General features: G+C 34.4%; 1 protein-coding gene and 1 long non-coding RNA gene across 2 annotated transcripts; both read left to right on the plus strand.

Annotated features, from left to right (window-relative positions):
* The first annotated feature begins 40888 nt into the window (after positions 1–40888).
* On the plus strand, positions 40889–118793 carry LOC127562218 (uncharacterized). The gene is made up of 2 exons (XR_007953636.1): positions 40889–41008; positions 117429–118793. It is a non-coding gene; the product is annotated as an uncharacterized LOC127562218 (long non-coding RNA).
* On the plus strand, positions 101897–103504 carry LOC127562214 (general transcription factor IIF subunit 1-like). The gene is given in 2 exon segments (XM_051997753.1): positions 101897–103012; positions 103015–103504. Coding segments are annotated over 2 exon segments (1578 nt in total). The 3' UTR covers positions 103477–103504.
* Positions 118794–144179: the final 25386 nt, after the last annotated feature.

Here is a 144179-nt window from a genome sequence, read left to right on the forward strand (position 1 = left end):
AAAAAAATCCCCAGGACCAGATGGATTTACATGTGAATTCTATCAAACATTTAAAGAACAATTAGCCCCAATGCTATATAAACTATTTGAAAAAAATAGGGAATGAAAACCAAATTCCTTTTATGACACAGACATGGTACTGATATCTAAACCAGGTAGGTTGAAAACAGAGAAAGAAAATTATAGACCAATTTCCCTAATGAATACTGATGCGAAAATCTTAAATAAGATATTAGCAAAAAGAAAATCATCCCCAGGATAATACACCATGATCAAGTAGGATTTATACCAGGAATGCAGGGCTGGTTCAATATTAGGAAAACTATCAGTATAATTGGCCATATTAATAACCAAATTAACCAAAAACTTATGATCATCTCAATAGATGCAGAAAAAGCATTTGATAAATTCCAACATCCATTCCTATTAAAAACATTTGAGAGTATAGGAATAAGTGTACTTTTCCTTAAAATAATCAGTAGCATCTATTTAAAACCATCAATAAGCATTATATGTAATGGGGACAAACTGCAACCATTCCCAATAAGATCAGGAGTAAAGCAAGGATGACCACTATCACTGTTACTATTCAATATTGTATTATAAATGCTAGCTTTGGCAATAAGAGTTGAGAAAGAGATTAAAGGAATTAGAGTAGTCAATGAGGAAACCCAATTATCACTCTTTGCAGATGATATGATGGTATACTTAGAGAACCCCAGAGATTCTACTAAAAAGCTATTAGAAATAATCCACACCTTTAGCAAGGTTGCAGGATACAAAATAAACCCACATAAGTCATTAGCATTCTTACATATCACTAACAAAATCCAACAGTTAGAGTTACAAAGAGTAACATTTAAAATAACTACTGATAGTATGAAATATTTAGGAATCTATCTGCCAAAGGAAAATAGAAACTTTATGAGCAAAACTACAAAACACTTTCCATGCAAATTAAGTCTGATCTAACCAATTGGAAAAATATTAAATGCTCTTTGCTAGGGCAAGCAAATATAATAATGATGACAATACTACCTAAAATAATCTATTTATTTAGTACTATACTAATCAGACTCCCAAAACACTATTTTAATGACCTAGAAAAAAATATCAACAAAGTTCATATGGAAAAACAAAAGGTCAAGAATTTCAAGGGAATTAATGAAAAAAAAAAAATCAAATGCAGGTGGCCTAGCTGTACCAGATCTAAAACTATATTATAAAGCAGCAGTTACCAAAACCATTTGGTATTGGCTAAGTAATAGAACAGTTGATCAATGGAATAGGTTAGGTTCAAAGGACAAAACAGCCAATAACTTTAATAATCTAGTGTTTGACTAATCCAAAGACCCCAGTTTTTGGGATAAGAACTCACTATTTGACAAAAATTTCTGGGAAAATTGGAAATGAGTATGGCAGAAACTAAGAATTAACCCACACTTAATACCGTTCACCAAGATAAGATTAAAATGGGTTCATGATCTAGGTATAAAGAATGAGATCATAAATAAATTAGAAGAATATAGGATAATTTATGAAGAGGAAGGAATTTATGACCAAAGAAGACCTAGAGATCATTATTGATCACAAAATAGAAAATTTTAATTATATCAAATTGAAAAGTTTTTGTACAAACAAAACTAATGCAGACCAGATTAGAAGGGAAGCAATAAACTGGGGAAATATTTTTACAGTCAAAGGTTCTGATAAAGGCCTCATTTCCAAAATATATAAAGAATTGACTCTAATTTATAAGAAATCAATGGTCAAAGAATATGAACAGACAATTCTCAGATGAAGAAATTGAAACTATTTATAGCCATATGAAAAGATGCTTCAAGTCATTATTAATCAGAGAAATGCAAATTAAGACAACTCTGAGATACCATTACACACCTGTCAGATTGGCTAGAATGACAGGGAAAGATAATGGGGAATGTTGGAGGGGATGTGGGAAAACAGGGACATTGATACTTTGGTGGTGGAATTGTGAATACATCCCGCCATTCTGGAGAGCAATTTGGAACTATGCTCAAAAAGTTATCAAACTATGCATACCTTTTGATCCAGCAGTGTTTCTACTGGGCTTATATCCCAAAGAAATCTTAAAGAAGGGAAAGGGACCTGTATGTGCATGAATGTTTGTGGCAGGTCTCTTTGTAGTGGCCAGAAACTGGAAACTGAGTGGATGCCCATCAATTGGAGAATGGCTGAATGAATTGTTGTATATGAATGTTATGGAATATTATTATTCTGTAAGAAATGACCAGCAGGATGATTTCAGAAAGGTCTGGAGAGACTTATATGAACTGATGCTGAGTGAAATGGCTGGACCGGAGATTATTATATACTTCAAAAACAATACTATATGATGATCAATTCTGATGGACATGGCCCTCTTCAACAATGAGATGAGTCAAACCAGTTCCAATTGTTCAGTAATGAAGAGAATCAGCTACACCCAGCAAAAGAACTCTGGGAGATGACTATGAATCATTATATAGAATTCCCACATCCCATATTTTTGTTTGCCTGCATTTTTGATTTCTTTCATAAGCTAATAGTACACTATTTTAAAGTCTGATTCTTTTTGTACAGCAAAATAACTATTAGGAAATGTTTATTTATATTGTATTTAATTTGTACTTTAACATATTTAACATGTATTAGTCAACCTGCCATTGGGGGGAAAGAATGGGAGGAAGCAGGGGAAAAATTGGAACAAAAGGTTCGGCAATTGTCAATTCTGTAAAATTACCCATGCATATAACTTATAAATAAAAAGCTATAAAAAAAAAGATGGTGGAGTGGCTTACCATTTTTTTCCCTCCAGCTCATTTTACAAATGAGGAAATTAAGGTAAACAATGTTATGTGATTTTCTTAAGTTTATTTAAGCTAGTAAGTGTCTGAAGCTGGATTAAATTAGGTCTTCCTGACTCTAGTTCCAAAGTTCTATCCATTGTGCCAACCTAGTTGCCTTTATCTAGATTTCCACAAGTTATTTAAGAGTTTCATGATTTTCTCATAAACAAAATGAAAAAATATAAATTGGAGGAAACCAAACTATCACTCTTTGCAGATGATATGATGATATACCTAGAGAACCCCAGAGATTCTACTAAAAAGCTATTAGAAATAATTCATAATTTTAGCAAAGTAGCTGGATATAAAACAAATCCCCATAAATCCTCAGCATTTATTTACATCAACAAAACCCAACAGAAAGAGATACAAAGAGAAATTCCATTCAGAATAACTGTTGATAGCATAAAATATTTGGGAATCTATCTACCAAAGAAAAGTCAGGAATTATATGAGCAAAATTACAAAAAAGTCTCCACCCAAATAAAGTCAGACTTAAATAATTGGAAAAATATTAAGTGCTATTGGATAGGCCGAGCAAATATAATAAAGATGACAATACTCCCTAAACTAATCTATTTATTTAGTGCTATACCAATCAGACATCCAAGAAAATATTTTAATGATCTAAAAAAAATAACAACAAAATTCAAATGGAATAATAAAAAGTCGAGAATCTCAAGGGAATTAATGAAAAAAAAAATCAAATGAAGGTGGCCTAGCTGTACCTGATCTAAAATTATATTATAAAGCAGCAGTCACCAAAACCATTTGGTATTGGCTAAGAAATAGATTAGTTGATCAGTGGAAAAGGTTAGGTTCACAAGACAGAATAGTCAACTATAGCAATCTAGTGTTTGACAAACCCAAAGATCCTAACTTTTGGGATAAGAATTCATTATTTGATAAAAACTGCTGGGATAACTGGAAATTAGTACGGCAGAAATTAGGCAAGGACCCACACTTAACACCATATACCAAGATAAGATCAAAATGGGTCCATGACCTAGGCATAAAGAACGAGATTATAAATAGATTAGAGGAACATAGGATAGTTTATCTCTCAGACTTGTGGAGGAGAAAAAAATTTGTGACCAAAGATGAACTAGAGACCATTACTGATCACAAAATAAAAAATTTTGATTACATCAAATTAAAAGGCCTTTGTACAAACAAAAGTAATGCAAACAAGATTAGAAGGGAAGCAACAAACTGGGAAAACATCTTCACAGTTAAAGGTTCTGATAAAGGTCTCATTTCCAAAATATATAGAGAACTGACTCAATTTTATAAGAAATCAAGCCATTCTCCAATTGATAAATGGTCAAAGGATATGAACAGACAATTTTCAGATGATGAAATTGAAACTATTACCACTCATATGAAGGAGTGTTCCAAATCATTATTGATCAGAGATATGCAAATTAAGACAACTCTGAGATACCACTACACACCTGTCAGATTGGCTAAGATGACAGGAAAAAATAATGATGAATGTTGGAGGGGATGTGGGAAAACTGGGACACTGATGCATTGTTGATGGAGTTGTGAATGAATCCAACCATTCTGGAGAGCAATCTGGAATTATGCCCAAAAAGTTATCAAATTGTGCATACCCTTTGATCCAGCAGTGTTTCTATTGGGCTTATATCCCAAAGAGATACTAAAAAAGGGAAAGGGACCTGTATGTGCCAAAATGTTTGTGGCAGCCCTGTTTGTAGTGGCTAGAAACTGGAAATTGAATGGATGCCCATCAACTGGAGAATGGCTGGGAAATTGTGGCATATGAAAGTTATGGAATATTATTGTTCTGTAAGAAATGACCAGCAGGATGAATACAGAGAGGCTTGGCGAGACTTACATGAACTGATGCTAAGTGAAATGAGCAGAACCAGAAGATCATTAAACACTTCGACAACGATATTTATGAGGATGTATTCTGATGGAAATGGATTTCTTTGACAAAGAGACCTAACTGAGCTTCAATTGATAAATGATGGACAGAAGCAGCTATACCCAAAGAAAGAACACTGGGAAACGAATGCGAACTATCTGCATTTTTGTTTTTCTTTCCGGGTTATTTTTGCCTTCTGAATCCAATTCTCCCTGTGCAACAAGAGAACTGTTCAGTTCTGCAAACATATATTGTATCTAGGATATACTGCAACATATCCAACATATATAGGACTGCTTGCCATCTAGGGGAGGGGGTGGAGGGAGGGAGGGGAAAAATCAGAATAGAAATGAGTGCAAGGGATAATGTTGTAAAAAAATTACCCTGGCATGGATTCTGTCAATATAAAGTTATTATTAAATAAAATAAAATAAAATATTTTTTAAAAAAAGAAATATAAATTGGATTTTTTCTAATTACATGTAATTATATTTCATTTTTCTGATTACATCACATTCTAATAATTAACACTATCTTTTCTTAATTTTCTGTTCTAAATTATCTCATTTTCTGCCTTTCTCACCTCCATCTCCATTTCCAGAGAAAGCAAGAAATTTAATTAGGTTATAAATGTGTAATCATATGAAGAATATTTCCATGTTGTTCATATTAAGTAAATATAGAATTTTTTTTTAAAAAGTAAAAATTGTATATTTCAATCTGCATTCAAATTTCATTGGTTCTTTTCATAGAAGTAATAGCATTTTTTTGTCATGATTCCTTCAAAATTGATTTGGATCATTATGTTACTTAGAATAGCTAACTTATTCAAATATGGTCATTATACTATATTGATTTTACTGGGTACAATGTTCTCCTGATTCTTCTCTCTTCAATCTATGTTAATTCATGTAAATTTTTCCATGTTTTATAAAGCTCCTGCTCATCATTTCCTATAGTACAATAGCATTCAATCACAATCAAATACCACAACTTGTTTAATCTTTTCCCAGATGATTAACATCCTCTCAATTTTGAATTCTCTGCCACCACAAAAAGGCTGCTATAAAATTTTTGTGTATTATAAGTCCTTTGTCCGGACTTCCGGCCAAGATGGCGGAGAGGAGGCACACAGCTGTGTAACCGCCGCGTTTTTCTTTCATTATCCATTTCATTTCATGCCTCTGAATTAATGCTCGACTGAAAAAAAAAACCTACAATTAGTTACCAAGAGAAACCATCCTTGAGACTCGTCAGGAAAGGTCTGTTTTTGCGCGAGGATGGGGACAGTTATTAGATTGGAAGCAGACTGCGGGCAGACAGCAGCAGCGAGAGCACAGAAGGCGGCTCAGAGCCGAGCAGAGTGGAGAGGGGGTGGGGCGTGATCGCAGCAGTCTATTCAGGGAGAGCTTTGCTACAGGATTAGATGCTTTGCTCCAGCAGCAAGTCAGCAACCCAGCAGAGAAGCTAAAAACACCGGGGGTGAAGAATACAACCCCAAACAGCTGGAGTCTCTTGGGACCTGGCCACCCCTCCCCCACAGTGACTCAGCACACTCTCGGATCTCAGAGCGCAGGCACAGCACAGTAGGGCTAGTGTCTTGCTGCTGCCCTCGTAGTCTGTAGAAGAAGCTCGGTAACATCACCCACCCCCTCCCCCAAAGAAAGCAGCCTCCATTCAAGGGTTTTTTCTTCTGTTTCTTTGCTAGTTTGTCTTTGATTATTAGACAGAATGAGCAAGAAACTGAAAAAGACTTTAACCCTTGACAGCTTCTATACAGATAGAGAGCAGACTCCAAATCCTGAGGAGACTAAAAACAAACAGTCTCCAAGTGAATCCCCAAAGGAGGAGATCATCTGTTTCTCAGCACAGATGAATCTCATAGAAGAAATTAAAAAGACTCTCACAAGAGAGCTAGAAGAAAAATGGGAAAAGGAGAGGGAGGCTTGGCAAAACAGTCTGGAGAAGTCATCCCACTCAGTTAAAGAGAGACTGGATAAAGAAATCAAATCCTTGAAAAATAGGAGTAGTGAACTGGAAACAGAAAATAGCTCTCTAAAAAACAAAATTGGCAAAATGGGAAAAAAAATTCCATAGAATAAAAGAACTCAATTGGACAATTAGAAAAAGATTTTTAAAAAGTGAGTGAAGAAAATACTTCACTGAAAATCAGGGTCGAACAAATGGAATTGAATGACTCGAGGAGACAAGAAGAATTAGTCAAGCAAATCCAAAAAAAAAAATCAAACAATGGAAAAGAATGTGAAATACCTTCTGGGAAAGACAACAGACCTGGAAAACAGATCCAGGAGAGACAACCTGAGAATCATCGGACTCCCAGAAAAGTATGATGAAAAAAAGAGCCTGGACACTATTTTCCAGGAAATTATCAAAGAGAACTGCCCAGAAGTCATAGAAACAGAGGGCAAAATAGACATTGAAAGAATTCATTGATCCCCTACTGAAAGGGATCCTAAAATCAAAACACCAAGAAATATAGTGGCCAAATGCCAGAACCCTCAGACGAAGGAAAAAATACTGCAAGCAGCTAGAAAAACCCAATTCAAGTATCGAGGAGCCACAATAAGAATCACCCAGGATCTAGCAGCATCCACATTAAAGGATCGAAGGGCCTGGAATATGATATTCCAAAAGGCTAAGGAACTTGGTATGCAATCAAAAATAACTTAGCTAGAATGAGCATCTTTTTTTCCAGGGAAGAAGATGGACATTCAACAAAGTAAGCGAATTTCACCTATTTTTGATGAAAAAGCCAGAACTTAACAAAAAGTTTGATCTACAAGTACAGAACTCAAGAGAAATCTAAAAAGGTAAAGATTAATCTTGGGAACTATATTTCAGTTATAAAGATGTATAAAGAATACATATATACCATGTTCTAGAAACTAGATGTGGAAAGGACATTGTACCAGAAAAAGGGGAAAGTGGGGACACTACATCTCATGAAGAGGCAAAGAAAACCAATTATATCTGAGAGAAAGAATGGAGAGGGATGAATATAATGAGTATTTTACTGCTTTCAGAATTGGCTTTAAGAGAAAAATTTTAGACATATTCAATCTATGGGGAAACTTCTCCCACCTCATTGAAAAGTGAGAAGGGAAAAGTGAGAAGGGAAAAGTGAAAAGGGAAGGAATGAGCTAAGTGGAAGGGAATACGGTAACTGGGAGGGAAAGGGGTAAGATAGGGGGAGGAACTTTAAGGGGGGGAGGGATACTAAAAAAAGGGAGGGCTGTGAGAAGCAAGTGGTGCTCACAAGCTTAATACTGGGAAGGGGGGTAAGGAGGTAAGAAGGGAGAAAAGCATAAACCGGGGTTAACAAGATGGCAAGTAATACAGAATTGGTCATTTTAACCATAAATGTGAATGGGGTAAACTCTTCCATAAAAAGGAAGCGGTTAGCAGAATGGATTAAAAGCCAGAATCTTACAATATGTTGTTTACAGAAAACACACCTGCAGCGGGGAGATACATGCAGGTTAAAGGTAAAAGGTTGGAGCAAAATCTACGATGCTTCAGGTGAAGTCAAAAAAGCAGGGGTAGCCATCCTGATCTCAGATCAAGCTAAAGCAAAAATTGATCTAATCAAAAGAAATAAGGAAGGGCACTATATCTTGCTAAAGGATAGAATGAATAATGAAACAGTATCTATATTAAACATATATGCACCAATGGTGTAGCATCTAAATTCTTAAAAGAGAAATTAAGAGAGCTGCAAGAAGAAATAGACAGGAAAACTATAATAGTGGGAGATCTCAACCTTGCACTCTCAGAATTAGATAAATCAAATCACAAAACAAATAAGAAAGAAGTCAAAGAGGTAAATAGAATATTAGAAAAGTTAGATATGATAGATCTTTGGAGAAACTAAAAGGAGAGAGAGAAATAATTACACTTTCTTTTTGGCAGTTCATGGAACCTATACAAAAATTGACCATATATTAGGACATAAAAACCTCAAACTCAAATGCAGTAAGGTAGAAATAGTAAATGCATCCTTTTCAGACCACGATACATTGAAAATTACATTCAATAAAAAGCCACGGGAAAGTAGACCAAAAAATAATTGGAAACTAAATAATGTCATACTAAAGAATGATTGTGTGAAACAGCAAATTATAGACATTATTAATAACTTCACCCAAGAAAACGATAATAATGAGACATCATACCAAAATGTATGGGATGCAGCCAAAGCGGTAATAAGGGGAAATCTCATATCTCTAGAGGCCTAATTGTATAAAATAGAGAAAGAGAAGGTCAATGAATTGGGCTTGCAACTAAAAATGCTAGAAAAGGAACAAATTAAAAACCCCCAGTCAAACACTAAACTTGAAATTCTAAAAATAAAAGGAGAGATCAATAAAATTGAAAGTAAAAAAACTATTGAATTAATTAATAAAACTAAGAGTTGGTTCTATGAAAAAACCAACAAAATAGACAAACCCTTAGTAAATCTGATTAAAAAAAGGAAAGAGGAAAATCAAATTGTTAGTCTTAAAAATGAAAAGGGAGAACTCACCACTAATGAAGAGGAAATTAGAGCAATAATTACGAGTTACTTTGCCCAACTTTACGCCAATAAATTCAACAACTTAAATGAAATAGAAGAATACCTCCAAAAATATACCTTGCCTAAACTAACAGAAAAAGAAGTAAATATCCTAAACACTCCCATCTCAGAAAAAGAAATAGAACAAACTATCAATCAACTCCCTAAGAAAAAATCCCCAGGACCAGATGGATTTACATCTGAATTCTATCAAACATTTAAAGATCAATTAACTCCAATGCTAAATAAACTATTTGAAAAAGTAGGGATTGAAGGAGTCCTACCAAACTCCTTTTATGACACAGACATGGTACTGATACCTAAACCAGGTAGGCTGAAAACAGAGAAAGAAAATTATAGACCAATCTCCCTAATTAATATTGATGCTAAAATCTTAAATAAAATATTTGCAAAAAGATTACAGAAAATCATCCCCAGGATAATACACTATGACCAAGTAGGATTTATACCAGGAATACAGGGCTGGTTCAATATTAGGAAAACTATTAACATAATTGACTGTATCAATAACCAACCAAACAAAAACCATATGATCATCTCAATAGATGCAGAAAAAGCATTTGATAAAATCCAACAGCCATTACTAATAAAAACACTTGAGAGCATAGGAATAAAAGGACTTTTCCTTAAAATAGTCAGGAGCATATATTTAAAACCTTCAGTAAGCATCATATGCAATGGGGAAAAACTGGAACCTTTCCCAGTAAGATCTGGAGTGAAGCAAGGTTGCCCACTATCACCATTATTATTCAATATTGTATTAGAAACACTAGCTTCTGCAATAAGAGTCGAGAAAGAGATTAAAGGAATTAGAGTAGGCAATGAGGAAACCAAACTATCACTCTTTGCAGATGATATGATGGTATACCTAGAGAACCCCAGAGATTCTACTAAAAAGCTATTAGAAATAATTCATAATTTTAGCAAAGTAGCAGGATACAAAATAAATCCCCATAAATCCTCAGCATTTTTATACACCACCAACAAAATCCAAGAGCAAGAGATACAAAGAGAAATTCCATTCAAAATAACTGTTGATAGCATAAAATATATGGGAATCTACTTACCAAAGGAAAGTCAGGAATTATTTGAGCAAAATTACAAAAAAGTTTCCACACAAATAAAGTCAGACTTAAATAATTGGAAAAATATTAAGTGCTCTTGGACAGGCCAAGCAAATATAATAAAGATGACAATATTCCCTAAACTAATCTATTTATTTAGTGCTATACCAATCAGACTTCCAAGAAAATATTTTAATGATCTAGAAAAAATAACAACAAAATTCATATGGAACAATAAAAAGTCGAGAATCTCAAGGGAATTAATGAAAAAAAAAATCAAATGAAGGTGGCCTAGCTGTACCTGATCTAAAATTATATTATAAAGCAGCAGTCACCAAAACCATTTGGTATTGGCTAAGAAATAGATTAGTTGATCAGTGGAAAAGGTTAAGTTCACAAGACAGAATAGTCAACTATAGCAATCTAGTGTTTAACAAACCCAAAGATTCTAACTTTTGGGATAAGAATTCATTATTTGATAAAAACTGCTGGGATAACTGGAAATTAGTATGGCAGAAATTAGGCAAGGACCCACACTTAACACCATATACCAAGATAAGATCAAAATGGGTCCATGACCTAGGCATAAAGAACGAGATTATAAATAGATTAGAGGAACATAGGATAGTTTATCTCTCAGAATTGTGGAGGAGAAAGAAATTTGTGACCAAAGATGAACTAGAGACCATTACTGATCACAAAATAGAAAATTTTGATTATATCAAATTAAAAAGCCTTTGTACAAACAGAACGAATGCAAACAAGATTAGTAGGGAAGCAACAAACTGGGAAAACATCTTTACAGTTAAAGGTTCTGATAAAGGCCTCATTTTCCAAAATATATAGAGAACTGACCCTAATTTATAAGAAACCAAGCCATTCTCCAATTGATAAATGGTCAAAGGATATGAACAGACAATTTTCAGATGATGAAATTGAAACTATTACCACTCATATGAAAGAGTGTTCCAAATCACTATTGATCAGAGAAATGCAAATTAAGACAACTCTGAGATATCACTACACACCTGTCAGATTGGCTAAGATGACAGGAAAAAATAATGATGAATGTTGGAGGGGATGTGGGAAAACTGGGACACTGATGCATTGTTGATGGAGTTGTGAACGAACCCAACCATTCTGGAGAGCAATCTGAAATTATGCCCAAAAAGTTATCAAAATGTGCATACCCTTTGATCCAGCAGTGTTTCTATTGGGCTTATATCCCAAAGAGATACTAAAAAAGGGAAAGGGACCTGTATGTGCCAAAATGTTTGTGGCAGCCCTGTTTGTAGTGGCTAGAAACTGGAAAATGAATGAATGCCCATCAATTGGAGAATGGCTGGGTAAATTGTGGTATATGAATGTTATGGAATATTATTGCTCTGTAAGGAATGACCAGCAGGATGAATACAGAGAGGCTTGGAGAGACCTACATGGACTGATGCTAAGTGAGATGAGCAGAGATCATTATATACTTCGACAACGATATTGTATGAGGATGTATTCTGATGGAAGTTAATTTCTATGACAAAGAGACCTGAGTTTCAAGGGATAAATGATGGACAGAAACAGCTATACCCAAAGAAGGAACACTGGGAAACGAATGTGAACTATTTGCATTTTTGATTTTCTTCCCGAGTTATTTTTACCTTCTGAATCCAATTCTCCCTGTGCAACAGGAGAACTGTTCGGTTCTGAAAATATGTATTGTATCTAGGATATACTGCAACATATTTAACATATATAGGACTGCTTGCCATCTCGGGGGGGGGGGGGAGTGGAGGGAGGGAGGGGAAAAATCGAAACATAAGCGAGTGCAAGGGATAATGTTGTAAAAAATTACCTGGCATGGATTCTGTCAATACAAAGTTATTATTAAATAAAATAAAATTTAAATTTAAAAAAAAACAAACAAAAAAATAAGTCCTTTGTCCATGTATCTCTTTCGGATTCAAAGCTAGTAGTGCAAAGGATATGTACAGATTAACAGATCTTTAAGCATAGTTTCAAATTTTTCTTCATTACGTATGAATCAGTTGACAACTCCACCAAAAATGTATTAGTATCCAATTTTCTGACATTCCTACTAACATTTATTATTTTCTTTTTCTATCACATAAGCCAATGTGATAATTGTGGTACCTTAGGTTTGTTATAATTTTCATTTCTCTAGTTAGTAGTGATTTAGAGCATTTTTTCATGTGACTAATGATAGCTTGAATTTCCTTTCCTGAAAATTGCTTGTTCATATCCTCTGACTATTTATCAGTTGGTCCTTTGTATTCTGTATCCTGTATATACATACTGTAAGATTATCAAATTAATTAATTCTCTACATAGTTAAGAAATGAGGCCTTTATCAGAGACATTTGTTATAAAAACTGTCTCCCATTTTTTCCTTGTAGTCTTGACTGCATTGGTTTTGTTTGTATGAAAACGTTTTAAATTAATTTAATCAAAATCATCCATTTTGATTCTTATAATGCTACCCTTTATTTTTTCATAAATGCTTCCCTTATCAATATATCTGACAGGTAAATTATTCCATGCTCTCCTAATTTGCTTACAGAATTACCCTTTATGTCTAAATCAGGTACCCAATTTTCCTCATCTTTGTATATGGTGTGAGATGTTAGTCTACACCTAGTCCTTGCCAAATTGCTTTCCAGTTTTCTTATCAGTTTTTGTAAAATATTGAGTTCTTGTCCTTAAAGCTTCTTTCCTTATTTCCTTCCCTTCCCCACCCTAGAGATGACTGCCATTTGACAAAAACAGATTTTATACCTAGAAATGTACACATGTATTTGTATGTATATGGTATGAAAGGCATATATATAGAGAGAATTATATAGAAATAGATATATAAATATATATGTAATTCCTTCCTCCTCCACAAGTCTGAGAGGTAAACTATACTATGTTCTTCTAATTTATTTATAATCTCATTCTTTATGCCTAAAACATGAATCCATTTTGATCTTGTCTTGGTGTATGGTGTTAAGTGTGGATCCATGCTTAGTTTCTGCCATACTAATTTTCAGTTTTCCCAGAAGTTTTTGTCAAATAGTGAATTCTTATCCCAAAAGTTGGGATCTTTGGGTTTGTCAAATACTAGATTGCTATAGTTATTGACTATTTTGAACTGTTAACCTAATCTATTTCACTGATCAACTAGTCTATTTCTTAGCTAATACCAAATAATTTTGGTGACTGCTGTTTTATAATATAGTTTTAGATCAGGTACAATTAGGCTGCCTTCATTTGATTTTTTTTTTCATTAGTTCCTTTTGTTCTTCCATATGAATTTTGTTGTTACTTGTTATTGTTTTTAGGTCATTAAAATAATTTCTTGGGAATCAGATTGGTATAGCACTAAATAAGTAGATCAGTTTAGGTAGCATTGTCATTTTTATTATATTTGCTCAACCTATCCAAGAACACTTAATATTTTTCAAGTGTTTAGATCTGATGTTATTTGTGTGGAAAGTGTTTTGTAGTTTTGTTCATATAGTTACTGACTTTCCTTTGGCAGATAGATTCACAAATATTTTATACTATTGACAGTTATTTTAAATGGAATTTCTCTTTGTTTCTGTTGCTGTTGGATTTTGTTGACAATGTATAAAAATGTTGATGATTTATGTGGATTTATTTTGTATCTTGCAACTTTGATAAAGGTATGGATTATTTCTAATAGCTTTTTAGTAGACCTATGGGCTTCTCTAAGTATACCATCATATCATCTGCAAAGAGTGATAATTTGGTTTCCTCATTACCTACTCTAATTCCTTTAATGTCTTTCTCAACTCTTATTGCCAAAGCTAGCATTTCTAATACAATATTGACTAGTAATGGTGATAGTGGGCAACCTTGTTTCACTCCTGATCTTAATGGGAATGGATGCAGTTTATCCCCATTACATATGAGGCTTATTGATGGTTTTAAACACATGCTACTGATTATTTTGAGGAAAAGACCATTTATACCTATACTCTCAAGTGTTTTTAATAGGAATGGATGTTGGAATTTATCAAATGCTTTTTCTGCATCTATTGAGATGATCATATGGTTTTTGTTAATTTGGTTATTGATATAGTCAATTATGCTAATAGTTTTCCTAATGTTGAACCAGCCCGGCATTCCTGGTATAAATTCTATTTGGTCATGGTGTACTATCCTGGGGATAATTTTCTGTAATCTTTTTGCTAATATTTTATTTAAGATTTTAGCATCAATATTAATTAGGGAGATTGGTCTATAACTTTCTTTCTCTGTTTTCAACCTACCTGGTTTAGGTGTCAGTACTTTGTCAGTATCATAAAAGGAATTTGGTAGGAGTCCTTCATTCCCTATTTTTTCAAATAGTTTATATAGCATTGGACTTAATTATTCTTTAAATGTTTGGTAGAATTCACATGTAAATCCATCTGGCCCTGGGGATTTTTTCTTAGGGAATTGATTAACATCTTGTTGTATTTCCTTTTCTAAAATGGGACTGCTTAACCAATTTATTTCTTCCTCTGTTAATCTGGGCAAGCCATTTTTTTTTGAAGGTATTCATTTATTTCATTTAAGTTATCGAATTTATTGGCATAAAGTTGAACAAAGTAGCTCCTAATTATTGCTCTAATTTCCTCTTCATTAGTGGCAAGTTTTCCCTTTTTCATTTTTAAGACTAACAATTTGATTTTCTTCTTTCCTTTTTCTAATCAGATTTACCAGTGGTTTATCTACTTTCTTGTTTTTTTTTTTTTTCATAGAACCAATTCTTAGTTTTAGTTATTAATCCAATAGTTTTTTTTTTTACTTTCAATTTTATTAATCTCTTCTTTTATTTTTAGAATTTCAAGTTTAGTGTTTGACTGGGTTTTTTTTAATTTGCTCTTTTTTTAGTTTTTTTAATTGCAAGTCTAATTCAGTGATATTTTCTTTCTCTATTTTATGCAACTAGGCCTCTAGAGATGTAAAATTTGCCTTTATTACTGCTTTGGCTGCATCCCACACATTTTGGTATGATGTCTCATTATTGTCATTCTCTTGGGTGAAATTATCAATAGTGTCTATGATTTGCTGTTTCACCCAATCATTCTTTAGACTGAGATTATTTAGTTTCCAATTACTTTTTGGTCTATTTTCCCCTGGCTTTTTATTGAGTGTAACTTTTATTGCATTGTCTTCTGAAAAGGATGCATTTACAATTTCTGCCTTTCTACATTTGAATTTGAGGGTTTTATGTCCTAATATTTGGTCAATTTTTGTATAGGTTCCATGAACTGCCAAAAAGAAAGTGTAATTATTTCTCTCTCTCCTTTTAGTTTCTCCAAAGATCTATCATATCTAACTTTTCTAATATTCTATTTACCTCTTTGACTTCTTTCTTATTTGTTTTGTGATTTGATTTATCTAATTCTGAGAGTTCAAGATTGAGATCTCCCACTATTATAGTTTTGCTATCTATTTCTTCTTGCAGCTCTCTTAACTTCTCCTTTAAGAATTTAGATGCTACACCACTTGATGCATATATGTTTAATATTGATATTGCTTCATTATCTATGCTTTCCTTTAGCAAGATATAGTGCCCTTCCTTAACTCTTTTTATTAGATCAACTTTTGCTTTTGCTTGAACTGAGATCAGGATGACTGCCCCTGCTTTTTTTATTTCACCTGAAGCATAGTAGATTCTGCTCCAGCCTTTTACTTTTACTCTGAATGTATTGCCCTTCTTCAAGTGAGTTTCCTGTAAACAACATATTGTAGGATTCTGGGTTTTATTCCAGTCTGCTATCTGCCTCCACTTTATGGGGTAGTTTATCCCATTCACATTTATGGTTAAAATTACAAATTCTGTATTTCCTGCCATCTTCTTAATCCCAGAGTATGCTTTTCTCTTTTCTTTCCCCCATCCCCGCTTCTCCAGTATTAAACTTGTGAGCACTACTTGCCTCACACAGCTCTCCTTCTTTAGGATCCCTTCCCCCACTTTAGAGTTCCTCCCCTTTTCTTAAACCTTTTCCTTACAATTTCTGTATTTGCTTCTATTTAGCTTACTCCTTCCCTTTTCACTTTTCCCCTCCACTTTTCCCCTCTACTTTTCCCTCCACTTTTCCCCTCCACTTTTCAATGAGGTGGAGAAGTTTCTCTGTATATTGAACAAGTCTAATATTTTTCTCTTTGAGCCAATTCTGATAAGAGTAAGATACACACTATGTTCATCCCCCTCCTTTCTTTCCCTCAGATATAATAGGTTTCCTTTGCCTCTTCATGAGATGTAGTACCTCCACTTTTCCCTTTTTTCTGGTACAATTTCCTTTCCACCTCTAACTTCTAACAGTAAAACCAAATTATACAGGTATTCTTTATGTATACTCATAACAGAAATATAGTTCTCAAGCTTTCTTTTTACCTTTTTATGTTTATCTTGAGTCCTGTATTTGGAGGTCAAACTTTTTATTTAGTTTCATTTTTTCATCAGAAATAGATGGAATTCACTTATTTCCTTGAATGTCCATCTTCTTCCTTGGAAAAAATGCTCATTTTGTCTGGGTAAATTATTCTTGGCTGCATACCAAGTTCCTTAGCCTTTTGGAATATCAGATTCCAGGCTCTTCAATCCTTTAATGGGGATGCCACTAGAGCCTCAGTAATCCTTATTGTGGCCCCTCTGTATTTGAATAGTTTTTTTTTTTCCTAGCTGCTTGTAGTATTTTTGTCTTGGTCTGATGGTTCCAGAATTTAACCACAATATTTCTTGGAGTTTTGATTTGGGGATCTCCTTCAGTAAGTGATTGATGAATTCTTTCGATGTCTATTTTACCCTTTGTTTCAAGAACATCTGGGCAGTTCTCTTTGAAGGTTTCCTGAAAAATAATAGTGTCTAGGTTCTTTTTTTTGGTCATAATTTTCAGAAAGTCCAATAATCCTCAGATTATCTCTCCTAGATCTATTTTCCAGGTCTGTAAGTATGTAACATTTTTTCCTATTTTTTTCATTTTTTTTTGGTTTTGCTTGACTGATTCTTGGTGTCTCCTCAAGTCATTCATTTGCATTTGTTCAATTCTGATTTTTAATGAATTATTTCCTTCATTTACTTTTTTATTTCTTTTTGTAATTGTTGAATTGAGTTTTTAAATGAGTTGTTTTGTTCTGTGCAATTTTTTTTTCCATTTTGCCAATTTTATTTTTAGAGAGCTATTTTCTTTTTCTAATTCACTAATTCTGTTTTCAGGGAGTTGATTTTTTTTATCCAGAATGGATATCTTTTAATGAGTAGGATGACTTATCTGGACCATCTTGCAAAGCTTCCCTTTCTTTTCCCCATTTTTCTTTTAGCTCTCTTGTAAGAGCCTTTTTAATTTCTTTTATGAGAGCTTTGTGTGGTGGGGACCAGATCATATCCCCCTTTGAGGTTTCATCTAGAGACAATCTGTTTTTAGTCTCCACAGTTTTTGAAGTCTGTTCTCCATCAGTATAGAAGCTGTCTATAGTTAGAGTCCGCTTTAACTTTTTACTCATTTTAATAAAAAAGAAACCAAAAAAAAAAAAAAACAAAAAACAAAAAACAAATTCAGTGTCCTTTTGGGACAGTACATAGCTTCCTCTACAGACAACAGGAAGTAGTAGTGAAGCAGCAGTGGGACAGCAATGGCTGTGCTGGGATCATCAACTGCACTGGGATTAGCATCTTCACTGTCGTTAGCCTCTGCAGGGGAGCTGGGTGGGTGTCACCAGGTTCCAAGAAACTCTAGGATTTGGGGATCACAGTCTTTACCCCCTGTGTTTATAGCTGCTCTGCTGATCTATTGGCTTGCTGCCAGAGCAAAGCAGCTCACACTGTGGTAAAGTTCTCCCTGAAAATTTTCCACTGGCTGAGACCACAGCCCACCCCTCTCTGATCTGCTCAGCATGAACTGCCTTCTGTCCTCTCACTGCCAACTTGCCTGGAGCTGCACCTAGCCTAACCATCCCTGCCCTTGAGCAAAAACAGACCTTTTCTGGCAAATTTTGAGAATGTTTTCTGGTGGTAATATGTTGTACTCCCAATATTCGTGGGTTTTGACAGTCAAGCACTAATTCCAAGGCCTTTCATAAAAGAAGTAGTCTAAGAGTAAGGAAGAACTTAGATAGATATGTGTGTCCTCGCTGCCATTTTGGCTCTGCCCCATACCTTTTTTTTTTTTTAACATTATGTTTACCTCCTTAACTTCTTTATTTATTTTGTGATTAGATTTATCTAGTTCTGAGAGAGCAAGGTTGAGATTCCCCACTAGTATAGTTTTGCTATCTGTTTCTTCTTGTAGTTCTTTTAACTTCTCCTCTTGGTATTTGGATGCTGTACTACTTGATAAATATATGCTTAGTATTGTTATTGCTTCATTATCTGTGGTACCCTTTAGCAAGATATAGTTTCCTTCCTTATCACTTTTAATTAGATCTATTTTTGCTTTTGCTTGATCTGAGATCAGGATCACTAATTCTGCTTTTTTTTTTTTACTTTACCTAAAGCATAATAAATTCTGCTCCAGCCTTTTATCTTTACTCTGTATGTATCACTGCTTTAAATGTGTTTCTTGTAAACAACATATTGTTGGATTCTAGCTTTTAATTCAGTCTCCTATCTGCATCTGTTTTATGTGAGATTTCATCCCATTCAAATTCACAGTTTAAATGACTTAATTCTGTATTTCCTGCCATCTTATTTACCTCAAATAAATTTTCTCTTTGCCATTCCCCTTCCTTCCTCCTCAGTATTTTGCTTCTGACCAGTACCTCTGTGACAGTTCTCTCCGTTAGAGGGACTTGCTTACACCTTTCTCTTACTTCTTCTGTTTTTCTTTCTATTGGCCTCCCCTTTCCTTTCCCCCTTTCTCTCCTAAGCCAAATATATCTCATATTCTCTCTTTGAGCCAAATCTGATTAGAGTAACATTCACACAATGCTCACCCCACTCTCTTCTTTCCCTCAATTATAATAGGTCTTCTTTGCCTGTTCATGAGATGTAAGTTCCCTCATTTTACCTCCATTTTCCTCGTTTTGCATTACAATCTCCTTTCTACCTCTTGCCTTTTATGCTTTTTATGTTTCTCTTGAGTTCTGTATTTGGAGATGAAATTTTTTGTTCGGATCAGGTCTTTTCATCAGAAATAGATGAAATTCACCTGTATCATTGAATGTCCATCTTCCCTGAAAGATAATGCTCATTTTAGCTAGATAACTTATTCCTGGCAGTAATTCAAGTTCCTTTGCCTTTTGGAATATCTGATTCAAGACCCATAAATCCTTTAAAGTGGAAGCTGAAAGGTAATCCTGATTGTGATTCCTTGGTATTTGAAATGTTTCTTTTTGGATGCTTGCATTATTTTTTCTTGGTCTGATAGTTCTGGAATTTAGACACGATATTCCTTGGGGTTTTAAATTTAGGGTTTCTTTCAGGATGTGATCAGCGAATTCTTTCAGTGACTATTTTGCCTTCTGATTCTAGGATATCAGGGCAGTTTTCTTTTATGATTTCCAGAAGCATATTGTCTAGGCTCTTTTTTTTCATCATGACTTTCAGAAAATCCAATAATCTTTAGATTGTCTCTCCTAGATCTATTTTTTAGATAAGTTGCTTTTCCTAACAGGTATTTCATATTTTCTTCTATTTTTTTTTTCATTTTGGGGGTTCTGTTTGGCTCATTCTTGGTCTCTTATTGAGTTTTTCACTTCCATTTGTTCAATTCTAATTTTTAACGTATTATTTTACCTCTTTAGCTCCTTTGGCATTTGGCCAATTGTTCATTGCTTTGTTCATTACAATGAACTTTTCTCATTTGGTCATATATTTTTTCAAGAACTTGTTTTCATTAATAAAGTTTTGTGCCTATTTTTCCATTTGACCCATTTTGTTTTTCAATGTGTTTTTTTTTCCAAGATATTTTGTGTTCCTTTTGTCAAGTTGTTCATTATCTTTTCATAAATGCAATGTTTTGTTTGTTGCCTCTTTTTTTTCCATTTCACAAATTATATTTTTCAATGAATTGGTATCTTTTTTGTATCTATTTTGTAAGGAATTATATGCTTTTTCTATTTCATCAAATTTATTTTTTAAGGAGTTTTCTTCAGATAATTTCTGTTTTTTTTTTCCTTTTCCATACGCTCTTGTAAAGATCTTATTTTCTTTCCTCATTTTTTCTAACTCTCTTTTAAGATCTTTTTTTGAGATCTTCCAAGAAGGCCCTGTAAAATGGGGACCAGCTTATATCTCCCTTTGGGGCTTTACCTGGAGTTGATTTGCCTTGGGAACCTCAGAGTTTGAGGTCTATTCTCTTTCTCCATAAAAGTTTTCTATGGTCAGAATTCTTTTTACTTTTTTGCTCATAAGGCAAAAGAGCAACAACTGCTTTAGTTTGCTCTAGGGCTGGTGTTTCTGACTGACTTCTTGTGCAGGCTAATCACAGACAGGTGGCAAGTTCTTCTGGGGCTCAGTCACTTACAATTTGCTCTTTGTATTGGCTTTTGGGTGTCTTGCAGCCACCTACCTGCAACCAGGGCAGAGTAGCCTAAGAGACTCACAGAAGGTTTCCTGGTCTGTAGATGCAGCAATGCTTTGACTCCTGGCCCCAGCTCCTTGCCTTGGGCTCTGCAGCCTATCCTCCTGTCTGATTAAAACAGCCCAAGAATAATTTAGTTCTATTCTGAAGTTCTTCCAAGATATCTTCTTCTCTGTTATATTCAATTAAAATATTAAATAGCCTCTTAAGCAGAGGCAGTAGTGATTTGGTTGAGTCAGGTCATTAATCCCAACTAGTTTGGGTAGACAGGCGATTATCTTTTATGGTTTTCTCAAAACCGCAAGATTTTTTGTAATGGGCTGAATCTGCCTGTGTCTTCCTAACCCCCCAATTTCTTGTTTGCTCAAAACTTCTGTTGATCACTTAATTGTTCTGTGAATCCTAATCTTCCTTAACCTCTCACATTCTGAAAACCTCTTGGCCAGTGGTACCCACTATCCCACAAAACCTCAAACCTAGCAACACTTGGAAACGCCACTTTTCAGCAATTCTCATATTCTAAAAATGTATTATACTACAAATATTTGTGGATTCTGTTGCTTCAAAACAATTTTAGAGTCTTAATTTGATGTTGCTTTGAGAGAAAAGTCAGAGGAGGCCACAGAACGTGATATATTCTCTCTACCATCTTGGCTTAATCTCCTCAGAATTATTTTCTTCAATGAACTTTTCTCATTTGGTCAAATTTTTTTTCAAGGAGTTGATTTCATTAATAAAGTTTTGTGCCTGTTTTTCCATTTGACCCATTTTGTTTTTTAGTGTGTTATTTTCTTCATTATATCTTGTGATTCTTTTGTCAAGTTATGCATTGTCTTTTCATAAATGTCTTTTTTTGATCTCACTTCTTTATTTACATTGTCCTTTATCAATCTTTTTTGATTTTGGAAATTATTTTTCTAGCTCTTCCAGGAATTTTTATTACATTTATATTTAGTTAACTTTTTTTCTTTGAGGCTTTTCTTCTGATTAGTTTGATTTTAATTGTCTTCTGAATGTGTACTTTGATCCTCCCTGTCACCACAGTAGCTTTTAATGGTCATATTCTTTTGTTGTTGTTGTTTTTTTTCATTTTCCCACTTTACCTCCTGATTTTGAACTATTGTTAAAGTTGGTCTCCTTTTCTGGTACAACAGGGAAAAAGGGCCCTATCTTAAGTATCATGATTTTTTTAATTGCTGTTTTTGGAACTAGTTCTGGAGATTAGGAAATTTTGGCATATCCAAGTTGATATGATCTAAGAAGAGATGTGGTCACTGCTCTCCTGATCTGTACTCTGGTCTTACCCAGGAAGAGATTCTGAATGCAATTAATAATGCTTTTCAGGTTCCTGATTCCTGGGGACCAGAAATTATATTGTTCATTATTTAGGTCCCTTCTCCTTTGTTACCAAAAGTGAAACTATCCCTGACTTCTTCTCAACTAAAAGTGCTTCTCTCTGCCTTGAACTACAACTTAAAAGTTGATATAAAAATTGGATATAAAAGTGGATATCAAGTTGCCCAACAATATTTGATTGTCTGTACTAGTAAAGGGATCCTCTGAAATTTCCTGACCAGGTTCTCTGACCATCTCTAGCTTGGGAGCTTATAAAACTGCTACAATTTCTGTTACCATTCCTGGTTCCATATTGGTGTTTCATCCATGAAAGCTTTGGGTCAGCCTCCCTCTCCATGTTACATATTTCTCTTTCTAACATCCTAAATTATCTTGGGCTGGAGATATGTCTCACTCTGACTTTGTTAGCTCTGCCATTCCACTCCAGAATTTGACTTGAACTACAAAAATGTTTGGAGGGAAGTACTGGGAGAGCTGAGTGCTTTCTCTACTCCACCATATTAGCTATACTCTTCGAAGTAGAAGTATCTTGGCCCTATTTACAAGGATTTTGTTTTCAATAAATTTGATGTAGACATGGTCATATGGACAAGATAAAAAAAAAAGTCAGTATAGAGATAATCCAATGATTGGGGAAAAATCAGGATTTGAATATGTTTGAAAAAGTTAGAAGGAAAGACCAGAATATATTAGAATATCTTTATAGGCATAGTTTAGAGACAATACCTAGAGTTGAAAATCAACTGCATAAACACAAAATTTGGGAAACCTGGTTTAATAGTTGACCATTGAAAAAAGACTTTAAGTTCTTAGTTGATTAAAAGCTCAATGTGAGTGAATGAAATGAAGTGGCTGCCAAAAATGTTAATAAGAAACTAGACTATGTTAATAGAAGCATAATGTCCAAAACAAGTGGCTCTCCATTGTTCAGACAGTACCTAGATGACACATTTTCAGAGGTATATCAACAATATCCAGAGGAAAGTAATGACAATATTGAAAATTTTATAAACCATATTATGTAAAGACTGAGTAAAGAAAACTTTTAATAGATACTTGATCATTCTCCTCAAAGATTAAAAAGCTGACATAGGGAACAGAAAACAAACTTATTCTGCATTCTATTGCCGTATATAAACCAAGGACCAAATGGTAGTTTTGAAAGGAACTCAGAACTTGGCTTGATATTTAAAAATAAATCACTAATTATTGGATATGACCAAGAACTAAATAGGTTGCCTTGTGATGTAATGTTTAAGCAAAAGCTACATAACTATTCACCATGTAAATTGGAATAGGGATACTGCTTTGGTCTGGAATTTAGATTAAATATTTAATTAGATTAGGCATTTAGTAGTTTCACAATTGCAAAGCATTTTACACAGATATGTCCCATGTAACTCTCATAGCAACATTGTTAAATAGTATTACCAGAATCATTATTCCCTTTTTTACAGTTGAGAAAAGTTAAGACTCAGAAAGGTAAATGACTAATCAAGCCTTATGCAGTAATAAATGATAGCAGCATAACTCAAATCCAAGAACCTTCTGATCTCAAATGCAATATTCTTTTCATTATACTATGAAAACTCCATAAATTATCTCTAATATGTCATAGTAGACTGCATTGTAAATATAATAAATATTTATTGAGTTCTTGTTTTTCTGATTAGGGTGGGGAAATAGAGAGGAAGAGGGAGAAATAAAAGGGATGGCAATAAGAGAAAGAGAGAAGGAAGAGAGAAGAGGAGAAGAAAGAAAAATGAGAGAAGGAGGGAAGAGAGAAGAGAGGAGTGATGTCCATAAATAATTGTTTCAGTGTAGTTATTCTGAAGAAACATTTTGATATTCTTTCACTCAATTTCTCTTCTTCCTCTAACCCCCAACTTCTTTTTCTATTAAGAAATAATCTCATGATACCAATGCATTGTTTGTGGAGAGCTTTAAAAATAAAATCCAATCTAATTGATGTTTCTTTTAAAAAACTCTAATCAGTTTCTCATGCCAAAGATTAGCAGTCACTCTGTCATGTGCATCACAATCAAATCCTACCAAGGACATAATCTCAAATGTACTTAATGCTTCTTCTGTCAATTAGCCTAAATTAGCTCTCTCCATTAATTACAAACATTCTGGCTAAAATTTTATTGGTTTTCTGAACCCAAATTTTAAAAAAAGGTAGTCAGTAGTAAGTTTGGCAACATAACTTGGATACATCAATTGGAAAGCCAAACAGAGGAAATGGATTTTATGTTCCAGGCATTCAGGTGGAATACTTTATTTCCCCCGCTACCCATTTGTCAGAGTACAAATTAAGGAATCATTAATGACAACTAAAGAAACTGAATTATAAAGGAAAATATTAGTTTGAGAAAAAGAATAATTTCATTAAGGAACATGTTTTCTTTATGAAAAATAACACAACAAAACTGGGGAAAGAATAGAGGCATAGATAACCTCAAAGCATTATGCCTCCATTAAAACATGCCAGAATAGGACAGGCAAGCATTTGTCAAAATATGATGCTGCTTCATGATGAATCAGGGCAGTAACATAGAAATAGCAACTGTAAGGTAACTATTCCTGAACCAGTTTTGGCTAGATTTTAATACTCATTTGTGTAAAATGTAATGACTAGAGGATGAGCATAACACAACTGAGTGTGCTATAAACAATTTGAATATGTAAATATAGCACAATTTTTATATTGCCTCACTTCAGGGATTAATTGGTGCAGGCTTGGCACAGGATTTGAAAGTCAAACATTAATTCATTATTGCTTTGATAATATTATAATATTGTTCACTCTAGCAATAGAACAACTAATATAACTTTTAGATCTTATTTCTAGAACTCCCTTAACCTTCAAAAATGCCCAGAAATCTTTGGGAATAGTCATGTTTTTTTCAGGTTTCTAATATTTTGCTGAGACTACTTGTAATATTTTAATAATTTGTCATATATACATATACACATTTACATACAAACACAAATATACAGAGTTTTTTGAGGGCTAAGAATTTGCTAATATCACGAATACTTAGATATATAGAGTACCTTCTCATCCTAAAAGCCAAATGATCTGTTAAATGCAGGTAAATATGTATTAATAATTAGATGAAATTGTGTGGATATATTTACGTGTATGTGCATGTATACATATGAATAGTTGTATGTATATTTATATGTATATTTGTATCTGCAAATGGTTTCTTTTTTAAAAAATTGGCTAAGGCCCCAGTTATTTAGAAGCAATAACAACAACACAATTATTTAGGTACTAGTTGAATTTTCATAACAAGCCAATCAGTTAATTGATTATGTAATTAATAATAATATTAAAATCCCAGATACAATGGCAATAGTCATAAGGGAAATTGCAATCTTAAGATTTGGCTATCCAGCTCTTCTTTCTAACACAAGTATCGTTCTGCCAAAAGGAGCAAAAAATGCTTAATCAGGTACCATCTTTAAGATTTCTTTTTAAAACATCAAGAAATTCCAAACAAACAAAAATAAAACAAAACCCCTAGAGAATATCTAGGCAGAAAAGAGATATGCTAAATTGTAGGTTGTGGTAACAGGATTAAAAAAAAAGTTTGTTTAACACTTTCCCAACCCCATGTCAAACTTCCTATTGAGTGACTCATCCATATATCTAGGTGCTTTGGATTTATCATTGACACAATTTATTTCTATTTTCCTTATTTCTTTTTAATGTCATTCCCCTATGTTCAATCAATTGTGGTGATGTGTGGAAAATATAAAATTTGGAATGTTTAAATTTAAGTCATGGGAACTGAGTTTGAATGCCTATCCTTTCATTATTATTTGTATTAAAGTGAGCAAGTTATTTATTTCCCCTAGTCTTCAGTTGCCTCATCTATAAAATGGGGAAAAAATCAATTATATGATTTATAACTAGTAGTTAAACTTATTAAATGCTACATATGTTTTTCCCTATGTCAGGTTTAGATGGATATTTATTTACTCATTTATTTTAGATGGATATTTAAAAGAAGTAAAGGCATGGCATCTTAGTTCCAAAATATACTCACTTACCCGGTAGTGGCAAGATGTACATATACTACAAGCTGGAAGAGATTAAATGTCAAAAAGGGTATTATACAGAATAAACAGTAGAAGCTATCAAAGGAACTAATAATGATATTACTAGTATCAACTAATCCAAGATTAGTTGTACTATTTACCTAAAGCAATCATTTCTGTTCTTTCACTGAAAATGCTTGATCCAATTATTTGGACTGTATTTTTTGTAGTACATTTAGGCTCTAAAAACAACTCACCCAAACCATACTGGTAATAGCCAGTTGTCTTCCCAGAACACAACTGCTACCTGACTCCCTTACCAAAAAAAATTCTGCAAAGTTAAATTAATGTGTTTGGAGTGTTTTCTCTAAAATTATTGTTCATGAACTTCTTTCTGATATATTCCTTCATTATCATTTGATGAGAATTACTTAACATCTCTCCAATATCATCTAACCAGTGACTAATATTCTACTATTTATTACCTCAATATCATTGATGGCATTTAAAATAATCTTATTTTTAATTAACAACAACATGTTTTTTCTTCCTGCCACCTCTTTTTTAACTGGAAAAATAAAAGGAAAAGGAAGGGAAATCACTTAGAAGAAATATTTATACTAATCAAAATAAATTCCTTAATTACTTTCTTACTTAAAATTCATTTTGCTCTAGTTCCATTATCTTTCCAACAAGAAATAGATAACATTCATTTTTCATCAGGACTTTGGAATCATATAGTTGGTCATTGTGTTGATCAGAGTTCTTAAATCATGCAAAGATATCTGTCCTTGTAATGCTGCTGTTTATGTATAAAATGATCTCCTGGTCCTGAGCCCATATTTGTTTTCACAGATTTCTATGAATTGCCCCTTACATCAATTTTTACAACACAGTAATATAGCATGATATACATAGTATAATTTTTTCACTTAATTCTTGAATGTTGGGTACCTCCTTCCTCATTACAAAAAGAGCAGATTTAAATATTTTTGTATATATGCACCATTTTGCTTTTTCTTTGATGTCTTTGTAAGCTCTATAGTTGACTCATTATTTCAAAGGGAAGATACAATGTAGTAACTTCTAAGGAAAATTTCCAAATTGTTTTTCAGAATGGCTGGACTAATTTACAACTCTACCAAAAGTATGTTCATTGAACTGCTTTCCTGTAGTTCTTTCAATATTTATTATTTTCCTTTTTTATCAACTTTACCAACCTCATTTTTGGAATGCAGAAAACCAGAGTTGTTTAAATTCACATTTCTCTAAATATTAGTTCTTTGGAACATTTTTATTTGGCTATTGATATCTTTCATTTCTTCCTTAGAAAACTTTTTGTTTTGCTCAAATTTATGCCAATAAAACTGGTAACTTAAATGATTTAATTTTAGTTGTTAGTTTTATTGGCATAAATATTTTATTTAAAGAAAAATTTAAAAATAAAACACCCAAATAATAGGACAAGAAATAAATGATTAAAACAACTTAAGATCAGAGGGAGAAATTGAGCAAATAATAAAAACATTTAAAGGAGAAAAAAACAATTTAGTGTACCAAATTGATTTACAAATTAATTACAACCCTGAAAAAAACAGTTCCTAAATTTCCTAAATACTAAAAAACAGTTCAGTTATCATAAACTGATTGTAGAAATAGCAAAAGAAGGGATCCTGCCAAATTCTTTCTTTCCTTTTTTTTTTTTTTTGCACTGAATGAATATCATTTAATTCTTGATAATTGACAATGTCTCTCAGAAACATTAACTTCTGGGTTCAAAATTATGAGCATCAACTATCAGCATGCCATTGACTATGTGAAGGGTTGATTTATATCAAATTGATCTTGCTTTTATATGTACAGGACACTTTATTCTGCCTCTTTTTCTTTGCTCAAGCTATTCCCCCATGCCTAAAATGCTCTCCCTTCAAAATTAATTTTTTAGAATTTCAAACTCCTTTTACAACTCAACTCAAGTGCCAACAAAAAGTATACTTTTCATATGAAATCTTTGATGGTACCCAGCTTCTATTTCCAATCTCTGAAATTACTTTGTCAACTTACCAATCAACAAGCATTTCAAAACATTTGCTATATATTAAACTTTGTGATAAGTGATAAACAGGAAAAAAGAAAAATTCTTGTCCTCAAGAAGCATATATTATAGAATGGGAAGACTACAAGTAAAAGTAAGCTGAAAACAGTAGGGGTGAAGATATGGCTGAGAAAGTCTTCAGTGGGACTTCCTTATGCTTCTCCTCAGTCATGTATTTGAAAATTAAATTTTCTATTTATCATAAATGCTTAAAAGTCCTTTATTTCATTGATTATTCACCTTTTCCCCCGAAGGATTAAACTCATTTTTGCTGGATAGGTGATTCTTAGTTGTAACCCTAGCTCCATTGCTCTCCAAAATTTCATAATTCATTTTCTTCTTCAATGTTGCACCAATGAAGCTAATAAAAATTTATTCACAGAATGATTTCTTAACTAATACCAAATAATTTTGATTATTAATGTTTATAATGTAATTTGATATAATAATCCTAAGTCCTTAACTTTTTCTCCTCCCCCCACCATTATTTTCTTTTGACTTTATTGACATTTTTTCTCTTGACTTTTTTTCCTGTAGATGAATTTCACCATCATTTTTATATCCCTATAAAAATCCTTTTGTAGTTTGATTAGCAGTTTGATTAGTATGACACTAAGTAAATTAACTCAGGAATATTGGCTAGACCTCCTCCTAGAGGAATTCATACTTTTTGATTTATTTAGGTCTATGTCTTTAAAATTCATAGACTTTTATAATTGTATTCATTCATTCCTATGTGACTTATAGATCAAATCTTAAATATTTTATCCATATGGTAGTTATTTTAAATAGATTTTTCTCTAGCTTCCTGTGGTAGTATGCAGAATGCTGATTGTCAATCAACTAGCACAGATTTACTTTTACAAATACTGAAAGAATACAGCAAGAACCACAGTAAAAACAAATAAATAAAAATTATCTTGGAAGTTTTCTTCTCTATATTTTGATCCCTGAAGAAAGTGATTTCCTCCAAGTTTCAGCTAAAATTCCATCTTCTACAATAAGCCTTTCCAACCCCCTCTTAGTATTAGTGCCTTTGTTCTATTAATTATTTCCTCTTTAATGGGCTTATCTGTACATACGTATTTCATTGTTGCTTCCCTCATGTTGTGAGCTTCTTGAAAATGGGGACTCTCTTATACTTCTTTTTGTATCCATGGTGCTTAGCATAGTGCCTGACATAAAGTAGGTGCTTAATAAATGCTTATATAGAGAAAAGTTGATTCAAATCAAATAGTTGCCTTTTAAAAATCCTGCCAAATTGGGGCATATTCTCCTTGACAGCCTTAATCCTTGGGAAAACAGGCTCACACTTAACAGTGCTAATAACAAAACATAATCCCACAAAGTTCATCAATTCTCTTCTAAACTAATAAGACACAGTGGCTCATGACTGCCAAGTTTATCCACTGATGGACTAGTTCAAGCATATCATTTGGTAACGCAATTGAACTGGCTTCTTTCCAGGATCAGTTTTATGTCAATTCACATCTGGGTTGGGTTATATGAGTAACTTTTCTGGACTGTGCTCTTATGTCTATAGCAAATTCTATTATGACTCCTACTGCTGTACCTTTTGTATCTCTTCAAACCCTTTTAAAGCTCAGAAGGTCATTCTGTCAGTAAAATCCACTCACCTAGCAAAAAAGAAGAATAAACAAAATGGAAACAGAAGAACAAAAATACCACAAGTTCAAGGACACTAGACAATCTGGTTGGGAGAAAAAGTAACTAGTATTAGCATCTACTATTTCTCTCTCTATTTAGAGAGGGGGTAATTTTTGTCTTGATTGCCAGAGGAGAGAGTTTTCATTTACATCTTTTGTATGAACAGTCAATTCTCATTCATTAGTCAATTAAAAGTATTTTTGTCATCATTCAGTAAGCCAAGAGGAAGCAGCCTCAGAATTCCTGCTAATATTCTAAAGTATGAATGGGAAAACAGGGCCACTCCCATTTTATTATTGCAGATTTTCAAAAACAATCCACATATGGGAATACAGTAGACATAGGAAACTGTGTGTGCTTTAAAGACTGATGCTCTCATTGGCCAATTCATCCGTTACATTTTAAAAAGTAGAATTTTTTTTTTTTTTTAGTTTTAAGCTTCTATACACATACTACTTTTAAATTGTTGCCTATTTTTTTTATTCCTCCAAACTGACAAGCTCCATAAAGTCAAAACAAATGAAAGCAAAGTGAAAATATTCAGTCAGTTTAATTATTATTTTGTCTCTTTGGCAGAAAGCCTCTAATATGAATACTTTAAAAAAGTGAAATGATGAAGTGTTTTACTGAATTTACCAGTCATAACTGGTCTAGTGGGGAGGCCCAAGCCTCAGACTCACAGCCATCACTTTTCATTTTGTCAGCCGCCAAACCCCAAACTTTCTCTCTTTCTTCCACAACTCTGACCTCCAAATATTTAGCTCTGTTAGACTTTTAACCAACAAGAGCTCTATCAGCATTCAACAAATAATAAATAAGAATCACGAGAATTGTATGCTATGTGGCAAAAACAAAAAAATCCTCACAGGTTCCTCCCTGAATGAAAATAAATGGAATAACTCCCATAAAATTTATATAGGCCACATCAGTTATACCTGGACCACAAGAAGACCTCAAGAATGTCCAGTAAGAAACACAGGAACCACATTAGAATAAACTTCCTCCTGAAGAGATTTCTCAGACCATGGAATCTTCACCAAGGGAAGTGGTGAGAAGCCCATCACCAAGATTATTGAAAATCAAAGTGGACAAATCATTAAAAAAAAATAGCAGCCATACATTGTAAAGGGAGAAGGAGGTCTTTTACATCTATAAATAAGAGTATGTATGACTTCTGGTACATTCCAACTTTATGTTTGACTCTCTATGGTGGTTTACCTCAATGCCAAGGTATCTAGAAAATCCTTATTTCTATATTTGGGCCTAGTTATGTGACTGGATGCAAGTCATATTACCTATCTGAGCTTTTTTCACTTCATCACTTCAAGCAATGAGAAGAAAAGAAAAGTTTTTGCCTTCAAAGAGTTTGCATCCTGTCTAAACAGAACAAAGCCTATTCTAGAATTGAGCCCATGACTTTGACTTCTTAAAAAAAACATGTTCTATCTACAAATATATCAAGTACTTTGTCAATGAAATAATTCTTTAATATGCATTTAGGGTATCAATAAAAACTTTAGTGATGATAAACTAGCCTTCTTGGTGTTATTATCAAATAATACTCCTCTAAACCCATGACTTTTAACAGAATAACCTTCATGTATAGTGATATCTTTCCTTACCTTTTAGCATCCTATACATCCTTCAAGAAAAAGGTCAGAAACCACCTTCTGAAAGAAGCTTTTTGTCACACCCTACATTGGTAGTGCCTTCCCTCTGTATATTTTTTATTACATCAAATTAAAAAAATGATTTTGTATAAGGAAAGCAAAAAACCTGGGGAAAATTTATAGACAATTTCTCAGATAAATGCTTACATCTTAAATATATAGAAAACTTTGTCAAATCTATAAGATTATGAATCATTCCTAATTGATAAATGATCAAAGAATATGAACAGGCAGAGTAGAGGGTCAGAACTCTGGAAAAGTATACTTGAAACAAGGAACTTTCAGCAGGGTGTTTACTCAGTGTGATTGATGAGATAATGGTTCTCTAGTTCACATATACTTAGCACTTGGTATGGTGATGTAATGGTTCTACAATCGGCACATTCTCTGTGTGTTGTAGTGATAGAATTGTACTAAGGTATTTAAGGGCTATGAGGACTGGAGACTTCAGAGAGACTAGACTGAGAGTGTGCTTGAGCTCAGTCTCAGACACCAGACTTCATAAAGATCCTCGAGAAAACTACAGGGCCAGAAGGCTACATCTTTCTGTACTATTTGCCCAATATATACATACCATTGTATGTATAAGCTTTATAGCTTTCCAATGCCTGTTGAATTCTAGGTAACAGACTTTCATTTTTTAGGTCTTTCTTCTATATTTGGACAGGTCAATCCTTTTTGAAAGATACATATTTCTTCTAGTAGTCTTCAAAATATTATGGAGATTTGGTACAACCAACTTTTTACCTAATGGTTATTTTTTAAAATTTTTCTAAATTATTTTTTTCATTAGTACTTATGCTTTCCCTCCTACTTCCCCACACATACATTCAGAAAAACAACAACAACAACAACAACAACAACAAAAACTATGACTAACAAATACTCTTAGTCAAGAAAAAAAATTCCTGCAATTGAAATGTCCAAATTGTATCCCTATATACTTAGTCTATTGTGTCTCTCAAAGGATATAAATATCTTTACTATCAGTCCTCTGAAATCCTAGCTGATTATTTTATTGATTAAAGTTCTTAAGTCTTTCAAAGTTGCTTGTCTTTATAATTTTTGATTCTGTTCATTTTACTGTATCTTCATTTTTTAAATTTTAATTTAACTTATTTTTATTAAATTTTGACTTCTGAGCTCTCTCTCTTCCTCTTCCCCAATCTTATACTAGAAAAGGTCAAAATTTGACACAGATGTGTGTGTGTGTGTGTGTGTGTGTGTGTGTGTGTGTATGTGAAACCATATAATGCATACTTTCATATATCAGTTGTTTCACTTAAGGAGAACAGTATTTTCCTTCACAGGTCATTTGTAGTTGATTTAAATATTTTTATTACTTAGAATAGCTTAATCATTCACAGTTATTCTTTGAACAATATTGCTGTTAATGTATACAGTGTTCTCTTGGCTTTGCTCATTTCATTATTTTAAGCAAGTTTTTCCTTTTTTTGCTAAAGTCAACTTTCTTGGCATTTATAGTACAGTAGTATTCCATCAAAATCCTATGCTGTAACTTTTTCAGCCATTTCCTGATTGATGGGTACCCCCTTATTTGTCACCACACAGAGAGTTGCTATAAATATTTTAGAACATATAGTTCTTTTCCTTTTTCCCCTCAAAATTTTGGGAAACATAGCTAATACTGGTATGGGAGAGTCAAAGGGCATATATAGTTTTTTTTAATTCTTTGGGCATAATTCCAGATTGTTCTCCAAAATGGTGGATCAAGTCATAGTTCCATCAACAATGAATTAGTGTCCCAATTTCTCTTTATCCTTTCCAACAGTTATCATTTTCCCCTACCATCATTTAAGCCAATCTATTAAATGTGAGATGATATCTCAGAGAGCTTTGATTTCTTCATTTGAAAACTGCCTTGTAGAAGACTGGAACTCTACATTGAGAACCATTATCTCATCAAGCACACGAGTAAACACCCTGCTGAAAGTATCCTTCTTTCAAGTATATTTTTCCAGAGTTCTGGCCGTCTATAGAAAGACAATGACCTTGGCCCAGGTCTAGGAAGAGGGGAAAAGTTTGAATTTGGGGGGGGGGGAATTGAAAATATCTTTTACTTATCCATTTTGTCAATACTAACATTTCACAAGTGTTATAATGTAAGAAGATGTAGAACACTACTGACTTCAAAGAACTAAAGATGCTAATCATATTAAGTGTAATATTTATATACATGGTTGAACATAAGTAGGCTGCAAAATGTAACCAGTGAGGAACTTCAAGACAAAATAGGATTGTCATCAAAAAATTGTATGATAAAAAAGAAAGATTGGCTAGTCATCTCATGAAAGACAATGGGTGTTCAACTAGAATGTTTCACTGATACCCTTGCAATATATGTTCTAATACAGTAGAAAAGTTTTGTCTAAATTTTGGCATATCACATGAAAAAATAAGATTATTGGAGTGATCTTCTCAATCTACAAGAACCTCAAATCCTTTCAGTGTTTGACAAGTGTGAGGCATTATATTTATCCATATTAAATTTCATCTTATTAATTTTGGCACAATATTTTAAACTGTTAAGATTTTTTTGGATACACATTTTATCATCTAGTTTTGTTCAACAGGACCAGACATAAGGTTATTTTTTGTTTTGTTTTTAAGTAATTTCAGTTGTATCACCTCTTCATGATCCCATTTGGGATTTTCTTGGTAAAGACACATAAGTGGCTTATTTCTTGCTCCAGCTCATTTTATATATGAAAAAGTGAGGCAAAGAGGGTAATTGGACTTTCCCAGATTCACACAGCTAGTGGGTATCTGAGGTCAGTTCTGAACTCAGAAAGTTGATTCTATCTAACTGTAGGTCTGACAATGTCTTCCAGACATTAACTAGTTCTCAATTTAACCACATTTATTGTCTTCTAGTCAATAGTTACTTATAATAATAGACATTCTTATCTCCTAGAATAGTACTATTTTGCTGATATCTAGGTAGGTTATAGCTACAGCATTACCTGGTCTTATGATCTCGTAAATGCCGATAAAAGGAAATTCAGTTTCTTTAATCATCTCAATGAATGGTTCTTATTCCTGCTTCCAAATGTCTCTCACCTGCCAAAATTCATTTGTACAGAGCTGTCTGCTTCCTTCCTATAGATTTTCCTTCCTAAAGAATCACATGCCTTGTGTGACCCTCAGTTTCTACAAAATCCACAAAATGATTGAGTTAGCAGACTTCTAAAGTGCCTTCTAACTCTATGATACTATTCCAAATGAGAAATATATCGTTTCTTGAATTTGCTGATAAACTATGCTTCTTTTAACTTTTAGTTTAACCTGAAGTTTTTGAACTTAAAAATATTTTTGATAATTGTATTTCAAAATATTTGGCTTCCTTTTTATTGTATGTATTTTTACTGTGATTTAAAAAAAATATTGTGAGAATGATTGAAACTATCAGAGGGATCCATAAAAAAGATTAAGAACCCCTACTCTAGTACCCTTAGACCATGATTTGACTAAGCTAATCCTTGATACATCAATCTCATAGAATATGTCTTCAAAAAAAAGATGTTGCTTTTTCCTATTCTGTTGACATTCATTGCTCATAATTCACTCATTTTTGTCTTCCTTTTGAAGTGGTGATTAGCATGGTAGGTGTGGGAATAGTTGAATCCCTTATCATTTATTTGCACAATTCAATTTAGCATATATGGTTCCCAGGTGTCTTATGTGTTCTTCATGTGGTCAGCAAGCTGAACAAGACTTGTATGTGGTTCTCTTGCAGCCTCACCCAGCATGGTGAATAGTTTACTGAGGTGCTTCTCATGTTGTTCACAAGATGTTTATGGAGTTTTGATGTGGCCTGAATATCACTGATGTGGTATACACAGGCCTTTAAGGAATTTCACATTTGTTTTTCTTCAAGGAGGGACTCACTTGGAGTTCCTTATACCACAGAGCTGGAGGATTTCTGCAGTTGTGCAACATTTAAGAGCATGACCCAGGCACATTTGGAAAACAAATAACAACCTAGCATCCTGTAGGATATATTGACAATGAGACTTTGTCCCTAGATGCTTCATTATGTGGCCACTGAATACTGCCTGTGAGACTTAGACCACCCAGTTACACATTGAAATACACATCAACTAGTTGTCAAATTCAGGTAAGGATATGTTATACTCAATAACCCAACTATGTGCCCTGTAATCTCCTCTCTCCCTGCTAACAGAAGGTATCCTTGCCTAGTCCAGATGAATTCAGGCACTCTATATTTTTGTGGGAAAGATGAGCTGAAACAAACATTAATATATTTGAAACATCTGGTCAAAACAGACCAGATTTAAAAGGGCCATTCTTTTCTTCATTGGTGAACTACTCGAAGGAACCTTATAAAGAAAACTACTATTGGAATGGAAAACATTAAGCAAAACCTATGTTATGTAATACTCTAATACCCTGAAGCAGAGGAAGGTGAGAGAATCAAGTTCCTATATGCCTAGAGTATTTTCCTTAGTTATTTTAGAATGTTTATTCAATTGGTTTTAACCACTTCATTAGGAATCCCCTTCATCTACTTAATATAGTGAACACAGGATAGTCTTAGTGGTTTTGAGAGAAATGGTATTATTGGATGATGTGCTACTCACCAAACTTCCAGAAAAAGAGTCACAGAGACAGAGACAGAGGCACAGAAAAGAGATGAAGATAAGAGAGAAAGATACATTGGGATCATCCATAATTTCAAAGATAGAAGATGAGAGATGCCCATCAAAGAGGAATGGTTGAAGAAGTTGTATATGGTTGTGATAGAATACTATTGTACTTTAAGAAATGATTAAGTGGATTTTAGAAAAACTTGGAAAGACTTACATGAACTAATACTGAGTGAAGTGAGCAGAAGCCTGAGGACATTATATGTAGTAGTAGCAACATTGTGCCTTGATCAACTATAATACTTAGCTTTTCTCATCAATACAATGGTTCAGGACAATTTCAAAAGACTCATGATAGAAAAATGCCAATTACATCCAGAAAGAGAACTATATAGTCTAAATACAGATTGAAGCATGCTATTTTCACTTTTTTGGGAGGAGGTTTGTTTTTTTTTTTTAATAGTTTTTCACTTTTGTTCTATTTCTTATCTCACAATATAATTATTATGGAAATATGTTTGACATGACTGCACATGGATAACCTATATTGGATTTCTAGCTGTCTTGGGGAGGGGAAGAGGAGAGGAAAGAGAGTGGAAAGATGGAAATCTTATTTTAAAAAGAATATTAAAAACTATCTTTACATGTAATTAGAAAAAATAAAGTATTATTTACAAAAATAAATATCCAGTATGTGCTAATAGTAGAGATACAATAACTTCTCAGTGATGCATCTTGTCCATGGCATCATTGCTTCAGAGATATAGTATGATCATAGTATGTTATAGTTTCCTTCCTGGAAAGGATATGCTTGGCAAAAATTGCAATTTCTCATATAATGAGCAAATAGACAGTATGCCAAACTTGTGAAAAAGTTGGCACAGGTAGTTCCAAGTCAAATGTATACTCTCTGCCACTGTTCTTCAACAAATGACCTAGTAAGATTAAATCTTTATATTATCAAAATAAAACTTTCCAAACTATTTGACATACCCTACAGTTGAACTCCTCTTTCTCCCAGAGCATCGATCATTTCCCTCTGAATCCAACAGGACTCAGTTAATAAACTAATCTTATCTAAACCCACTCCAGAAATTGGCTTAATAGTATCATCATCCCCATCATCATCATCAATCATTATCATCAACTTCATATTACACCTTGAATCCAGCACTTTAACAAAGACCTTTCCTCATAGCAGGGTGTTGCCATAATGGAGAGGAAAATAATGAAGATATTAGTTTATTTTCTCTCTCTGACACTTGACAAATGATTCAAGTCATTTATCAATGTTACCTAGGTCAGGGTTTCTTAAAGTTTTTCCACTTGAAACCCTTTTTAGTGGGATACATTTTTATGGAACACTAGGTATATAAAATAGATCAACAATTCAAAAAAACATTTATAGATAATAAACCAAAATTTTACAACTCCCACATTCAGTTGTGACCCATGACTCATATAGGGTCACGAACCACAGTTTAAGAACCTGGACACTACACAACTCCCTTAAACTTCAAGTTGCAGAGAAGGCGACAAATTGCATTGGTAGAATTTACTCAACTGGGAGTTCCATGTCTTTTTAAAATCACAGGTTTAACATCTATGCCTTTCTTAACAACCACTCTGTGAGTGCAAGGAGTATTATATACATTTACAAGTAAGGAAAGGTAGGTATAGAAGATTAAGTGAAAGTCTAAAATTTCAAAATTATTAAAAAAAGTAGATCTGGGGCTTGCATTTAGGTCTTCTGACTTCTAATGAAAATCATTTTTCATAAATATACTACACTAAAAATGTGTAAACTTACAAACATATCAGAGTGCTTTGCCTTTGAGCATAGGAATTCTCAATTTAACTTAGATGTTCCCTATTTTGGAAGAAACTTGAAGAGCTTTGGATGGGTCTAGAAAATTATTCCATTTCCAAGACAATCTTGTAATCTACAGGCAAGCCCCAGATTATTATCCATAATCAGAATATATAGTCAGAAGAAGTACATACAAGTCTTTAGGCTTAGATCAGCCTTGTCCTTTGTAAGTAGGCCAGAAAACAGACTATATTCTATAAGAGAAGGCTAAGGCATTACTCTCTTGTGGTTTTCCTGGCCATCTGTAACCAACAAAATATATAAACAAAGTATAACCAGTAGTAGTATAGTAGTAGGAATAGACAGTATATGATAACCAACACCAGGAAGAACTAGGTTTGAATTATATCTCTAAAATAATTTAGTTGTATGATTTTGATAGGACTGGTCCTAAATTTTTTCATCTGCAAAATGAGGGGACTGAAGTAAATTATGTCTGAAGTTCTAGACAATTCAGCATCTTTATTACCCATATATTATCAAAATTTGTTTATCTTATATTGCTTTGTATCTTGTATCTTTAAAAACAACAACTAAGCAAAAATAGACTTTGAGTTCATCAGTGACTGAAAGAACTTCTTAAAACAAAAACAAAAATAAACCCGACAATTGAGAGAGTGCCTATTTGAAATACTGAAAATGATTTTCCATACATAGTTCTAATTTAATAACAATTGTTCTCAATGAAATTATTATTATCAAACATATTTATTTCCAAAATCTTACTTTACAAGGCATGAATCTATGCTTTATAAGAGTTTATTTGACTAATAATATCTGCAATTAAGTGGTTGGAATATATTTCCCTAGCTTCCCCTCTTGTATATTTTTGGGCACCGATAGTCTTGGAGAATTGACTTATCCATAGGTACTCGGTAAATGTAAATGCTCATTAAATAAGAGATTATTTTATCTCTATAGGCTAGTTGCTGAGAAATTAATGATTGAGTTTATAATGTTACTATCTCTCTTAAAGAAAAATCCTTTTCCATAAGAAGTAGCTAATGATGAAAATAGCTTAAAAAGGGATTTGTATAAAGACATTTATACTAATTCTTAAAGAACATAGGATATTGCCATTGTTATAGATGAAAATTTTAATAAGTGATACAGAGAGAAAAGGAACTTTGTTTTAATATTCATTCCTCACATGTACACACAAAGAAACATAGCTTTCAAATGGAACTTCGGGCAGTTTTGAAAAAAATAGAGATATGTGGTAGAGATTTGAGGACTTGTATCTCTTTCTCAAATAAGTGGAAGTGATGCTTCACTTCCTGTATGAGGATAATTTAATGTAATAAAAGACAGAGAAAGATTTTTTATTTATTAAAAACTAGAAAAATAGTTCTGTAAAAAAAAATGTAGTTCAGGTCAACAAGATGATTTTAGAGAGGCTTGGAGAGATTTATATGAACTGATACTAAGTTAAATGAGCAGAACCAGGAGATCATTATACATGGCAACAAGATTATACAATGATCAATTCTGATGGGTGACTCTTTCCAAAAGTGAAATGATTGGGGCTAGTTCCAATAATCTTGTGATGAAAAGAGCCATCTATACTCAGTGATAGGACTGTGAGTACTGAATGTGGATCACAACACAGAATTTTTATTTTATTTGTTGTTTGCTTGCATTTTGTTTTCTTTCTCATTTTTTTTCTTTTTGATCTGATTTTTTTCTTGTGCAGCAAGATAATTGTATAAATATGTATACATATATTGGATTTAACATATATTTTAACATATTTAGCATGTATTAGATTACCTCCCCAGAGAGTGGGGAGAAAGGGGAAAATTTGGAATACAAGGCTTTACCAGGGTCAATATTGAAATATTAAATGCTTTAATTAAAAAAAAAAGAAAAAAATGTAGTTCAAAGGACATTTAAGTAACAGAAAAGCCCTCAGGAAGTTTTCCTGAGAAAAAAGCTGGAAATCATGATGTTATATCACCTAATTTGCATGCATTTTTTAAAAAGAGGATAAAACTAAGAAAATGAAAAAAACATATAAATTTTTAAAGACTGAAGAACTGATTCATAAAGGACTATTGATTTGATAAAAGAAATTTGGGGAACTCATTTTGTAAGGAAAAGGTGAATCACTGAGAGATGACTCATTTAAGCTATTTAAAAGTCTGTTGTTATTTGTCCTACCTGATGAAGAGGACCAAAATGGCAGCATAATGTTTAGGTCAATGTATATTATGTGGTAGAGTGGCTAATCAAACCAGTATAAGTTTAGAAGGCTCTATTATAGATCAGTCCAAATGACCATTTAAGAGGAAGATATCTCTAAATTTGCAAATCTCATGTCTTTTGAGCTATTACAATTCTGCTTTGCTTTCTTTGATGTCGACACTAGATGATCCTGTGTCAGTATCTCCTATGCCTCATCCAAAATATCAAAATTCTTTAGAGAGATCTTGAACGTGTCTATATATTGTTTCTTTGACCACAAGGTGAGTGTACCTGCCTTGTATGAGTTCTCCTTAAATTAGTCTTTTAGGTGAACATAAGTTTAGCATTAAAATATCAAGTCTCTCCCAATGGAATTGTGTTTCCAGCAATAAAATTTGAATATTTGACAGGTCAGATGCAGAAAAGACTTCAGTGTCCTGCACCTTATCTTGCTAGGTGATCTTCAGGATCTTCCCAAGACAGTAGGAGAAAAGGAGAGGAACCTGTGAGCAGATGAACACACTTCAATGGAGTAGGTAGGTCTTAAAAACCTTTCCATGGAACTGAGCTACTGTATATATAAGTAGTTAGCTGAAAGAAGGCTTCAAGGGTGATTCCTAATTTGTAGGCAAACGAATTAATTTAATTGTCAAGTATAAGAAAATGGTGAAAGTTTTTATAAGAATTTGTTTCTGTCTGCTGCCCTTTTTGGCATGAGAAGGAAAAGCAGTGGGGTCTTGGCAACTGCTTTGAATTCCTGGTTGCTGGAAATATTTTGGTTGCTTTGATGTCCTGTTATCTTGGAGTTGGGATTTTGTGAACTCTAGTATCATTTGGCAGTGAAGCATTTGCATGATTCTTTGTAGCCCTAATACTTCATTTGGTGAGATTTGCAGTTTTCTGACTTAAAGATTTTAAAAGCTAATGCTTTCTAAACTTCTTTTTAATAGTGACATAATTTTTAAAAGCTGGTTAAGGATATGTTTGAGTAGAAAGAAGACTTAACTAATTAAATTAAAGAATAGTGAGAACCAATAATGTAGCAGTGGCCAGAGAAGCAATTTTATGTGGTGCAGAAGTCCTAAAATAAAAAATAGCATTTAAGCCAATAGTCCAGAACTGTGAGTTATCCTAAAGACATGTTGGCTCCCTTTATGCATTTCCTTGTTAGGTTCCTAAAAGGGTGTGCCTGCTTTTTACCATACCTATTTCATTCATTGATTGAAAAGTATGATTTAAGCATAGACAGAAAATGTATTGGATGGTCACTTACAAACCACAGTAATGAGGAGGAAAAGTGTATTTCCTCTCAATAGTGTTATCATAAGGATATTCAGAGTTTAATGTTACCATATGGTGGTGATCTATCTCTGGAAAATTTTTAATCTGTACGGGTAGCTGTTGTTGGTCCTTCATATTCAAAAAGCATCAATGACATAGAACAGGTTAAAAGATCAAGCCCAACTTATATCCCAAAGAGATCTTAAAGAAGGGAAAGGGACCCATATGCACAAAAATGTTTGTGGAGTCCTTTTTGTAGTGAAGGAAATTGAATGTATACCTATCAATTGGAGAATAGCTAAATAAATTGTGGTAAATGAATGTCTTAGGATATTATTGTTCTGTAAGAAACGACTAGCAGGATAATTTCAGAGAGGTCTGGAGAGACTTACATGAACTGATGTTAATTGAAATGAGCAAAACCAGGAGACCATTATACATTTCAACAACAATACTATATAATGATCAATTCTGATGGACATGGCCATCTTCAACAATTAGATGAACCAAATCTGTTCCAATAGAGAAGTAATGAACAGACTCATAGGAAATGAGTGTGGACCACAACATAGCATTTCCACTCTTTCTGTTTGCTTACATTTTTGTTTTCCTTCTCAGGTTTTTTTACCTTCTTTCTAGATCCAATTTTTCTTGTGCAGCAAGATAACTGTATAAAAATGTGTACATATATATGTGTGTGTGTGTGTGTGTGTGTGTGTGTGTGTGTATGCACACACACACACATATATATAATTTAATATATACTTTAACATATTTAACATGTATTGGACTACCTACCATCTAGGAGAGGAGGTGGGGGGAAGGAGGGGAAAAGTTTGATTGAGGGTTTTGCAAGGGTCGATGTTGAAAAATTACTCATGCATATGTTTTGTAAATAAAAAGCTATAATAATAATAATAATAACAATAAATAAAGATCAAGCCCAAGAAAAGAGAAGTATAGGATTTTGACACATTGAGATAATAGTCATGAAACCCCATGAATGGCATTGTGGAATTTGTTTATAATTCATCTTATCTATTTTGGCCTTACTTTATGCCTCTTATTTGTATTGTAGTTAACTTTTTTGTCAATTAAAATTAGGTTGTTGCATCCAGCAAACATTCCAACAAGCTAGTAATTTTTTTGAAAATTTGCTATTATTATAAAAGAAAGAAAATAAAAAGAACCGAGTACCATTATCATTTCTTCTATTTATCTCCTGTGTGACTCTGGCTAAGTCATGTCTTCTTTCTGGCCTGAGTTTCTTCATGAAGGAGTTGAACTAAGAGTTTTCCAAGTTCTAAATTCAGGTATTGTAATGGGCTAGAACTCTGGAGAAATATACTTGAGGCAAAGATTCTTACAAGGTGTGAACTCAGTGGGATTGATAAGACAATGATTATCTAGTTTAGCATGGTTAATTAATAGTCCTCTAGTACAGTATGATTGATTTAATCTTACAACAAAAAATGGTTCCCTAGTGATATAAAGATTGGCTTATACTCATATGATGAGTTGATTTAATTGTAATATAGTATATAAACTGGAGACAAACTCAGCCACGAAAGAGAAGATGTCCAGCCTCATGGTGGCCTTCATCACTTCTTCACTAAGACCAAGAAATCAATCTGGTCCCAAATCCTACAGAGAGCTAATCTGGACACTATATTTTAATCCACCCTGGTGGAGGGCTCTAGAAAACAATGGTACATTTTGATACCCCAACTTGGGGGCTCTACATTACATTTAGATGTGCAGACTGCTGACTGGCTGACTGACTGAGACTGCTGATGCAGACTGGGAGACTAAAGGAGATAATAAAGACTTGGAGCTTTATCCCTGACTATTCTCATGGTGATTATTCTGGTGAAACCAAGGCTGGTCTCAAGACCTCTAGAAAGCTAGCCCAAACATTATAAGGTGTAAAGATATAAATCCTAAGGATCAAAACACATTTAATTTAGTTATACTCTGAGACACCATAAAAGACAAAAGGGCAGGTCTTAGAGGCATTAGAACAAAGAATGTTATTATATTTGACTGATTATTTATCAAACAAAAAATCTCTCCTTTTGGGAGGTCTTTAATTATTCTTATTTCTTTTGTTGGAAAGTCTTTCAGTGAATAATTTTCAGTGTTCATTCTCCTATTGATAAATTATCCAAGAATATGAACAGATAATTTTCAAATGAAGAAATTGAAACCATTTCTAGTCATATGAAAAGGTGCTCTAAATTACTGTTGATCAGAGAAATACAAATTAAGGCAACTCTGAGGTACCACTACATACCTCTCAGATTGGCTAAGATGATAGGAAAAGATAATGATGAATGTTGGAGGGGAAGTGGGAAAACTGGGACACTAATACATTGTTGGTGGAATTGTGAATGGATTCAACCAGAACAAGTAAGTAAATGTGTGTGTACACACACACACACACACACACACACACACATACATATGTTGACATATATATACATATATATATGAGGTTCCTTGTAGTAAAAGAGCTATAAGGTCATATTTTGTTCAGCTAAGTCAAATACTTTTTTTATAATCAATAGACAGGACAATTTGACCTTGTATTATCTACATCCTTAATTTAAATTCATTTAAATGCAATTTGCATAAAGACATGGATCATTGCTAAAGAATATTTCTTTATCTATATTTACATTGATATAACTATATTTACATATATCTATAACCCTATGTATCTTTAGATCATGAATTTATTTACTCTATGTCACCGAGAGAATACTTATAGGATAAGTATGAAGCAAGCTTAAGCAAGTCTTGAAAAACATCCTACATGTCTACATATGTGTATATTTTGGCCTATTTCAAAACAACAAATAAATATATATATTTAATTCCAATTGGGTAGAATTGGAGAATCAAATAGTTTGCATTTTCACACACATACCATAATATAACTGTTGGAAAAACTTCAACCAAAGAAACCAAATTCTGTGCAATTAGCTAGGCCGGTGTTGTTAGAACACCATCAATAAGTTGCTTAATGTCTGGGGTCCTTCATTTTCTCAACTATAAAAAAGAGAAAGAAAGCATCACTTATTTCACAGTGGGATGAAGATTATATTGTAGCATCCAAGAAGTGGATGGTTCTTGAACTTCTTAGAGGTTTGGAGATAGACCAATGTAAAAGTAATATAATCTAGAAGTCAGCAGTCATATAACACAGCAGATGGAATATTAGGTCTGAACTCAGAAAGACTCATTTTATTGAGTTGCCTCAGATACTTGCTAGTTGTGTGACCTTGAGAAAATTACTTAATCCTGTTTGCCTCAATTCTCATCTGTAAAAAGAACTGGCGAAGAAAATGCAAACTACTCTAGCAACTTTACTAAGAAAATCTCAAATGGGTTCACAAAGAATCAGAAATGACTAAAACAACTGAAGAATAACAACAAATAATCTGGGGATTAATAAACAAATTTTATTTCACAGTAATGTCAATGATCCCAAGGGTATATCTGGCATAAAAATGGAAAGGGAAACATAAACAAAAGATAAAGGTAGAAAATTTGGGGGACAATTTTAACATTCTTTTTTATATCCTTGCTGGACTGGATCAAGGATGTTTTTTAAAGGAGATTCATTCTGAAAATGTCACACTGTGAGACACTGAATAACAGTAGACATGGGAGCTGAAAGAGGAGAAATGCTAAAGATTAAAAAATTATAGATTTTTAAAATAGAAAAATATATGTTCAAGAGAACATCATTACCTGTTTTTCCATTTTTACAAAATTTTTATGAGGAACAATATCGATGTCATCTCACCCACATACTATCTCCCAGTATAATTAGATATTTACATATCTAGATAATTAGAATATAAAACCCTATTAAGCTTATTAATGTTATGTAAAAGTATTTAATTGGGCAGAATGAAATGCTGTCTTACAGCCTATTTTATAGCATCTTTCTATCAAGATAATTCAGGATTCTTTGGAAGATGTAACCACAGGAATAAGTCTTTTCAATGACCCTTCAAAGTGAACACTGGTTGAGGAATAAAACAAAGAGGAATATGGTTACCAAAGGCATTTGCCTCTGTGATGCAAGCAATCCAGTTCAAAGTCTAGATTGAAGAGAGGGGGTCCTTTAATATGGTGAGGCTCACTATATAAAGATCTTTCAATCTGTTGATTTTTGAACTTGGGTTTTGGCTTGAGGAGTCATTTGTTTTTAGTGTTTTGACAACTATTTCAATATAATTGGTTCCTCTGTGCTTTTGTTTTGTGGATTTAAAATCATTATTCTGAGAAAGTTCACCAAGTTGCCAAAGAAAGATATAACAGTGAAAAAAGTTAAAAATTCATGCTCTTGATGTTTCTTTTTGTGGATTCCATTGTAATGACTTCCTCAGTCTCCAGAATATTGCAAAGCCTGCAAGAGATCTTTTAAGATCTTTAATCACTCAAAGGATCTTGTATATACATGTAAAAAAAGATAAAGTGAATTAAAAAAAACATCTATTAACTGGACATGCACATTAGCATGCATTTGAATGTTTACCCTTGAAAAATTTTCCAAATATACACACACATCTACATGCATATATCACAATGCACATAAATGTGCGTGCATGCATGTCCAGAAATATGTGCAGGCTTATATACCCAGGACAGATAATGTAGATGAACAATTAGCTGAGTTCAGTTGAAAAGAGGATTTAATTTGAGAAATTGCAAAGCTTTTTTACTGATCCAAGCTTACTATGAGGCTGTCTTTATATTTCTAACATTGTTGTATGACAGTAAGATATGCAATACCATTGATGAGTATCTAGAGAAAACAATAATAGACATATTATTAATGTATGCAAGGTGCAACATGTAACCAACAAAGAACTAAAAGGGAAATAAATAAATAAAAAGGGTAATCGATATCAAACAATGGAATAATAGAAAGAAAGGATGGATTGATCATGTAAGAAGAGTGAGGGATGACAGATAAATAGCCCCAGTGCTCCACTGATTCTTTCAACAATGTTAAGAAAAATGGAATCTTCCACCATGTGGGAGAAACTATTGGTAATGAACTTAGAGGAGAATATGGACAAGGATAGATGGGGATGAGGAATGTACAGAGGCATTAAGAATTGCATCATTGGAAGGAATTATCAAACTGATGAGTTGGTATATCCATGTGATAATTTGATTATGGAATTACATCAATGGCCTCTAAAAAAAATTCCATTGTTCTGTTATGAAGCTTCTATAGAAGGCAGAAAGGAGATTTGGAAAAATACTCTTCATATTAATGGAGAGAGAACTAAAGGATCAACAATGAATGTGACTAGCTCCTTGTGACAAAGAGTGAGAGAGTGTACAGATTCAAAGAAGCTTAATTAACTCTAAATAAATAATAGGCCTATTAAGGACTAATGATCAGGTGATACTACTTTATGCCTACATTAATCTTCCCACTATCTTCTATCTCTAAAAATTAATTATATCTATCATTAGAACTTTACACTTAAACAGAATTTCAGGTTCAACATACTCAAATGATCATCTTTCCTAATAAATATACTCTTCATCTGAGCTTGATTCAATTGAGAGCAACACTATTTTCTCAGTCACCCAAGTTCCTAACTTTAGAATCATCTTTAATCTTTTCTCTTCCTTATCTCTATATTGAATCACTTGCTAATTATCAATAATTCTATGAATTCCCTATAGACATTTTTTTTTCTCAGATAGCTATCACATAAATTTAGCCTCTCATCTTTTCTTTCATCTGGATTATAATAGGCTTTAGTTGATATTTATATGTTAAGGTTTTCAAGACATATTATATATCTTACTTCATTTAATTTTGACAACAATGCTGGTAAGTCCTAGAAGTATTATCATCCATTTCACATGTGGAGACACTGAGTTTCAAAGGACTTGCTCTTGTTCACACAGCTACTAAGTATGGAGGCTTAGAGTCAAATTCAGTCTTTGTGGATTCCAAATCCAACTTTCTTTCTTCTATTCCATGCTAGCTTCCAATTTGGACTCCTTATTTGCCTTTCCTCCCCATTTCAATTTGTCTTTCATATCCTTGTCCAGAAACAATCACCCTAAGGCCCAAATCCATCTGAGAATGACACCTCCTTGCTCAAAAACATTCCCTATTGTCTCTAGGGAAAAAAACAAACAAAAACAAACAAAAAATACAAAATACAAAAATACCAACTCTTCATTAGGATCCTCCACAGTCTGGTTTCTACTTTGATATGCAGATTTTAACCTTCCCACACCCTGTGATCCAGTCAAGCTAACTATTTCTCTAGTTCAACTTTCTATCTTTACCTCGGTGATTTCCTCAAACTGTACCCAAGACCTAGAATATACCCCCTATTCTACTTGGTCTATTTCTGGAATATACTTCTGCCTCTCCTCCCTCTCTCTTTCATTCTATCTTTAAATTTTTATCTTTCATGAAAGTGCTGCTTTTGTTTTTGTTTGTTTGTTAGTTACTGTTGCTTGTCCTTGTTCTTGTAAACAACCATGACATTAGGGAGGTAATGCCATGACAGGCAAGTGAATTGGTTTGGAATGAGGAAGGTCAAAGTCATTAGTCTTATTTTCTCCTCCAGAGCATCTGGATTTAGAGATCACATATAGACCAGGATGACCAGAGATGACTTTTCATCATGGCAGACCTTGGCCTTTTAAAGCTAAGGTCTTTTACAGGTCTCAGTTTAATTGAGGCAGCCAGCCACTTTCTATGATTTATCATCAACACTGCCACTACCACTACTGATGAGATCAGATTCAGGGAATCAAAATGATGAAATTAGGGTTCCTGGTGGTCAGGGAGTTAAATGATGAGATTAGTGACAGGTTCAGGGTTCAGGGAACCAAATGAAGAGATTTGGCTCCCCTGAATCCCTTTAGGATTTGGCACAAAGTAAGAAGTTGTGGGAACTCCCTTCTGGTGGCACAGAGGTCCTTCATAAAGGAATTTATGAACCCCAAAAGTTAGACCAACAAAAAGAAGTTTATTATTGGCATTGAGAAGATGGCCATTGCTATGCATGAATAGAAAGACTGAATTCCTTAGTGTCAAGGTCCTGGCAGAGAAGTAAAGTTTGTAGCAGGGAGATCCCCAACAGAGAGGTATAAAGTCTTGTTAGGGAAATAGATGAGGATAAAGAGAGGGTAATGCTAAAAGAGAATATCCTTCCAGCTGGCAGAAGTTTGCTGCTATGTTATACCAGGGATGGTATATTAGGTCCTTTGCAAGGGCTGAGGCCCAACTTGGCTCTTTTTATCTACAGGCTGGGGGCAGTTCTTGATGGGACTGGGTAGAGCTTGAGCTGAATTAAATAGAAAATCTTAGAATTGAATGGGTGTCTCTTCAATTCAATAGGGTTGGAATTCTCCAGCTCAGGATTCAAATAGCCCCACCTAGATAAACTATTTTATCTGATTCCCTGGGGCAGTCTCTCACAGAGGCAGGGTTCAAGGAGAACCTCTCCTTCAACAAGATTCAAGCCTCATGGCTTAATCCCAAAGTCAGAAAGAGAGAAAAAGAGTTTCAGGGCTCCCCTCCTCACTACCAAGTTATTAGTGTGGATTTCTCTCCTTATATTATCTTGTAAAAAAACAAGTTGAATCAACCCAGAAAAATATAGGCTTCTTGAAACTACAAATTGTTTCATTGTTTTCTTTGTATGCTCAACATTAAGGTAAATAGCTCACAATAATTAGTAGTAAATACTAATTAACACTTATTGAAGGGAATCTCTTTTTTAAAGATACTTTATTGCACATAGGTATAACTGGATTTGCAAAGTAAAAGACTAGTAAAACACTTATGTAAATATGCATACATATAGGTACCTTGCACAAATACTTTACTACCTTTCTACTTTGCAAGTCCACTAATAACAAAGCAAAAGCTGAGGCAGTGTGTAAATTAATATTAAGTCAAACCAACTAGACATTTTTATTTCATAGATCAAAGCTTCCTAAACTGTAAGTCATAATTCTCTATGAGGCTGTGTATCTGAATATAGGGTTCATGAAAAATTTGACAATAAAAGGTTTCAAAAATTCCTCCAAAATTTATGTAAAAATAAACAAGCACATCGCATTATTATCCAAATTTGCTAACTTTAATAAATAGTAAAATTATATATATATATATATATATATATGTAGAGAGAGAGAGATATCTCAAAGAATTATTTTAAAATAAATTTTTTTATGATTTCTTTATGTCTCCATTATGTAAATATTTGATTTGTGTACTAATTTTATATAACTATATACCTCGAAATGCATAAAGAAAATTTCATGAGAAAAGGGATTTTGAGTGGAAAAAAATTAAGAATCCCTTTTGTAGATGAATAATAATAAGTGTTTGAAATCTGAGGACCCCAGGAGACATTATGGACTCTCCTCTGATTACCTTTGTCAAAAACTAATCTGTGACTACTGGTTTCTTTGTTCCAGAGTAATTATACAAACTAAGATTTTTTTCATTACATAATCCTCTATATCTATGTGCATTTCACATAGTAGACATTTGAATGTAATCACTAAATTGAAGTGAATATTTTTTGGGGAAAATACACCAGCAACTCATTTGCTTCTACTTTCAGTATAACTAATACTAATTTATTAAGTGATAGAATATCATTTTGTCACAAATATTGGTAACTATATATCTTCCAGATAATCTTCACCTACATATGTAGGTATGTCTAAAATCAGCTTAAAGATTACTTGTGGAACTTTAAATGTAAGCTTTCCTGAACTGAGGCAGCCTTCAACAGCAGAAGGGGAAGTAGGGTCCAGTATGTCCTCATTTTCCACAGATGAAGGACTGTCTGGAAAATACTGTTTATGAAAACATTCCTCTGCTGATTGTCTGCATCCCCTGCAGGGTCAGGGGGAAGTAAGGAAGGGAGGGGGTAAAGGAGGGGGTAAAGGCACCCTCCTCTGAAGACCTGGGGGGTCAGTGTTGGGTAGGGGGGTTGGGGGAAATGGAAGGTGAATGAATCCCTTCTAGGCATTCCTTTGCTCAATCCTCAATAAGGCAACTATAACGTGGGAGGTAGAAAGGAATTTCATGGCGCCTGTTCTCTTTGGCAGTCCTGGCTCTGAAGATGCACAAATCCAGGGAGTGACAGAGAGCCATTTTTCCAGTCCAAGGCTAACTTGCGTTGCCATAGCAGTGTGGGAGGCTGGAAATGCAAGCCGCACTGTCTTGCACCTAACCAGAGGATAAACAGCCTCTTGCTTCCAGAGATAGCCGTCCTGAGCTCACCTTTTGGTCATCAAAAATGCATCTTGAAGCTTTCACTTGAAACTAAGGGAAGAAAATGATGGGTAAAAAGGCAAGTCTTCAAGATGGTACCTATGGTTAACAATCAAAGATGTAACTCCATCCTCATCTGTCAAAGCAACAAATACTTAACGTGAGTTTCAGGCCTTTGCCCATGCTGTCCTCCAGGCTTGGAAGTCACTCCCTCTTCATCACTACTTAGCATTTCAGGTTTCCTTCAAAGATAAGTAATGACAGGAATTGATATATATATATATACACATACATACACACACACATACACACACACACACACACACACACATATATATTTCAATCTATTGTGTCTAAGGAAGTACCTGGCACATAGTAGGTATATTTAAATATTTGTTGATTGATTCAAAAGCAACCTCCTTTGGAGTTCTTTCCAATTCTGCCAGTTGCCAATGTCCCTCAATTGCCTTGAATTTATTTTATGTAAATTTTTGCATATGCATATTGTCTCTTCTAGTAGAATGTAATTCCTCAGGGAAATGAAATTTTTTGCTTTTATCTTTATATCCCTAGACCCTAATAAAAACTACTTATAACTTAAGGGATCTAGTGGACTTTGAAAGGTTACTTCACTCTCTTGAATGATAGCTCCAACCTAGAATAATTGGGGGAAAATGTATTCATGGCACCCCAATACTCTACAATGAACGCCACACTTGTATTTGTATAATGCATAATAATAAAGATAGAAATGAATGATATCAACATTCAAAGAAAATTAATACAAAGTTATACCCTCTTCATTGAACCATTCTTAGATTTTATCTAGATAACCTCAATTTGAAACTTCTCTAGGTAATATACTAGGTTAGGTCTCTATTCAAGAAAGATTTGAGTTGTTTAAGGTGGGGCCAAGCTCAGCCTTTCAAACCACCTACTAGCTAATCCTATTTATGGTACAGAGTACTTGATTGAGAAAAATAATTTAGCCAATATAAAGATTCTACCCTTGGTCATCATGCCCTTCGGCAGTCTGTTTTTTTTTGTTTTTGTTGTTGTTGTTGTTGTTGTTGTTGTTTTGTTTTGTTTTGTTTTGTTTTGTTTTGTTTTGTTTTGTTTTGTTTTGTTTTTTACTTTTAATGGCAGTTTCCATGGCTACATTTCTTTGGAATTTCTATTCTCAACTTTGGACCATTACTCTGTCCCCCAAATTATTTGCCTAAATTAAATGACTAGCCATCTATTAAGGTCGATTCTATCTTCTAATGAAGTTGACTTTCCTGAGCCCTTTTCTAGAAAAACATCAGATAAATGCCCCTTAGAAATTATGTATCTTCATCATCATATGGCCTAGAAGCCAGACATAGTTTTCCCTTGGACTCTGTCTCCATTATGGTCTACAAAAGCCAGAAATAGATTGACTTCTTTTTTAATTTCTATCCTCATGTCCCCAGCTGAACATCTTTGTAGGTGGTGATTTCCACATCATTAGTGATCTTAAACAGGAGAATTGGATGAATGATTTTAAGATTATAGTATTTAGAGGTGAAAGGGACCCTACAGAGCATCTGATCCCAAACATCTTATTTTACATTAAAAAAAAAAAAACTGAGAACCAGAAAAAAGAAGGGATTTATGCAGTTCCTTAGAGAAGAAGTAGCAAAGCAAAGATGTAAACCCATGTAAATTTCACATTCTTTCTAATACAAATCATTGCAAATCTTCTTGAAAATTTTGTGATGTGGATTACTCTTCATTGGGAATAGGTCTGCATAATCTCTAAATTCTTTTTGAAGTTTGAGATTTTAGATATTTCCAACTCAGTAAAGGAGAGACTTTTCTAGAATCCCACCATAACAGATTTATAAATAGAAAAGCTATTTTAAACACACACACACACACATACACACACACACACACACACAGAATAATAATAATATTCAACTGCTCCCCCATAGGAGTAAAAGGGTCATTTGGGGACAGTTACACTTGGACATGCTCTGTCAGAATAGCAAAAGAATGTTAAAACATTGATTAATTCGCACTATTCTAAAAGGAAAAAATACAAAACAAAAAAACATGATCTTGTTAAGAGAATCTAGGCCTGCTTCCAATGAATTAAAAAGTGGGTTTTTGTGTTGGGGTAATATTGTTTTTAATAGTAAAAAGTCTCCCTATACAAAGTAGAAATTAGAGGAGGTGAACCAAGAAGTTTGAAAGTTTGGTTTTGGTTAACCTAAATTCTAGACCTTTTGTGTCTGCACACTTCACTTGAGTATTTTGTTTAAACCAGTCTCTTCCTCTTGCTTTTTTGGCATTTTCTCTTCCCTTCCTTGAGAGAAATCCCATAAAAATTCTCTCTCTCTCTCTCTCTCTCTCTCTCTCTCTCTCTCTCTCTCTCTCTCTCTCTTTCTGTACTTACAGTTCGGCTTCCCATTAGGAACTGACAGGAAAAATCCTGCACACATCCTTAAACTCATTTAAATGAGCTGGAGAAACTAATACCAATATAAAACATGTTTTTAAAATGAGTGCTTTGACTTTCTTATGTGGCATCAAAGCAGTGCACTGAGTGGGTCTGAATTTCAGAATACCAGAGTTCAAAGTTGACCCCAGATACCTAATAGCTATGTGACTCTGTCACTTAACCTCTATCTGTCTCAATTTTCTTTATTGTAATATAAGGGTAATCATAGCATCTACCTTCCAAGGTTGTTGTGTGGATCAAATGAGATATTTGTTAAATTCTTTGCAAATCTTAAAGAATTTCATAAATGTTGAAAATATTATTATTTTAAAAATTCCATTTTCTCAGAGCTAAATTATAAAAATAACATATCAAAAATGCTTTTTTCATGATAAATATAGTTTTGATCCTAATTTAAAATAAAACATTCATTTTATTCTTTTTTAAATTCTAATGCTCTAGCAAAAACTCTTGAAAATGACCTGATGCTTTCCCATTTTCACAACCTTATAGATGCACAGAATATATGGCACAAATATTTATAGGATAAACACAATGTCCATGCATCATTTATACTATGTGATATGCTTAAATACTTCTCATTCACATATGATCTTCTGATAGACACCTGACAAAAACCCCAGGGCTATGCAAAGCTATAAGTCAAAAATGGAAAGGAAGCAACATGTAGTGTCCTATACAACATTTGTATTGATCATTCAGATGGAATAGGAGTGAGGCAGATAAAGGGGTAGGAGGAAAGCATTTTTTAAAATGCTTTCTTTATCATTGTTCTTTGCAAATATCTAATGTGATCCTCACAACAACCTGGGAAATAATTGTTATTATTATGTATTATATAATATTATATATTTTAATTATACTTATATATATTTATTTTTATTTTATTTATATATATTGTATATATATTATTTATATAAACATATTTATATTTATTTAATATATATTAATATTATTATTATTTCCATCTTATACTTGAAGAAACTGAGGTAGACAGAAATAAAATACTTAATCTCTGAGTTACATAGCCTCTAAGTGTCTTAGGGCAAATATACATATACATACACACCTCTGTGCTCACATGCCTGTGAATATAATCATATGTGCAGTGCACACAATATGTAGTTTATAAACACATATGTATACATAGGTGTGCATGACTCATCTTTTCATGTGTATATGCAAGTACATGTGTGTAAATGTATGTACATGCCTATATAAATATGTGTGTATACACACATATATTGTGTATATATGTTTTTTCTAACATTTACATAGTGTTTACTCTATGACAGGCACTATGCTAAGGGTTTGATGATTATTATTTAATTAATCCTTACAATAACCCTAAGAGGTAGTTATTATGATTCCATTTTATAGATGAGGAAATAGGTAAACAAAGATTAAGTTTACTTGACTAGGTTCACATAGTCTGTAAGTATGTGATTTGACCTCAGGTCTTACTGAATCTAGGCCCATTGCTTTATCCAATGTGCCATCTAGCTGCCTCAGAAAACCAAAACCAAAACCAAAATCTCTTGGGATTCCAGGACACACTCTCTAAGACTTTAAGTTGTTTGCTAGTTTGAATTAGTGGAGAGAATTTGCTTACCTGGAAATTCCTTATATATACGAATGAAATGAAATCACAGCTCCAATTCCTATCTCTCTATCTAGAATTGATATCCTAGAGGGAAGGCATTGTACTTTTATCTAGGCTAGCTCTGAAACCTCATTAAAGTTCATTTAATTTAATTGGATGTCTTTATTTCTTTCAGAATCATAGTTGGATCTTAGTTTTAGTGTTAGAAGGAATCTTAGAGTTTCTCTCTCTCATACCCTTCATTTTATAAGTGAGGAAACTTATAGAAACTAGAAGAATTTAAGTGACTTGACATTGGTCCTCCAGATTAGAGCAGAACTGATTGATAAACCTGAGTACTGTAACACCCCTTTTCAAAAATTGCTTCAAAGATTATCATGCTTCAAATGTATAATCAGGATATATCTTTGTGGTTAGTATCAACACACTCAGAAACCTAAATACTCTTCCAAAGTTCATCTGTAAATTAAAAAAAAAATTAAACTTTACACATGGGATGTGTTTGGAGTGTTTAAGTCCATAGTCACATGATAAGTTGATGACAAACTTGGATATAGAACCCATGATTTCTGACTCTGTCACAACCTATTTCTTCTAGGGTACATTAGACTTAATATTTTGGGGAGGAGAAAAATTCTACAAAAACAATCACGATATTGAACCCTTTTCCTAATTTAGATGTACCATAGTAAGCAAAAAATGTCTTTTCTTATGGCATTTAAAAAGGTATGGGTTCAGATGGGTACAATTTTTTAATGTAAAAAATAAAAAATTCAGCTAAAATTATCAGAGTATGAAAAACTATGTGAAGGTCATTACAAATGTCATTTTTAGAAATCAAAGTATGTGCAATTATAATGTAATATAATTTTTATTGCTCAGCACAAGAAACTTTCTGGATCTATGAAAGAGCTAAAAAAACTCTTTTCTCAGGATTTCTTTCATATAATAGAATAGGGAAATAATGGAAGGAATATCTTTAGCTAAAGAGCAGTTAAGAGGCACAATGGATAGAGCTGGCAGACCTGGAGTCAGAAAGATTCATCTTCTGAGTTACTAGCTATGTGATCCTTGACACATCACTTAACCCTGTTTGCTTCAGTTTCCTCATCTGTAAAAGGAATGGAGAAGGAGATGGCAATTATTTTGCCAAGAAAATCCCAAATGGGGTTATGAAGAATTAATTAAGAATGAAAAAACAATTCAACAACAACACCATTACATGATACAATGAGAGTATACAGTTTGAACTCTGTCAGCTAATCACATTCCTCTTTATTAAGCATGAATCCTTTGCAGACAGCAATTGGTTCTAAGGCAAAAGGCTGGCATACTTTCCTAGTGGAAGAGAGAAGCTAAAATGTCAAATATTCCATACTCTCCATACATAGGGAAAAGCTTATCAAATACATTGAGGATTCCTTGAATTTAAGTAGAAGGATTAGAGAGGAGAATTAAGAGGTTGATAGAAAGTTAGCAAAGTAAAGCAATAAATTCAGAAATAACTAAAGCCAAAAGAGGTTGGCTAGCTCATTCCTAATCACTGAACAAAAGAGCCTGTCCAAATAGTAAAGCTGAAGGTAAGACAAGTGTTTGGCCAGCCTCTTCATTATGTACACTGTGGCTTAATCTTTACATCCATTCCAAATTCCAAAGTGGCCCATGCTGAGAATGAAGGGCTAACAGCCTGGATTGTTTCCAGGAAGGTGGGGAGAAACAAACCAAGAGGACAAGAAAGCCACAGAACACCCACAGCCCTCTGTGGATAGAAATAATCCAACTGAACTAAGGAGTTAATCCATTGTCATAGCACCCTCTGGTGTTCCACCAATGTGTTTGCATTGTAGGAGCAGAGATGAGGATGAAGTAAATTCCAATAGCATGTCTCTTAGATGGGTTTGCAAAAATGAATTATCCAACTGCAGCACTACAATTTGAGAAGCAAAAGGATAGCAAATTACACTCATTTAATAATACTTTGAACATATCGAACACATTTCAAATTCTTAAAATCTTGGGGATTGTGTGAACAGCTAACATCTAGTTCCAGACTAAAGAAAAATTTGTATGCCATTGAAAACTGGCAAGATTCTATAAATGCTGAACACCTTGAAATACCTATTCATTCCTTAACTTTTTGATAATTTTAATAGCTTAAAATGACTGTTCCCACATCTAGCTACACCTTTTCCGAATGAGAGAAAACAACATCCAGCTAGTGTGTAGGCAAGACTACGTAGCATCACAGAACCACAGAATTAGAGCTGAAAAGGAGATTATATAGTTCACCCTTCCCAATTTACAGATGGAGAAGCTGAGGCTTGGGAATGTTAAATGATCTGATCAAAGTCACACAGATAATAAACAATCAAGCCAGGACTATACAATTGATCAAAATTCTAGAGCTAATAGGGAAATTTCAAAACCATCTAATCCAACCTTATTATTTAATAGATCTGAGATCTTAATAGAACTGAGGCCCAAAGAGGTAAGTGACTTTCCCAGTGACATACAGGGAATAACTGTCAGAGCAGGAATTCAAATCCAGGTTAACTGATTCCAAAGGTAGAGGGTTTTTTTCCCCATTGGACCATAAAATGTGCTTTTTCTGAGAGTCCTCATTGGCACTTTTGTGAAAATAAGTGTTCTACATTAAATTTGGGTAGTGCTCAAGATATTTTCTCTCTGGTGAAACAGCAGAAGAACTGAGAATTGAAATTTACTTATAAATCACTAGATGACATGGTTTTCCTTTCCTGCATAAAGAGAACTTTCTGAAATCTTATCTAAATCAAATATTCAAAATATTTAACCTCTGAAGATTATTTTGCCAAGAACTCCCTAACTGTCTTTGGGGAACAGATTCCTTCCATAATTTTTTTTTTCCTGAGAGTTTTGAAGAAATCATAATAGTTGTTCAACAGAACTCCATAATTAAAGTCAACTTTTGACTCCATCTCTAGTCTTAAAGAACATTCCCTTCAGCAACATTTGTATACCAAACCTATTTTTAGAAAATGAATACTGAATGAGGGGTGGAAAAGCTAGTTTCTTCAAGTGCCTACTAAACTATCAAAATATTCTCCTTTGATGCTTTTTCAAACATTGGGAAATCACTTCATAATGAGAATATATTTTTGATGCACTTCCTTGAATATCATATTAATATCAGGGATAAGAAATATTATCACATGTGTTGATTCCAAAAATACCACTTTATTAGAGTAATATTATTGCACCAATACTTTAAGAAGGCTTCATCAGAGTACTGAGTAATATGGTCATAGACAAATATCAAGGAAAGACAAATTTGATATTATTAAGAGAAACATTTTATCTACAGTTAGACCACCTGCTGAAGTACAAGACCATGAGGTGAAAATTTCTTCTTATTAAGTACTGGAGCATTTTTGCTTCCAAGGAGAATTACTCTCCCCTGGGTACATGTGGTAAAAGCAATAGCCTAACTATTTCCTCCATGAAAATTAAGCCAAGTTTTTCCTTAAATGGTACTAAGATCATCCTCAAGACTTGGTTGACTCAGGAAACTTAAGAACCAGGATGTTGACATCACTTTCTGATATGCCTGAGCACAAAACAATCATAAGTAGCTCCAGCGTCTGTATGATCAGTGAAAAATGAGGACAACATAAGCAGCAGGAATTTTACTCAACTGAATCAACTGGTAGCATGTCAGTGTTCTTGTTAAATGTACTTCTTTTTCTTTGGCTAAGTAAATCTCCTTTTGCTAACTATTGAATGAACTACAAGACATTCATTTTTGTTTCAATGACACACATAATTGAAACTGTCCTGCTGGTAACTTGAAGTAGAACTTTAGGCTATTAAGTCTTAAGCAGCCTCTTCATTTTCACCATGATTACCACCATCATCAACATCAAGGCCCTGTGCTAGACACCATAAAAAGTGAGTTAAATGAACAGATTCTCTGCTCTACAGACAGTGGTATTCTGGAGCCATCTTGAATCAATTCTCGAGAGCCAACTGATACATTTTCAATGTGGTCACATACACCTCTAAAATTGGCAAATATTAAAAATAATACAAATGATTTATTTCTTTGTTGACTGTCAAATCTCAAGAAAATAATTTTTAAGATATCAATAATGCAGATGACACTTAGATATGTGCTATATATGTGTATATATATATATATATATATATATATATATATATATATATATATATATATATATTTCCCGCCCCCCCCCCCAGGGACTCAGTTGTTAAATATTTACTTGTTCACCACTGCCTCCAAAAGTAATCTAAAACCAATTAAAGGGAGGAAAGTACTTATGTAAAAGTATCTTATCTATGTAAAAGCCCATGGTCAACAAACTACATGCAACTATGATGAAAGGGAATAGGAATAACAATAATTGTCTACCATAAGCTTGGAGGCATTAGTGTCAGCTTCCAGACAATTATCAGGAAAGGAACAGATTTCATTGTTTTAACTTTATATTAAATTATAAGCTTCTTGCCAGAAGATATTATCTTTTGACTATTTTTTGTAACCCCAGTACTGCACTCAGTGGCTGCAACATAGCTGGCACTTAATAAATATTTGTTGAGTGATTGACTGAAGACATCTTTTCTATCTCTGTATATCGTGTGTAAACATAAACACACAAATATCTATATATGGGTAACACACATATACAGATATGTGTATATAGATAGATATACATATATACATACACACACATATATACATGTGTATGTGTCCTTTGTCCTTTCCTTTCCTTATTATTCAGTTGTAGGTTTGTGAATCCTGGTTTAATTTTCTGAATCCTTCCACTCAAAAGAGAATAAGCACCAAGCATGAAAAGGATAAGTGGCCATCTGCCTAATTTAATTAAGAAGCATGATATAATGGAATTTGGATTTAGAAAATATGTGTTTAGATCAGAGCTCTGTCATTAACTAATTATAAGATCGTGAGCAAATTATTCACTCTCTTTGAGCCTTGGTTTGCACAACAGAAGTGTATAATCATCTTATGTTGTGACTTCATTGAATTATGTATGGTGAAAATCAGCTGAGATGATTGAATATATGAATCTGCAATCTCAAAACAATATGTAAAAATCTACTAAATTATTTGAGTGATGCTAAGAGGCTCACTGATATAAACCTATCTCCTGAAATTCTAACCACTGGAGGTTGATGTTTTTTCCTTCTGCAATATTTCTTTTATCTCTTCTTTCTTTACTACTGTCATGGCTTCCACTCTGATTCAGATCTTCAATGCTGATCATCGGATCAATTTCAACATCTTTTGATATGGTCTCTATACTCTGGACTTTACTATTCCAATACATGCTATAATAGCAGATAAGCTTCTTAATGAATTTGTGAATTTCATCAGATTTCTACTCACTGCCTGCATCATAAAATTCAAATTCTTTTAAAATAGTTGAAGCTTTCCATATTCATCCACATAATCTAATTACTTTAACTTAAAAACAATCAAAAACAACAACAACAACAACAACAACAAAAACCTACTCATAGACCCTACTACAGGCTGGCACAGGAGCTTTGAACTGCTCTATTTCCAACCTGGATGAACCTGGACTGGTTCATCCCCCTTTTGGAAACTTATTGTTTCCTACCTTTACTATATTGATGGCAGATTTAGTGCAAATGTTCAATTAGCTTACTTCACTTCAGTTCAGAACTCACAAGCTCAAGAGATCCATCATTCTCAGCTTCCTTACTAGCTGACATTATGGGCATGCACCATACATACTGTGCAACCCATATATCATAAATACTTTGCATTCAGCTTTTTTTTCTCTTCTGCTAGACTGCAAGGTCTCTAAGGTGAGGGATTCAAACAAGTATTCAATAAACATTTATTAAGTTTCTACTATGTGCTAGGCATTAAGCTTTACTCTGTGGATACAAAAAGAGATAAAAGACATTCCCTCACCTCAAGGAACTTCAATCATTTTTTGTCTCTCTTATTGACCAATATATTTTGAATTTTGAATAGAAATGTGTAAGGGTAGAATTGGGGTGACATTAATACAAAAGTGTATTACCTGATATCACCAAAAAAGTCTCAGGGTTTTAGGAACATGGGAAATTAGGCTGAGGAAGATTATTTGAATGATGGGGCATAGATAGTGTGATTTTCTCCAGAGATAATGCACTGTCCAGTTAAGAGCAATACAAACAGATTGAATGTTGGTGGAAGGAAGAGGGATACTTGCCAAAATGGGGAGGAGCTAACTAAATGCAATGAAAGAGAAAACAAACTTCAATTGGTACACATTTTTTCTTAGAGATAGTCTATTTACAACAGTGAAATAACTGACTAGATTTTCTCTTTTCATCTTTACCTTTTGCATCATACAGATATAGTCTAAGCAATGGAGAATAATATAATTGATGGAAAAGATGGGAATCAGGGTATGAAGAGCAAAAGAATCTTTCTGAGGATAAGGGGCAAATAAATATTGATGAGAATAAATTAAACATTTATTTCACAGCCGCAGAACATTTTCCTGGACCTACTCATATATTCCAAATCACATACTCCATATTATTCTGAAATATTCAATGAATACTGGAGCAATAAAGAATGTAAAACATTTCAGCAGGGACTGTACTATGCATGCACTCTGGAGACCTTAATTCTTTCTTCACAGGATCATGTGCTAGTCTCATCTTCACAAAGGAAAACAAATACTCTAGAAAGAAAAATTGATAATCCTTCACTGAAAGGTTCTTTGAAAGATATGAAATACATACAGACACACATATACACATACACACACATATACAAAATCTATTTATTTTCTTTTAATATGTTTTTGAAAACATGTGATTTAAAATATGTTTTTGATTTTACTTGCTCTTCCCTGAACCACAAGTGATATATTTTATACATATTCATAACTGAATACAAACTTTCTATTCATAGATCATCCTGCTGTAGAAATGCTGGTGGGCATGGTAGAATTTCCTTGTGTGGCAGACATATGGTAATCTTTCACCAAAAGGCTACCTCCAAATCAAAGTTTGCATTCCTCCATCGGCTCCCTTTAGATGTAAAGGAATGAGGTATTTGGGTCTTCCTTCAAACAACTAACTTCATTTACAAGTTCTGGGAAGGAAAGGACAAAGTGTTCATGGGCCATGCTGGCAACAAGAATGTCCAAGTCAATTTCCTGTCATAAACATTTTATAAAATAAAAGGTTTTAGAAATATGCTAGGCCAAATTTTGCCCTGACCTTTCTGACATTTGCTTGCTGGACCACTGTAAAGCCAACACCATCAGTCAACACAGAGCAGTAGTAAGGGTTCTTCTACTACTCCCTCCTTAGTGTTAGGGAAAGCCATTCCACTCGATTTTTCACCTGGGATAGTAGGGAAGCAAAATGATGAATATCAGGTGAGTATGAAAAGGAGAACCTGGAGGTATGGGAATTTATTAAGGAAAGATTTCAAGAGAATAAGAAAGGGAAGATACTTATACCTTCCCATCCCAATGGATGATCTAGCTGCATAATCTAAGCAAGTTACTTAATATTTCTCAATCCCAGTTTTTTTCATCCATATCATGAAGGGATTGGACACAATGATTTCCAAGGTCACTTCCAGGATTAAATCTGTAACCTATGTTCATATGACCTTACATCCTAATGAACACTTAGTTCAGTGCCTTGTGAGTATTTTCACCTTCTTTCAACTCTTATGGGATGACACTAAGTTTAATCACAGGTTGTCCTGGATGAACCACATTCAAAATTGTCACTTATATTGTGGTATCTATTGTATCTTGTGGGCTCTCATCTATAACTAGAGAACTAAACTCTACACTCACAGTTGCCCTTTAATTGATATGTTGAATCAAGGCTAATTCAATTTTCTAAATTATTCATCTTTATTCAATACACATAACTAGGTCTGCCAGTGAGTTGAAACTGAGCAGCTATGAAAACATCCTCTAGAAAGCAGTGAAGGGAGGAGAAAAAGAATATTTCTCTGTTGCTTTTGCCCTGTATTGATGGACAATTCCATCCCTGAATAAGATGCCCTTCTTTTAATTTAACTTTGGTGAGTGTAGAGAGATAATGAGCAGGAACAATAGTATGGGAAAGATAGAAAGGAGGCAAGTTTAAATCCAAAAGGAAATAGCTACAAAGGACTCCTTCTTTTAGACTGGTAACATTCTTGAGAAATGAAACAGGACCAGACTAGGAAAGGGAGGGTGTTACATTTATCCTAGGCTTCCCAGATACAAGACTCAAGTTTCCCATAAGTGGAAATCAGGAAGATCCTGTTTTTACCACTGAACTTGGATTTATTCAAGTACAGTTGCTGCAATCTTCTCTAAATGGCTGTTCTGAGTGTTTTCAAGTTGGAAGGACATAAAATTAATAACTTAGACATAAGCCAGCTGTGTCAACAAAGGCCAAAATGTTATTCAATGGCTAATTCATTGATGATATTTTATGAACATTGGGTAACCAATGTACCAGTAATTATTTATATTAACAGAAGCCATTCCATGGAGCATGCATGAGAATAGGCTTTTGGGGGCCATCTCATGAAACATATAATGAGTCTCTTCTGGCCACTTAAAAAAAAAAAAATATGTGCTCAGAGTTGAAAGATTTCAGGATGATGAAGAATCTCATTAATCGTCTCTTGTTCATATGTTTTCCTTTTTCCCCCAAATGGGTGATGTTTTGAATAGGATTGGCTCCTAATAGAGCCAAGAAGAATATTGTACTAAATACACCTTATAAGCAGTGATTAAACCTTCTGATATCCTCTCTTTCATATATCATATGGGTAATCTACCACTCTTGAGCTTCTCATGGTAGAAAATACACATGGGGTGTTTACTCTTCTCCCCCAGTCCTTTTGGTAGCCATTTGCATATGGCATCATGTGAATATGCTAAAGGCAAAACTAAAACTTTACCTTAAAGTCCTACCTATTTTGTTTGATTTTTTTCTGAGCATAGGTGATGAACAGTGACCCTGAAATAAACATTTTCAACTTTGGAGGTAATGTCATAATTTCAAAGGTTCAGGAGCTTTTGGATTTCTCAGTCAGTATTGGTAGCATATACTACAGGTGCTTCCAGAAGCTGCAACAAAGCTTTTCAAAGCAGATGACCATCAACCCAGAGGATGAATTTAATTTATGCAAGGTTTGCCAGAAGATTGGGATCTGAGGAGAGTTGTTCATACAATAAAGATTCTAGACAAAGGTGAAATAGCTGTTTAGCAACCCCACTAATTGGTTCATATTTTAATGTTTTCAGCATCAATCTTTTATTGTTGTTAATTTGTTTCAATTTATATCCAACTTTTTCTGAGCCTATTTGGGATTTTCTTGGCAAAGATATTGAAGTGATTTTCCATTTACCTCTTCAGCTTATTTTGCAGATGAAAAAATTGGAGCAAATAGGATTAAGTAACTTAGCCAGAGTCACCCAACTGGTAAGTGAAAAGGCCAGTTTTGAACTCAAGAAGATAAGTCTTCCTGACTTCAGAAATTCTTCCTGAATTCAGCACTACATTACCTGGGAAAGGATAATAGAAGTTACATTTTACTTTTTGTCAGTGCATAACAATAAGTCAATTGTGTTTTAACCTTTCCTTTGTATGGAGAAAATAAAAAGTTACCCTCTCTCAGATCTACAATAAATATCTAATACTTTAATGCCTTCTGAGAAGAGCCTTAATTTAAGTTTAAACTAAATTTTGAGTAATTTTCCCTAGATCCAGGATTAGGGTTTAAAAAAACCAAAGACTAAGAGAAAAGGAGTCTGATCATCTTTTTAGAAATCAGACATCCTCAATCCTGAGTCTATTTTGAATATAAACTCAGATCTTGGATCTTCTTCATGAGAGAAAACAAACTTAACCTCTTGCATCACTGCCAGTTAGTTGTAACATTTAGAACCTGAAAGAATGAAAAATCTTGATGTGAATTCTACTTATACAGGGCATCATTAATGAGATCTATATATCTATAATCTAATTGCTACCTCAAGCATATGTCAAAGTAAATCAGAAAGGATATATACTTTAAATAGACTATCACAGCTGGAAGAACCCTGAGTGTCCTTTAGTCAACAGAGTTTATTTCCCATACCCTACTAGACTATTGGTCATTCAATCTCTATTTATACTTCTCTAGTAAGAATGTACTATCTACATTTTAATGCATCCTATTTGATTTTTTTGGAAAACTTGAATTATTGGTGTTTTGGTCCCTCCTCTTAAACATGCAACTTGGAGTGATGGATTCTTGATCTGTCCTCCAACACCCAACAGAACAATTTTAATCCCACTCAACTGTTCACCTTTCAAATACTTGAAAAATCACAGTAATTAAGAATGGGGAAAAATCGGAATCATCATCTATGAATTTATCTTTTTATCACCCAGAATTTTAGAAATTTCTTTTTTTGCTGCCTTAGTAACAATTCCTCTTGCCAAAGATAGACTACTTCCTTGGAGAGAAGAATTTGGTTGCCACAAGAAAAGCATTAGTACATTCTGACTTTGTTGAAATTATTAAAAAAAAAAAAAAAACTTGCTCCTATGTAAAAATAAAATGGGGCAGAGCCAAGATGACAGAGAGTAGACAGGTCTTTATCTAAGTTCTTCCTGAGTTCCCTCAGATAAACACCAGATCAAACATCTAAACAGATTTTGGAGTGATAGAATCCACAAATATTTGGAGTTTAATACATTTTTAGCAGAAGATATTTTGGAAGAATTTTAGGAAAAGTCTGTCTCAGTTGGGCAGGAGGGAGGTTGTATAATGCAGGGCAGGATAATTCAGGGAGACCAGGGAGGAGAGACTTCCATGACTTGAGGGAATCTAGTGGGAGGCTTTTAGCCAAAATACAGCAGTGTTTGCTACTCTGTCCTTGTTCAGAAACAGGTGGATCAGCAAACTAGCTGTGAGACCTCCAATACAACTACAGAAAGCAAATAATGAGCCCCTGAACTCCAGCATAACAAGCCAGACTTGGTCACAACAACCCAGCATGAGAAAGAAGTGTTCAGCACTGGCCCTAGGGCAGCAAGAAACCACTGTCATCTATAGAGGAAGTTTGGAACAATTTCCCCTTTGCCCTAAGAGCACACTTCAACCTTTAAAAATGAGCAAAAGAAAAAAAGAAAAAAAAAAAGGTCTCATCATAGATAGCTTTTATGGAGACAGAGAAGAACAGAACTCAAACCCAGATGGCACTAAAAGCAAAACATCTCCAGATGATGCCTCAAAGGGTGATATAAGTTGATCTCCATCTCACAAGGCTCTCTTGGAAGCATTCAAAAAGGATCTTAAAAGAGAGTTAGAAGAAACATAGGGAAAGGAAATGAGAGTTCTGGAAAAAAGAAACAGAAATTGTCTGAAAAAATCACTTCTTAAAAAATAGTATTGGTGAAATGGAAAAAGAAAGCAACTCCTTAAAAAACAGAATTTGTGAAATGGAAAAAAAATCCAATGAATAAAACAACTCACTTAAAAGCTCAACTGATCAAATAAAAAAAAAAAAAACCTAACTGAAGAAAACAATTCACTAAAAATTAGAATTGAACAAATGGAAGTTAATGACTCAATGAGAAATGAAGAATCACTCAAACAAAACAAAAAGAAAAAAGAAAAAAAATAGAAGAATATGAAAAATACATCATCAGAAAAAACAACTAAAAAACAACTAAACTGGAAGATAGATCCAGGAAAGACAATCCAAGAATTATTGGATAACCCAAAATAGCATTCAGGTTCCTAAAGAAGAAGTTAAGAGAGATGCAAGAAGAAATAGATGGCAAAAATATGCTAGTGGAGGATCTCAACTTGCTCTCTCAGAACTAGATAAATGAATCCACAAAATAAATAGGAAAGAAGTTAAGGAAGCAAATAGAATTTTAGAAAACGTAGTATGATAGACTTTTGGAGAAAACTGAATGGGAACAAAAAGGAATGTATTTTTTTTTTCTTGGCAGTATGTGTAACCTACACAAAATATAGATAATATATTAAGGGATAAAAACCTCAAAATCAAATGCAGAAAGGAAGAATAATAAATGTACATTTTTTCAGATCATGATGCAATAAAAATTACATGTAATAAAGGGACATGGAAAAATAGACCAAAAATTAATTGGAAACTAAATAATCTAATCCTAAAGAATGAATAGATGAAACAACACATCATAGAAATAATTAGTAATTTTATCTAAGAGAATTACAATAATGAGACAACATACCAAAATTTATGGGATGCAACCAAAGCAGTTTGTGGGGAAATTCTATATCTCTAGATGCTTACTTGAGTAAAATAAAGAGAAGATTAATGGGTTGGGCATGCAACTAAAAAAGCAGAAAAAGAACAAATTAAACACCCCCAATTAAATACCAAATTTAAAATTCTGAAAATAAACAAGGAAGTTAATAAAACTGAAAGCAAAAAAAAACTATTGAACTTATAGTGTTCTTTTTGGTTTTCTGGAGGTCTTGGAGCAGCCTTCATTTCAGTTGAGAAATCACCACAAGAATGGCCAAATCCTTTATCTCCTTCACAATCTATTTTCTTTGCCTGGGGCTAGGCAGGTTTCTGGGGAGCCTTTTAGACCAGCTTTGGTCTTATTGGGGAAAGTGCAGGAGGCCAGCCACTAGGAGCCTGAAAGAAGATGGAATGAATCTGTCTCTGCCGTGGCTCCCAGAGCTTGAGCTCCTGCCTCCAGTCCACTTGTCTTCTCTGGATCTGGCTGAGTTTGTCTGAGCTTATTTGCTTCCTTATAATCACATTATCATAGGTGTGAATCTTATAGAACTATATTAAGTAGTAAATACATGTACTGAACTAGAAAACTATTAAGCACCATGCTAAACTAAATAACCTTTGTCTTTATCAATTCCACTGACTTAACACCTTATAAGAATCCTTGTTTCAAGTTCAGAGTTCTGGCCCATAACAGAACTAATAAACAAAACTTGGTTTTATGAAAAAATTAACAAAGTAGATCAATCTTTCATTAATTTGATTAGAAAAAGGAAAGAAGAAAATCAAATTGCTACTATCAAAAATAAGCAGGGTAAACTTTTCATCAATGAAGAAGAAATTAGAGCAATATTTATGAGCTGTTTTGCTCAGCTATAAGGCAATAAATCTGATAATCTAAGTGTAATTGATGAAAACTGATAAAAATATAAATTGTCCAGATTAATAGAGAAGGAAGTAAATTATTTAAATAATTCCATTTTAGAAAAAGAAATTGAACAAGCTATTAATCAACTCCTTAAGGAAAAATCTCTAGGGCCAGATGGATTTACAAATGAATTCTACCAAATATTTAAAGAATAATTAATTCCAATACTATGCAAATGTTTTGGGAAAATATGGAAAGAAGGAGTCCTGCCAAATTTCTTTTATGACATAAATATGGCACTGATATCTAAACCAGGTAGTGTCAAAACAAAGAAAATCATATAGACCAAGTTCCCTAATGAATATTGATACAAAAATCTTAAATAAAATATTAGCAAAAAGATTACAGAAAATCATCCCCAAGATAATACACCATGACCAAATAAGATTTATACCGAATGCAGAGCTGGTTCAATATTAGGAAAACTATTAGCATAATTTACTATATCAATAGCTAACCTAACAAAAATCATATCATTATCTCAATAGATGCAGAAAAATTATTTGATAAAATTCAACACCAATTCCTATTAAAAATACTAGAGAGTATAGGAATAAATGGACTTTTCCTTAAAATGATAAGTATTATCTACTTAAAACCATCAGCAAGCATCATATGTAATAGGGACAAACTAGAAGCATTTCCAACAAGATCAGGGGTGAAACAGGATTGCTCACTATCACCATTACTATTAAATATTATATTAGAAATGTTAGCTTTGGCAAAAAGAGAAGAAAAAGAGATTAAAGGAATTAGAGTGGATAATGAGTAAATTGAATTATCACTCTTTACCATTTGGATGATACTATCCTTACAGAATCCTAGAGAATCAACTAAAATACTATTAGAAACAATTAACAAATTCAGCAATGTTGCAGGGTGCAAAATAAATCCACATAAATCATTAGCATTTCTATCTGTAACAACAAAGTCCAACATCAAGAGATACAAAGAAAAGTTACATTTAAAATAACTGTAGATAATATAAAATATTTGGGAGTCTACCTGCCAAGGGAAAGTTAGGAACTATAACAAAACACTTTCTACACAAATAACATCAGCTCTAAACAATCAGAGAAATATCAATTACTCATGGTTAGGCTAAGCTAACATAATAAAAATGAAAATTCTACCTAAATTAATCTATTTATTCAGTGCCACAGCACTCAAACTGCTGAGAGACTACTTTACAGAGCTAGAAAAAATAATAATAAAGTTCATCTGAAACAACAAAAGTTCAAGAATGTCAATGAAATCAATGGGAAAAAATTCAAATGAAGGTGGCCTAGCTGTATCAAATCTAAAACTATTTTTAAAGCAGTAGTCATCATTTGGTACTGGCTAGGAAATAGAATAGTTAATCAGTGCAATAGACTAGGTTCACAAGAAACAATAGTCAATGACTTTAGTGTTTGATAAAACCAAAGATCCCAGATTCTGGGATAAGAACTCCTATTTGACAAAAAGTGCTGGGAAAATTGGAAAATTATATGGCAGAAACTAGGCATTGACCAACAGCTAGCATCCTATTCCAAGTTAAGGTCAAAATGAGACATAAAGAATAATATTCTAAGCAAATTAGAAGAACAAAGAATAGTCTACATCTCAGATCTATGGAGAAGGAAGAAATTTATGGCCAATGAAGAAGTAGAGTGCAGTATGAAAAACAAAGTTGATAATTTTGATTATATTAAATTAAAAAGGGTTTGTACAAACAAAACCAATGCAGACAAGATTAGAAGGAAAATAGAAAACTGGGGGAAAATTTTATATCCAAGGCTTCTGATAAAGGTCTCATTTCTAAAATATATAGAGAATTGACTCAAATTTATAAGAATAAAAGCCATTCTCCAAATGAAAAATGGTCAAAGGATATGAACAGACAATTGTCAGATGAAGAAATTAAAACCATTTCTAGTCATATGAAAAAATGCTCTAAATCACTATTGATCAGAGAAATGCAAATTAAGACAACTCTGAGAACTACTCCACATCTCTCAGTTTGGCTAAGATGACAGGACAAAATAATAATAAATGTTGGTTGAGATGAGGGAAAACTGGGACACTAATACATTGTTGGTGGAGTTGTAAACTGATCCAATCATTCTGTAGAGCAATTTGGAACTATGCCCAAATGGCTATCAAACTGTGCATATCCTTTGATCCAGCAGTCTCTACTGGTAATATATCACAAAGAGATCATAAAAAAGGGAAAAAGGATCCACATGTGCAAAAATGTTTGTAGCAGTCTTTTTTTGTATTGGCAAGGAATTGGAAACTGAATGGAGAATGGCTGAATAAGTTATGGTATATGACTGTTATGGAATATTATTGTTCTATAAGAAATGATCAGCAGGATGATTTCAGAAAAGCCTGGAGAAACATACATGAACTGATGCTAAGTGAAGTAAATAGAACTAAGAGAACATTGTACATAGCAATAAGATTACTTAATGATCATTCTGATGGATGTGACTCTTCAACAATGAGGTGATTGAGGCCAGTTCCACTAGACTTGTAATAGAGAGAGTCATCTGCATCCAGAAAGAGAACTATGGAGACTGAATGTGGATTACAACATAGTTTTTTTAAAAACTTTTTTGTTATTGTTTACTTGCTTTTTGTTTTCTTTCTCATTTTTCCTTTATCATCTGATTTTTCTTATGCAGCATGATAAATGTGGAAATGTGTATGTAGAAGAATTCTACATTTAACATATTGATTAGTTGGTATCTAGAGGAGAGAGTGAGGGAAGGGAGAGATAAAAATTTGGAACACAAGGTTTTGCGTGAATGAATGTTGAAAATTATCTTTACATGTATTTTGAAAATAAAAAGCTATTATTTAAAAATAGCTATTATATATAAAAAAGCTATTATTAAAAAATAAATAAAGTGGCTGAAGTTTGCACTCAGGGCAAGGAAATATGATTTTTTTTTCATGAGATTATAATTTTCTTTACTGCTGGAGGTGTTTGGATGGAAGCTAAATAATTACTTGTCAGGTATATTATAAAGAAGATTTTTCTATGGGTTTAATAACATACCCTCTGCTGTCCCTTCCAATTCTGAGATTTTGAAATCTGAGCTATAATTAATTTCTCACATTATGCAAGCTAATTGTTTCTGTGTCTCAAAAACCTCCAAACTCAAAACCAAAAACCAAAATTCCAACCAGTATTACAATCTGAAGAAAACAATGTCTTTCTGTTATCCATTTTGCTATTTAATGTAAGAAGATGTACTCTAAAGATTAAAGGTGGCTATGTCTATAGTTAACACTCCAATACTCCAACAGTTGTGTACTCTCAGCAGTAGAAATATTCCTTTCAATGATGCAGATAACCCATACATGTTTATGTAACGTGCATTTTGTTCATGTCCTCTCATAAGTTCTTCACAGAGGATCACCCACTTGTTCTTTTGACATTGTAAGAATATGAATGGTACACATAGGACAAAAATTCCCTCTATAATATCCCTCACAATCAACTTTTCTATCCATTAGCCCACAATATCAGCTCACTCTTTCCCAATCACACAATTATCTGATGCCAGCTTTTATACTATTTACATTGACTAAACTTTCTTTTTAAATGTACTGCAGCTTGATTCTGTTGACTATGCATTTCTCCATTATCCTTTAAATTCTATCAGGTTAGTTCTTCAAAATCTATAGTGTTTCATGATTTGCATCCAATGTTGATATTTAAAATATGGGCCTTTGTTTCAGGGAGAAGCTTGGGGGAATTGAAAGAGCTTTCTATTTTTCCTAAGGCAATCAAGCCCCTTGTCATGCTGTTCTATGTTAGTTGCTTCTCATTATTCATTTATAGTGTCCATCCCAGATAAATATGCTGAGGTATGAACTCTATGTACTTATGATTCAACTATTTCAGAACAGTCTGGACAGACATTGTTCATCTGCTTTTTTTTTTTTCTAGGCAGTTAGACAGCTCTTTTGAAAGAGTATGGACCTTACTTAGGATTCTCTTAAGTGTTTTGAAGTTTAAAATCACCACATCTACGTACACAAACCAATGGAAGAGCTTACAGTTTATAGAGAACCTCCTTCAACTTGAATCATATGCTAGACTTCTTCCATGACAACAAACAACACTAAGTATATACCTCTTTGTTTTATATATTATTTTAACATATGCAAAGTTTTTATTTTCAAAATATTACAAAGAATTCTGAAGATAAATAAAATATAAAACATATAAGAAAAAAATTAAGAAAGCAATGACTCAAAAGGATAAACAATTAAAATGGAAAGAATATAATAACAAGTAGATGAAAAATGGAAAAATTATGCAAAGATTTTGCAACAAACTTACAATCAAGCAAGTTGAAATATCACATTTGAAATGCAAAATTGCAATTTTAGATGGGCTTATTAAAAAATACAAATAGCACTGAACAAAAATATGTGTATGTATGTATGTACGTACATATACATATATGTGGTGGAATGCAGTTCCCTTTCATATTGATGAATATATTGATATATGTAAATATCTATCTATCTATATACATATATCTTCAAGCCCATTTCCCAAAAATCATTTGGTTCCCTTTCATACACACATACATATAAACATACTATACATACTTATATGGGAAAGCTAACTTGTATTCCAGTGTCAATATCTTTAAGATATAGCTAGTTAGAAGAAACCAGAGAGAAGTCTATGTTGGAATTGATAAAATTTAAAGTTCAATGAGGGATTAATTATCAAGGTATGTGAAGGGAGGAGAAAATACTAAGGACAAAAATAATCTGGATCTAAAATTCTACCCAAAATGATTATCCATAACCACCAAACCATAGTTCACTTTCCAGCTATATGAACATTTTTATAAGTATACAAACATCAAAGTCATTCTTGATAGAAGTATCAGAAAGAAACAGGCTTTCATGATCAAAATTTCATAACGAAATTAATTTTTACCAGCATGTAGTAGATATAAAAGTACAGAGAATATAAAATGATACTATTTTTAGTGTTTATTGATTATAACAAAACATTTGATCCAGGAGAGCAAAACTCCTGCTACATAATAGATGCTTAATATATATTGTTGAATCGTTGAATCATTGTTTTTTATTATAATATAGTAATTTACTTATCACATTCTTTTTCCTTCTCCCACTACCTCTGAAATCAATCTTTAGACCTGTTTTTGCTATATCAGTCTCAGAAAGAATGTGGATGAGATAAAGTCATGTTTAACCAAAGAAAGGAAGGAAATAATGAAATTGACAATGTCCTAGAGTTCTTAAGAGTCCTGGAACAGCAAGAAAGAGGAAGAACTTTGGGGGAAAACTTACAATCTTTTGCTGCCTCTAGCATATACATTGCCAATAGGATAGAGACAATAAACAAAAAATATGCCAGTAGTTTTTTTTAAAATAATAATTATATATTTTAAAATTTGGCTTTACCATGGAAATCAATGAAAAAAATTCAGTTGTACTTTTTGCTTTACATATGATGTTATGAGAAATTTATTTTAAGAGTAAAATATTTTAAATATATGTATATATATGTATGTATGCATATGTATGTGTATATGTTTCCAAAACAGTGGGTCAAAATTACCAATCACTTAAGAATAGTAAATTGGGTGAGTCTATAGATATAGTTTAGAATAGCAATCAATAAAGTAGTTTTTTACAATTCCAGGACATAAGATAATGAAATTAAGTGAATTTGGAAGTGGCTAAATAACAAGACTGCAAGAGTAGCCTTATAATTTTATGCCAGTTTGGCAGTAGATTTTTACTTGATTGCCTCAGGCATCCGATCTTGGATCATTGCTGTTTAACATTTTAATTAGTGACTTGGGTAAAGGCTTAGATGATAATGACAACTAATATTTATATAGTGCCTATGTATGCCCCAAACATTGTGTTAAGTGCTTTACAATTATTATCTCAGTTGATCCTCACAACAACCAAAAAGGTGGATGTAATTTTTGTTCCCATTTTATCCAGGATCATACAACTAGTAAGTGTCTGAAGCCAAATTTGATTTCAGAGCCTCTATCTACTGCCACCCAAAGATGACAAGTTAATACAATTTATAGAAACACAACAGTAGGAGAGATAACTACCATACTAGATGATGGACACTTAACACAAAAATTGAGGCAGAAGTTATGACTTACCATTTGATTCCACCAGTGTGAAGGGCTGTGATGAGGAATTTCCTCTATCAATGGACATTGCTACCTTCTGAGTTATTACCCAGTTATTGCTTGGGGAACTGGGAAATTTAAGTAATTTGTCCAGGCTCCCACAAGGTGTGAGTAAGAGGGATGACAAACCCAGATTTTTCTGACACAGGCAAGTTCTCTATCTACTATGTCACAAAGGCTCCTTAAGGTTAATTAAGGAACAGTCTAGCTCTGATTACTGATTTTCCTGCTTCCTTTAAATCCCAATTAAAATCCCACCTTCTAAAGGGAACCTTCTCTATCCCTTCTTGATTCTAGAAACTTTTCTCTGTTATTTATCTCCTATCCATTCTCTATATAGATTGCTTTGAGTATATTTGTTTCCATATTATCTCCCCCAACTCCTAGTGGGCAAGAGCTCTCTTTTACTTTTTTTTTTTGAATCCCTAACAGCACAGTAACTGGCACATAGTCTCTTTTAAATATATATATATATATATATTGAAATAGATACCAAAAAAAAAAAAAAAAGAATAGAAAAAAATAAAGAAAAACAAAATAAAACATGTGTCCAGCAGAACATCAGGGAGGATTCAAAATATATAACAAAAAAATGTCATTTCAATAAAATACATATAATAATAGAAATTATATTCATGAGAGTCCTTCTTTTCTTCCTTGAAGGTTATTCTTTTGTTCTCTGGTGAACGTTTTACTTTATGGCACATGGGCTCTTGTTTTTAATAGTTTTTTTTTTATTTACAGGATCTATGGATGGGTAATTTTTCAGCATTGACAATTGCAAAACCTTTTGTTCCAACTTTTCCCCTCCTTCCCCTACCCCTTCCCCCAGATGGCCGGTTGACCAATACATGTTAAATATGTTAAAATATAAGTTAATACAATATATGTATAAATGTCCAAACAGTTATTTTGCTGTACAAAAAGAATCGGACTTGGAAATAGTGTACAATTAGCCTGTGAAGAAAATCAAAAATGCAGGCAAACAAAAATAGAGAGATTGGAAATTCTATATAGAGGTTCATAGTCATCTCCCAGAGTTCTTTCACTGGGTGTAGCTGGTTCAATTCATTACTGCTCTATTGGAACTGATTTGGTTCATCTCATTGTTGAAGATGGCCACATCTATCAGAATTTGATCGTCATATATTATTGTTGTTGAAGTATATAATGATCTCCTGGTCCTATTCATTTAACTCAACATCAATTCATGTGAGTCTCTCCAGGCCTTTCTGAAATCATCCTGCTAGTCATTTCTTATAGAACAATAATGTTCTATAATATTCATATACCACAATTTATTCAGCCATTCTCCAATTGATAGGCATCTACTCAGTTTCCAGTTTCTGGCCACTACAAGGAGGGCTGCCACAAACATTCTTGCACATACAGGTCCCTTTCCTTTCTTTAAGATCTCTTTGGGATATAAGCCCAGTAGTAACACTGCTGGATCAAAGGATATGCACAGTTTGATAACTTTTTGAGCATAGTTCCAAATTGCTCTCCAGAATGGCTGGATATATTCATAATTCCACCAACAATGTATCAGTGTCCCAGTTTTCCCACATCCCCTCCAACATTCTGCATTATCTTTCCCTGTCATTCTAGCCAATCTGACAGGTGTGTAGGGGTATCTCAAAGTTGTCTTAATTTGCATTTCTCTGATTAATAATGACTTGGAGTATCTTTACATATGACTAAAAATAGTTTTAATTTTTTCATCTAAGAATTGTCTGTTCATATCCTTTGACCATTTATCAATTGGAGAATGGCTTGATTTTTTATAAATTAGAGTCAATTCTCTATATATTTTGGAAATGAGGCCTTTATCAGAACCTTGACTATAAAAATGATTTTCCAGTTTATTGCTTCTCTTCTAATTTTGTCTGCATTAGTTTTGTTTGTAAAAAAAAAAAAACAAAAAACTTTTCAATTTGATGTAATCAAAATTTTCTATTTTGTGATCAGTAATGAGCTCTAGTTCTGAGAGGTAAACTATCCTACATTCTTCTGATTTATTTATAATCTCATTCTTTATACCTAGGTCATGAACCCATTTTGACCTTATCTTGGGGTACAGTGTTAAGTATGGATTAATGCCTAGTTTCCGCCATATTAATTTATAATATTCACAGCAAATGTTCCAAAAGCTAAGGTCTTTGGGTTTGTCAAATACTAGATTATTAAAGTTATTGACTGTTTTGAACTTTGAACCTAACCTATTCCACTGATAACTAGTTTATTTCTTAGCCAATACAAAATGGTTTTGGTAACTGCTGCTTTGTAATATGATTTTAGATCTGGTACAGCTAGGCCAACTTCATTTGATTTTTTTTCATTAATTTCCTTGAAATTCTTGACCTTTTGTTTTTCCTACGAACTTTGTTGTTATTTTTTCTAGGTATAGTATACTATACTGTTATTTTTCTAGGAGTCTGATTGGTATAGTGCTAAATAAATAGATTAGTTTAGGTAGTATTGTCATCTTTATGATATTTTCTCGCCCTATCCAAGAGCATTTAATATTTTCCCAATTGGTTAGAACTGACTTTTTTTGTTTGGAAAGTGTTTTGTAATTTTGCTCATGTAGTTTCTGATTTTCCCTTGGCAGATAGATTCCTAAATTTTATACTATCAGTAGTTACTTTAAATAGAATTTCTCTTTGTAACTCTAACTGTTGGATTTTATTAGTGACATATAAGAATGCTAATGACTTATGTGGGTTTATTTTGTATCTTGCAACTTTGCTAAAGGTGTGGATTATTTCTAATAGCTTTTTAGTAGAATCTTTGGGGTTCTCTAAGTATACCATCAGATCATCAGCAAAGAGTGATAATTGGGTTTCCTCATTGCCTACCCTAATTCCTTTCATCTCTTTCTCAACTCTTATTGTCAAAGCTAGCATTTCTAATACAATATTGAATAGTAATGGTGATAGTGGGCATCCTTGTTTTACTCTTGATCTTATTGAGAATGGTTGCCATTTGTCTGCATTACATATGATGCTTACTGATGGTTATAAATAGATTTTACTGATTATTTTAAGGAAAAGTCCATTTATTCCTATACTCTCAAGTATTTTTAATAGGAATGGATGTTGGATTTTATCAAATGCTTTTTCTACATCTATTGAGATGATCATTTTTTTTTGTTAATTTGGTTATTAATATGGCCAATTATACTATACTAAACTATATATAGTTTTCCTAATATTGAACCAGCCCTGCATTCCTGGTATAAATCCTACTTGATCATTGTGTATTATTGTGGGGATGATTTTCTATAGTGTTTTTGCTAATATCTTATTTAAGATTTTAGCATCAATAGTCATTAGGGAGATTGGTCTATAAATTTCTTTCTCTGTTTTCAACCTACCTGGTTTAGGTATCACTATTATGTCTATGTCATAAAAGGAATTTGGTAGGACTCCTTCATTTCCTATTTTCAAATAGTTTATTTAGCATTGCAGTTAATTGTTCTTTAAATGTTTGGTAGAATTCACATGTAAATCCATTAGGTCCTGGGGATTTTTTCTTAGGGAGTTAATTAATAACTTTTTCTATTTCTTTTTCTGAAATGGGACTATTTAAGCAATTTATTCCTCCTCTGTTAATCTGGGAAGCCTATATTTTTGGAGGTAGTCATCCATTTCACTTACATTACAAAATTTATTGGTATACAGTTTGGCAAAGTAACTCCTTATTATTGCTCTAATTTCCTCTTCATTGGTGGAAAGTTCTCCCTTTTCATTTTTAAGAATAACAATTTGATTTTCCTCTTTACCTTTTTCTAATCAGATTGACCAAAAGTTTATCTATTTTATTGGTTTTTTCATAAAACCAACTCTTAGTTTTATTTATTAATTCAATAGTTTTTTTTTTTCCTTGCAATATTATTATTTTCTCCTTTTAATTTTAGAATTTCAAGTTTAGTACTCGATTGGGGCTATTTAATTTGGTCTTTTTCTAGCTTTTTAAGTTGCAAGCCTAATTCATTGTTCTTCTCTTTCTCTATTTTATTCAAGTAAGCCTCTAAAGATTTAAAATTTCTCCTTATTACCATTTTGACTGCATTCCACTAATTTTGGTATGGTGTCTCATCATTGTCATTATCTTGAGTGAAATTATTAATTGTGTCTATAATTTGCTGTTTCACCCAATCATTCTTTAAGATAAGATTATTTAGTTTCCAATTAGTTTTTGGTCTATTTACCCCTAACTTTTTGTTGAATGTAGTTTTTATTGCATCATGATCTGAAAAGAAAGCATTTACTATTTCTGTCTTCCTGAATTTAATTTTGAGGTCTTTATCTCCTAATATATGGTCAATTTTCGTGTAGGTTCCATGAATTGCTGAGAAGAAAGTATACTCCTTTCTGTCACCATTCAGTTTTCTCCAAAGATCTATCATACCTAATTTTTCTAATATTCTATTTACCTCTTTAAATTCTTTCTTATTTGTTTTGTGGTTTGATTTATCTAATTCTGAGAGTGCAAGATTGAGATCTCCCACTATTATAATATTGCTGTCTATTTCTTCTTGCAACTCTCTTAACTTCTCATTTAGGAAGTTAGGTGCTATACCATTTGGAGCATATATATTTAGTATTGATATTGCTTCATTGTCTATGCCAGGGGTCCTCAAACTGTTTAAATAGGGGGCCAGTTCACTGTCCCTCAGACTGTTGGAGGGTCAACTATAGTTGAAAACAAAAAAACTTTGTTTTGTGGGCCTTTAAATAAAGAAACTTCAAAACTCTGGGTGAGGGGGATAAACATCCTCAGCTGCTGCATCTGGCCCATGGGCCATAGTTTGAGGACCCCTGGTCTATGCTATCCTTTAGCAAGATATACTTTCCTTCCTTATCAATTTTAATTAGATCAATTTTTGCTTTTGCTTGATCTGAGATAAGGATGGCTACTCCTGCTTTTTTGACTTCACCTGAAGCATAATAGATTCTGCTCCAGCCTTTTACCTTTACTCTGTATGTATCTCCCTGCTTTAAATGTGTTTCCTATAAACAACATATTGTAGGGTTCTGACTTTTGATCCAGTCTGCTAGTTGCCTCCACTTTATGGGACAGTTCATGCCATTCACATTTACAGTTAAAATTACTAATTCTGTATTTCCTGCCATCTTATTATCCCCACATTATGCTTTTATTTTTCTTGCCCCACCTTACCTTCTTTTCCAGTATTAAACTTATGGGCCCCACTTGTGCCATGCAACTCTCCTTCTTTAGGATCCTTCCCTCTCCCCTTTGAATTCTTTCTCCTTTCTTGTACCCTTCCCTTATTTCTCTTTTCCTTTTCCCTTTTCCTCTCCCACTTTTTAATGAGGTGAGAGAAGATTCTTTGTAAAACAAGTATGTCAATTATTTTCTCTTTGAGCTAACTCTGATGAGCGTAAGAGTCACACAATATTTAAATTCCTCCCCTTTTCTAAATTCCCTCAGATATGATAGGCCTCCTTTGCCTCTTCGTGGGATGTAGTTCCCCTCTTTTTAGCTTCCCTTTCCTCTTTTTCTGACACTATCCCCTTTCCATTTCTACTTCCTTTTTTATGTTATATCAATAAAATCAAATTATACATGTGATCTTTATGTATATCCACAACAGAAATACAGTTCTCAAGAGTTACTTTTACCTTTTTCTGCTTCTCTTGAGTCTTATGGTTGGAGATCAATTTTTTTTTTGTTTAGATCTGTTTTTTTTTTTTTTTCCTTAGAAACAAATGGAATTCATCTGTTTCATTAAATGTCCATCTTCTTGCATGGAAGAAAATGCTCAGCTTAGTTGGGTAGTTGATTCTTGGCTGCATTTCAAGTTCTTTTGCCTTTTGGAATATCAGATTCTAGGCCCTTTGAAACTTTAATGTGTAGGCAGCCAGATCTTGAGTGATCCTTATTATGGAACTTCAGTATTTGAATTGTTTTTTTCTGGCTGCTGGTAATATTTTTTCCTTAGTCTGATAATTCTGAAATTTGGCCATAATATTCCTCAGAGTTTTTATTTTATGATCTTTTTCAGAAGGTGTTTCATGAATTCTTTCAATGTCTATTTTACCTTCTTATTCTATTACATCTGTGTAGTTCTCTTTGATGATTTTCTGTAAAATAGTATCTAGGCTCTTTTTTTTGGTCATAATTTTTGGGAAGTCCAATAATCCTCATATTATCTCTCCTAGATCTGTTTTCCATGTCTGTTGTTTTTCCAAGTAGATATTTAATGTTTTTTTCTAATTTTTAATTTTTTTGGTTTTGCATATGTCTCAATGAATCATTCAATTCTATTTGTTCAGTTCTGATTTTTAATGAGTTATTTTCTTCATTAGCTTTTTTTTTTAACTTCTTTTTGTATATGTCCAATTGAGTTTTTAAATGAGTTGTTTTGCTCTATGGAATTTTTTCTCCATTTCACTAACTTTTTTTTTTTTAGTGAGTTATTTTCTTTTTCCAATTTAAAAATCCTATTTTCTTGGGAGTTCTTTATCTTTTCCAATTCACAAATCCTACTTTCCTGGGAATGCTTTATCTTTTCCAATTCACAAATTCTGTTTCCCTGCACTTCCTGGGAGTTCTTTACCTTTTCCAATTCACATTTCAGGAGGTTGTCATTCTCTTGCATAGTTTCTCTTTCCTTTCACCATTTTTCTTCTAGCTCTCTTTTAAGATTTTTAATAATTTCTTCTAGGAGAGATTTGTGTGATGGGGGCCAGGTTGCATCCCTTTTGGGGTACTGTCTGGAGACTGTTTATTATTAGTCTCCTCATGGTTGAAAACCTGCTTTCTTTCCATATAGAAGCTATCCTTTTGATTTTTTTATGCATTTTTTTAAAATCCTGTAGGGTCTGCCTTCAGGGCAAGGAAGTTACCAGCTTCTTCTGCAGAGCAGGGATAAATATATCAATAGTAGCTGTCCTGCAAATGTGCTGCAAAGAGCTGTAAGGTACCTGGGAAAAAGTTCCCCACCATAAGTGATTCAGACCTGGGTAGTATGGGCTGAGCTGTGGAAGTGCCCAGTGAAGAACCCTGCTGTGTGGATTAGCAACTGCCTTGGGTATAGAGACTGAGCAGTGAAAGTGTCACTATCCCAAGCCAAAGCCCGCTGTGGGCTGTGTGTATTAGCAGTTGACCAGCAAATAGCCCCGCAAGGACTGGAAGTGTCTCTTCCCAGAGAAGCACAGTTGTCCTGCAGAATTTCTATTGCCCCAGGCCGAGATCCCCAATGTGCAGATTAGAGATTGCTCCAGGCTGTGCCCTACTGCCATGTAGATTTGTGCCTTCCCTGGCCAGTGCAGCAGAATGCAGCTGCACAGCTGTGCTGTGGTCTGTGTTGAGTCACTTCTGGTTTTGGTTGGGTTTAGCTAGATCTTGTTAGGTTTCCCACAAACAGAATTTGTGTGGGGGGAAAATCTTGGCATTTTTTAGCGTATCCTCTACCTTTGGCTTTAATTTCTCTGCTGGTCTATTGCTTTGCAAGCAAGGCAGAGCAATCAGCCTATGGCAGCGTCATCTCTGTAAATTTTCTAACCACAGAGGCCACCCTTGCCAGGTCTGCTCAATATGCTAGCCTCTAATTCTATCCCTGCCTATACTGGTCTGTTCCCGCCACTCAGGACAAACCTTTTCTGGTGATCTTCCAGATTATCTTCGGCTGGTAAGTTGTTGTACTTCTAATCTTCGTGAATTTTACCAGTCAAGCACTATTTTTGAGGCTGAATTTAATAATTGGTCATGAGCATATGAGAGGAGCTTAGAAAGTTGCATCTGCCTTCTCCACCATCTTGGCCAGCACATAGGCTCTTAATAAATGTTTGTAGATTGATTAATTAAATTGCTTTGAAACAGCAATATGCAACTGTGCAAGGAGATGGATCCAATACATTTTTTGTTGTTGACTAATTATGTCTTGTGTTTTGTGATCTCATTTGGGATTTTCTTGATAAAAATGCTGGAGTGGTTGATCCTTTCCTTCTCCAGTCCATTTTATAGATGAAGAAGCAAATAGTGGTAAGAGATGTGCTCAGAGTGACACAGTTGTGACTATGTTTGAGACCAGATTTGAATTCAGGAAAAGTTGTCCTTCTGGCTTCAGATTAGGCAATCTATTCCCTGCATCATGTAAATCTAATGAAGTTGGTAAATCATAATCATTGGAGTTACTCTGAATATTTACAATCCATGTGGCATTTGTTCTACAATTGCCCTTCTTAGTTGTAAGAGTTCAATCTACTAGCATATATCACTGTTCTGATATTACTACAATTTGCATAACCCCAAACTATCAGACTAGGAATAAATCTAATTGCTATATATTTCTTTATATTATACTCTATATTGTATATATTGTACTCTCCATTTGAAGGCACAATCTTTAAAGTTTATGGCAGTGCTCATACAGGTCCTCAGATAGTAAAATAACAAAGGATTTTAGCTATAGTCATGAATCTCATTTTAGAATGTCAGGCAGAACCAAGGACCATTTAATAAGTATTTTCCTTATAGGAAAAATACTAAAGATCCTTCTTATTCAGTCACATCTGACTCTTCAAGATGCCATTGGGGAATTTCTTAGTAAAGATACCAGATTGGTTTGCCATTTCCTTTTTCAACTTATTTTACAGATGAAGAAAAATAGACACATAGTGTTAAGTGCTTTGCCAAGGGTTACATAGCTAGTAAGTAATCTGAGGATGGACTTGAACTCAGGAAGATGAGTCTTTTTGACTCCAGGCCTGGAACTGTGTAGAGGGCCAGAATTCTGAAAGGGTATACTTAAATCTAGGTCACCAAGGTACTGATAGTTAAGTACCTATTCAATGTGAGATAATGATTCTCTATGGTGAGGTAATTGTTGTACATGCTCAGTGTGATGTAGTGATGTAATTGTATTAAAGTATTTAAGGGCTGTGAGAACTGGGAACACTCTCTCAGCCACAGCTTTCAGCCACAGACACAAGAGAAGATGGCAGATTTCAGACTCCATCTTTAACCAGCCATATGGCCCTCATGCCTCCTACACTCCTTCACTAAGACCAAAGATCAGGCTGATTCTGAGGTCCTCCAGAGACCTAATTCAGACTTCACATTTTGGTGCCCAAATGAGGGGCTCCAGGTGAGATTCTATACAAATCAGCTCAATCTTTAATCAGAAATTCAGGGCCTTGAAAAGCAGGGCACAAATCAGCTCGACTGATGTGATCAGTGGAGTTCAGTGGAGAAGACCCCTGTGACCCAGAAATTGGATGAGTATAAAAATGGACAAGCAGAAAACTTTGGTAAAGGCCAAATTAATCACTTTTGTTTTTCAGCTGGAATGGAGCAAATATTAAGAAAAGAGCCTGCCCTACCCCAAGGGAAATGTGTAGAATGCATAGTTAGGTTAATAAAGAAGCATGCTTTTTTGGTAACTTGGAACCAGATCAGTGAGCTCTTAAATATATTAGAGTACACATCCTTGGCTCTCTAAGAAAGAAAAATTAGAGCCAGATATGTGGGAACTAATGGGAGAGCAACTAATTGAATATTATGAAGCTATGGATCCTGATTCAATTCCTGAAGAAACATTCCTTATGTACAATATAATACAATTGGTTTTAAAGACTCCCACAAGTTCTAAAAAAAGGAAAAAATTCTAAGGGGAACAACAAGGCAAGGAAGTGTGAATAGAAAGAGGAGGAGGGGAAGGATTGTACTGACAAAGCAGCTGAAAGGCATGGAGAGTTGGACAAGAACAGTACTGATGAACTTAAGGGGTGTAGTGCTTAACTGACTTTCACAGCTCAGTTACAACCAAGCAGGCTCCATTAGAGCATTCCTCATCGTTTGAGTGTCCTTCAATTTTGCCCTCATAGGTGGATGGAACAGGAGGGAAAAGGGCAATGTTACCATCAGCACTGCCCATACAGCAATTTTTCCACCCCCATGACATGATTACAAAGGGCACTAATTAAAGCTAAAAAAGAAGGACAGGATATATCTGATTTAAAAATAGAAGCATACCCTGTAATTGAAGAGTTTGACTCTTCCAGTCAAGAAAAAAGAAAAAAAATTCTGTGTAATCTAGAAATTATCAAAGATCTAAAAAAGGCTTGCACTCTTTTTGGATCCACTCTTTATAGGACATCTGCAGACAGCTGTCATACAAACTATTGGTGAGAATGTAGAAACAGAAATTAGGATAACAACTTGCCAAAGAAAATGCTTATGAGTTTTGTAGAAGAATTATACTAGGACTACACAAGGATGCTCCTTTAGATGACATCATAAGATGCTATGCCACAGTTGGCACAAATACCTTTTATACCCAGGCTATGATGCAGACTTCCCGAAATCCAAACATGGGAAGATAGGGTATCTTTTGGCAAGGGACTTCCAGAGAGACTCATCAATGCTTTCAATGTGGTAAAGTAGAGCATTTGGAAGCTCAATGTTGGCATAAAGACAGAGTGAGAAAACAGGGTGGGAGAACAAGACCCAAACTCCATGTTCAAAATGCAACAGAGGCTTCCATTGGTCATCAGAATGTAGATTGACTCAGGGAAATGGGAAGCAGGGGCCCAACTCTAGGGCTCCAGGCAAAAAAAACAAAACAAAACAAAAAACACTTGGGGCATGATAGCAGCTGATGTTACACCCAAAGAGTCTCTAGAAGTTTAATACTCTGACATGATCAATTAGCCAAGAAGCAACCTGATGGGAGAATTGGTGAGAATAGAGTTGTATGCAGCTAGGACTATTGATATAACCCCAGGAGAGGTGAAATTTGTCCCTGTCCAACCTATACATTCTTTGCCTCCAGGCACAGTAGGCTTGATCATTTCATCTCCTGAGAATGTTTATAAAACAGTGTCTATCCATACATTGCTTTGGGAAACTGGGGGATGTGCAGCTAACATCCCAGTCATTAATACAGGTACACAATTTGAGACTTATCACCCAGGAGAAGTAGTAGCATCAGGTTTACTGATATAGACTCCTAATAGGCAATTTGGTGATATTTGCCCAGATTTTAACTCCCAACAACATAATCCAAGAATATTCTGGGCTGCAGCTGTTACAGCTGACCATCCTATGCTCACTCTCTATATAAATGACATACATTGAAAAGGTTGGTAGACATAGGTGGAGATTGTACAGTCATTAGAGGTGCCAATTAGCCCAGTCATTGGCCAAAGATGGTAAACACCTAAATGTCAGGCGTAGGAGGATCAATAGCAGCTGAAGTTGGTGTACCCCTTTGAGATGGATATTTGAAGGTGAAACAGGAGTTTTTACTCCTTTTATAGTTGAAAAAAATCTCCATCAATCTGTGGGGAAGAGACATTTTACAACAATTAGGATTACAATTGAGTACTTCGGCTTTTTAGGCAGGACTACAGTTGAAGGCCCTTCTGCACTCTCACCTATTCTCATTTAATGGAAAACTGATACCCCATTATGGGTAGAACAGTGGTCCTTAGCAAGTGATAAAATTCAGGCCTTATTAGTTATAGCACAGAAGCAACTTGATCAAGGACACTTATAACCTTCTCTAAGTCCTTGGAATTCCCCAATATTTGTTATAAAAAAGAAATCTGGAACATGGAGGATATTGGCTGATTTAAGAAAAGTAAATGAACAGATAGAAACTATGGGAACTCGTCAGCCTGAACTTCCATCTCCTACTCAATTGCCTAGTGAATGGCCTCTTTGGATTATAGATATTAAGGATTATTTTTATTCTATCCCTCTAAATAAGGAGGATATTAGGAGATTTGCTTTTTCAGTGCCCAGCGTTAATTTAGCTGAGCTTTATAAAAGATATGAATGGACAAAAACACTAAGAAACTATAAATTGCATATAGCTCCAGAAAAAATTCAAAGACATGCTCCTTTTCAATATTTAGGATATGAAGTCTATACTAACATGGTTATAGTACAAAAACTTTCTTTAAGAACAGAGAGTTGAACATTTTAAATGACTTTCAGAAACTGATAGGAGATATCTAATGTGTATGTCCAATGTTAGGCTTAACTATCTATCAATTACAATCATTATATGACATTTTAAGGGGAGACAATGATTTAAACTCACCATGCCAAATTATAAAAGAAGCTTAAGAGGCTTTGACAGAAACTAAACTAGCTTTATCCAATGTGGTTTAAGGAGTCACTCAAAAACTCAAAAAACATCAGTTTTGCTACAAAAGAGGCACCCACAGCAGTCCTTCATCAAGAAGACAGTGTGTGATAGAGTGGGTGAACTTCCCAGGACAACCAGAACAAAGCCTTACTCCTTACCCAGTGCTTGTGGCTAGAATTTTATTAAAGGCTATTAAGTAGGTAGAACAATTATCTGAGATAATACCTGACAAAATATACACCTTTTATACAAATACACAAATTAATGTATGCTATGAAACCGTCTCATTGTGGCAAATTTTATTTGCCACAGCTCCAAATTTTACACACAGGTCTCCATTAAAGATAACCAGACTATTACATAATTGGCAATAGATTTTTGAAGAAAAGGTTTCTAAAGTTCCTCTTAAAGGACCAACTATCTTTACAGATGTATCCAAACATAACATTTATGCTGTGTACTCTTATGACTTAACTATATAGTCAGAACTCCTTTTCAGTCCACTCAGCAGAATGAATTGTATGCCATTATCCTAGCTCTTACTTATTATGCAGGAGATGTAAATGTAATATCTGATTTGGCCTGTTCAGTAGGTGTGGTACAAAGAATTGCCACAGCCCAAATAAAATTTGTAGCCTCTAATATATATCAGCTCTTTAAGGAATTTCAAGGACAAGTGAGAAAGCCTCCAGGTAAGATTTATATCTTGCATGTCCACTCTCATGGTGGACTTCCAGATACTGTTTTTTTTTTGTTTGTTTGTTTTTTTTTTTTTTGGAAATTCCAAGGCAGATTGCCTTCTAACCATGTTAGCTAGTACTCCTTTATTTCAGGCATTCCAAGAAGCTCTTTCTAAATATCATCAGGCTGCTCGAGCTTTACATTTGCAATTTGGGATAACAAAAGAGGAAGCTAGGAACATAGTAAAAGCCTATATAGCTTGCCTTCCTTTCAATGTTCCTATGCTCCCTCCAGGGAAGAATCCTAGTGGTTTGAGACCCAGTGAAATTTGGCAAATGGATGTGACCCATTAGAAATCTTTTGGTCGTCTGTCTTTTATCCATGTTTTAGTAGACACCTTTTCAGGATTTACTTTTGCAATATCAGCAGCAAAAGGGACTGCCCAAGTGGTCACTGAATTCCTTATACAAGTTTTTGCAATCATGAATATGCTACAAGCAATAAAAACAGAAAATGGACCTGCATATACTTCTAACATTTTGTACACTTTTGGGCACAGTATCAGATTTTACATAACATTGGCATACCTTTTAATCCTCAAGGACAGAAAATAGTAGACAGGAGAAACAGATATCAAGACACTCCTCCAAACACAAAAGAAAGGGGGAGCCACAGATAACCCTAGAGAACTTCTAAATTTAGCTCTCTATACCATTACTTTTTTGATTTTTGACAAAAATGCACTGGCTCCAGCAGACAGGTTTTATAACCCACTGGAAGGGTAGCATCCAGGGAGAACAGATCCACTATATTTAGATAATTGCCAGGTGATGTGGAGAGATCCAGAAAGTGGTGAATGGAAGGGATCAGATAGGTTAACTGCTTGAGGGAGAGGGTTACTTGTATCTCTACAGATGGAAAAGGATGCCAATGAGCCATAATTGCCTTGTCCATCAGAGAGAGATGGAGAATACCCTTGAAACAAAGGACCCAAAAAATATCAGATGGTTCCATTACTGACTGTGCCCACTACTGAAAGAGTATGGCAGTTATGGCAATTAACTCATGAACATCAAAAATTGTTACTGAGACTGATGCAGGACTTCAAAACCCACAGGAATCATTGGAATTCCTCAAACATGATGAGACTAATTTTTTTTTTATTATGGATTTTTATTTACAAGATATATGTATGGGTAATTTTTCAGCATTGACCCTTGCAAAACCGTCTGTTCCAACTTTTCCCTTCATTCCTCCCACTCTCTCCCCTAGATGGCAGGTAGACCAATACATGTTAAATACAATTTATGTATACATATCCATACAGTTATTTTGCTGCATAAGAAAAATCAGACTTAGCAATAAGGTAAAATTAACCTGAGAAGGAAATCAAAAATGCAAACGGACAAAACAGAGGGAGTGGAAATGCTATGTTGTGGTTCACACTTATTTCCCAGAGTTCTTTTTCTGGGTGTAGCAAACAAATAGAACTTATTTGGCTCATCTCATTGTTGAAGAGAACCATGTCCATCAGAACTCATCATCATATAGTATTGTTGTTGAAGTATATAATGGTCTCCTGGTCCTGTTCATTTCACTCAGCATCAGTTCATATAAGTCTCTCCAGGCCTTTCTGAAATCATCCTGCTGGTCATTTCTTACAGAACAATAATATTCCATAACATTCATATGCCACACCTTATTCAGCCATTCTCCAATTGATGGGCATCCTTTCAATTTCCAATTTCTAGCCACTGCAAAAAAGGCCGCCACAAACATTTTTGCGCCTACAAGTCTCTTTCCCTTCTTTAAGATCTCTTTGGGATATAAGCCCAGTAGTAACACTGCTGGATCAAAGGGTATGCACAGCTTGATAACTTTTTGAGCATAGTTCCAAATTGCTCTCCAGAATGGCTGGGTACATTCACAATTCCACCAACAATGTACCAGTGTCTCAATTTTGATGATGAGACTATTGCAGGACTTCAAAACTTGCAGGAATCATTGGATTCCCTGACACATGAAGTAATGGACATTAGATTGGTTTTGGATTATCTCTTGGCTGCTGAAGGAGGTGTATGTGTGATTGTTATTTATATACCTTCCTAGGACTTATGGACATGTATATTCATATTGTTTGTTATATAACTATATTGATTAATATTGTTTGTTACATTACTACTAGCCTGAATTATATTGCTATGTGCTTGTACATGTAATACCTCCCATTCTGATGGATTTATGTATACATGTTTTAATTTCAGTCCAGAGGAAACCCGCTAACAATATTTGGTTTGACTCCCCATTTCCCTTTGGTGTTTTCATCTCCCTTTCTGAGAAGTCAGGGAGGTTGTGATCATTTCCTTTTTGGTGTTTTCACCTTACTTTAGATAAGCAAGGTACTTATAATTAAGTGCCTATTCAATGTGAGATATTGGTTCTCTATGGTAATATAATTGTGCATACGCAATATGGTGTAGGATGTAATTATAATGAAGTATTTAAGGGCTGGAAGAACTGGGAATGCCTTCTTGGCCACAGCTCTCTGTCAGAGACACAAAAGAAGATGCCAGATTCCAGACTCCATTTTTGACCAGCCTCATGGCTCTCTTGCCTCCTTCACTCTTCCACTAAGATCAAGGACTCAGGCTAATCCTGAGGTCCTCCAAAGAGCTAATCCAGACTTTACAGAACTCTAATTCATAGTCACTTGCACCAAAAAAAAATACAAAAAATAGTCTTTGTCCTAAAGGAGTTTACTTTTTAATGGAAGAGATAATTGATCAACATTAAGATACTTTTAAGATCTATAAAGAGTAGATGAAGATTATCTGAAAGAGGGAAAGAATATTAGTATCAGAAGACAGGGAAAAAAGCTTCTTCCTGAATAAAGACTGAAGATTTGCACAAAATCTTAAAGGAAGTCAAGTTTAGGTGAGTAGACAGAGCATTTCAAGAATGGGGAGAACAAATGCTAGGCATAGAAATAGAATATGTTGTATTATGTTTAGTGAACTGTGGAAGAGCATAATGTGTTAGAAAGCTAGAAAATTAAGAAGAATCCAGTTTACAATGTCAAAGAGAAAGATTTAATTAAAATCAACAAAGATTTATTAAATACCTGCTATGTGTAAAGGTATTTTGCAAAGGAAGCTCAGTCGGCAAAGGAAGATATGTCACAGACCTTGATCTCAGGGAGTTTATGTTTTCCAGAGACCATGCATTTAATTGGGATGAGAGTTGATAAACCATAATCACTGAAGTTACTCCAAATATTTACAATCCATGGAGCATTTGTTCTACAATTGTCCTTCTTAGTTATAAATGGGCAATCTATTAGCATATGTCAATGTTCTGCTATTGCTATGATTTACATAACCCCAACCATTATGATCCAATTGACTGCCTAATAATCATAATCATAATATGTTGCTAAGGACATGTTTTGAAGGTCCCTTTGGGAATTTCTTAAGACTAGAGGTGAAACAAAGAAAAAAGTTCCATCACTGTATAACCACACCTTTGTCATTGAGCACCATATGGCATTGCTTGGTTTTACCACCCACATCATTCATCAGACTTGAGTGAACATGTGTTTATTAACAACAATCAAATCTCTCATCTGATGTGACAACCTTGAGAATGATTTTTAAAAAATGGAAAATAGGCTATGGAAGCAATTCTAAAAAAGTAAGTCCAAAATGTTTGAGCAATCGTCAATATCATAGATGGAATGATTAGATTGCCTCCTAATTTTCCTCTCTGTGTCCAACCTCATTCATCTCCAATTCATCCTCTACAAAGTTACCAAGTTGATCTAACCACATCACTTCCCTGTTCAGAAGTTCAGAAAACCTATTACCTCTGGTATAACCTCCCAAATCCTCATTTGGTCAATGAAAAGCCTTCACAATCTCACTCCAATGTACCATTTCAGTCTCGTTTCATATTACTCCCTTTTTAATGCACTCTTTGTTCACAGTCAAAATGGGCTGCCAGCTGTTCTCTCCTAGCATTCCATCTTGTGCTTTGGTGTGTTTGCACAGGTGGTTCTCTACATCTGGAACGCATTCCCTTTACCACTTGAATCCTTACCTTCCTTTAAAGCATAGTTCAGGTGCCATAGCCTACAGAAGGCCTTTCCCAATCCTTTCAGTTTCTTGGTGATCCTTCTTTCTAGAAATTCTTTTGTAAAATTTTATATGTGATATAATATGACATGATATAATATAATATAATAATATATGATATAATATGATAAAATAATATATATTTTATATATATATAATATATTTTAATATATGCTATTTTTATCTGTGTACATGATTATACCCACCCTAGCTTATATTCAAGTAGATTCTAAAATTCCTTGAGTACAGGAATGATTTTATTATTAGTCATATATTCTAGATTTAGGAACTAAAAGACATAATTCTTTATTCCCAAACAGATATTTTGGGGTACAGATGAGTAAATTATTCCCCATTTTTTTATTTTGCATTTTATGTTATAAAAAAGGATACTTTGATATACTGAAAGCCCTGCATTATAGCCTTACTTTGGGAGATTTCCTCGCTCTACTTTTTTGAAAGCTCTTCAATATATCAGAGACCACTACCTTTTGAGGAGATAATCAAACTCTACTTCCTTAAAGCTTTGTCTCTAGGTCTTTACTATTCATGAGAACAACCAAGGCCATTTGCAGGAATTGTGTATAAATGGAAACAAAAAAAAAAAATAACAATAATAATTATGATGGACACTAATGTCATTTGCTAGCTAGACTGATAATCAGCACTAGACTAACCAGGGAATATCTTAATTGACTGTGGATAGCCTGATTCCATTAATTGACATTAAGCCAGCCTATGGTCTAGGACCACAGAAATGCTGGATGATGATCCCTCTATCTCTTTTTTTTCTATTTTTGTCCTTTACTGATTCAAAACAAAAAGCTCAAACATATTAACCCACTCAAAGTTGCACTTCTCTATTATACCATAGAAATCTTTTACTCTAGAAGCTCAGTCCACCTCTGGACTATTTCTCTTTTAGAAGTAACTCTCTGCCCCTGAGATCTCATGTTCTGATTGTTTGGTTATTCTTAGAATCCCCCAGTGCTAGGCAAGTAGGTGAATCTGGAGTCAAGAAGACTCAACTTCCTGAGTTCAAATCCAGACTGACACCCTGGGCAAATTGTTTAATCCTATTTGATTTAGTTTCCTCATCTGTAAAATGAGCTGGAGAAGGAAATGACAATAGCGTCTTTGCCAAGAAAACCCCAATTGGGATGAGAATAGAACACAACAGCAAAAACAATCTCCAATTTAGGAGGCTGCCAAAGGGCGTTCCTTAAGGAGAGTCCCGTGCTAGAAATGTTTGCATCTCCCCTTCTGGCTACATTTTTGACATATTCAGAGAACTTTCTCTCCAATACTCTAGTCTCTGTCTCTGTTTCTCTGTTTGTCTCTGCCTCTTTTTCTCTTGTCTCCTTTTGTCTCTGTTTCTCTCTGTGTGTCTCTGTTTTCCCTTCTCTTTGTCTTCCCTTAAGAAGGTAAGTTCCCTAAGAGCAGAGGCTATTTTTGGATCTATGTGTGTTAGCACTGCTTATTCATCTCCCCTAGGCTATATTTTAGAAATGTTCAGATACATTTCTCTACAGAGTTTCCCTTACCCATTCTCTCTCTCCATCCATCCATCTCTCCCCATTTCTCTCTCCATCTCTCCATATATTCTTCTCCATCTCTCCTCATCTCTATCTCTCTCTGTTTCTCCCCATCTCTCTCTCTCTCCCCATCTTTCTCCATCTCCCTCTCTCTCTATGTCTCCATCTCTCTCTGTGTGTGTCCATCTCTCTCTGTCTCTCTGTCTCTCTGTCCTTATCTCTCTCTGTTTTTCTGTCTCTGTCTCCTCTCTCCATTCTCCCCCCCTCTCTCCCTGCTCTCTCTCTCTCTCTGTCTCTGACTTTTCTCTCTCTCTCTCTGTCTCTCTCTTTCTCTCTGTTGTCTTCCCTTAAGAAGATAAGTATCTTAAGAACAGAGACGATTTTTGAACCTATTAGTGTTACCATTGTTTAGTACTGAGTCCAATTCATAGTAAGACTGTTGTTTGACTTTAGTCTGGCCTTTCATAAGACTGAAAGATGACAGAATTTTTTGTACTTAAATCTCCAGTAACTAGTGCAGTCCCTGGAACAAAGTATATAAATGTTTTAAAATACTTACTGATCACTATTAGAACCAATTATTAAATTATGCTATTGTATGGCATATATATAGTCTCAGGCCCTAATGATACCTGTGGTTTGTTTCCTCCTACATTTTCCCAGAGTGATGGGCATTTTCATTTATTTTGTCCTCTTTTGATTATTTTTCTGTATTGTCATATGCTTAGTCCGGTTGTTAACTATCCTAATCTCTGATGTCAATCTGCTGAGCTATAAAAGCTTCTCTACTGCTTTCTAATCTGTTGTAGTTTTAAAAGATAGATAATAGAGTTTGTTAGAACCACATATAAAACACAAGTTAAAAAGCCTCTAAAAAGTTTTGTTTTCAATAAAGTACATTAGTTATCTATTTTAATATTTAGAAACTTTTGTAAAAATTTCTTAATTCTTGATTCTTAATAATGTTCTGCATAGATAACTAAAAAATGGGATGGCACTAATTGTAATATTCTTCTCTAAAATGTGATGTTCTCTGGGAGCAGGTTTCTTGGGGGGCTTCTGGGATCAGCCTTAGTTTTAATTCAGAATAATAATCATTTCAAATGCAGTCAGGAGTTAAAGTCCAAATCCTTTATTGTCTCTGTCCAAGTCTTGTCCTTCCTTGGGCCCGGTTAGCTTTCTTAGAGGCTCTAAGAAACCTCTTTCTTAGCTCTCCTTGGTTCCTAGAGCTCTTGCCACTAGTCCTTTGCCTCTGCCAGCTTTAGCCTCTCTTCCTCCAAATCTCCAGCCAGCACAAAGGTTGTAATGAGTCTGACTCTGCCTCCAAGAGTGGGCTTCTGGGCTTCTGTGTCTGGCCCTGAGAGCTTCTTGCTTATATGCTGTGCACTGAGTATACTCCAATCATCATATCACTAGGAAACCATTATTTGTTGTAGGATTAAATCAATGCTAAACTAGATTTAACTATTGTCGCCTAAATTCCACTTAGTACCTTATTTCAAGTTCTGGACCATAACATCTCCTTGTAGGATCAGATCAATCATACTGAGCCATGCTAAATTAGATTACTATTGTCTCTATCAATTCCACTATCTTAGTACCTTGTAAGAATCATAACAACTAACCATATCAGTTTCTTTCTTAAGCATTGTACACATTAGTATTCTTATATCTATGGCAAATCCATAATAGTGAACTATTTCTTCATTGAGCAAATGAGAAAAGTAGATAAACATACAAGACAAAGATTTATATAAACATGCATTTAAAGTAGTTTCTTAAACATATCTAATCAAATATTATGATAAATTACTTTCTGAGGGAACTCTCTGCACATCTCCCATTGGAGAAAATAAGTCTTATATTAGATGATGTGAGGATATTCTTCTATAAGATCAGGGTTTGTTTGTTTAAATGTTCTTTTGGACTCACGAAGAAATGGTCTACAAAACAGAGAAAAAAATAACCAAACAACAGAATCTAACCCTGAGTCTGGACTTTTCTTTCATGAACAGACCTCCCATTGGGATTAGAAAAATCAATATCCTTCAGGGCATTTTCCAGGTTTATTTTTTCCCAAGTTGCCATGCTCTAGCAGCACACTCGAATGTTGACAGTTCCAAGTGGAAAATGTTGAAACATTTCATCAAGCTGAATCTTGTGGAATACCTTTTTGCTATAACTACCAGTTTTCCAAACTGTTCCAATCCCTTCAAGCCAGGGAAGAGGAATGTGGATTAAAGGTATAACATGAATCAGTAAAAAGAAGTCTGTTTGAATCTTTTAATTTGTAATTGGGAGTGCTTAAGAAGGCCAAAGACATGATTCCAGGCCATGTTTCTCAAACTAATCTTTGGAAATATTCATATACTCTATTTACCTATAGCTTGTGCTCTTTGCTAGAGAACAAAATCCATATGCTTACACAGGAAAGCTATTTGGCTGCCTAAAGTAAGGATAAGAATATTATCTCTGCATATATATCAATAATATAGTATATATTCTATATATACACATACATGTATATGTAATTTTATATATTCTAAGGCTTTAGTGGGTAGTTCTTTCTTGGTAGGATTGGGGCAGGAGAGTGAGTTTTATTATGTACTTTAAGATGGAGAGTAAGGAAAGGAGTGATATTTGGGGAAAAGTAGAGGAATTAAGTCCCTGAGGAAAGAAATGCAGACTGATATGCAAACTTCTTATTCAAACACTTGTTTACAAACAATCTATAATATATAAATAATTACAATATGACTCTTCCTAATTGTAGTCTTTACTACAGTAAGTAAGTACTACAGTCAAGTAAGTAGTAATTTGTCCTTACTTTTGTATGACCATAAATTAGTTCTACATCAATAGTACCCCATTGGGTAATGCTAATCCAAAGTCTTTTACCCTTTATATCTATTTTTCACCTTAAGAGGAACCATGCACACAATGGCTTTCTCTTTTTGTCTATGAATTTACCATTCATAGTTCAGTTAATTATATTTCAGAATAATTGTTTCTCATAATCTGCATGCTTTTTAATGCTCTTCCTTTTCTTCCTCTTAAATTTTTTGCTGAATAGAAAATTTATCTTCACTCTTCACATTTTTTATATAAAAAGCATTAAAATGTTGTAACTAAACTGCCCATATTAAACAAAAATAAATACATTTTAGTTAAAATTAGGCAAAATAAAGAATCACAAAATAAAAAAGAGTAGTCTTTAATTGTCTACAACTCCCAACCATGTTTGTAACTGTTAACTCTGTCATGGAAATTATCTTCAAAATAATGATATTCATATAGAGAGATCATTCATAAAGTATTTCTAGACATAATAAAATAAACATGTAAAAATGCTTAAAATTAAGAGTAATTAATATACTCTCAGTCATCTTTTGGAGACATTAATGATGAGAAGTATGAGGTTTTGGGAGAACAAATTGGAATATGAGTTTGAATTTGGAATATAGAATATCAGAACAAATCAAATGATTAAGCACTGGGGTGTGAATGAGTGGACTATTTAAAGGTCAGGGGCAAAGAATAAGGTGAGGTCTAGAGAGTTAGGAAGGAGTTAAAGAGGGTCCTAGTTGAGAATAAACTCTCCTACTCTTGAAAAAAAGATCCCTCATCTGAATTGGTGAGTTAACTATATTTTAGTCATGCTGAGAAGATAGTCTCAGAAATTTGGCCTCCCTTTGTGTGAGGGATAAATGATCATGGTCATTATGCACTTTGACAATGATATTGTATGAGGACGTAACTGAGTGTCATGGATAAATGATGGACAGAAACAGCTACATCCAAAGAAAGAACACTGGGAAACGAATATGAACTATTTGCATTTTTGATTTTCTTCCCGAGTTATTTTTACCTTCTGAATCCAATTCTCCCTGTGCAACAAGAGAACTGTTTGGTTCTGCAAACATATATTGTATCTAGGATATATTGCAACATATCTAACATATATAGGACTGCTTGCCATCTAGGGGAGGGGGTGGAGGGAGGGAGGGGAAAAATCAAAACAGAAGCGAGTGCAAGGGATAATGTTGTAAAAAAAATTACCCTGGCATGGATTCTGTCAATATAAAGATATTATTAAATAAAATAAAATTAAAAAAAAAATAAAGTTGATCATGGGAAAAGGATGAACTCTTTATAGCAGCACCATATCAATGATATGTCTATAATCATTTTCATTATTTTGCAATCTTTGTAATTCTAAGTTGTCTTTAAAAAATCATTCCCTGAAACCAGAAACATTATGTTGTCTCCAACATAGATTTCTTCTGTAATTTTTAATCAGGAACAGCTATTCTTCCTTTCTTAAAAGTGCCATGATTATTTATTTATGTGATACATGATTGACTAAGGAATTAGTATGTGATTATCCACCTAGCTGCCCCTACTTCCCTTTAGCATCACTCATAACCCCTGTAACTTTCTGGATTAAAGTGCCCTTTCCTGGCCACCACTCCCCAATGTGTGTTTTTCCCCCTATTAAAATGTAAGCACTTTAAGGGCAATGATTGTTTTTGCCTTTGTATTTATATCCTTTGTATTTGTATTTGTAACACTGGCACATAGTTAAATAGTTAATAAATGTCTTTTTCACAAATTTCATACCAATTAAACTTTAAAAATAGTAATAATTTGAACCAATTTTTAAAATTTTTATCTATCAATGTGAGTCAACAACTTATTTAAATATGCTGGTTTAGAGCTGTTGTTATTGCATTTTTTGAAACCAATGAAGCAAAATTCAGCTTTCAGAGATTCTCTTCAAAGTAAGATCCATGTGCACTATAGTTAGGCTAATAAAAATGCAAGTATAATTTGTTCAATAATCTTTTGATTATCAGCAATAAATGAGGTACAAAACATGCAAATGCATGATCACTTAAGATGCCACTGCCAAAGAGAATATTCTGGGAAAAGCTCAAATAGAAAAGAAATTTGCAAAAGAATTGGGTATTTCTCTTGAAGACATAGAGCAGATCAAATACAGTTCCATAACATCATATTTTCTCAATGAGATACATGGTCCCTAAAAATAAATACGCCTAATAATATATGTAAGAAAAAAGTAATTATACAATTATTAATATTGTCTGGATTATGATATACAGAGACAATGTGGCATAGTTCCCAATCTTGCCAGTTTGATAATTACCAGTTTAGACAAATCAGGTAATCCTAGAGAGCCCCAGGCACTACCTTAGAATTGACCTATAGGTAACAGGAAGATTGTTGGTGGAGAATCACATGGACCAAACCCAGAGCTTTCAAATATATGCATTCTTGTATATAAACTTTGTACAAGTAATCTTTTGATTTATTCAATGCAGCTATGCTAGATAGATGCTGCTTGGGTACAATGAGCTAAGCTTAGAGTTAAATAGGAGGAGAACCATCCAAAGAATATTTGGAAACTTTCACAGTATTTTTTAATGATCTCAAGGTGTTACACAAACATATTCTTTTTAAAGCCTTAACATTCTTTCATTAATGTCATATGGCTGTGGTCATAGAACTAAATAATCTCATAAAAATTAAAAAAAATTAAGGTTACCAAAAAAAGAACAACATAAGTGTATAAGTGATATAAGTAGACTACAGCTACCTTGTCAACAATGGCTATCAACTGAAAAATGACAATCACTAAGAAAGGATATGTATGATCAGAAAAGGTAATAAACCATTTTAGTGGTATAGTAGAAAGAAGACTACATCTGGAATTAGAGGACCCAAATTCAAATTTCCCAATGTAACCTTGGAAATGATTTAACTTTCTTGGGTCAAAATTGAGGTGTTTGGAATAAATGGCCTCTGAGACCCCTTCTTACTCTAACTCTTCATTTATGATCTTGAACAAATTATTTAAACTCTCAAGTTTGTTTCCTCATCCATAAATAAAAGATGAAGATTAAATGTTCTATAAGATACCTTAGGGATTTTAAATCAAAGATTAACTAGACTTCAGTTTCTTGATCTATAATAAAAAGATTAGAGTAGATGAACTAAAAGGTCCCTTGCACTAACTTTGCGGTGAGAAAGAGAGAGAGAGAGAGAGAGAGAGAGAGAATGAATGAGAATGAGAACAGATGAGTAAAATCCACAAAATATTAAATAAACTAGGAGGTATTTAAGGAGCCATTGGTAGATTGTGATTTTCACTGATAGAAGGAATATCAGCATAATTAAAATCATTAATGTACAGAAAAATGAAAGGACACACACACACACACACACACACACACACACACAAATAAAAATTCAGGGCCACCAAGAAGTCTCTTTTGGATTTCCACAAATATTCCACATTCTTCATTATTTTTTTTTTGTTCTGTCCCCAACAAACATTTAAAAAGCAAAATTATTCTTTATTCAAGATATGCTTTTCCATTTTATTTCATTACTAGCATTGAGACTATTTAATCACATATGTTCTCCCCCTAATCAGCCCACTTTCCGCTCCCTTGGATTCTGGGGACTGTTTTCTCACAGTTTTTAATTCTTATTGTTCACCAATCATTATTCCTCTTTTCTAGATCATTATCCTCCTTGGACCTTCTAAGCATAAATTACTCCGTAAGGCTCTGTTCTCTGCCCTTTTCTCTTTTCCTATTCCCATCACGACTTGAAATCCACTCTTTGAAAATTACTCCAATATCTCTATCTCTAACCACAGTCAATCTCCAAGTTGCAGTTAGACATCACCAACTGCTTGGGAGACCGGTCCACATGGGTGTCACATTGATGTTTTAAAATTTAATCTCCAAATCTTCCTCCTTTTCTCAGATTTCTTGTTTCTATTGACAGTATCCTCATTCATTCACTGAGACTCAAGATCATTTCATCTTTAACTCTTCCTTCCCCTTTGCTCAATTATTATCATTTTCTGTTATTTTTCCATGCAATATCTCTCCCATCTGGGCTCTCCTCTTCACTCACAATTCTGCTACCTTAATTCACATTCTCATAATTTCCTTCTTGCCTGTAGTCTCATAATAGTCTGTTATTTGGTCTTGCTGATCTCAATCTCTCTTTTTTGTAATATTTTGCTCACACAGCTGTCAAAGTAATCTTCTTAACACATGACTCTTCAGATATTCTGTGATTAGAATTCTGTTTTTCAGTCTTTTGACAAAAAAAAAAGCACATAAACAAATGACATCTGTTTACATGGATTTTATCTTAATGATCTGGCAATTTTAGAGCATAGGATGTGCCAAATGGATGAACCATTTTTATATGTATATATAGGGTAAAGGATAGACTTGAATGAAATTAATATTTAGGATTGGGTTCTGTTTCTTATTGAAGGAAAGAATCATGAGTATTGAAAGCATATGTGCAAGAAACCTGGATAAAGAAGCAACTAGGAAAGAATGGATGAAAGATAAAGCACAAAAAGCAGGTTATGTTAACATAATTAATGAAGCAAAATACCTTAGTAAAGATAAAATCTTGGATCAAGAGTTCTATCCATCATCTTAAGTACAAAAGCATTAATATATTTCATCTAGCCTTAGGGCAGCAGAATTCTTCTGATAAACTTTATGTCAAAAGTCAACACAACTTTCTAGAGAGCCTATGAAAAGAGTAATAAGTACTGCTAATTGTCTTGCTTATCCTATTTACAGTACAGTTGACCAATTAGTCTGAAAATAGTTGCTGGCTAGTAATGTACTTATTGGATTACTTTTTTTTTTTCATGAAGTTTACATAAAAACAGCTAGAGACAAGAAATTGTCTAAGGTTAAACCTTTCTATTTTGTTCTGTTTTCATCTGGATCTGTGATTTTATTCATGTGAATTCTACATGTATTAAATCTCATCTTCCAGTATTGATCAACAAAGAATTTGCCATTTATAATCTTAAAGAGCTGCCTAAGTATGCCATGAAGTGACTTATCCATGTTCATACAATTAGGAGGTATCAGAAACAAAATTTAAACCTAGACCTTCCTGAATACAAACTGGGTCCTCTAGACATTAAAATCCATGTGATTTCTCAAAAATATTTTATCACTTCTTAATTCTAACAAGCCTGACTTCCTCAAGCAAATTTCCCTGCCTAGTATTTTTTCTAGTCGACTATTCTTTCCTTAATTAGCAATGGCAATAAAAATTTCATTTTATAAGTAACATAGCTCAGGTCTAGTATGTTTGTCATGTAGATCTGAGATAATTCTTCCCTAACAATAATGTTAAGGATGCATCTTTTCATTTAATTCATTACCTTTCTTTCTAAACATATGAAATATTTGAGTTTGTAAGGAATATATAACTAAGAAAATATGTTCTTCACTTTACCCTCAATCCATTTTTTTGTCTGAAATTACAGTTTTCCCATGTTTCTTTACATGTCAGGATCTGAAATGTTTGGGATTTTGATCATGTATATCAAAGTGATTTTCTACAAAAGTTTTAACTTGACATAACTTGAAACTTTCCCCAACCTTCCTATGGCATTATTATTACTCTATTACATTCTCCACTTACAACTGATGACATCTATCTATGCTGCCAGAGATGGTCTATAAAAAAGACATCATGGAAAATTGCTTAAAGTGTTCCAGGTTCGGACTGAGCTTTCAGAGAGGGATGAGTTAACATCTTCGGCGAGGGATGAGTTAACACCTTCGGCGAGGGATGAGTTAACACCCTCGGCGAGGGATGAGTTAACACCCTCGGCGAGGGATGAGTTAACACTTCTGGATCTCGCGATGGTTAAATAGCTGGGACCCGAGCTTCAGTCCCAGTAGTCTAAGCCGGTTTGGTGTGGAGCTGTGGGTCCGGTTGTCGGGAATCTACGGATCTCCTTCATTTAGGCCTTTCACTGCGCTACCCGGCACTGGCCATGACTACCTTGGGGACCAGCAGTCAGACTGTGACTGAATATGTTGTTCGAGTTCCTAAGAACAACCTCAAAAGGTAAAATATTATGGCTTTCAATGCAGCTGACAAAGTCAACTTCTCCACTTGGCATCAGGCCAAGATGGAACGGGATCTGAGCAACAAGAAGATCTATCTAGAGGAAGAGATGCCAGAATCTGGGGCTGGCAGTGAATTTAACGGGAAGCTCCGGGTTGAGGCCAGGAGGAAGAAGTATGGCATCATTCCCAAGGCTTTCAAAGCTGAAGACCAGCCCTGGATACTCCAAGTCAATGGCAAAACAGGCAGAAGATTCAAGGGAGTGAAGAAGGGTGGGGTGACAGAAAACGCCTCGTACTACATCTTCACCCAGTGCCCCGACGGGGCCCTCGAAGCCTTCCCCGTGCACAACTGGTACCACTTCACTCCTCTGGCGCGGCACCGGACGCTCACCGCCTAGGAGGCCGAGGAGTTATGGGAAAGGAGGAACAAAGTCCTGAACCACTTCAGCATCATGCAGCAGCGGCGGCTGAAGGACCAGGACCACAATGAGGATGAAGATGAGCATAAAGAGAAGAAAAGCCGAAAGAAGCCCGGTGAGCTTCACATCCACGACCTGGAGGACGACCTGGAGATGAGCTCTGATGACAGCAACAGCAGTGGGGAGGAGGGAGAGAAGGTCCCTAAGAGCAAGAAGAAGGCGGTTCCCTCCAGGGGGGGGGGGGGCAAGAAGAAGAAGAAGGGCTCTGATGATGAGGCCTTTGAGGACAGCGATGATGGGGACTTTGAGGGCCAGGAGGTGGACTACATGTCAGATGGCTCCAGCAGCTCTGAGGAGGAGGCAATAGGGAAAACCAAGGTGTTCCAGCAGGAGGAGGACGGCCCTAAAGGCATTGATGAGGAAAGCGAAAGCAGTGAGGAGAGTGAGGAGGAGAAGCCCCCCGAGGAGGAGGAGAAGGAGAAAGAAGATAAGAAGGCCCCCAACCCGCAGGAGAAGAAGAGGAGGAGGAAAGGAGACAGCAGCGAGGAGTCGGACACCTTCGAGGAGAGCGACATCGACAACGAGGCGTACTCGGCCCTCTTTATGACCAAGAAGAAGACCCCCCCCCCCCCAAGAAGGAGCGGAAGACCTCGGGCAGCAGCTCCAGGGACAACAGCCGCTCGAGCACTCCCAGCGTGGACAGCGGCAGCACGTCCTCCACCCTGCGGGCAGCCGCCTGCAAGCTGGAGCAAGGGAAGTGGCAGACGGGACCCAGTGATATGCCCGTCGCCAAGCGCCTGAGGCTGGATGCCGGGCCCCAGAGCATCTCGGGGAAATCCACCCCCCAGCGTCAGTCCGGCAAGTCCACGACTAGCAGTGGTGATGTGCAGGTGACAGAGGACGCGGTCAGGCGCTACCTGACCCAAAAGCCCATGACCTCCAAGGACCTGCTGAAGAAGTTCCAGACCAAGAAGACGGGGCTCAGCAGCGACCAGACAGTCAAAGTGCTGGCCCAGATCTTGAAGCGCCTCAACCCGGAGCGCAAGATGATCAATGACAAAATGCACTTCTCCCTCAAGAAGTGAGGCAGCCGCCGGGACACAGCAGGGGCAATAAAAGCTGTTTGGTCTTTAAAAAAAAAAAAAAAAAAAAGGGGGGATTCCAGGTTCTATTTTTTTTAAGTGATCCATGAAAGTAAGTTGTTACTTGAGTCACCATTAGATAATGAATTATCTCTAATCATTGAAAAACTGATTTTCATTTAGTACTTAAATGTTGTCATTTCTAAGCATGAAAGAAGGTCCATTATCTGCATTGATAGAGACTTTGAGAGTAAAACAGTGAAAACTAAAAGACAGTGTTTAGAATGTATATAAACAAATTTGCAAGCACACTATTTGCATGTATACATAAGGATATATACACAAGCACATATACATATCTTATATGTCTATGTAGGAAATACATTTTGTTCTTTGTACAAAAATATAGACATTTATATTTTCAAATGACTTTGAGTCTTCAGTATCTATACAGTGACTTTTTCAAAGCATTTCCTTTTTATGGTTGTTTTCAGATGAAGACAAAGTCTCTATTAATTTTGGGCTCATTTTATCAGCTTGACAGCCTTTTTTTTTTTTATTACTCTATATTATATGATGCCAGCTGCTTATATTGATATCTATCCACTTGTTGATTTCCCCTGATATTTTGACTTGAACATTTTTACATATTGTTTCAAGTCAGCTGAGTTGGATCTGAGAAACTTCACAATTTCCTTTTGTGCAACTAAAGAAACTGCTTTAGATCAAAGGAATCTAGTGAAAGTCTTAGTGCCAAATGTTTTGAGGTAAGTTGACTAAGAGCCACAGCTGGCTCATTAGTATCATGGGCCATACTTCCAACATCTTTATTCCTTTGAAAATTACCATTATGTTGAGCTGTCCTTGAATCCAACCTTGGGGTAAGAGCAAAATGGTATGTCCAGTTTTCAGCATGTATAACTGATGGTGGTCAGTACATTTGCCAAGAAAAATACTCTTTGGAAAAAGTTGGTGATTTGAAGAGATCAAGAGTTCTGAGATTTTTTTGCCATAATGAGAAGAGATATATAGAAAATGATAACATGGAAGGCAGAAGAAAATCATGGTCTTGAAATGTTCCTGGATTTTAAACTTAGATTTCAATAGCTGCAACAAAATTGCAAGAACAAACAATAAGAGCAAAATCTCGAACAGTGCATCAGAATCACAACTTGATTTGGGCCAATCCCAATGCAAACTGCTAGCCTAACACATAGTTTGGAGCCAAATGTCTGTTCTGTATTCCAGACACAGTTGCCACCTGCATTGAATGGAATCCAGCTTGGCAACTCAGCAAAAGATAGTATTCCATGAAGCCAGGGTTGTTCACATTAAGCACACACACACACACACACACACACACACAAGCTAGACATCCTCTTTCAGAAATAAAAGTAATTTTGGAATAAGGGATTGAAAACAAAGGGATTTCTAATACTATAGTAATGGTTAAAGAAATATTGACCATTAAAACAGACATATTTGAAACCATAGTCATTCAAAAAAAGGATAAATAATAAAATAATTCATTGAATTGCAGAATCTGGAGTTGCATGTGACTATATGTTGCTTAAACTAAATTAAGGGAAGTGTTATATTCAGACAGAAGGCTTGCCTAACAATATCAGACATCCTATAAGCTCCCCAGCATCTCCCTTCTCGAGCGAGAAGTCGAGTCACTGTTGTAACCACAAGGCAGAACAAGAATTGCTTATAAGCCTGTCTCTATTTGGGTTGGAGACTGTACTCTACTGAGAGTCCATCCAGGCCCTGGCCAGTAAATAAACAATGATTTCTAAATTACAAACACCTTGGCTGTCCTGAATTTTATTGCCTGGGCTATTTCACTACAACTAACTAACCATCTAAGTTTTGCTTGAAGATATTCAGGTAGGATGAATTCTCTACTTCCCAAGGTAGCTATTTCATCTTTTGGACAGCTCTAATAATTTTAAAATTAGTAACTTCTATTAATTTTAGTTTTGTCTTCAGAGGCCAAGCAAAACTAGTCTGTTGACTTTCATACAACAGTGATACAGATACTTGAATAGCTGTCTTCCATGGCTGCTCTTTCCACAATCCTCTTTTTGCTTAGCTTTTTTCAACAACTTTTATCTGCTATGTCCAAACAGTAGAGATCCCAGTTCACCCAGAGTAAGGATATCATAAATTATAATATTCCCCTGCTTCCTCTCTTTTACATCCTTTGAGAAATGGTTTTAGGAATGTTTATTCTGCCCTGGTATTATTTGCTTCCTCAGTTTTAGGTGTAGGAACAATCCCCATGGAGACCTTGGAGTCAGGATTGCTGGCTGGATGGTGTGGATAGCTGAGAGAAGCCAGGATATCTAGAACATGAACCAAGAGAGAGTTTGGACCTGGAACTTGAACTAAATTAAGCTATTACCCTAATCTCCTTTTTTTCCCCTTGAAACTGAGGCATGAGGAAGAAGATTAGGAGGGAGAAGATTCAAGTAGGAATAGGAGGAGGGAGGGAGGGAGAAAGAAAGAAGAGGAGTAGAAGGATTACTCCTCCCATGTTTGGAGGAGTAAATTGAGATATTTGTTATTATGCTTTCTAAAGTAAATATTTCTACATAAGAACTAATCTGTTCCATTACTGCTAATGGAGCCAATAGGCAGGGGATCACCCTTTACAATTGGGGGAATAATGTCAGTGAAGGCTGGAACCATTTGCAAAGAGCTTAGAAATCTTTAATCCCCTTAAGAGTTGCAGAGAATTCTGGGGAATTCTGCTAAATGCAGGGTGGATAGATCTCTGAGCCTAGAGTCAGGAAGATTTACCTTCATTTGCATCTGGCCTCAGATACATACTAGCTCTGTGACCCTGAGCAAGTCACTTAACCCAGCTTGCCTCAATTTCTTTATCTGTACAATGAGCTGGAGAAAGAAATGGCAAACCATTCTAGTATCTCTGCCAAAACAGAACCAAAAGACCAAAAGGAATCACAAAGAGTTGGACAAGACTGAAAATCAACCAAACAGCAATGAGTTGTACATGAATGTAAAGGCACTAGAGGGCCACAGTTATTCGTTTTACAAAACAAGCATGAGTATAGATTTCCCTTTCTCAGTACCCAAAGAAGAAGAATTCTCTCCCTGCCACAAGCCAAGAGGGGATATATGGAGGAGCCTTGATCTCAAATCAACAAAGGGACCAGGGACTACTACATGAGTCCCTGGTCCCTTTGTTGATTTGAGATTAAGGCTTAAGACAAACTACACACAACAGAACTACAAAAATTGATGATGAAAACTTTGGTGAGATCCAGCCCTGTCTGAATCACACCACCTTATCTTACTCTCGTTTCCTCTTCACAAGGTAAAAAAAAGGTGCTTGGTCATGACTACTTTGGGCATAAGTCTCGAATGTAGGCTCAAAAATATCAGACAGGCACACTTGTAGTAACTTTTTTTATCTTTCCTTTACCCTATATCTTTCAATGAGAAATACTTCCTTTAGAATATTTATCCAATATTAGTTTGAAGTTTAATTTAAAAAAATAGTGGCCAAAAGAAGGAAAGTCACTTAGGCTTTTTTTTTTCAGATGGAGACTAATGTTGAAATTTCCTTTTTCCTTTTAAATGCAAGCTTGTCTCAATATAATTCATCAAATTGAATGTGCCTGACCTTTTCTGAACATGACACAATAATCTGCTATGTCCTTTCCTTCACATTGTTTGAAAGATCAGTGAATAAGAATGAATAACAAAGAATGCTCAACAACTCTTAGAATTGCATGGGATCCCAGAGGCCAACTTGAACCTGAACAAGAACTTTCCATACAACTCAAATGATAAGGGATTGTCCATTGATCACTTGAAAATATTCATGGAGGGAAAACCCCTTCCCTCCAGAGACAATCTATTTCACCTTTCTTTACATTAATTAGAGAATTATTAGAAATCAACTCTAAATTTATTTCTTTGCAACTGCTACCCATTTCTTCTAATTTTTCCCTTTAAGGTCAAAGGGAATCAGTCCAATCCTCTTCCAAATGACAAGTTTTTCTCCTCTATCTGATAATGCTGAGGCTTCTGAGCTAGGGCAACATATTTTACTTCCTTTGTGCATCAGTTCTTACTTGTCTATTTATTCCACAAGAAATAGGATTCTTTTAGAGCCAAGAAATCTCAAGCAAGAAAATAAAATGAATCCCCAAGAGAACAATTCTGGAAAGATGACTAGGTATATAACCCTCTAGGTTTTTTAAATCAGATTTGTTCACTTAAATTATATTTCTATTGAGATTTCACTTATGTTGGGATTAGGACTAAAAAGTTTGAAGGTGGAAAAAAAAATGAGTCTACCTTTAAAACTTCCCCATCCCTAGTTTCTAATTGTCATATTTTTGTACAGATGGTGTTTAATAGCAGATAGGAAAAAGTTTCATATTTTTCTCTTAATGACCACATAGTAAAGTCCAACAGAGACAAGACACTGAATTAGTTGGCCCATTAGTCATTTCCAGATGGCAATTTGCATTTTTTCATCTGCAACCTTGAATGCTGAATGATAAAATGAGAGCTGAATTTCTTTCAAAAAATAAATAGAAAAATCAGTGCAATTGTATGAAATCTATACATTCTTTCTCAGTATGAAAATTATACATTCTGTCATAAGACCAATCACTTTTCTCTTTCTTGAATTCATAGCTTATCAGAAGCTCTGCTTATTTCAGAATCTGCATTTGGAAATATCTAAACATATATCTTCTCAATATTTCTTTGCTGGAAAAAAAGAGTAAAAGAGATCAAATGATATTCCCATAATTAATGGGTTTTTACACATTTAGGGGATAGATTGAAATCTAAATTCATACTCTATAATATTGTTTTAATTTTATGGTACAATTATAAAAAAAATCTGCTTAGTCAATCCAACCCAATAAGTAGAAGTGAGGCAGAAATATGGAAGAGAAAGAAGTGAAATTTTGCCTTTCAAACTGCTATATTTGTTACTCTGAACTTGTCACTTAACTCCTCTGTACCTCTATGCAACACTATAAAAGCTCAAATAGCACTGGAGATGCAGATCTGCATTGAGAGAGGGAGTTTCTTAGGAGGTTCCTACATTATTTATGAAATCCATAGATCCTTCCCAAAAGGTAAGTATTCAAAACCAAACAAAATGGCTAAAACCATCTTTCCATTAAAAATAATATGGCTTCTTGCTTTTCTTTTCTCTTTTTTTCTTTTCTTTTTCCTCCTCCTCTTCTTTCTCTTATCTTTCTGTATTTGTCGCTCTCAACAATTTTTACATCCCATAGCGTAAAATATCTACTTTTCCAGCACTTACTTTTGGGTTTTAGCAACATTTTCCTTTCTTTCCTTTTCTTGCTTTCTTTCTTTTTTTACTTCCATCTGATGCAATTTTCAGTGTCCAGCATGGTAAGCAGAGTATATTCTATGGGTTAGACCCCTCACATCCAGGCATTTTTAGTATTAAATTCCAGCTATTTTTAACTATAGTCAGTTGTTCCAAGGACATACCTTTGCTCAGAAGGCAATAATTCCACCACCTCCAAAGAAAAAAATTTAGAAAAAAGGTCAGAAAAACCCAGACTCCCTAAAAATGTGCTTGGCCTGGCACTCTTTGGCACTTAAAAATTATTAGATTTCTACGGCTAGCCAGAGCTGAAAGCAATACAGGCAATAGAAAATTGAGTTATTTTTACTGTCTCATCTTTCCTTATTTGATGACGGCAAAATATAAGAACCTCATCAATATCAAATTCTCTAAACCTCTAAAATTTCTGGGATACTCTCTATTCCACAGGCTGGAACCCCTAAGTGGGCATCTCTCCCAGATCCTGATCCAAAGTAAGTTTTAGTTCACAAGATCAAATTGATATTTTTTATTTTACTTTGAAAAAGAGGTTAAAAGACACAATAGTTTCAAGTAAAGGCATTTAATGAAATTATATAGTCAAGACACAAAGTGAAAAAAGCATTTCTTAAGCACATAATATGTGCTAGGCATAGTACTAAGCATTGGAATCACAAAGGCAGGTTAAAAAGAGTCTCTGCTTGCAAGGGATATAGTTATAAGGATGAAAGAATATGCTTGAATAACTATTTTATGTGTCTGTATACATATACACAAACACACACACACACATATATATACAAACTATAAATACATACATATATAGATATACACACATACATATAAACTTTGTTATTTTAATACTTTTGCCATTCAAAAACCAATTTGTATCTCACTTGATCCTCAGAACAAACTTTTGAAGTAGGCAGGATAAGTTTTATCATTCCTTGGGTAGATGAAGAAACTTATAGATGGTCAATTACTCATAAGATCACTTATTAAGGGGTGAGGACAAAACTTAGAAGTCTTCTTTCTGATATACTTCACTTTTTTTTTTCACTGATTTCTTAATACCATGAATAGTAACATAGAACTTATACCAGAATTTTCACAATCAAGATGAAAATATGTCATTATTTTATTAGTTTCCACTCTACTTAAAATAGTCTAAACCATCATTCCCCCACTATGGAATATTCATGATATCAAGGATATAGTAACATTATGTTAGTCATAACCTGAACCTATTTTAAAGTAAGAAGAACAAAACCGAGTCTCTCCCAAAGCATTAATGCGTTTACCCATACCTTAGGTTCAACAGGATTAAAAAACAGCTGTTTCCTAGATTTTGCTCTAATAAAACTGCAAATAAGCAATGCATTCCTCCTGTTGTGCTCAAGAGACAGATCATCTTCAAGAAAACAAACAAATATAAATAACTTTTAATATTTTTGGACACTGGTTTGGATATTTGATCCCTATATTAACATTCCACTCAGCAGGCACTAGCACACACCTAAACAAAATGGTAATAATAGAGGTTCCAGTCACCAGGCTAGCTTCTGGAAAATCAATACACTTTTTTTTTTATTATTTTTGAGATTTGTACCCTTTTTTTGTTTTTCTTTTTTCTTATTGTTATTCACATATTTATTTCAATTCTTATAAACAGCTACCAAAAGAGTTAAAATGTAGTTTAGGTTAAAATATTGGAGAGAGAAGCTCTAAAGAGACTTAAGTAGAGAAATAGGCTAGGTGAATCTGCTATATATCCTGGAGGAATATTCCCATTGCCTTATCTCTAGTTAGAGCTTATGAGAACATTTCTCCATGTGTCAGCAAAAGGCCTAGGTTCTACTGTACTGAGGAAATAGGGTTTTACCAAGACCCTGATGAACCCAAAGGATAAACAGCACAAGCATCATAAATTGCTCTGCTTTCAAAAGACATTGTTCCTGGTTACTTCAGTATTTGAAGTTTTTTTTTTTTTCTTACCCAAACCAAACTGCACTAAGACCTAAAACTAGGGTAAAAATATTATATTATCTGCCAACTTGCTATCAAGATAGAATCTCAAGGAAAAGACTTTTTAATGGTCAGATGGCAGCAATTCTTAAGCTATTCTATAACTTTTAAACATGATGTACTGTTCAAATAAAAACTTTCTTTGGAACGCTATCAAAATGTTTCATTGTGTATGTGTGAGAGAGAGATCCAAGCTATCAATTTTGGAAGAATTTCTATAAGAGTTTTTGTCTTTTCTAAAAGTCTCCTGGGAATAGTAGCTAATAATAATGCTATTGTATGCAAATTTGTTTTTAAAAATCTCCCAAATTTATAGGTAAAGAGAAAACAGATTATGCATTCTTATTTAAGAGTTTATATGTACATATATATACAGGCTTCCTGTTATTTGGAGGAAAATCTAGTTAAGGAACATTTTATTCTCTCAATAATATAAGTAGTTCTTTGTTGTTTCTGAATGCTATCTTAAGTGGAGGAATGTAATATTTTGGTTGTTCCAAAGATGGCTAATCTCTGTAAGTGGCTTTAATAGCTGAAGCGGAGTGAGAAAAGCATCCTGGATTCATTTTGACTCCAGCTTAGCTTAAAATTCAGGATACTGTGATTATTTAATAAAGTGAGCATAGGAAGAGCAAATTGACCTCCTAAATCAGGAAGTAAAAGTTGGTTAGACCTCCCTAAATACATTAAAGATTACATAGTTTGTGCTGTCTATTTTTGAGCACCAAGAAATATGAAGTAAAAAACTAAGAAGCACTATTTAAATTCATCACGGCTTATGTGGGACAGCTAGGTGACAAGTAGATAAGCACAAGAGGCCAGAAGTCATAAAGACCAATGTTCAAATTTGAATTCAGATACTAGTTGTGTGACCGTGAATAAGTCACTTAACCCCTGCCTTCTGGCCCCCTCTACCCCACGAAAAAGAGAAGAAAATGGCAAACCCCTATAGTATCTTTATCAAAATATATATATATATATATATTGATAATTGGTCTACAGTTAGGAAGAGCTAGACAGCTGAATGATAGTGTGCCTCATTTTGAGAGATCTACAAGTGATGGTGTCAAAAAGTTAATGCTTTTATAATGTGAATGAACCCTGCAATGATGTGAAAAAACTCCCTGATAAAATCTGGGAACTTCAGCTGCAATGGAAATTAAGAAGCTCCAATTTACTAGCTCAGCTTTTCCATGATATAGTGAAGCCTTTGTTAGCTCTGACCATGCTTCCTTGTAATTAATTTTTTCTGTACCTAAGGAAAGATCCGCCATTCTTGGAATCAGGACATAGCCCTTCAATTATGGCTTACTATTGCCTGCCAACATTAGGTGAAAGACTTAGGAAAGTACTCAATGTAAAGAACTAATGCAAAGGCCCAGAAAACTAAAGCTCTCAGAGTAGATTATCAGCCTGAACTTTCCATTACACTTGTCATATCCTAGGAATAATTAAAACTGACCAAGAAGAGAGCAGGGGAAGATTTGTTTAACAGAATGATCATCTAGAAAGGTATCTAGACTTTAGAGAGCTTTCTCAAAGCCACAAGGGAAAAATTAATAGATAATCTTATTCTAGCTTCCTCTCCTTTCCCCATTTATACCATATACACAGCTGACTAATGTCAAAGAACATTGACTACTCCATGTGAAAATTTTCTTCCAGATTGGGGAAAGTGACCTTTAAAATTAATCATTGTAAATGGGCATTTAGACCAAAGGAAATGATCTTCAGCTGTGCTTTCTCTTCAACTTATGCTGGCAAAGTCTGAGGGCCTGCACTTCCATCAAGCAAGCATTTTGTTTTCAGACTGTGTGCCCAAAACTTCCAGTATTTTCCATTGCTTAAGTGCAAGGAATAACATTTCCCTTTTCTTCCCCAACTCTTCAGCCAAACTTGAACAGAATACAGAAAACTCCCTACTTGTCTTGAGACAATTTTACTACTCTGCTGGTGTTCATCTAGGTCAGTCTATCAGCCTTTCTGCTTATTCAACACATCATGATCTGTGTAAATTGTTTTAAGTCATGTACCAACAGCAAACACTGGCTTTTCTTGTTCTTATGTCCCTGAGCTTTTCCCTTAATCCAAGGGCAGCTAGCCAGTGAAAGAGGGCACCATCCTGCCTGGGTCATATTTATTAACTCAGTCTGAATAAACAAAGTTGACCTATAGCAGCCTTTCTTCCTTACTTAATTTTCCCACTTCCCTTTTCAGCCATAACTTCAGGTGAACTGTCCTAATGTTTTGTCTCCAGGATTGTCCTGGGATTGTCAGGGGTCAGGCAACAAAGCAATCACCTCAGAATTCCTCAGAAATCAGTGTTAGAAAATTCAGAAAGTTCTTAAGTTATAGAAAAATGATTGCTTTTTGCTGTTCTCAAAGTACAACTGCATTTTAGGAAGACTCCCTAACTTACTTTGCTTCTGAACATTTGCTGTAAAATGACTTTCATCTCTCTCCTCTCTCTCTCTCTCTCTCTCTCTCTCTCTCTCTCTCTCTCTCTCTCTCTCTCTCTCTTTCTCTCTCTCTCTCTCTATCTCCTGTACCATACCTCTATCTCCTTTCCTCTCCCTTCCTTCTTCTATCCCTCCCTCTCTCCCCCTCTCTATTTGTCTTTCTCCATATCTTTCTTTTCCCTCTCTAAATATATATGTGTATCTCTCTCTCTCTCTCTCTTCTCTCTCTCTCTCTCTCTCTCTCTCTCTCTCTCTCTCTCTCTCTCTCTCTCTCTCTATATATATATATATATATATATATATATATATATATATATATATATATATATATTAAAGGTAAAAAGAAATGGTTCATCAGCTTTCAAACATTAGTCTTATTGCTTTGGGGAAGAATAGTTCAGGATTTGGCTTCTTCAAGTCCCATGAAACAGTGGTTTTCAAGCTATCATCTCCTAAAGCCTATCTGTCAAAGAATACCTTAATAAAAATCAAAGCAGAATATCAGATCATTGTTGTACATTTTGCTAATATTCAGAAGCTATTTGGACCTTCAAAATTCCATCTCTTCCTTGACTTCTCTGCTGATCTTAATCATTGAAGAAAATTAACCAGAAAGCAAAGGAAGTTCATAGGATCCTACATTTAGAGTTGGAAGGGTGTTTAAAAGTAATAAAGTCATTTTAAAGATGAGGAGATTAAATTGCTTGACCAAAGTCACACTTGGAATAGATAATCTGTAGAAGGAGTTAGAATATTATATTTACTTATTGATAACAGAAGTCGTCAAATTTTATAGATAAGGAAACTGAGCCCCAGAAATATTATAACATTTACCCAGAGTCAAATGTCTAGTATTGGGACAGTATTTGACCCCCTCTGTGTCCCACCTAGAATACTACTATGAATCCTACTATGGGACCTGAATGGGGTATATATAAGTGTATATGGTGGGGAGATGACTATATCTCAATCTCCAGCATAAAAAACACCAAATAAGTATATTTAACTGAGGCTTTTCTGGAGAGAAGAAGAAAAAAAAAATCTCCTTTTATGAGTCAGAGAATTTTCCAGAATATGAATAGCAATGGAAAAGACCTGAACCTGAAGCAGTTCTGGCCATACTGAAATAGCTTAGCCAAGCTATGGAAGAAGCACATACTGTTCTCATTAGAGCAAGCCAGACTAAATAGAAGTGGGGCTCCCCTCATTCTAGGAGTAGCATTCCAGCATGGCCTGGAGTGCTGCCTCCTCTGGATGGGTGTTTCCTTCTCCTGTGAGTGAAGGCTAAAATTAAACAGCCATTCCTCAAATGCACATTTCCCTGGAACTAGGGTTATCACACAAATTGACACAACTCTACTTCCTTCATTTGGTTTGCTGTTTACCTTCCTGTCTCAGAGGCAGGTTGTCCCTGGCATTTAGAGGTTTTCTAACTGTTGTGTCTTAAATTTGTAACTGCCCAGTAATATACAAGAGTAAAATTTTCAGTGAATCAGCCTCTGTTATATGCTGTAGCCAGATAAAAATTATAAATAGGTGGCTTTTTGTTTAAATATATCAGGGAGTAGTCCTTAAAAGTCCAGGATTTCAAGAAAAGGGGAGACCACAAGGCAGTCCCTTATAAATTTACTATAAAAGATGTAACTTGGCCTATTGATCCTTTTAAAAGTTATGAATTAATAATCTATTGAATAAAAAAAGGAGAGATAAAGAATAATATGCTAGCCTCAAGCTGACTTTTAAAAGTCAATTATCTGAGTGTAGGAGACAGACTAAGGAGAATGTAGCTCCTGATAGAAAAAATAGAAGATGCCTGAAGCTGAAAAAAAAAAAAAAAGTAAAGTATAAGAATCCATTTGGAATGGAAGAGTGGAAGTTTGGATAGGGGCAACCTCTATGAAGAAAGACAACAAAATTCTGGGAGCAAGGCTACTCCAGCCAATCAGTCATAAGGAGTGTCTTTACTAATGCCATATTGTTAAAACCTACAATCCATGGACCTAAGATGCTAATCATATTTTTTTTTCTCCCTTTAGGTTTTTTCATAGAAGCCTAAAGCCTTCTCTCTAGGTGCTGGAAATTCCTTATTTACTTTTGTACTTTTGTTTCAGACATTCACTTTGCATTTTGTAGACAATGCTAAGGTATAGTTAGGTCTTTGATAGTCTGAAGTTGGGAGAAGCAGTTGGGAGGAACAACGATTCCCATTTTTACAACTGTCAAAATGTAGCACAAATAAAAAGAAGCACCCATCTCAGAATTCCAAGCCAGATTAGGAAACTTTTACAGTTCTGAAATGTTTTCCCCAAAAGGCCTATGTATAACTGGGGACTCAGAACTAACAAAAGGATAAAGAGAATTACAGATACTTTGATCTTACTTCCAAGAGTGGAAAAGGAATATGTATGCTTTGAAGCCCATCTGGGAAACATCAGTAATAAAGAAATGGACAAACAATGGAACCAATCACCTTTGGTCTCAATGCTGCTACAAATAGATTTTGCTTTTTAGAGATTATGTCTGGTTCTTGGATTTAGTCAACATATAAGATTTACATGTAACAAAAATTAGTTTTCCTTTGGTATGCTAGTAGTAATATTTCTTAGAATTCTAACACATTGTCTGGTCTGGTTTTCTCCAAAGTTCTATCTTTCCCACAGGTTAGACTGGTTTTACCTTAAAACCATTTTACATTAAAACTGTCCTCAAGCCTTAATCTTCCTCCTTTCTTTATGTATTTTTCTCTTCTTCTGAATACAAAAAAGGAAGCTCCAATCCATCCTTTAGCCTTTTGACAATCATGGATAACCCAGAGTTAAGAAATTGGGCTCAACTGAATCTTGTTAGACATAGCTTTCTTCTGGACATGTTTCTCCCTCAATTGCATTCTCCCAAATGCATGTCCAACAAGTATAACCAGAATTATGAAAATAAATATCTTTGTCATAATTTGGGTTTTCCCCTGCCTGGCCAGCTAGTGAACCTACATTCATATCCTGATTCTGTGACTTTCTACCTATAAGCCTTACGCAAATCAATTCACCTCTCTGGGTTTCAGGTTTTTTTTTTTTTTTTTTTTTTTTTTTTTTTTAATGTATAAAAAGAAAAGTTGACCTATATGATCCCTTCCAGTTCTAAATTTACAATACGATGTAAAAAGATAACAACAAAGCACACTATTTTATAGGGACATTTCAAAAACCCTCTTCAATTTACATAGAAAGCTTACAGCAACATTTTTGGAGACAGCCTCAGCAGAGTTAAATTACATAAAGTTATATTATCTATATAATATTGACCATGTTAGTTAATTTCTCTATACCCCAGTTTCCCTATTTGTAAAATGAGAGATTAGACTCTTGGGATGCTTTTCAGCTATGATCTTATTATAATTTCCCTCTTTTTTTGAGAAGCAAAAAAGGATCATTTGATGTTTTCACATGGGACCCATATGGATCCATATTGCTATCAATTTTGAGAGAACTTTAACTTAAGAGCCATAAGGACACATTGACATGAAGACTAATTTGACTACTACATTCTCAGAACTAGGCATTCTCCCTGACTGCTAGACTGCTACACTTTTGCTTCACTCTTTTAATACCTCCTGCATAAAGTTTCTATATAAATTTAATGGAATGGGAAAGGTCACGGTCTCTCCCCCCTTTTATTATTAATCTTCCCTATGCATACATCTCAATGTTACTTATTTTCCACTGATTACTTGAAGTAGGATTCCTTATTACCTGTCTTTATGGTATAAATCATAGTCAATACAAGGATGCCTATCCATATTTTATAGGGACATTTCAAAAACCCTCTTCAATTTACATAGAAGGAAGGAAACCAAGTCTTTAAAATCCATGTTGAAGGTAACCAAATTAGTTGGTACATAAGATCTAGATATATAAAAATAGGTGACAATGTGAACCAACATTTAAATTTCTTAAATTTTTAGATTTTAAGCCTAAAGTAGCTGGAGATCTGGTTCTTTTTGAGTAAATTGGGATGTCAGGGTAGGAAAATGGGGAAATGAAATGTTACTAAAGTTTTAAACTTATACAGATCAGTTTCATCATGAAGGTCTCTAATAAAATTTTCTGTCTTGTATCCCCATCCAGAACTTATTCTTGGCGCATCAGAAGTTGGCTCCTGTCTAGGTCTCCATGCCAAAAGAAAAAGGTTCCCAGCTCTCATGCATGAAGTCAAGCTATCAAAATATTGCATATTTACATAACATGAAGAGGAAACAAAGGACTTGTTTGCAAGGCTGTAAAAAGTAAAGGCAATGTCTTTTCCTATCCAGTAACCTTTGCCTCCACAAAGGAACTAACTACAATCTTTCAGATCCTTATATTACTAAAATGGATGCCCCTCCCTAGGTTCACTGAGGAAAGAATCAACACAATATACATAACTCATAGTACCAATGAAGGATAAGACCTTTTTCATCATTGTTTTGTGTGATATGATGATATGGTGGAAAGAGGTCTGAAATTAGTCAAGATTTGAATTCCTTTTACCACTTTTATGAACCTTGCCAGGTCTCAAACTGTGAGATTCAGTTTCCTCCTCTTTAAAATGAAGGAATTGGACTAGATCACCTCTAGATCTCTTAAGCTTCCTTTTAACTCTAAAATCTTTAAAGATTTGCAAGATACTGGCAACATTTCATTTCCCCATTTTCCTACCCTGACATCCCAATTTACTAAAAAAGAACCAGATCTCCAGCTACTTTAGGCTTAAAATCTAAAAATTTAAGAAATTTAAATGTTGGTTCACATTGTCACCTATTTTTATATATCTAGATCTTATGCACCAACTAATTTGGTTACCGTCAACATGGATTTTAAAGACTTGGTTTCCTAACCTGGTCCAGATCCAAACTTTCCCTTTCCTGGAACCTACTTATCCCTAAAAGATATCCTAGATCTATCCACTCAACTTATTCCAAACAAAACTACACAATGTGGGATGTCAAAATCATCATGAAACATCTTTACTTGTAGAGACAAATACATTTGCTCATGATCAAGACTAATTATCATAGCCTGGAGCCCAGCTCTGCGCTGAGGAACCTTAGAATCTAGCAAAGCAATTCATTTGCAGTAGGTGCTAATATATTTTCATAGAAGAATAAATAAATAGATAGCTAGAGAACGCAGATCTACTAGGGAATTTCCCACATTTTCAATGAGGAAGAGGACTACTATTTTCATGAAGGGTGAATAGCAAGTTGGGGAGTATGACTATTAGGCTTTATCATAAAAAGGAAGCAGTTTCTATAACTGGAAGAGAGCTTTTCATGCCAATGCTTATAGCAAGGGAGCAATAAGAAAAAATGAGAACAAGCCACAGATTATATACAACTAGAGTTTACAAATAAAATGGCAAATCAAATAGATTAGGAATTCCTGGGATGATTGAGCATGTTTTGTGGTGTGTGGTGGAATGATCTTTACATAATAAAAGCAAGTTCATGTAAATATGCCTGTCATTCTATGGACCCATACAATCACTCTCTGTGCTGGCTCATTCACACTACCTGGCCTTGGCATTTGTTAGATCTAGATTCCTCAAGAAAGACCACCACCATGTAGCTGCGTACAAACTCTAAGAGTTCTGAGGATTACTCTTAATGGAGAATATACATCCCCCTCTACTATTTACTACTAGTTCTCAATTCCCCACTGTTGTTTTATGTTGCATGCAGTGGATGGATGAGTTGGAGAATGGGAAAGAATAGTCAATAAAAATTCAAGAAGTCTAGAACTGAAATGTTATGTTCAAAGAACATCAAAGCTATTATAATCCCTGAATTGCATAGTATTTTAAGAGAAATAAGATGTAAGAAAACTGGAAGGATAGGAAAGAACTGAATTAAGAAGAGCTTAAAAAGACAAACATATATATAATTGTACAGTTAATAGGGAGTACCAGAGTTTATTGAATGGAGGGGTAGGAAGTGACATGGTTGGATCTGTGCTTTAGGGAGACCACTAAGTGGAGGATGGAAAGGAGTGGGGAGAGATTTGTGGCAGGAGAACTAACCAGAAGTCTGTTATAATAATCCAGGTATGAAGTGATGTGGACCTGCATTTTATGACAGTGTCAGAAGAGGGGAGAGAATGTAAATCTGCAAGAGATGTTGCAAAGAATCATAGAATCAATATGACTTGACCATGGATTATATAGGTTGAGGGAGCGGGGATAAGGTGGTGAGAAAGAGTGGGTGAATGGGAGGAAAGATATGTAGGTCTGAATCCTTGCAATAGTTGGCAGCAGCAATAAAAATCTGGAAATACTGAAGCAAAATTTAAAGAAAAAATCCTTTTTCTAATAATGGTAAAGTATAGTTATGACAAAGACCTTGAGATACAAATTTAAGCACTAATTACAAAGAATGAGTGAAACCAAGTTTGGAAGAGAAGCAATTTAAAAAATCTTAGAGAAGTGATAGAAACTTAAATATCTGTTTAAGGATATAGCAGAATTAAATCCTTTCCAAAATTATACCCTGATTGCTCAAGAAATTAATTTTGTCATCTCCTTTCCCATATCCAAGATCAACCACAAGAGGGCACTCGTGGCACAAACTCATTCAAAAGAAGTTAGAACTTTTTCTTCTATCAAAAACAGTTACTATGTTCTAACTATCAGAACATAGTTGAGTTAAGTTTCCTCAAATGCTACAATTTAAAAAAATATATCTATTTATAAGGCTAGAGATACAAGCAAGGAGCCTTTCTGAATGGAATGTTTCTAGAGACAAAAGAATCAGCTATGATGAGAACCCATGAATTTTCTTCCACATTGTTATTTTTTACTTATACCACAAGATGGCAGCTCTCGCCAAGCAAATTTTTGAAACCATAGCTTCCAAGTTGAACTGTTGTTCTTTTGAATACTGCCTAATAAGTATTCTTTTAAATTACTTTTTCTAAAGCAGTAACTTTTTAAGGAAAAGAGGTCATTACGTTGGGGATGCGAGGTTTAATTCTCTCTTTCTAATATTTTTTAATAACTGTTGCTCCTTCAAGCCTATATATTTGTGTTGTTAATAAGCCTCCAAAGATAACTAAAGCTTCGTTTCATAGAGTTGGAGTCTTCATAAAAAAAAAAAAAAATGCACAACTGCAAGGGCTTTAGGAGTAATCTAGTCTAATTCACTCATTTTACAGTTGAAGAAACCTAGCATCAGAAAAATTATACAACTTGCACAAAGTCATGTAAGTATGGATACAGGCAAGATTCGTCTGACAGTTAATAGAGTATCAGGTCTAGTGACAGGAAGACTAATCTTCATGAGTTCAAATCTGGTCTTAGATATTTACTAGCTGTGTGACCCTAGGCAAGACACTTAAACCTATTTACATCGGTTTTCTTATTTGTAAAAATGAGCTGGAAAGGGAAATAGTAAACCATTCCAGTATTGTTTGTCAAGAAAATCCCAAATGGGGTCACAAAGAATGAGACAATTGAAAAACAATTGAATGATAGTCTGACTAAATCTAGTGCACTATTCTGTAACTAAACACCTGAAGCAGCAAGGTAGCTGCACAGTTAAATGAGACAATATGTATAAAGGACTTAGTATAGTGATAGGCACATCAGTATTTAATAAATTATTTCTTTTACTCTCTCTAAGTCTAGGTTTCTTAATCTGGAGTATGGATTTCAAGAGGTCTTTTGTTAGAATCTTTACAAACTGCTAACTCATTAGAGTTGATAGATTATTGATCTGATCTTACAAGAAGATGTTTTGGGCCAGAACCTGAAAGAAAGTAGTAAGTAGAACTAATTAATGCAATGCTTGTGTTTACACCTTTATTCATTGGAGTTCACAAGTAAACTTTGTAACTTTGTGAATTCACACCTCCCTTGAAGCTCTTAGGGCCAGAGAGGACTATGGGAGAAAACCTATAATCCCTCTCTCTCATATCCCACAATTCCTCTCTTTCATATATAAGATACAGACAGAGGCTCTCAGACAGAATTCAGCCAAATTATATGGAGAGAAGAGTTTTCAGAGGAAGAAGCTACAAGTTGAGAGTTCAGCAGAAGATTGAGAAGGTTCTCTCAGAGGCACAACCAGATTCATTTTCATCTCACACCACTGTGGTGGCTGGGCTCCTGCACTTCCCCCACGGAGACCAAGCTGGTCTGAAAGACTCTTCAGAAAGCTAGCTGAGCCCCAAGTGAAGGAGACAAGAGATTCATTCCATCTTTGTGCTGGCTGGAGGCTGAAGAAAGCAGAGGCAGAGGCTGAAGGACAGAACCTTTGGATTTGGAGACATTAGGAGGGAGCTCTTGGAACCAAGCAGAGAGATAGGCCTTTCAACCAACCGGGCTATTTTGGAAAGAGAAAATAAACGTTTGCATTTTATCACCTGGCTGCGTTTTGAGTGATTATTACTTTCAACTGCAACTAAGCCTGCCTCCAGAAAACCTCCCCGAGAAACCTGCACGTCTCCCAGAGAGAACCATCTTATATTATATATTTTAAAGAAGAACAAGAACTCGACCACAGTCTTTCAACTTGGAAGGGAAAATAATTATGTCTTCATTTGCACTAACATCTAGATGAAATTTACCTTTTCCTTTAACTATAAATGTAGGTAATAAATCATATTAATATTATCATAACTGTGATTTCATGACACACATATAAATATATATAAATTTAAATCACACATATTCATATCATATTTTAATTGTTGCAGGTATCATGAAATATTGTTTATACTCACCATCATTTCAAAAAGATAGTAGTTATTAACTTACTATTAGATTGCAGGTAATCAAAATTTTCCTGCTTACAAATGAATTTCTTTTTAAATTTTTAAAAATTTTCCAATATTTTATTTTTTTCCAATTAGATCTAAAAATAATTTTACATTCAGTTTTTTAAATTTTAAGTTCCAAAATCTCTCCCTCCCTCCCATCTCTCTTTCCCACATAGAAAAGACAAGCAATTTGATCTTCATGTATAGTCATGTAAAACATTTCCATATCAGTGAAAGCAGACAAAAAAAAGAAAGAAAGAAAGAAAATTTTTTAAAAAGTATAATTTTATCTGCAGATTCCATTAATCTGGTGGTAGATAACTTTTTCATCATAAATCCTTCAGAATTGTCTTAGATAATTGTATTGCTGAAAATAGCTAAGTCATTCATAGTTGATCATTTGACAGTATTGCTTTAACTATGTACAATGTTCTGGTTCTGCTCATTTTATTCTCCATAAATTCATATAATTCTTTCCAGAGATTATCCTTTCATTATTTCTTATATAATATCTTTGCTGGGCAGGTCACTCAGGTGTGCTCACTGACTCTAATGTGTCTGGAGTTGGGAAATTTTGTTCTATATTCTGAAAGCCTCTCAAACCTTATGTTCTGACTGTACTTCAAAAATTGTAGTTAATGTTAAGTTAATCTAGACTTGCTTGGATATGCCAGTCAACATAACATGGTGGAATCCTTGAGGGTGTCTTTAGAATATTCCAGATTGCCTAAATGGCGGTCTGTGTATCAATATCATGAGATTACCCCCTTTGATTGGCTTTCTAGATCTTAATTGTTAACACTGAGATAGTAACTTTTTAGGCATCTTTTTTTTTTCCTGTTTTCTCCTCATCCCACCTCCTACTTCATCCAGAGCATGAAGATCCCAATTCACTCACAGCTGGGGCATTTATTGAACAACTACTATGTACCATGAATGAATCAATGATGGATAAGAAGGACTTCTTCCTGATCCCTCTTTTTTACTCTGGTTCAGAGAAATAGATCTGAGAGTATTTGTTACTCTTTTGTGTTGTTTGTCCTCAGTTTCAGATACTAGAGGTGATCACCACAGCACCTGGGAGCTCAAATCATGGAGACTTTGGAATCATGTAGGATTGTGCAGCCAGCCTGACAGAGAATCCTTGAGAAGCCAGAGTACATAGGTCTCAAGCTGGTTTGAAATTTTGGACTTGAATCTGTGACTGTCATGTATAGGAATTTTTCCTGTACAAAACATCTCCATCCAAATGGCCATCATTTAGAACGGCAATTTGGCTATCTAAGCTACTTTAAGGAAGTCTATGTCTGACAATACAGTGAGTGGCAGTAATAGCATTTTTTCCCCTGAGGCTATTGGGGTTAAGTGAGTTGCCCAGGATCACACAGTTAGGAAGTATTAAGTGTCTGAGGTAACATTTGAAGTCAAGTTTTCCTGACTTCAGGGCTGGTGCTCTATCAATTGTGCCACCTAGATGCCCTGAATAGCATTTTTTCAATCAATCCTTTGTAAAGATGTGCCCTGTTGGACTTCTGCAAAGCTGAAGGTCTTAAGGGGCAAAAAAAAATAAGGAGATACATGGAGAAAAAGTCTTTTTTTTTTTTAATTTTTATTTTTTATTTAATGATTACTTTATATTGACAACATTATTCCTTGCACTCGTTTCTTTTCCGATTTTTTTCCCCCTCCCTCCCTCCACCCCCTCCCCTAGATGGCAAGCAGTCCTTTATATGTTGGATTTGTTGCAGTATATCCTAGATACAATATATGTTTGCAGAACCGAACAGTTCTCTTGTTGCATAGGGAGAACTGGATTCAGAAGGTATAAATAACCCGGGAAGAAAAACTAAAATGCAGATAGTTCACATTCGTTTCCCAGTGTTCGTTCTTTGGGTGTAGCTGCTTATGTCTGTCATTTATCAATTGAAACTTAGTTAGGTCTCTTTGTCAAAGAAATCCACTTCCATCAAAATATGCCCTCATACAATATCGTTGTCGAAGTGTATAATGATCTCCTGGTTCTGCTCATTTCACTTAGCATCAGTTCATGTAAGTCTCGCCAGTCCTCTCTGTATTCATCCTGCTGGTCATTTCTTACAGAACAATAATATTCCATAACATTCATATACCACAATTTACCCAGCCATTCTCCAATTGATGGGCATCCATTCATTTTCCAGTTTCTAGCCACTACAAATAGGGCTGCTACAAACATTTTGGCACATACAGGTCCCTGGGAAAAAGTCTTTTAAAAAAGATATAATTGAAACAATCCGCACAATAAGCCAGTCCCTACTGCCTCAGGATCTTTTACTCATCTACTCATTTGCACAAATCAATGATAAAACCTTTAAGTTTTTTTAAAAAAGAAGAAAGCAAGCAAGAAAGCAAGAAATGGAAGGAGGAAGGAAAGGATGGAGGGAGGGAGAGACTATGGAATCATAAAATTATATTATAATTGTAAAATTAATATATAATATATTAATCAATATTAAACATAATTAACATATGACTATAAATATAAAATAATTATAAAATGAGTTTGCAGTTTAAGAAATAGGAAGGAAGAAAGAAAGAGGGAAAGAAGGCAGGAAGGAAGGTAGGCAGGCAGGTAGGCAGGAAAGAAGGCAGGAAGGCAGGAAAGAAGGCAGGCAGGCAGGAAGGAAAGAAGGAAGGATGGAAGGAAGGAAGGAGAAAAGAAAGAAACTTGGGAAACTCTGACTCTCCAGAGCATTAGTAGGCTAGGCTATTGTGTGATTATGACCTAGCTTACAGTTATAAAGTTTTGACTAAAGTATTGTGATGACAACATAACTAAGTGTGAATCTTCTACTAAGAGAAACCAAACCCTGAATCAGAAAAAAAAATCATTAAAAAGAAGAGAAAAGCCCTCTCCTACTTCCTTTTTGAAAGATGATGAACCTTAGAACTAATGTCTAGAAGAAGTAGCTCCAGAGAGATTTCTGCTAATCCTAGGCCAAGTGTCCCTAATTTTTCTAAAAGAGCAGGTTAACATCTTTTTGAAGCCTGAGGCTTGAGGTTGTAAAAACTTCAATTGTCCATTAAAGAGAAAGCTCATAGATTCTAGGATATTGACTCCACCCACCACCAACCCCATGACCTACAGTGAACTTTAAGACCCTGAAGTTAGAGAATTTTGAGATATGTGACTATACTTGAACTATTATTATAGTCCTTAATTTTCTACAATTTCTGTTAAATTGTTTGAATCAATGAATTTGCTAAAAAGTAATTGATCCTATTGACTAATTATTAACAAGAAACACACAGGTTTGTGAGCTACAGATAGCATGAGTAATCACCTACACATAATGCCTGAGGTTACAGTGTTCAGGATTCAAACTGAGGTTGTCTGACTCCAAACTAAATATTTTTTTCCACTATTTCACAATGTCCTTCTACCTGCTTATCTAAAGAATGATTCCAATTCAACTCTGAAAATCTGTGATTTTGTTATTTTAGTAAAAAAGTTTGTTATGTTGTTTGAGTTATGAAGTAGATACATACCATGAAAGTTTAACCAACTAATATTGATCAATAATCAATCAACTAATATATGATGTGTGTGTTGACTTTTTTCATTCTCAAACTCCTGGTTATTTGACGTATTCCTACTATTCAAACCACTGGTTTTTAAATATCAAAAGGCTGCAAAAATATTGGCTTCAAGAAAAAAAGAGTAAACAATAAGTGTAATCAGTCAGCCAGCCCAGTTCAATGTTTTAGTGTTAAAATGACTGAGAACAAGTGTCAAAGCAGAATAATTTGATTATTACTTAGAGGTTATTTAATGTAATCAGGAGAACATTGCCCTGGAACTCGAGTTCTCTTCTCTACTTTTAAATCACTAAATGATTTTAGGCCAATCATATCCTCTCCTGGAAACATTTCCTCATCTACTAAATCAAGATCTTGAGGTAGAAGATTTCTAAGATTCCTTTAAACTGTCAATATATATAGAATTCCATCTTTCATTCTCTTTCCATTTGTAGCTCTCTTTGATTTAAACTCCACAGAATTTAACCCTCCTAACCTCCAGGAAACCTACTACTCCCTTTCCAGCTTCTTTTTGTATCTTGTCTTCTCTCTTTAGATTTAAGCTCTTTCAGGGCAAGTCCTTTTCCTTTTTTATTTGTATCCTGAGTGCTTAGTTTAATACCTACTGTGACATGTGTTATTTAAAATGCTTATTGAATCGAATCTATGAGATTTGTGAGGAACTTGAATTAAGATGGTGGATCTAAATTCAATTAAAAAAAGAATTACTAAATGCATATGAGCAAATAGCTGTCAAGAACTGGGGAGTGGGGAGGGAAGACAATCATACGACTGTAACTGGTGCACTATGCCTTCAAAAATAGAAACAATATAACTGAAACTAGTAGATTAGGAGAAATTATAAGGATAAATAAAAGGGAGGGAAGAGAATAAGTATTTTTATAGCATCTAAAATAGCTAGCTTGATTTGGATACAATGAAGAGTATGGGTTTTGAAGGTTCAGATCATAACTTTTCCATTTACAATATGACTTTGGGTCATTCACCATTTCTTTGGACTTCAGTTTTCTGTCAACTGAGGGAATTGGATTGGGTGACCCTCAAATTCTAAATCTATGATCCTAAAATATCAGGAAATTGCTTAAAAAGTTTCTAACTAGAGTGTTTAGTATATTTAAGTAGTTTATTGAAGCAATAGGGCCAGCCCCAGGCAAAACAGAAAGAAGTTTATTTGTAAATTTTCTGCAGCCCCATTTTTGGCATTCTATTCTCCTCTCCTTCCCATTTTTACTTTTTAGCAGCACTCAGTGTTCTCATACATTCCTGTGGAGGATTGGAGCCATGGTGGAAGAGCCCTCCCAGGCATGATCCTCTGACAACATATGCAATTTCACCTTTCCTAACCTTTTCATTTATCTCAATTTATGTGTTCTATGCCTCTCTCTCCCTCAAGATGCTTAGGAGGTTCATTGATTCTAAACAACATATGAATTAAGGGAGTGATATGCTTTCCAAAAAGAAAATAATTTGATCTTGAGATGCTTTAAGAGAAGTATAGCATTTGGAAAGAGGACTATGAACAGACCATATTTGAAGTTTTTGAGCTCATTGACTTGCACAAAATAATGAAGAGCAAAATGAATAAGGCCAAGAGAACATTGTAAATAATAACAGCAATATTTGTGTTAAGAATGACTTTAAGCAAATCAATTATTTTGAATATTATAAACACCCAAATTAACTATAACTACATATATACACATATATGTAAAATTATTCCATACATATTTTATTTATCAGTTCTTTCTCTGGATGCAGACAGCATCTTTGTTCATATGTTCATATATACCCTATAATTGATTTGGGTATTTACAATATTCAGAGTAATTTATTTGCTCAAAGTCATTCTTGAAACATTTTACATATATATTTGTGTGTGTGTGTGTGTGTGTGTGTGTGTGCTTATTTGGGTCTAATTTGGTATCTCTAGTTGGGGGAGAGGAAAAAAAAATATATATATATATAATTAATTTGTTGTATATTTGAAAGGAATAGCAAGTTGTAGATAGTAGATTTGCAGTTTCATGTAATGTTTGGTCTAGCTTTCTGGAGGTCCTTCAGGTGGCCTTGGTCTTAGCAAGATAAATACTATGAGAATGGTCAAGAATAGAGTCCAAGGTCTTTATTGTCTCCTTCACAGTCTGTGTTTGTGCTAGTCTGACCCAGTCTCAGTCTGAGCCAATGTCCTCCAGCAGTCTGACAGTCTGCCAATCTCAACCAGTCTCCCGCTGAATCTGACTTTGTCCCCAATTTAAATACCCTATTATAATTACATCATTACAGTATACTGAGTATAAACCAATCTAGAGTGATTATATATCATTATATCAAAATAGAGTGATTATATCATTATATCAAACTAAAATGATTATGTTATTATCATACTAGATATATGTGAACTAAAAAACCATTATCTCATCAATTCCACTGAGTTAACACCTTATTTCAAATATACATCTTTCAAGTATACTTCTCCAAAGGTTAGCCCTCCACAATTTCATATGCAATCATCTTTTTTATTGTACTATTGTAATGCCAGAGAAAGTGAGGCAAGATAGAGTTAGAGAGCTTTTAATATTTTATTTGGATTTCAGAGAGGGAGAGATTGTGCTGGGGGCATGCTGCCCCCAAGGCTGATGTCCAAAGCATCCACTGCTAATGTGTGCTTTCCATGAAGTATATATACCTACATGGCTCAGTTACAGGGGTAAACCAAGGGCAGGGGCAGGGTCAGAGCACTGTGAGCAGAAGGGACTATCAATCCAGTTCTGACAAGGTGAGGGGTAGAACCATAAATTCTTGATGACTTAGGAGGAGTTAGGAGCCAGGAAGTCTGAACTGCTCTTTGAGTTTATACATTGACAATTTATAACCTTAGAGTAAGTAGACCTGAGTTATATCAGTCTAACTGGAGGTGGGGTTTGCAACTAAAGGGACTGAGGCAGAACAATTCAGGGAAATTGAGGCAGAACAATTTAGGGAAACTGAGGCAGGACCATTATGGAAACTGAGTTAGGACAATAAACTGTTACTGTGGCACAGCACTATGTTATAGAAATACTTGCCTTATTCCATAAATGATACAAAAAAATTTTTAAAAGACACTCTGGCACTTAGTTTGTGGAGATGAAAGTGATCCAGATGGGGAAATAATTTGGAACCAGGTTCTATGAGCAATGTTTAAATCATTTGGGAATATTCAGCATGGAGAAGAGTTAAGGTTGACATGAATACATGTCTTTCTGGATTTGAAGGCTGTCATGAGGAAAGGGGATTATAATTATTCTGCCTGATGCCAGAGGGATGAACTAGACCTGAATAAGATTTAGATAGAAATTATAGGCAAATAAACTCAAAGCATGATAGAAGATAGGACTTCCTAAATTTTAAGTTTTCCCAATAGAGGATGGGGGTGGGCTACCTCTTGAGATAATGAGTTCTCTCTCTGGCCCAGAAAAGGTTCAAGTAGAGGGTGAGGTGGGAGTTAAGATGAGTTCACACTTCTGGTAAAGATGATTAATTCAAATCTTCAAGTTTCTTTTGCCAACTATAGAAAGTCATGTTAGATTAAATCAGACAATCTAAAAAAGGAAACTTTTACCAGTCTTTTAAAAATATTGCCCGACATGGTGAGGGAGAATTTGACTATTTTTGAAGTCTCAAAATATTATAAGATTTTTAGAATAAAGCTGATTCTGACATATTCTGTAATAATAATATGCACCTTAAACAGGGAACACCTATCCCCAAATGCCTTGACATGGCCTCTATGTTCCCTTGCAGTTCTGTAATTCTGTAACTCCAGGAGTCTATGAGTCAGTTTTTGTTAGAGAATGAATAAACAAATCCATGCTAACATGATCCTAGGCTCATGTGGTACTTTTCCCAATTCAAACAGGCCTTTGGGAACACAATGCCATAATCCACTGTCAGGTATCAGGACAGCCTGATGGGCATAATACTTTTTAGGCAAATAAAATTTTCCAGCAAAAAAAAGAGGCTACTTCTGTAGCCCTTAAAACCATGTTTCAGAAGTAAAAGTCTACTTCAGCCACTCTAGACCAATCCTAGGTACAGAACTATTCTAACAGCATTTAGGTTTTGTTATTGTTGTTGTTGTTGTTTGTTTTGTTTTGTTTTTGTTTTTGCTCTTGACCAAAGATTTTGAATTAGAATAGATCTGAGAAGTCATCTAGGTCAATCAATACTCTCATTTTACAGATGAGGAAACGGAGATCCAGAGAAGATTCTTCTCCAGTGTCTCCTTAAGATTTCACAGATACAGCATTTCCACCCACAGAGTGGTTTATTTTTCCTTTTCAACTATTTCCAAATTTATTTGAAGGTATTCTACTAAAACCATTCCGAGGTTTTTCCAGCCAAGCCATATCCATGTTGTAAACTCTGTGCTTTTTAGAGATTTCCAGCAAAGGGAGTTTATACCTGGCAGAAGTAGTGCTGCTTCAGCTCTTCCAGTTTATAGGTTTCCGGGTTTATCATGCCAAGCAGAGAAAGTGGAGAGTCTTTCTGCTTAGAAGTGGAAACCTGGGGTGGGTGAGCTTGTTAACAGACCCTTTTAAAGATTGCCCAACAGACTGTGTGGGTGTTTGAATACTTTTTGAAAAGTCACAGAATGTTGAAAGTCTTTTACAATGGAGCTCATTCTCACTGTTCCTCCCAACAACACCCTGGGTAGAAAAGGAACACCTAGGCTTAAAATGAAGCCACCTGTGAACTGGAACTCATTAATGACTTAGGAACTCACTGGAAGGCTTCAAATCTTTGGAACAGAATGATAAGAAGTCTTTGAAGAAAGAAGGTCAGGAAGAATGGCCAAAGGAAATTACCAGGAAGAATGGTTTGTTTGCTCTTTCAGGAGAGGTGTACCCTTCTTCCTACCCTCCTACCTTGACATCTGGAACAGCAAGAAGAAACAGATGGGAAAGCATATTTATAAGAAATTGTCACAACATCATGAAGAAATGAGAATATTTGCTCAATTATAAGCTCCCCAAACAGTAAGAACATGCCTGGAGAAAGAAAGCAAAGCAAAGAATTAAGGCAATTTTGGGGAATAATTTGAACAAACAAAAAAAAAAATACCTCAAATGACTTGTCTGAAATGTTTAGATAATTGGGGCAAATTATTTGGGCTTTAATTATCCAAGTAATTGCTCAGTTCTCCACGTCCCTTTGCATGAATGGGCACAAGCTAAGAGATTTTTATTCACTGAAAACTTTCTGATGCTATCAGTCAAGTAAGAACTAGAAAATGAAGGTGGATCCCATTTCTCTCAGTCGATGAATGTTGCTATCTGGTCACAAGACTTCCAAATTAATTCCAAGAACAATTAATAAATCATCATTTTCCAAATGAATCTGTTCCTATCACTGAATATCTATCACTGAAGGGTAGAACCAGTGTTAAGGTGCTTGATGACAAAAGAGAAAATACAGAATAGATAAACTCAAGTGGCTATTTGTATGCTGATCCGAAATAGGGGGATTTCAATTAGAGATAGCAGAGAATTGCTTTAAGGATCTTGAAGAGTATCTTAGAGCATATATATGTATTGATAGGGATTTCTAGGAAGCACTGGATAGTAGTAGGGAGAAAAACCCAGTATGCTGAAATAAAGAATGGGAAAGTTGCCATCTCAATAAAGTTATTAGGCTGACCCCAACCAGAAAATCAGAGAATGATGAAGCTGGCAGGGTTCCTAGAGTTCACCTAGCACATGGGTTCATAATCTTCTTTTGTGTCATGGACGTCTTTGGCAATGTGGTGGTCCACAATTAAAAGTAGGATTTTTAAAAACTACATATGTGTATACACACGTTTGTGTATGTGTATTTGTGTGTATACACACACACCAAGTTTATGGACACCAAATTAAGAATACCTAGACCAGCACCCTAATTTTACAGCTGATCAATCTGATGTGTTCCTTTCTTACTAAAAAGACGGTGGACTTTAGGTTTGAAATAAGTCATAGATTGTTAGACACAACAATATGATGACTTGTTCTGCTGAAATATACTTCTTTGCCATAAGAAAGGCTTCTACCACATGGATAATAGGGGTTATTGGGATGTAAGAGAAAGATAAGAAACAAAAGGAAAAGTCACTTAACTTCAGTTTCCTAATCTACAAAATGAAGACAATAAAATAATATCTATCTTTCATGTTTATAAAGATCAGATGACATGTTATTTGTAAAGTGCTTTATAAAAATGGCATTCCATATAAATACTATTAATAATGTGAGCTAAATCTATCTGAGAAAAAAAAGAAAAGAAAAAAAAAAAACCAGATTAAACAGATGAATGATGGAAACCAGAACTGAGAAACCATGGCAAATTTAAGTTAGGATCCACAAAGTTGTCATTATAGAAAAAACAAATGAACCTATAAGTCTCTGTAATATGGCTTTTGATGTACCTAATATGTTGTCATAACATGGGGATGTCATGCCATAACATGTCATAACATCCACATGGGGAACTGGAATATTGATAGCCAGTATCAACAAAAAATAATTGGATATTTAACTTGATCATATTAAATTCTGAATGGGAAGGGAATGGGCATTTGTGAAGCACCTACTATGAACAGGCACCATGCTAAGCATTTTACAAATATTTATAAACACAAATACCCTTACAACAACTCTGATAGTAGACATTATTATCTCTATTTTGCAATTGAGAAAACTTAGGTAAGCAGAACTAAGAGATTTGTCCAGGGTTAAAACCAGGAAGTATCTAAGGCTACATTTGAAAACAGGTCTTCCTAATTCTAGGCCCAATTGAGATACCTCTTATTAGGCAGTTTCAATCTCTAAGAATACATTCCTTCAAACCTGTCAGACATCTATAACATGTAAAAACAAGCACATAAGTATTGCATTCCTCCAGTGCCCATGTTGGGGAAGATTTGAAGACTGGTATATATCTTGCCCTTAGAATGACAGTATCATATTCATTAGCTAAAGACATAGCAAATGGTTCAGCAAATCAACAGGATTTGCCATAGAGATGGGGACATCAATAGTTAGCAGATGATTCTTGGATATGAAGATATAACAAAGGAAAATGAGGAATAGTCAGATAGGTAGGAGGAGAACCAGAAGAGAATGTCAGAAAACTCTAAGGAAAATAGAGAATTGAGAAGCGTATTATTGACAAATTTTAAGGTTATATGGAAATTAATACTCATCTTTAAGATGAGGATTGAGAAAAGCACATTAGATTCAGCAAATATATTCCTAAGAACTTTGAAGAGAGCAGTTTCAATTGAATGATGAGGGCACACTATAGAAAAAGTTAAAATAATGAAAGGAAAGGAAGTAGGGGAATCTCTGGTAGTTTAAATTCATATACAGAGATCAGAGAAATAAGGAGTGTCAGCATTATTCAAAGTCCATATTTACCATAGACTGAGCTTTGTTCTAGAATTCTAAGTAAAATTACTTTTCTTCAGTTTTGCAACAGCTCATATAATTATAAAAACGAATGTCCTGATATTCTGCCAAGCCCCTAGGTGAAAACAGAGAATACACTAAAATGTAATTAATAATTTATGTATGTTTGATAAAATACTCTGTCCTGGGATAAATTTTCCAAAACTGAGAGAAAGGCAAAAGGTATCCTAATTGGAGAACTGCATGTATATGCATGCATTTGTGGTATTTATGTATGTGGTTGCTGTGTATCCAAAGACATACAAAAGGTCTTTGTAAGATTTTTATGAACTTTATAATTTGGATTGTAGACAGGATAGAAACCATCTATAATTTGGATCTGTGAGGTAGACATATCTTTCACTGGTATAGGAAACTCCTAGAATGGAACTTCCCTTCACCAGTGAAAGTAAACTCTTCTCAGTAACTCATTTTTCTTAGTTACCTGTGAACAATGAAAGTTTAGGGGCTTTTCCCAGCCAATATTTCTCACAGCTAACCCTTGAGCCCAGGTGTGCCTATATCCAAGGTCATTCTGCTAAATGAATCCATGATGTTCTACTGTTTCAACTATAACTTACTTTTAATATAAAATGTGTTAACTTATAAGAAAACTACATCAAAATGGCATTTAAAATTATGACTTTTTTGTTTCAGCATAAACTTATTTCATATTCTATGACAAATGGAAAATAGTTGCTGGAAATTATAAAGTCAGCTGAAATTCATATCAGATGTAAGAAGAAAAATCATTAAAATCACAGAATCAGGGATGTGCAAGTGATTTTTTCAGCTCAACAATAAAACTCTTAATTAAAATATAATATCTTTCAACAAATAAAATGAGATTATAAGTTCTGATACATAGTAGACAATGGACAAATTCTTATTCCCTTCCTTCCCCCATCAGCACCACCTACAACCACTGTTCATCCAGTCTTCATTTGGAAACAGAGAATTCAGGGAATTTAATGAGTGTATGAAAAGGGTTAAAGTAAGAATAAAGCTGGGAACAGAATAGAACAGATAAATTAGCTTACTATAAAAAAGAAGATAAAGTCTACCTCCCAAATCAAAGTCAGGAGCTATACGAACACAATTACGAAACACATAAATAAAATCAGATCCAATTAATTGGAAAAATATGAAGTGCTCATGGATATGCTGAGCTAATATAATTAATATAACAATCCTAAATAATATAATAAAAATGATAATACTAGCCAAATCAAGCCATTCTCCAATTGATATAAATGGTCAAAGGATATGAACAGACAATTCTCAGATGAAGAAATTGAAACTATTTCTAGCCATATGAAAAGATGCTCCAAGTCATTATTAGTCAGAGAAATGCAAATTAAGACAGCTCTGAGATACTACTACATACCTGTCAGATTGGCTAGAATCACAAGGAAAGATAATGCACAATGTTGGAGAGGATGTGGGAAAACTGGGACACTGATACATTATTGATGGAATTGTGAATGCATCCAGCCATGCTGGAGAGCAATTTGGAACTATGCTCAAAAAGTTATCAAACTGTGCATACCCTTTGATCCAGCAGTGTTACTACTGGGCTTATAGCCCAAAGAGATCTTAAAGAAGGGAAAGCCTGTATGGGCAAAAATGTTTGTGGCAGCCCTTTCTGTAGTGACTAGAAACTGGGAACTGAGTGGGTGCCCCTTAATAGGGGAATGGCTGACTAAGGTGTGGTATATGAATGTTATGGAATATTATTGTTCTGTAAGAAATGACCAGCAGGATGATTTCAGAAAGATCTGGAGAGACTTACATGAACTGATGCTGAGTGAAATGAGCAGGACCAGGAAATCATTACATACTTCAGCAACAATACTATATGATGATCAATTCTGATGGATGTGGCCCTCTTCAACAATGAGATGAACCAAATCAGTTCCAATAGAGCCGTCATGAATTGAACTAGCTATACCCAGTGAAAGAACTCTGGGAAATGAATATGAACCACTTTTTAGAAGTCCCAATCCCTCTATTTCTATCCGCCTACATTTTTGATTTCCTTCACAGACTAATTGTACACTATTTCAAAGTCTGATTTTTTGTACAGCAAAATAGCTCTACGGACATATGTATATGTATTGTATTTAACTTATACTTTAACATATTTAACATGTATTGGTCAACCTGCCATCTGGGGGAAGGGATGGGAGGAAGGAGGGGAAAAATTGGAACAAAAGGTTTTGCAATTGTCAATGATGAAAAATTACCTATGCATATATCTGGTAAATAAAAAATAAATGTTTTTTTTTTCTTTTCTTATTGCTAAAGCCAACATTTCTAGTACAACGTGGAATAATAGTGATGATAATTGGCATCCTTGTTTCAGCTTTGATGTTATTGGGAATACATCCAACTTCTCTCCATTACAAATAATATTTGTGATGTTTTTAGATAGATGGGAAAAATTACACTAGTTTTCAACATTGTCCCTTGCACTCAATTCTGTTCCAACTTTTCCCTTCTCTTTCTCCACCCCCTCCCCTAGATGGCAGGCAGTCTCATACATGTTAAACATGTTAAAGTATATCTTAAATACACTATTTGTGCAGATTCATATAGTTCTCTTGATGCACAAGAAAAATTGGATTTAGAAGGTAAAAACAGCCTGGGAAGAAAAACAAAATGCAAGTAGTCCACATTCATTGCCCAGTGTTCCTTCTTTGGGTGTAGCTACTTCTGTCCATCATTGATCAATTGGAACTGAATTGGATCTTCTCTTTCTCAAAGATATCCACTTCCATCAGAATATATCCTCATACAGTATTGTTGTTGAAGTATATAATGGTCTCCTGGTTCTGCTCATTTCACTTAGCATTAGTTCATGTAAGTCTCTCCAAGACTCTCTGTTTTCATCCTGCTGGTCATTTTTTTACAGAACAACAATATCCCATAATATTCATATACCACAATTTACCCAATCATTCTCTTATTAATGGGCATCCATTCATTATCCAGTTTCTAGCCACTACAAAAAGGGCTGCCACAAACATTTTGGTACCTACAGGTCCCTTTCCCTTCTTTAAGATATCTTTGAGATATAAACTCAGTAAAAGGGTATGCACAGTTTGATAACTTTTTGAACATAATTCCAAATTGCTCTCCAGAATGGTTGGATCCGTTCACAACTCCACCAACAATACATCAGTGTCCCAGTTTTCCTGTATCCCCTCCAACATTCGTCATTATCTTTTCCCATCATCTTAGCCAATCTGACAGTTGTGTAGTGGTATCTCAGAGTTTTCTTAATTTGCATTTCTCTGATCAATAGTGATTTGGAACACCCTTTCATATGAGTAGAAACAATTTCAATTTCATCATCTGAAAAGTATCTGTTCACATCCTTTGACCATTTATCAATTGGAGAATGGCTTGATTTCTTATAAATTAGAGTCAATTCTCTATATATTTTGTAAATGAGGCCTTTATTATAACCTTTAACTGTAAAAATGTTTTCCTACTTTATTGCTTCCCTTCTAATCTTGTTTTCATTAGTTTTGTTTGTACAAAAGCATTTTCACTTGTTATAATGAAAATTTTCTATTTTGTGATTCCTCTTTGGTCACAAATTCCTTCTTCCTCCACAAGTCTGAGAGGTAAACTATCCTATGTTCCTCTAATTAATTTATAATTTTGTTTTTTATGCAAAAATCATGAACCCATTTTGATCTTATTTTGGTGTACGGTGTTAAGTGTGGGTCCATGCTTAGTTTCTGTCATACTAATTTCCAGTTTCCCCAGCAGTTTTTGTCAAACAGTGAATTCTTATCCCAAAAGTTGGGATCTCTGGGTTGTCAAACACCAGATTTCTATAGTTATTGATTATTTTGTCCTGTGAACCTAACCTATTCCACTGATCAACTAGTCTATTTCTTAGCCAATACCAAATGATTTTGGTAACCACTGCTTTATAATATAATATAATATAATATAATATAATACAACAATATAATATAATAATAATAATAAAATTGTAATAATATAATATAAATATAATAATTAGATCTGGTACATCTAGGCCACCTTCATTTGATTTTTTTTTCATTAGTTCTCTTGAAATTCTTGACCTTTTGTTTTTCCATATGAACTTTGTTGTTATTTTTTCTAGATCATTAAAATAGTTTTTCAGGAGTCTGATTGGTATAGCAGTAAATAAATATATTAGTTTAGGTAGTATTGTCCTCTTTATTACATTTGCTCGCCCTATCCAAGAGCATTTAATATTTTTCCAATTGGTTAGATCTGACTTTATTTGTGTGGAAAGTGTTTTGTAGTTTTGCTCATATAGTTCCTGATTTTCCCTTGGCAGATAGATTCCTAAATATTTTATACTATTGGTAGTTACTTTAAATGGAATTTCTCTTTGTAACTCTAATTGTTGATTTTGTTAGTGATATGTAAGAATGCTGATGACGTATGTGTGTTTATTTTGTATCCTGCAACTTTGCTAAAGGTGTGGATTATTTCTAATAGCTTTTTAGTAGAATCTCTGGGGTTTTCTAAGTATACCATCAGCAAAGAGTGATCATTTGTTTTCCTCATTACCTATTCCAATTTCTTTAATCTCAAGAAAAAAAACAAATTAAGAGGAATTAGAATAGATAATGAGGAGCTAAAATTGTCATTCTTTGTAGATGATATGATGATTTACTTAGAGAATCCTAGATAGTCATCTAAAAACCTACTTGACACAATTAACAGCTTTATATAAGTAGCAGGATATAAAATAAACCCACAGAAATCATCAGTATTTATATATATTACTCACAAAGCCCAGCAGTAAGGGATAGAAAGAGAAATTCTATTTAAAATAATTGTAAACAAAGTAAAATATTTGGGCATCTCCTGCCAAAACAAACCCAGGAACTATGTGAACACAATTACAAAAAAAAACTCCTCACACAAAGTTAGATCTAAACAATTGAAAAATGTATCAGTTACTCATGGTTAGGTCAGCCTAATAAAATAAAAATGACAATTCTACCCAAAGTGGTTTACTTGTTCATTGCCATACCAATTAAACTGCCAAAAAATACTTTATAACAGCTAGGAAAAAATAATAACAAAATACCTCTGGAAGAACAAAAGGTCAGGAATATCAAGGGAATTAATTAAAAAAAAATACCAAGGATAGTGGCCTAGCAGTACCGGACCTAAAACTCTATTGTAAAGTAGCAGTCATCAAAACCATTTGGTACTGGTTAAAAAGAGAATTTAATTAGTGCTGTCAATTAGATATATACACTACAATAGTCAATGACTATATAATGTAGTATTTGATAACCCCCCAACCTCCAGTTTCTGAAATTAGAACTCACTATTTCACAAAATTTGCTGGGAAAACTGGAAAATAATATTCAGAAACTTGGCATAGACCTACATCTCACACCCCACACCAAAATAAGGTCAAAATGGGTGCATGATTTGGGCATAAAGAGTGATACCATAAGCAATTTAGGAGAGAAAGGAATAGTTGGGAGAGTTTCAGAGAAGGGAGGAAATTATGACCAATTAAGAACTAGAGGACATTATAAAGTGAGAAATGGACAACTTTGATTACATTAAATTTAAAAGTTGTTGCATAAGCAAAACCAATGCAAACAAAATTAAAAAGGAAATACAAAGTAGGAAAAATTTTTTTTTACAATCAGTGTTTCTGATAAAGTCCTCATTTCTAAAATATTTAAAGAACTGTGTCAAATTATAAGAATACAAGTCATTCCCTGGTTGATAAATTGAAAAAGGATATGAACAGACAATTCTCAGATGATGAAATTAAAGTCATCCATGGTCATATGAAAAAAAATGCTCCAAATCACTATTGGTGAACTGAAAATTAAAACAACTCTGAGATACCACCTTATACCTCTCAGATTGGCTAAGTTGATAGGAAAAGATAATGATAAATACTGGAGGGAATGTGGGAAAGCTGAAACACTAGTGCATTGTAAGTGGAACTGTGAGATGATCCAACCATTCTGGAGAGCAATTTGGATCTATAACCAAAGAGGAGTAAAACTGTGCATCCTCTTTGACCCAGTAGTGCCACTAGTAGGTCTGTATCCCAAGGAAATCACAAAGGAGGGAAAAGAATCCACATGTGCAAGATGTTTGTAGAAGATCTCCTTTTTTTCTTTCTTTACTTTATTTTTTAGCTTTTTATTTTCAAAACCTATGCATAGATAGTAGTTTTCAACATATAGTCTCGCAAAACCTTGTGTTCCAATTTTTCTGCCTCCTTTCTCCTCATTTCCTCCTTTTAACAGCAAATAACCTATGTTAAACATGTTCAATTCTTCTGTACATTTTTCTACAATGTCATGCTGCATATAAAAAATCAGATCAAAAAGAAAAGAGAATGAGAAAGAAAACAAAAAGCAAATAAACAACAGCAAAAATGGCAAAAATCATATTGTGATATTTACACATTCAGGATTGAATGTTTGTAGCACCCCTTTTTTTAGTGGCAAAGAACTGGAAACTGAGTAGATTCCCATTAGTTGGAGAATGGCTGAATAAGTTATGGTATATGAATATTATGGAATATTATTGTTCTATAAGAAATGATCAGCAGGATGATTTCATAAAGGTTTGTTGGTTTTATATGAGCTGATATTAAGTTAAGTGAGTAAAACCAGGAGAACATACAGCAACATCAAGATTATACAATGATCAATTCTGATAGACATGGCTCTTTTCAAAATTTTTTAGAATCAGCCGGAATCAGAATAAGCAAAAATCCTTGGTCTTTATTCTTAGTCGAAATGAGAGGAATGGACACAGGAGCCTCCTCTTCCCCACTTCGCCAGGAGTCACACTTGCTTGTCTTACTCCACCCTCTAATCCCTCCTCCAAATCTCTCTATACACCAACAGATCAAGCCAGTATAGAATAGTGGGGTGGGCCATTTTCCAAGTATATGCAAATAGAGTATTGTCCAATAAGTAATTAGCTTTAAGTGCTCAGCTGTCTAAGTGCATATGATCAGTTTCAGCCCATTACACTGGGGTTAGGTTTTTGTTCTCAGCTTAGTGTGACAGAATTTTAGTTATCTTGGACTGGAAAATTGTCTCACTCCATATTTTTTGGTGGGTTCTGCTCTAGAATCTATTGAAAATCATTATTTAAAGGTATTTGGAGGATTTGGGGGAAATCTCAGGCAAATCCTTGCCTTTACTTTTAAAAATAGATATAGCTAAAAAGATATAAACAAAATTTGAAAAATGAAATATAACTACTGATATCCCACCAAAAAAACACCAAAAACTTGTGCGATTCACTTTATTCACTTCCTTCTGTGTTAAGATAAAGTAAATTTATGAAGGATAAGAAACACTATTGAAGGAAAGGCCTATATGTTTATTAAGGATATGCAATGGAATAATATGCAAGAATATACAATGGAATAAAAACCAGTACATAAAAAATAATGGGTAAAGGACAAATAAACTATGAGAGGAAATGATTCATCATTAATAGTCAATGCTGAGAGATGCCTGCCTTTGGCTACAACACAGCTACTTAGCATGGGGAAGAATGATAAAGCAAGTCAGCACCATTTGAATCACTGGCTCATTCATTTCTCCCTAATTCTTCTCCTAAAACAATCCATTATAAATTCCTTCACTATAAGTACATTTCAATAAAAAGCATAGTTAACAAACAACAAATTTATTTTGCATGAAATTGAAAAGATACTACAAAAAGAATAATGTTCCACAATGTTGGAGAATTTGTCTCTTTGACTCCAACTTGACACCACCAAAAAAATTCTTGATTATCAAAAGTATTCCCATCCTAGAAGAGAATTTGTTGTTATAATAAGGAAATCTGCATTCACTTGCTTTTCATCCAGCTCATAGAATTATAAAATTATTTACAATTCCAAGGGCTTCAGAAAATCTAGGCAAAGGGATGTTTGAAGAAGCAAACATTCTTGGTTTTTTAACCAGAGGATTATAGATAACATCAAGCATAAATTAAAGCTATTAGAGACGGATTTTACTACATCCAGTTCTACTATCTCACTCTTCTTATACTGTTCTATCAGTTGTGTTAGACTTTTTGTCACCTGATGAACCATAGCACACCAGACCCTTCTCTCTTCTACTAACTCTCAAGTATGTCCAAACTCATGATCATTGTTTCCAGGACATTCACTGTCCATTTCATGCTCTGCTGTTCCCTTTTCCTTTTGCCTTCAGTCTCTTCAAACATCAGTGTCTTTTCTAAGAGCCCTGTCTTTTCATTATGTGACCTAAGTTCAGATTCAGTATTTGATATTCCATGCCAGGGTGATTTTTTTTTTACATTATCCCTTGCACTCGCTTCTGTTCCGATTTTTCCCCTCCCTCCCTCCACCCCCGACCCCAGATGGCAAGCAGTCCTATATATGTTACATATGTTGCAGTATATCCTAGATGCAATATGTGTTTGCAGAACCGAACAGTTCTCCTGTTGCAAAGGGAGAATTGGATTCAGAAGGTATAAATAACCCGGGAAGAAAAACAAAAATGCAAATAGTTCACATTCATTTCCCAGTGTTCTTTCTTTGGATGTAGCTGCTTCTATCCATCATTTATCAATTGAAACTGAATTAGGTCTCTTTGTCAAAGAAATCCATTTCTATCAGAATACATCCTCATACAATATCGTTGTTGAAGTTTATAATGATCTCCTGGTTCTGCTCATTTCACTTAACATCAGTTCATGTAAGTCTCTCCAAGCCCCTCTGTATTCATCCTGCTGGTCATTTCTTACAGAACAATAATATTCCACAACATTCATAGTATTTGATATTCCAGTAAATAGTCTGAGTTAATTTCTTTGACTGATTTGATCTCCTTGCTCTCAAAAATCTTCTCTAGCACCACAATTCAAAAGCATCAATACTGTGATTCTCAACTTTCCTTATAGCCCAGTTCTCAAAGCCATAAATTGCTATTTGAAAAACATACATTTTATCATATGGATCTTTGATAGCTTTTTTCAAATGTGTCCCTTGGCGGGGGCAGGGGAAAAGGGAAGGAGGAGGGGGCAATCACCTCCAACTTTTATCAGGCTTGAGAAGCCTTGTGCCTCAACATTATTTGTACTTTTAGATTATCTTGTAGCTTTTTACAAGGTAGAAAGCCACATTCTCCTTAACAATCTGATTTTTGAGATAATCAACTATAAGCCAGGTATATAGAGATAGAGATAATGGGAATTTCTCTACATCAAATCACATCTTTCTGACTAATACATCAACTAGTGGGAAAAAAGAGTATATGAGTTGTGGTTTGTTATAGATTATGACATATCAACAGTAAAATTTTTTGCTAAATTCCTAATGTATTTGATATCCTTGATCCCTGGACCACCTAGCCTCAAGGACTCAATAAATTAAAGAGATCTTCAGCCTATTTAAACTCTCATTTTTTCTAGATGGAGAAGGTCATAAGTTTTCTCCTTTGAATTTGCTTATGTTTTAAAGTAGCTATTCAAATTAAAACCTTCTAGGAGACTCCCCTTTTCTCATTTACCCATTATGTAATTATCACAAACTCCCCCCAAACCTTAAGCCTTCTTGATGATAGTGGTAACATTCATCATAATGACTGTTGAAATCCAGACTCTAGTGTTACTTCTTGAATTTGTGGAAATCAAAGGTTAAAGTTTTTCTTGAGCAACTCCACAACTTTATCTTTGAGGTGATTCCAAAGAGTTCTTACATTAATTAATACAATTTGTGGGTAGTGGCAAGTATTAGTTAAGTAAGTAGTAGACTAGGAAAGAGGTGATTTGCGTTCTAGTCTTGCTGAAATGATTTCATAACAGTATAACTTTAGTAAAATTGCTTAATTCTTCAAGGAGACATTTTTCTCACCTTCTAAATCTAAAGAAGATTCTTTATATTTTCAAAGGGAGCAGATAAGGGAGTCCAAAAAATGTCAATAGATCATGATGTCATAAATCCTGTGGACCAACATATTTCTGGGTCCTTCTGTCTAGCTAGAAAACTGACTTTCCTATTATCAGAAGGAGATTGGATCACTTCTTATTCTCTGTGCCATTCCACCATCATTTAGATAGAATCAGTCAGAAATAATCAACTACAATTATATCTAACTCTTCTCTCTTTCTTAAGTACTCCAGGATAGTCATTTAGTCCCAAATTCTTTTGTTTCTGGTTCTTCCTTTCTACCTCTACTTCCCTTACTTTAATTAAGACCTTTGTCTGTGCTGTTCTGAACTATTATAATAATCTCCCGATTCTTCTTCTTCTTCTTTTTTTTTTTTTTTAGTTTCTCTCTTCTCCAATCCATTCCCTACAACCCTTTATCTACTCTATGCTGCAGCCAAAGTAAAATGGCCATATTCTCTTAATATATCCAGCCTTTATTCACCTTCACACATCTGTACTCACATTCTCCAAGTCCCCCTTCCTCCAAAAAAATCTCCAAACATATTGTCCCTGATAAGTATTGCAGATCTTTTCTTCTCTATATCCTAATAGTAAGGTTAAGGTTAAGTACCTTCTGAAATATAGCTTGGAATATTAGGGATGAGAGCTTTTGAGTAGAGGCAATATATTTTAGTAGGAAGATTTGGAGTCTGGAGAGTTGGGTTCAAACCCCAGATTTACTAATTACATCTCAGCCCCATTTGGCTTCAGCTTTTATTTTATTTTTTTTAATCTATAAAATGAGAGAAACTGGATAAGTTAACTTCTAAAGTATTTTCCAACTCTACATTTATATTGCTAACTGTTGAATCTGGAAGGCAATCTAACTGTTTTTGAGTAATTTTTTTCCTAATCCACAAATTTATCCCTAGTCACAATCTGACCTTCTGATCCAGGAAGAGTTCAAAATCTAGCTAAAATGCACAAGTCATTCAAAAAAGAGGGACCAAAACAAATCTATTCCTCCTCTAACCTTCTTATAGAACAGAAAAAAAAAGTTTGTAAAAAGAAAAATTTACAGCTTCAAGATGGAAGAGACCCTAGGAATCATCAAGCCCAAAC

The sequence above is a fragment of the Antechinus flavipes genome, chromosome 4, assembly GCF_016432865.1.
Source record: "Antechinus flavipes isolate AdamAnt ecotype Samford, QLD, Australia chromosome 4, AdamAnt_v2, whole genome shotgun sequence".
NCBI classification, from domain to species: Eukaryota; Metazoa; Chordata; class Mammalia; order Dasyuromorphia; family Dasyuridae; genus Antechinus; species Antechinus flavipes.